At 44.9% G+C, this 144179-nt stretch overlaps 1 pseudogene across 1 annotated transcript; it reads right to left on the bottom strand.

Moving 5' to 3' along the window:
* Positions 1 to 46437: 46437 nt before the first annotated feature.
* On the bottom strand, positions 46438 to 132991 carry LOC146780366 (hydroperoxide isomerase ALOXE3-like; annotated as a pseudogene). Its single transcript, XR_014972354.1, has 14 exons — positions 132770 to 132991; positions 105620 to 105822; positions 100557 to 100641; positions 99157 to 99279; positions 96483 to 96586; positions 88242 to 88414; positions 78061 to 78204; positions 76661 to 76864; positions 75165 to 75251; positions 73090 to 73259; positions 63483 to 63604; positions 62883 to 62983; positions 61919 to 62089; positions 46438 to 47079 (listed from the first exon to the last, which is right to left on the bottom strand). The product of XR_014972354.1 is annotated as a hydroperoxide isomerase ALOXE3-like (transcript).
* Positions 132992 to 144179: the final 11188 nt, after the last annotated feature.

The following is a 144179-nucleotide window of genomic DNA, read 5'->3' as shown; positions in this document are numbered from 1 at the left end:
GTAACTCCAGGAAAAGGCCTCTTGCAGTTTTGTATGTCCACGTAGCAACACAGGAGGTTAGAAAACTGAGCATTGGAATTCACTTCTTAGACTTGGGTCCAAGTGGGAGCAGGTCCATTCCTTCAGCTCTCTCCAGACAGCAGATCCAGCCCTTTTCCGTTTTGCCGCATGTGGTCCAGAAAGTGTTCTGAGGGGCTAGGGTGAATTGCTATCTTTGTTCAATACACAATCCAGTGGGTGGGGGTGACCTGAATGACCATACAATGGCCCTTGCACAGACATCAAGGAAGTGTGTTGCTGAGCACTATTAGCCATAGGAAATTGCAACCAATCAAACCACATTTGGGAGGGCAAACAACAAAGTCCCGCCCTTCGAATCTACTTCCTGTTCCAGGGCAAATAAGACCGCGACAGCACGTCCTAAGAATCCCACACGGCAGGATTACAAGCCGCAGTGCCGGCCTCATGGAACTAAAACACTGCATAGATTCCAGGTAAAACTAAAATCCATTTTTCCTAAAGCTCTCATTTTACTTTCACTTTAATCCTCATAGAGGCACACAAATGCACCTTTGGAAATATTCCAGGAATACGTTATATGACACCTTTTCTGCACGTTTTCTCTTCTCTTAAGCCCTGTAAGTTCACTCTGGCTTGTCACACTTTGCGTCTAATGACAGCAGGAAGCCAGCACTGCAAAACATAGTAGAACATCTAAATCACATTAAGCAAGAAATATAACTTTATAACATTTGTTTTGATAAAGTGTAAGCCTATGTAAATTTTTGCCTGTGCATAATAAGTAAGCCTTTAACTCCTTCCTTATTTTCTGTTTGTCCTCCACAGCAATAAAACAAATTAAGGCCTATTACCACATGTCCATAACAGACTTGAAATACAATCTGTGGCACTAATAGGGTGGGCAAATCCTCTTACTTTACTTAGCACAAACACAGCCCCTCAACATGAGAGGAATGGATCCTTTGGTCCTGAAGAAAGCCATTCAACCCTTTTGGGTGACACAGGCTTAAACATGTTGACCGACCACTCACCAGGTGCTCTGAACCTATAATTATCCAATCAAGCAACGCCCACTTTTTAAACCTTATCCCTCCCCTGTGAAAATAAAAACAAATTACACAGGAGAGAAGATATTTTTAATATTTTATTATTCCAACACTCTTCCCACTCACGACTGTCGCACACCAGACAGTCTCCCTCCTGGTGGAGGATGATGAACACCTGCAGAACGGGACATTCATTCATTCTTTTTAATTATTTAAGTTCTGGCTCAGGAAGATGAATGAATCTCTACTTCTCTCTCCCCCTCCCTGTTTTTTTTAAAGCTGCCTACCTAAGTGAGTTGCACAGTAGGTGGTGCAGTTCACAGGTGACATTTTATATCCTGTGCCATTGGCATATTTTCTTACACCGCATACTATGGCCTTGCTGGAATGTTAAATATGACAATTGAAGATGAGGCAATTTTACCATACTTTAGGGGTCAAAGCACGTACACAGGGGATTGGAAAGGAATTACCCCAGTATGCAGAGTTAAAAGAATAGCAGTCTACAAAAATGGGATTAACCACAAGAAAGGGGGCATTTTCTCATAGTTGCAATTTTGGTATTCCAGTGACATGCCTACACTTTAAACAAAAAAAAGAATAAAGGAATATTTTTATATTTGAATGAAAAAGTCCACTTATGCCCAGCAGCCCCAGGCACTGAAGTGTACTTTTTATGCAAAAATACACATTATGCAGAAGAAAAATGTTGCACTCTCAACAGGTGGAACCAATGGCTAAAGTGGGCTGACTCATTGGCACCATGTTGTACACTGTGGTGCGTGGAAATAAAATATGAATTAGACTAAAACAGACCAGTGGATGAAGAGGGCTAAAGGAAAGTCCCTGTCCATATTTATATGTATGTGTTTTTGTGTTTGTTTCATGGAAAAGGCCTTGACTAAGTCCATACCTAAAAAGCTTGAGGGAGCACACCTGGGTCCACATGCAGTGATTCACTTGCCATTGAATGTGGTAAGGTGTACCTGTAACACAGCTAAACTCTTCCTATACCAATAAGATACATGTGATCTACGCCACTCAAAGAAAGATGGTACAATGGGCTCTTACCAGCGTTTACAGATTTCTCTACGAGCCACCAACATTGCGTAGAATAGAAGGTTACCAGCCGTTGATCGTGTGCAATCTGCTGTTCCAAAAATTACTAGCTTCAGATCTATTAATTGTGGACGACCCAGCCAGGCCGAGAGTTTGCTACTAATTGCGTCCCAAAATGGAGTTAAGTGAGGGCATTCAAAAAACATGTGAGCATCAGTAGCCTCCATAAGTCCACATCTCGGACAAGCCACCAGACCACCAACCGCGAATTTCGAAAGTCTATGTGGAGAGTAGTAAGCCCTATGTAATGTAAACAAGTGATTCCTGCGTAGCCTAGCTGGTTTCACTAATTCCCACAGCAGTTTACAGGAAAACAACCAAAGATCTACAAGATTGGGGGTCGGTACCAGGGAACTCCACAGCTGTTCCGGGAGAAGAAAATCGCCGTCCATTTCATCCATTATTAAGGAGTACCATAGCGAGACCTCTTTTTTTACAGGAGGCTGATCAACTAAGAGGGTTTCCAACTGACTTCCTCCCCCTAGAATGAACTTAATAGAACGTGTAGGTCGCATTCTTACTGCTTGGGCCCAACTTACTATTTGTAGATATTTAAATCTCGAAAGATTGGGCCCAACTTTACGAACTAGGTCCTCCCAGGGGAGCAAAGTCCCTTCCACAAAGAGATCCCCCCAAACAACCAACCCAGATTCCCTGAGTGGTAAAGCCAGTGCGTCATTTAGCCAGGTTGGCGCCTCAGGGAGGTCCCATAGAGGAGCTCTGCTAGAATAATACCCCAAGTTAATACAGGATTTTATTTTTGCCCAAGTTCTTGCCAGACCCTGTAGGATCTTCAACTTGACCTTTTTGAAGAATTTGGGGTCTCCGAATTTAAACAGAAAACCAGACTGCCCAACTCCTTCGCACTTCAACAGAGTGGCAAACAAATTGCCGATCCCGACGCCAGAAGGTATTTTTAAGAGCATACGTGAGTGGGAAAGCTGGAATGCCCAGAGATAAACCTGTAGGTCAGGCCCGGCCAAGCCCCCCTTCTCTCTCCGACGCCTTAACTTTTTCCAGGACATCCTTGGGTTTTTATTACACCAAATAAAAGAGCTTATCTCGCTCTGGAGTTTAGCCAACAAAACGGGTTCAAAGTAAAGAGGAATTGTATTAAACAAGAAAGAAACCCTAGGGAGAATAGACATTTTCACCAGGTTAACTCTACCAATTACAGTAAGGGGAAGGTGTAGCCAAGCTCTCATCAATTTGCGACATTCTTTTGCAATTCTAGCAAAGTTGGTAGGGGCGATCTGAGAGATATCCTTAGTAATGTTTAAGCCCAAATAACTAAGAGTCTTATTTGAGCCATTACCAAAGCTGCTACCGACATCGTTCCACACCAATGTTTCTGTTTTGGCTGTGTTTACCTCATAACCAGAAACATTTCCAAATTCCACAGCCAGCCCAATGACAGCCGGGAAGGCGGAATCGATGTCAGAGGTCATAACCATGAGATCATCCGCATATAACGCAACCTTCTTCTCCCATCCCCTACATGCGAAAGGTATGATGGAGTGTTCTTCGCGTATTTTTTGAGCGAGAGGCTCAATATAGAGATCAAATAGGAGGGGGGAAAGAGGACAACCCGGACGGGTCCCTCTGGAGATAACAAACGCATCAGAAAGACCTCCGTTAACAAGTACCCGAGCTGTTGGGCGATTATATAGCAAACGTACAGCCCTTCGAAAATTTCCTCCCAGACCAAACTTGGTCAAGGCCCCCGACAGGTACAACCAATTGACCCTGTCGAAGGCCTTAGTCGCGCCGAGTGTTAAAATGGCCAGTGGAGCTGCACTCAATGTGGCCATGTCGATAGCCCCTATTAGGTCGTATGTTAGCTCGAAGAGCTGACGGCCTGCAATGAAACCCTTTTGGTTGGGATGTACTAATGTTGGAATGACTCGACCCAGCCTTCTTGCCAGCAGAGAGGCAAAAATGTTATAATCAGCATTTAATATAGATATAGGGCGGTAAGAGCCACAATCGGTAGGGGGTTTGCCAGGTTTTAACCCCTTCGCTGCTAGGCCTTTTCCCCTCCTGTGCTAAGCCCTTTTTGGGCTATTTGAGGTAGTGCGCGCTTAGGCCCCTGTAACTTTTTGACCACATTAGGTATCCACGCCAAATTTGCGTCCTTTTCTTCCAACATCTTGGGGATTCTAAAGGTACCCAGGGTTTGTGGATTCTCCTAGAGGGTTCCCAGAAATTAGTCAAAATACAGCAATTTTTTTTTTTTTTTGTGAAAAATGTGAAAAACGGGCTGCAAATGAAAGCTTCTGGGTTTTTCTCTGCAAATGGTATCAAAAAAGGGTTTGTGGGGCTGAAATCACAATTTCTCCAGCTTTTAGGGAATGACAGACTTTTGTTAGAAAACCAACATTTTTTACACAGTTTTGGCATTTTTCTGGGACATACCCTATTTTTGCTATTTTTTGTGCTTTCAACCTCCTTCCAGTTAACGGTAGAAAAGGGTAACAAAACAATAATGGATCCTGGAAAGCTATACATTTTTGAAAAGTCGACAAAATTCTGAATTCAGCAAGGGGTCATTTGCGTAGATCCATCAAGGTTTCTTTATAGAAATTTACAGGCAAATATAGGAAAAATTAAAAATTTGTTGAAAAAAGCAGCCTCTTGAGTCAACGTTTTTACCTGTAACTTCTTCGAATTATGACATCTCTTTGAAAGCAATGTACCGTTACATCCGGTAGACCTTCCTGGTTGTGGGGACATATAGGACTTGTAGGTTCATCAAGAGCCCAACGAACCCAGAGTAGAAAAATGAGCAGCATTTTGTAATGTTTTTTTTTTTTGGTCCGGGTATATAGCAATTATTGTGGGAAAATGTGTACTTGGAAAAATCGGTATGAAAGTCACCTATGTATTTCTGAAATGGGAACAAATTACAGAGTTCAGAAACAGTGCATATTTGCACATTTTCGAAATTGGGAATACTCATATTTGCATGACAATTATTGGTCATTTTTCAAAATGACTTTTTTTTTACACAATGTCTTTCATTTGGAAGGGAGAAATGCATCAAAAATCAATAGGTAATAACAGTTGCTTTACAAATTTGAACTACCCTAAGTCTCCCGAGAAAAATGGTACCTCACTTGTGTGGGTAGGCATAGTGCCCACGACAGGAAGTGGCTCAAAACCTAAGGTGAACACACCACATTTTCACACTGAAAATTTACACTTTTTTTGCAAAGAGTCTAGCTGTAGTTTTTGAACCCTAGCCCTGCCGGCACCTAGGGAAACCTAGCAAACCTATACATTTTTGAAAACTAGACACCCAGGGGAATCCAGGATGGGGTGACTTGACTGCCTCCCACCATGGTCTGTTACCCAGAATCCCTTGCAAACGTAAAAAATTGACAAAAAAAACACATTTTCCCCACATTTCTGTGATGGAAAGTTCTGGAATCTGCGTGGATCCACAAATTTCCACCCACCCCGCGTTCCCCAAAGTCCTACGAGAAAAATGGTACCTCACTTGTGCGGGTCGGCCTAGTGCCCGCGGCAGGAAACGGCGCAAAACGCAACGTGGTTTTGGAGTGAAAAATGACCCTTTTTTTGGCAAAGTGACTAGCTGTAGATTTTGTACCCTAGCCCTGCCGGTACCTAGGGAAACCTAGCAAACCTATACATTTCTGAAAACTAGACACCCAGGGGAATCCAGGATGGGGTGACTTGACTGCCTCCCACCAAGGTCTGTTACCCAGAATCCCTTGCAAACGTAAAAAATTGACAAAAAAAACACATTTTCCCCACATTTCTGTGATGGAAAGTTCTGGAACCTGCGTGGATCCACAAATTTCCACCCACCCCGCGATCCCCAAAGTCCTACGAGAAAAATGGTACCTCACTTGTGCGGGTCGGCCTAGTGCCCGCGACAGGAAACGGCGCAAAACGCAACGTGGTTTTGGAGTGAAAAATGACCCTTTTTTTGGCAAAGTGACTAGCTGTAGATTTTGTACCCTAGCCCTGCCGGCACCTAGGGAAACCTAGCAAACCTATTCATTTTTGAAAACTAGACACCCAGGGGAATCCAGGATGGGGTGACTTGACTGCCTCCCACCATGGTCTGTTACCCAGAATCCCTTGCAAACGTAAACAATTGACAAAAAAAACACATTTTCCCACATTTCTGTGATGGAAAGTTCTGGAATCTGCGTGGATCCACAAATTTCTTCCCACCCCGCGTTCCCCAAAGTCCTACAAGAAAAATGGTACCTCACTTGTGCGGGTCGGCCTAGTGCCCGCGACAGGAAACGGCGCAAAACGCAACGTGGTTTTGGAGTGAAAAATGACCCTTTTTTTGGCAAAGTGACTAGCTGTAGATTTTGTACCCTAGCCCTGCCAGCAGCTAGGGAAACCTAGCAAACCTATACATTTCTGAAAACTAGACACCCAGGGGAATCCAGGATGGGGTGACTTGACTGCCTCCCACCATGGTCTGTTACCCAGAATCCCTTGCAAACGTAAAAAATTGACAAAAAAAACACATTTTCCCCACATTTCTGTGATGGAAAGTTCTGGAATCTGCGTGGATCCACAAATTTCCACCCACCCCGCGTTCCCCAAAGTCCTACGAGAAAAATGGTACCTCACTTGTGCGGGTCGGCCTAGTGCCCGCGACAGGAAACGGCGCAAAACGCAACGTGGTTTTGGAGTGAAAAATGACCCTTTTTTTGGCAAAGTGACTAGCTGTAGATTTTGTACCCTAGCCCTGCCAGCAGCTAGGGAAACCTAGCAAACCTATACATTTCTGAAAACTAGACACCCAGGGGAATCCAGGATGGGGTGACTTGACTGCCTCCCACCATGGTCTGTTACCCAGAATCCCTTGCAAACGTAAAAAATTGACAAAAAAAACACATTTTCCCCACATTTCTGTGATGGAAAGTTCTGGAATCTGCGTGGATCCACAAATTTCCACCCACCCCGCGTTCCTCAAAGTCCTACGAGAAAAATGGTACCTCACTTGTGCGGGTTGGCCTAGTGCCCGCGACAGGAAATGGCGCAAAACGCAACGTGGTTTTGGAGTGAAAAATGACCCTTTTTTTGGCAAAGTGACTAGCTGTAGATTTTGTACCCTAGCCCTGCCGGCACCTAGGGAAACCTAGCAAACCTATACATTTTTGAAAACTAGACACCCAGGGGAATCCAGGATGGGGTGACTTGACTGCCTCCCACCATGGTCTGTTACCCAGAATCCCTCGCAAACGTAAAAAATTGACAAAAAAAACACATTTTCCCCACATTTCTGTGATGGAAAGTTCTGGAATCTGCGTGGATCCACAAATTTCCACCCACCCCGCGTTCCCCAAAGTCCTACGAGAAAAATGGTACCTCACTTGTGCGGGTCGGCCTAGTGCCCGCGACAGGAAACGGCGCAAAACGCAACGTGGTTTTGGAGTGAAAAATGACCCTTTTTTTGGCAAAGTGACTAGCTGTAGATTTTGTACCCTAGCCCTGCCAGCAGCTAGGGAAACCTAGCAAACCTATACATTTCTGAAAACTAGACACCCAGGGGAATCCAGGATGGGGTGACTTGACTGCCTCCCACCATGGTCTGTTACCCAGAATCCCTTGCAAACGTAAAAAATTGACAAAAAAAACACATTTTCCCCACATTTCTGTGATGGAAAGTTCTGGAATCTGCGTGGATCCACAAATTTCCACCCACCCCGCGTTCCCCAAAGTCCTACGAGAAAAATGGTACCTCACTTGTGCGGGTCGGCCTAGTGCCCGCGACAGGAAACAGCGCAAAACGCAACGTGGTTTTGGAGTGAAAAATGACCCTTTTTTTGGCAAAGTGACTAGCTGTAGATTTTGTACCCTAGCCCTGCCGGCACCTAGGGAAACCTAGCAAACCTATACATTTTTGAAAACTAGACACCCAGGGGAATCCAGGATGGGGTGACTTGACTGCCTCCCACCATGGTCTGTTACCCAGAATCCCTTGCAAACGTAAAAAATTGACAAAAAAAACACATTTTCCCCACATTTCTGTGATGGAAAGTTCTGGAATCTGCGTGGATCCACAAATTTCCACCCACCCCGCGTTCCCCAAAGTCCTACGAGAAAAATGGTACCTCACTTGTGTGGGTCGGCCTAGTGCCCGCGACAGGAAACGGCGCAAAACGCAACGTGGTTTTGGAGTGAAAAATGACCCTTTTTTTGGCAAAGTGACTAGCTGTAGATTTTGTACCCTAGCCCTGCCGGCACCTAGGGAAACCTAGCAAACCTATACATTTTTGAAAACTAGACACCCAGGGGAATCCAGGATGGGGTGACTTGACTGCCTCCCACCATGGTCTGTTACCCAGAATCCCTTGCAAACGTAAAAAATTGACAAAAAAAACACATTTTCCCCACATTTCTGTGATGGAAAGTTCTGGAATCTGCGTGGATCCACAAATTTCCACCCACCCCGCGTTCCCCAAAGTCCTACGAGAAAAATGGTACCTCACTTGTGCGGGTCGGCCTAGTGCCCGCGACAGGAAACGGCGCAAAACGCAACGTGGTTTTGGAGTGAAAAATGACCCTTTTTTTGGCAAAGTGACTAGCTGTAGATTTTGTACCCTAGCCCTGCCGGCACCTAGGGAAACCTAGCAAACCTATACATTTCTGAAAACTAGACACCCCGGGGAATCCAGGATGGGGTGACTTGACTGCCTCCCACCATGGTCTGTTACCCAGAATCCCTTGCAAACGTAAAAAATTGACAAAAAAAACACATTTTCCCCACATTTCTGTGATGGAAAGTTCTGGAATCTGCGTGGATCCACAAATTTCCACCCACCCCGCGTTCCCCAAAGTCCTACGAGAAAAATGGTACCTCACTTGTGCGGGTCGGCCTAGTGCCCGCGACAGGAAACGGCGCAAAACGCAACGTGGTTTTGGTGTGAAAAATGACCCTTTTTTTGGCAAAGTGACTAGCTGTAGATTTTGTACCCTAGCCCTGCCGGCACCTAGGGAAACCTAGCAAACCTATACATTTCTGAAAACTAGACACCCAGGGGAATCCAGGATGGGGTGACTTGACTGCCTCCCACCATGGTCTGTTACCCAGAATCCCTTGCAAACGTAAAAAATTGACAAAAAAAACACATTTTCCCCACATTTCTGTGATGGAAAGTTCTGGAATCTGCGTGGATCCACAAATTTCCACCCACCCCGCGTTCCCCAAAGTCCTACGAGAAAAATGGTACCTCACTTGTGCGGGTCAGCCTAGTGCCCGCGACAGGAAATGGCGCAAAACGCAAAGTGGTTTTGGAGTGATAAATGACCCTTTTTTTGGCAAAGTGACTAGCTGTAGATTTTGTACCCTAGCCCTGCCGGCACCTAGGGAAACCTAGCAAACCTATACATTTCTGAAAACTAGACACCCGGCGGTTTCCAGGGAGGTATGGCTTGCGTGGATCCCCCAACGTTTCCTTACCCAGAATCCCCTGCAAACCTCAATTTTTGCTCAAAAAATCACTTTTTTCACACATTTTGGGGTGGGAAAGTAGTGGCATCACCGGGCTCACACAAATTTACCACCACCCAGCGTTCCCCCAGGTCTCCCGGTAAAAATGGTGCCTCACTTGTGTGGGAGGCCCAAGTACCCGCGGCAGGCAAGGGCCCCAAACGTAGGGAGGCGACCTCAAGATGGCCTATCGCCAAACCACCTGGTTTTGCAAGGGGGGTCACTTTGGTTTTTGGCCCGGTGCGCGGCGGCCATCTAGGGAAACCTACCAAACCCAGGCATTTTTGAAAACTAGACACCCGGCGGCTTCCAGGGAGGTATGGCTTGCGTGGATCCCCCAACGTTTCCTTACCCAGAATCCCCTGCAAACCTCAATTTTTGCTCAAAAAATCACTTTTTTCACACATTTTGGGGTGGGAAAGTAGTGGCATCACCGGGCTCACACAAATTTACCACCACCCAGCGTTCCCCCAGGTCTCCCGGTAAAAATGGTGCCTCACTTGTGTGGGAGGCCCAAGTACCCGCGGCAGGCAAGTGCCCCAAACGTAGTGAGGCGACCTCAAGATGGCCTATCGCCAAACCACCTGGTTTTGCAAGGGGGGTCACTTTGGTTTTTGGCCCGGTGCGCGGCGGCCATCTAGGGAAACCTAACAAACCCAGGCATTTTTGAAAACTAGACACCCGGCGGCTTCCAGGGAGGTATGGCTTGCGTGGATCCCCCAACGTTTCCTTACCCAGAATCCCCTGCAAACCTCAATTTTTGCTCAAAAAATCACTTTTTTCACACATTTTGGGGTGGGAAAGTAGTGGCATCACCGGGCTCACACAAATTTACCACCACCCAGCGTTCCCCCAGGTCTCCCGGTAAAAATGGTGCCTCACTTGTGTGGGAGGCCCAAGTACCCGCGGCAGGCAAGGGCCCCAAACGTAGGGAGGCGACCTCAAGATGGCCTATCGCCAAACCACCTGGTTTTGCAAGGGGGGTCACTTTGGTTTTTGGCCCGGTGCGCGGCGGCCATCTAGGGAAACCTACCAAACCCAGGCATTTTTGAAAACTAGACACCCGGCGGCTTCCAGGGAGGTATGGCTTGCGTGGATCCCCCAACGTTTCCTTACCCAGAATCCCCTGCAAACCTCAATTTTTGCCCAAAAAATCACTTTTTTCACACATTTTGGGGTGGGAAAGTAGTGGCATCACCGGGCTCACACAAATTTACCACCACCCAGCGTTCCCCCAGGTCTCCCGGTAAAAATGGTGCCTCACTTGTGTGGGAGGCCCAAGTACCCGTGGCAGGCAAGGGCCCCAAACGTAGTGAGGTGACCTCAAGATGGCCTATCGCCAAACCACCTGGTTTTGCAAGGGGGGTCACTTTGGTTTTTGGCCCGGTGCGCGGCGGCCATCTAGGGAAACCTAACAAACCCAGGCATTTTTGAAAACTAGACAACCGGCGGCTTCCAGGGAGGTATGGCTTGCGTGGATCCCCCAACGTTTCCTTACCCAGAATCCCCTGCAAACCTCAATTTTTGCTCAAAAAATCACTTTCACACATTTTGGGGTGGGAAAGTAGTGGCATCACCGGGCTCACACAAATTTACCACCACCCAGCGTTCCCCCAGGTCTCCCGGTAAAAATGGTGCCTCACTTGTGTGGGAGGCCCAAGTACCCGCGGCAGGCAAGGGCCCCAAACGTAGTGAGGCGACCTCAAGATGGCCTATCGCCAAACCACCTGGTTTTGCAAGGGGGGTCACTTTGGTTTTTGGCCCGGTGCGCGGCGGCCATCTAGGGAAACCTACCAAACCCAGGCATTTTTGAAAACTAGACACCCGGCGGCTTCCAGGGAGGTATGGCTTGCGTGGATCCCCCAACGTTTCCTTACCCAGAATCCCCTGCAAACCTCAATTTTTGCCCAAAAAATCACTTTTTTTCACACATTTTGGGGTGGGAAAGTAGTGGCATCACCGGGCTCACACAAATTTACCACCACCCAGCGTTCCCCCAGGTCTCCCGGTAAAAATGGTGCCTCACTTGTGTGGGAGGCCCAAGTACCCGCGGCAGGCAAGGGCCCCAAACGTAGTGAGGCGACATCAAGATGGCCTATCGCCAAACCACCTGGTGTTGCAAGGGGGGTCACTTTGGTTTTTGGCCCGGTGCACGGCGGCCATCTAGGGAAACCTACCAAACCCAGGCATTTTTGAAAACTAGACACCCGGCGGCTTCCAGGGAGGTATGGCTTGCGTGGATCCCCCAACGTTTCCTTACCCAGAATCCCCTGCAAACCTCAATTTTTGCTCAAAAAATCACTTTTTTCACACATTTTGGGGTGGAAAAGTAGTGGCATCACCGGGCTCACACAAATTTACCACCACCCAGCGTTCCCCCAGGTCTCCCGGTAAAAATGGTGCCTCACTTGTGTGGGAGGCCCAAGTACCCGCGGCAGGCAAGGGCCCCAAACGTAGTGAGGCGACCTCAAGATGGCCTATCGCCAAACCACCTGGTTTTGCAAGGGGGGTCACTTTGGTTTTTGGCCCGGTGCACGGCGGCCATCTAGGGAAACCTACCAAACCCAGGCATTTTTGAAAACTAGACACCCGGCGGCTTCCAGGGAGGTATGGCTTGCGTGGATCCCCCAACGTTTCCTTACCCAGAATCCCCTGCAAACCTCAATTTTTGCTTAAAAAATCACTTTTTTCACACATTTTGGGGTGGGAAAGTAGTGGCATCACCGGGCTCACACAAATTTACCACCACCCAGCGTTCCCCCAGGTCTCCCGGTAAAAATGGTGCCTCACTTGTGTGGGAGGCCCAAGTACCCGCGGCAGGCAAGGGCCCCAAACGTAGTGAGGCGACATCAAGATGGCCTATCGCCAAACCACCTGGTTTTGCAAGGGGGGTCACTTTGGTTTTTGGCCCGGTGCACGGCGGCCATCTAGGGAAACCTACCAAACCCAGGCATTTTTGAAAACTAGACACCCGGCGGCTTCCAGGGAGGTATGGCTTGCGTGGATCCCCCAACGTTTCCTTACCCAGAATCCCCTGCAAACCTCAATTTTTGCTCAAAAAAATCACTTTTTTCACACATTTTGGGGTGGGAAAGTAGTGGCATCACCGGGCTCACACAAATTTACCACCACCCAGCGTTCCCCCAGGTCTCCCGGTAAAAATGGTGCCTCACTTGTGTGGGAGGCCCAAGTACCCGCGGCAGGCAAGGGCCCCAAACGTAGTGAGGCGACCTCAAGATGGCCTATCGCCAAACCACCTGGTTTTGCAAGGGGGGTCACTTTGGTTTTTGGCCCGGTGCGCGGCGGCCATCTAGGGAAACCTACCAAACCCAGGCATTTTTGAAAACTAGACACCCGGCGGCTTCCAGGGAGGTATGGCTTGCGTGGATCCCCCAACGTTTCCTTACCCAGAATCCCCTGCAAACCTCAATTTTTGCTCAAAAAATCACTTTTTTCACACATTTTGGGGTGGGAAAGTAGTGGCATCACCGGGCTCACACAAATTTACCACCACCCAGCGTTCCCCCAGGTCTCCCGGTAAAAATGGTGCCTCACTTGTGTGGGAGGCCCAAGTACCCGCGGCAGGCAAGGGCCCCAAACGTAGTGAGGCGACCTCAAGATGGCCTATCGCCAAACCACCTGGTTTTGCAAGGGGGGTCACTTTGGTTTTTGGCCCGGTGCGCGGCGGCCATCTAGGGAAACCTACCAAACCCAGGCATTTTTGAAAACTAGACACCCGGCGGCTTCCAGGGAGGTATGGCTTGCGTGGATCCCCCAACGTTTCCTTACCCAGAATCCCCTGCAAACCTCAAATTTTGCCCAAAAAATCACTTTTTTCACACATTTTGGGGTGGGAAAGTAGTGGCATCACCGGGCTCACACAAATTTACCACCACCCAGCGTTCCCCCAGGTCTCCCGGTAAAAATGGTGCCTCACTTGTGTGGGAGGCCCAAGTACCCGCGGCAGGCAAGGGCCCCAAACGTAGTGAGGCGACCTCAAGATGGCCTATCGCCAAACCACCTGGTTTTGCAAGGGGGGTCACTTTGGTTTTTGGCCCGGTGCTCGGCGGCCATCTTGGGAAACCTACCAAACCCAGGCATTTTTGAAAACTAGACACCCGGCGGCTTCCAGGGAGGTATGGCTTGCGTGGATCCCCCAACGTTTCCTTACCCAGAATCCCCTGCAAACCTCAAATTTTGCCCAAAAAATCACTTTTTTCACACATTTTGGGGTGGGAAAGTAGTGGCATCACCGGGCTCACACAAACTTAACACCACCCAGCGTTCCCCCAGGTCTCCCGGTAAAAATGGTGCCTCACTTGTGTGGGAGGCCCAAGTACCCGCGGCAGGCAAGGACAACAAACGTAGTGAGGCGACATCAACATTGCCTATCCCAAATGTCGCCTCACTACGTTTGTTGTCCTTGCCTGCCGCGGGTACTTGGGCCTCCCACACAAGTGAGGCACCATTTTTACCGGGAGACCTGGGGGAACGCTGGGTGGTGGTAAATTTGTGTGAGCCCAGTGATGCCACTACTTTCCCACCCCAAAATGTGTGAAAAAAGTGATTTTTTGAGCAAAAATTGAGGTTTGCAGGGGATTCTGGGTAAGGAAACGTTGGGGGATCCACGCAAGCCATACCTCCCTGGAAGCCGCCGGGTGTCTAGTTTTCAAAAATGCCTGGGTTTGGTAGGTTTCCCTAGATGGCCGCCGCGCACCGGGCCAAAAACCAAAGTGACCCCCCTTGCAAAACCAGGTGGTTTGGCGATAGGCCATCTTGAGGTCGCCTCACTACGTTTGGGGCCCTTGCCTGCCGCGGGTACTTGGGCCTCCCACACAAGTGAGGCACCATTTTTACCGGGAGACCTGGGGGAACGCTGGGTGGTGGTAAATTTGTGTGAGCCCGGTGATGCCACTACTTTCCCACCCCAAAATGTGTGAAAAAAGTGATTTTTTGAGCAAAAATTGAGGTTTGCAGGGGATTCTGGGTAAGGAAACGTTGGGGGATCCACGCAAGCCATACCTCCCTGGAAGCCGCCGGGTGTCTAGTTTTCAAAAATGCCTGGGTTTGGTAGGTTTCCCTAGATGGCCGCCGCGCACCGGGCCAAAAACCAAAGTGACCCCCCTTGCAAAACCAGGTGGTTTGGCGATAGGCCATCTTGAGGTCGCCTCACTACGTTTGGGGCCCTTGCCTGCCGCGGGTACTTGGGCCTCCCACACAAGTGAGGCACCATTTTTACCGGGAGACCTGGGGGAACGCTGGGTGGTGGTAAATTTGTGTGAGCCCGGTGATGCCACTACTTTCCCACCCCAAAATGTGTGAAAAAAGTGATTTTTTGGGCAAAAATTGAGGTTTGCAGGGGATTCTGGGTAAGGAAACGTTGGGGGATCCACGCAAGCCATACCTCCCTGGAAGCCGCCGGGTGTCTAGTTTTCAAAAATGCCTGGGTTTGGTAGGTTTCCCTAGATGGCCGCCGCGCACCGGGCCAAAAACCAAAGTGACCCCCCTTGCAAAACCAGGTGGTTTGGCGATAGGCCATCTTGAGGTCGCCTCACTACGTTTGGGGCCCTTGCCTGCCGCGGGTACTTGGGCCTCCCACACAAGTGAGGCACCATTTTTACTGGGAGACCTGGGGGAACGCTGGGTGGTGGTAAATTTGTGTGAGCCCGGTGATGCCACTACTTTCCCACCCCAAAATGTGTGAAAAAAGTGATTTTTTGAGCAAAAATTGAGGTTTGCAGGGGATTCTGGGTAAGGAAACGTTGGGGGATCCACGCAAGCCATACCTCCCTGGAAGCCGCCGGGTGTCTAGTTTTCAAAAATGCCTGGGTTTGGTAGGTTTCCCTAGATGGCCGCCGCGCACCGGGCCAAAAACCAAAGTGACCCCCCTTGCAAAACCAGGTGGTTTGGCGATAGGCCATCTTGAGGTCGCCTCACTACGTTTGGGGCCCTTGCCTGCCGCGGGTACTTGGGCCTCCCACACAAGTGAGGCACCATTTTTACCGGGAGACCTGGGGGAACGCTGGGTGGTGGTAAATTTGTGTGAGCCCGGTGATGCCACTACTTTCCCACCCCAAAATGTGTGAAAAAAGTGATTTTTTGAGCAAAAATTGAGGTTTGCAGGGGATTCTGGGTAAGGAAACGTTGGGGGATCCACGCAAGCCATACCTCCCTGGAAGCCGCCGGGTGTCTAGTTTTCAAAAATGCCTGGGTTTGGTAGGTTTCCCTAGATGGCCGCCGCGCACCGGGCCAAAAACCAAAGTGACCCCCCTTGCAAAACCAGGTGGTTTGGCGATAGGCCATCTTGAGGTCGCCTCACTACGTTTGGGGCCCTTGCCTGCCGCGGGTACTTGGGCCTCCCACACAAGTGAGGCACCATTTTTACCGGGAGACCTGGGGGAACGCTGGGTGGTGGTAAATTTGTGTGAGCCCGGTGATGCCACTACTTTCCCACCCCAAAATGTGTGAAAAAAGTGCTTTTTTGAGCAAAAATTGAGGTTTGCAGGGGATTCTGGGTAAGGAAACGTTGGGGGATCCACGCAAGCCATACCTCCCTGGAAGCCGCCGGGTGTCTAGTTTTCAAAAATGCCTGGGTTTGGTAGGTTTCCCTAGATGGCCGCCGTGCACCGGGCCAAAAACCAAAGTGACCCCCCTTGCAAAACCAGGTGGTTTGGCGATAGGCCATCTTGAGGTCGCCTCACTACGTTTGGGGCCCTTGCCTGCCGCGGGTACTTGGGCCTCCCACACAAGTGAGGCACCATTTTTACCGGGAGACCTGGGGGAACGCTGGGTGGTGGTAAATTTGTGTGAGCCCGGTGATGCCACTACTTTCCCACCCCAAAATGTGTGAAAAAAGTGATTTTTTGAGCAAAAATTGAGGTTTGCAGGGGATTCTGGGTAAGGAAACGTTGGGGGATCCACGCAAGCCATACCTCCCTGGAAGCCGCCGGGGTCTAGTTTTCAAAAATGCCTGGGTTTGGTAGGTTTCCCTAGATGGCCGCCGCGCACCGGGCCAAAAACCAAAGTGACCCCCCTTGCAAAACCAGGTGGTTTGGCGATAGGCCATCTTGAGGTCGCCTCACTACGTTTGGGGCCCTTGCCTGCCGCGGGTACTTGGGCCTCCCACACAAGTGAGGCACCATTTTTACCGGGAGACCTGGGGGAACGCTGGGTGGTGGTAAATTTGTGTGAGCCCGGTGATGCCACTACTTTCCCACCCCAAAATGTGTGAAAAAAGTGATTTTTTGGGCAAAATTTGAGGTTTGCAGGGGATTCTGGGTAAGGAAACGTTGGGGGATCCACGCAAGCCATACCTCCCTGGAAGCCGCCGGGTGTCTAGTTTTCAAAAATGCCTGGGTTTGGTAGGTTTCCCTAGATGGCCGCCGTGCACCGGGCCAAAAACCAAAGTGACCCCCCTTGCAAAACCAGGTGGTTTGGCGATAGGCCATCTTGATGTCGCCTCACTACGTTTGGGGCCCTTGCCTGCCGCGGGTACTTGGGCCTCCCACACAAGTGAGGCACCATTTTTACCGGGAGACCTGGGGGAACGCTGGGTGGTGGTAAATTTGTGTGAGCCCGGTGATGCCACTACTTTCCCACCCCAAAATGTGTGAAAAAAGTGATTTTTTGGGCAAAATTTGAGGTTTGCAGGGGATTCTGGGTAAGGAAACGTTGGGGGATCCACGCAAGCCATACCTCCCTGGAAGCCGCCGGGTGTCTAGTTTTCAAAAATGCCTGGGTTTGGTAGGTTTCCCTAGATGGCCGCCGCGCACCGGGCCAAAAACCAAAGTGACCCCCCTTGCAAAACCAGGTGGTTTGGCGATAGGCCATCTTGAGGTCGCCTCACTACGTTTGGGGCCCTTGCCTGCCGCGGGTACTTGGGCCTCCCACACAAGTGAGGCACCATTTTTACCGGGAGACCTGGGGGAACGCTGGGTGGTGGTAAATTTGTGTGAGCCCGGTGATGCCACTACTTTCCCACCCCAAAATGTGTGAAAAAAGTGCTTTTTTTAGCAAAAATTGAGGTTTGCAGGGGATTCTGGGTAAGGAAACGTTGGGGGATCCACGCAAGCCATACCTCCCTGGAAGCCGCCGGGTGTCTAGTTTTCAAAAATGCCTGGGTTTGGTAGGTTTCCCTAGATGGCCGCCGTGCACCGGGCCAAAAACCAAAGTGACCCCCCTTGCAAAACCAGGTGGTTTGGCGATAGGCCATCTTGAGGTCGCCTCACTACGTTTGGGGCCCTTGCCTGCCGCGGGTACTTGGGCCTCCCACACAAGTGAGGCACCATTTTTACCGGGAGACCTGGGGGAACGCTGGGTGGTGGTAAATTTGTGTGAGCCCGGTGATGCCACTACTTTCCCACCCCAAAATGTGTGAAAAAAGTGCTTTTTTTGAGCAAAAATTGAGGTTTGCAGGGGATTCTGGGTAAGGAAACGTTGGGGGATCCACGCAAGCCATACCTCCCTGGAAGCCGCCGGGTGTCTAGTTTTCAAAAATGCCTGGGTTTGGTAGGTTTCCCTAGATGGCCGCCGTGCACCGGGCCAAAAACCAAAGTGACCCCCCTTGCAAAACCAGGTGGTTTGGCGATAGGCCATCTTGAGGTCGCCTCACTACGTTTGGGGCCCTTGCCTGCCGCGGGTACTTGGGCCTCCCACACAAGTGAGGCACCATTTTTACCGGGAGACCTGGGGGAACACTGGGTGGTGGTAAATTTGTGTGAGCCCGGTGATGCCACTACTTTCCCACCCCAAAATGTGTGAAAAAAGTGATTTTTTGGGCAAAAATTGAGGTTTGCAGGGGATTCTAGGTAAGGAAACGTTGGGGGATCCACGCAAGCCATACCTCCCTGGAAGCCGCCGGGTGTCTAGTTTTCAGAAATGCGTGGGTTGGAAAGGTTTCCCTAGATGGCCGCCGAGCCCTGGGCAAAAAACCAAAGTAACCCCCCTTGCAAAACCAGATTACCTATTGTTACTACAGCGTGAGAATTTAGGAATAATACTGCAAAGAAAATGTGGCAGACAATTTGAGGTTTACAGGACAATGGGGATAAAAAATATTTTTCAAATCACTAGAGAGACATCACCATGAACTCCCAAAGGTTTTCGACAATATCTACAGTTGGTGGGTTATTCTTACATGGAAAGTGTACCTTGGCAGAGAAACAAAAAACAAAGATTCCTGCACAACCATCTATTCCTCAAACACACACACATACTGGTTGGATTTGGCACGAGGGCAAGTCATGGTTCAGTGTATTAAATTTTATTAACAAGAGATTTCACAAAAATGAAATGCACTGTCAATAATTAAATTCACAAAAAACCAAACCAATGACTTGCAGCTCGTGAGCTGTAAAGCCACGTCAAGGCACCAACCGCTTTACAGGCCATTCACACACCTTTCATACGTGATACAAACAAGACCATTCGCACCACCAGGTACAAAAGCAACACAGTACAAAAATCACCAAAAAGGGACAAGGTACACCCTGCTTCAGAAAGACAAATATTACTGCACAGTCATCTAACCCGCAAGCACACACACATACTGGTTGGATTTGGCACGAGGGTGAGTGATGGTTCAGTAGATAAAATTGTATTACCAAGTGATTTCACAAAACATGAAATGCACTGGTAATAATTGAAAGGGCAAGAAACTGAACCATTGACTCACAGCTCGTGAGCTGTAAAGCCACGACAAGGCACCAACCTCTTTACAGGCCATTCATACACCTTTCATACGCGTGAGACATACAAAACCATTCACACCGCCAGCCGCGGGCCCATCACATAACAAAACTCACACCAGCACACAGCGCCATTCAAGGGCCCATCACTTTCACACGCCCACAATCCAGACACAGCAACTACACAGGCTGAAGGATTGCGTGGAGTGGCACTCAGCTAGCAGTGTGTGTAGTGACCAGCAGAAAGTCACTACTCACACACAGCCAGCCAAGCACCAGTCGACACACACCGCTAGCCAAACGCCAGTCCACGCACACCGCTAGCCAAGCGCCAGTCCAGGCACACCGCCATCCAATCGCCAGTCCAGGCACACCGGCAGCCAATCGCCAATCCACCTACACCGCCAGCCAAGCTCCAGTCCACGGACACCACCAGACAAGCACCATTCCACGCACACCGCCAGCCAAGCTCCAGTCCACACACACCACCAGACAAGCTCCAGTCCACGGACACCACCAGCCAAGCTCCAGTCCACGGACACCACCAGCCAAACACCAGTCCGCACACACCACCAGTCCACACACACTGCCAGCCAAGTACCAGTCCACGCACAGCGCCAGCCAAGCACCATTCCACGCACACCACCAGCCAAGCACCATTCCACGCACACCGCCAGCCAAGCACCATTCCACGCACACCGCCAGCCAAGCACCATTCCACGCACACCACCAGCCACGCACCAGTCCACGCACACCGCCAGCCAAGCACCATTCCACGCACACCACCAGCCACGCACCAGTCCACGCACACCGCCAGTCCATGCACACCGCCAGTCCACGCACACCGTCAGCCAAGCACCATTCCACGCACACCACCAACCAAGTGCCAGTCCACACACACCAACAGTCAAGCGCAAGCCTACACACACCGCCATCACATTTTGGATTTTTTTAGAAAAAAATAAAAACACAAACAAATTGCAAATAGATACAAATCTTCTAACAGAAAATCAGCAACTAAATACATTGCACTAACACCAACATTGAAACAGAATCAAATTATCCAAAGAATACAGACCAGGCAGTTCACTTTACCACTCAAGAATCCTCCCAAAAATTCTTTCGCGTGTGGTACGCTCTAAAACAAGCAGAGAGACACAGTGCAGGATGAGAAGGACAGTCGGGGCAGTACATACGACTCTCCTTCCGCGAACCTCTTCGCCAACAGACTCTACATCTCCTACTGGGAAAATCTTTTGCGGGTGTGGGAGGAATGTGATCTGGAAAGTGGCGTTCTTTCAATCTAGCAACATCCTCCACCAGTCCAACTCTAGGAACACTTGCCTGTTCCACTACAACAAGGCTGCCTATTACAGACTCCTGAAACTTAGCAAAAGTCATCTTTGACTCAGGGCAAGAATCCTGGAACACAACAAAAGCATTAAACATTGCCAAGTGGAAAAGATGGATAGCCAACTTCTTGTACCAAATGTAAGCCTTACGAAGAGCAGTGTAAGGTTCCAACCTCTGATCTACTCTGTCAACACCACCCATGTACCTATTATAGTCTAAAACACATACAGGTTTGCGCGCTTCAGCGACCTGACCCCAAACAGTCACAGGTGCAGTGCTTTCATCATGGATGGAAGTCAGCATGTAGACATCTCTCCTGTCTGTAAACTTCACAGCAAGAAGCTCCTGGCAACGCAACGCACTGCACTGTCCCCGCACAAGCTTTTGACAAACAAGTTCTTTCGGAAAACCTTTACGGTTACAGCGGACTGTGCCACAAGCAAAAGTGTCCACTTTGGCCAATTCCCTGAACAACCGCACACCAGTGTAGAAGTTATCTACATATAAATGGTGGCCTTTGTTAAAAAATCCTCTTCCAAGTTCCCAAACAATTTTCTCAGTCACTCCAAAAGTGGACGGACAACCAGGGAGGTTAAACCTAGATTCCTTACCGGTGTACACCCTGAAATTAGAGACATATCCAGTCCTACTGTCACACAGCATATACAGCTTTATTCCATAGCGTGCCCTCTTACTAGGAATGTATTGCCTAAAAACCAAGCGGCCCTTGAACAACACCAAAGACTCATCCACTGCAATTTCTCTACCAGGGGCATAAATCTCAGAAAATCGATCAACAAAGTGATCAAGGACAGGCCTAATCTTAAAAAGACGGTCACAATCAGGGTGATCTCGTGGCAACGCTAAACCATTATCTACAAAGTGCATCATCCGAAGCAGAAGCAAATACCTGTCACGACTCATGACTGCCGGAAAAATAGACGTTGCCATCAAGGGACTGCTAGACCAATATGAAGCCAATGATGGCTTCCTTAGCAAGCCCATCAAAAAAGTTAAACCCAAGAACTTCTTCATCTCTTCAACATTTGTGGGAGTCCACCGGGTAGCTCTAGAGTGTGGCTTAAGACTGGCACTGTTGTCCCTCAAAAACTGTTCGGCATACAAATTAGTCTGCTCAACAATCTCTGCCAAAAACACATCGTCCATAAACAACTGAAAAAAATTTACAGGCAAAAAGTTCTCGGTATTCACTCTAGACCCTGGAACACCAGTAAACTCAGGAAATTCCGGCTGCACCATGCCAGGGGCAACCCAGAGGTCATCACTTTCAACGGGAAGACTTGCAGCCCCAGCCTGCAGCCCAGATGTCTCTTGCCGCACTACACCAACGGAAAGGCTTGCAGCCCCAGCCTGCAGCCCAGATGCCTCTTGCCGCACTACACCAACGGGAAGCCTTGCAGTCCCAGCCTGCAGCCCAGATGTCTCTTGCCGCACTACACCAACGGGAAGCCTTGCAGCCGCAGGCTGCAGCCCAGATGCCTCTTGCCGCACTATCGGCACATCAGTCTCCTCCTCTAACACAGGCACTTCATCCGCACTAAGAGTATCTTCATCATCCGATGACCCCATACGGAGAGAAAACTCACTGCCAGAATCGTCCCCTGCCCCCTCTCCCTCAGAAGCAGAGTCAGTCTCTGACCCAATATCAGAGGAAGACTCAAACAGCAAACCAACAACCTGCTGAGCAGTCATCCTGCGGCTAGCCATTATACCTACTAAGATGGAAGACTGCACAAACAAGTCAACAACAACCAACAATGTGCAAACCAAGTAAGTAAAGAAATGTGTACCTTATATCAATAAGATCAATGTACTCAAAAACTATACAATCCAAAATCAAAAGAGACAGCTACACTCACCAGAAACAAACTCTGCAGTGACACAGCAAAGACCAACGATATCAAACTAGAAAGAAGAAAAAAAAACAAATTACTCACAAGACAACAAAATACACATCGTGCACCAATGCAAAAAGTTTTTGAAACTCAAAAACCAAACATACTGCTATTATTACACCATTTGCAAAAAAAAACAGGCAGAGAAATCAAACACATTTGCATTGTACAAAAAAACAGTCTCTTACCAAACTACACAAACAGCAAAACCACCAGAACCAAAACGTCACCGTGAACAGAAGAAAAGCCTTCACCTAGAACAAAAAAGTAAACAAAAAAAACATTACAATTGGAAATCACAAAAAATATAACAATAAACATTATAACATGCCATGTCACTACCCAAATGGTCAATCGGTTTGTGTGCCAGGTCAGGCAGAAAACAGCAGGAAAAAAAAGGCTATTCAGTCCCGGGGCAGGTGAGCCAAATACATATAACAAATTGCACCCTGGAAGCGAGGGGTCACTTCTATTTCTAATTGAACTAATTCCCTGGTGTCTAGTGGGCTTTTCTGCCTCCAATGGGAGCAGAAACGGCAAAAAAATAAAACCGATCTGCCCACAGAGGGGCAAGAAAAGTCTTCAAAACATTTAGGGGCCCAAGGAAGCGACCCTTGCCCAAGGGGTCGCTTCCTACAATAATATTTATATCCCTGGTGTCTAGTGGGCTTTTCTGCCCCCCCCAAGGAGCAGAAACGGACAGAAAGACGACCAATCTGCCCCCAGGGGGGGCAGAAAAGTATTCTACATAATTAGGCCGCAAAGGAAGCGACCCTTGCCCAAGGGGTCGCTTCCTACATAAAGAAAAAGACATCCCTGGTGTCTAGTGGGCTTTTCTGCCCCCCCTGGGGGCAGAAACGGGCAGAAAGACGACCGATCTGCCCCCAGGGGGGGCAGAAAAGTCTTCAAATTATTTGACCCCCCAAGGAAGCGACCCTTGCCTAAGGGGTCGCTTCCTACATAGCATAAACGACATCCCTGGTGTCTAGTGGGCTTTTCTGCCCCCCCCTGGGGGCAGAAACGCGCAGAAAGCGGACCGATCTGCCCCCAGGGGGGGCAGAAAAGACTTCCACAAATTTTGCCCCCAAGGAAGCGACCCTTGCCCAAGGGGTCGCTTCCTACATAGTAAAAACGACATCCCTGGTGTCTAGTGGGCTTTTCTGCCCCCCCTGGGGGCAGAAACGCGCAGAAAGCGGACCGATCTGCCCCCAGGGGGGGCGATCTGCCCCCAGGGGGGGCAGAAAAGACTTCCACAAATTTTGCCCCCAAGGAAGCGACCCTTGCCCAAGGGGTCGCTTCCTACATAGTAAAAACGACATCCCTGGTGTCTAGTGGGCTTTTCTGCCCCCCCTGGGGGCAGAAACGCGCAGAAAGCGGACCGATCTGCCCCCAGGGGGGGCAGAAAAGACTTCCACAAATTTTGCCCCCAAGGAAGCGACCCTTGCCCAAGGGGTCGCTTCCTACATAGTAAAAACGACATCCCTGGTGTCTAGTGGGCTTTTCTGCCCCCCCTGGGGGCAGAAACGCGCAGAAAGCGGGCCGATCTGCCCCCAGGGGGGGCAGAAAAGACTTTGCCAAATTTTCATCCCCAAGGAAGCGACCCTTGCCCAAGGGGTCGCTTCCCAAACTCAAAATACAAAATCCCTGGTGTCTAGTGGGGCATCCCTACTCCACGATCGCGACGCTGTGCGCGATCGTGGAGCAGGAATGCCCTGTATTGAGACATCGGGGGAGAGGAAATACTCTTTCCTCTCCCCCGATGCCTCAATACTACAGATTTCACCGCCGCGGCCCCCACCAGACGACAAACACCTACCTCTGCTCCCCTTGGACGCGCTGGAAGAAATGGATTCCAGCGCGTCCAACGCTTCCTGATGACGCCGGCGCGCGCTGTGCGCGCTGACGTCATCAGAAAGCGTGGGGGGGCTCGGGGGGGGTCGGGGGTGGCAGCGGAAGCTCTTCCGCTGCCACCCCCGTAAAGGGGGGCAAGATCGAGGCACAAGGGGGGGAGCACCAGCGCTTCCCCCGGGGGCTGTCCTCATGACGGAACGGTTCCGTCATGAGCACAGCCCAACCGATGCTCATGACGGAACCGTTCCGTCATGAGCATCGAAGGGGTTAATATAAGGGTAATGAAAGCTTCATTCCAAGTTGCTGGTGGTGTAACCCCTCCTACTAAGATTTGATTAAACAATGATGTAAGAGAAGGAGAAATTTCTTCAACTAGGATCTTATATAGCTCTACCGGTAAACCATCCGGACCAGCAGCTTTCCCTGCCTTGGCAGCTCGCACAGCCTCCTCTACCTCTTCCCTGGTTACCTCCCTTTCCAGTATTTCAGATTGCAGATCCGATAATCTCGGAAGAGAGATACCCGCTAACCAACTCTCAATAGCTGATGAGTCTATGTTATTGTCCTCCTGATAGATGTTCTGGAAGAAGTTTTTAAAAGTGGTTCTAATCTCCAAATCCGAGAAGACAGTGCCCTGGGAAGATGTTACAGCAGTTATTATATTACGCGCCCTATCAGATTTGGTCTTCCAGGCCAACAGCTTGCCTGCCCCTTCTCCATATTCAAAATGCGATAATTTACTCGCTTCCCATTTTTGCAAAATACGTTCGTTTAATACAGATGCCAGATCAGCTTTAAGGGAAGCAAGTTTCTCATGGAGAGCAAGACATCTATCTGTAGAGTCTTGACTAGTAAAATTAATTTCCGCTTGCACTTGAAGAAGTGCAGCTTCAATGGATGATATCTTCTGCGTGTATTGCCTCCTTCGATATACTACCTTATTTTTAATTAATCCTCGAAGACAACACTTGAATGCGTCCCAAACGACCGGAGGGTCTGAGGATCCAAAATTGATACGCATAAACTCAAGAGTGTCAGCTCTAATAGACAGGACATCTTGGGGACAAGAGAGTAGAGATCTGTCAAATGACCAGGAAGTAGTAAGAGGTTTAATAACCCCGACTATCTCAAGAAGAACAGCAGAGTGATCTGAAAGGTGTGATGGATAGTAAGAAATATCTTTAACAGAATCAACCAAGGCGTGACTTATCAGGAAGTAATCAATTCTAGATTGATGGTGGTACTTATAATTGTGAAATGAAAAACCTGGTTTTGTACCTGCTCTTGCCCGCCAAATGTCGGTGAACCCATATTGCTTCATGGAACTCAATAAAAAAGCTCTAGCTTTAGACGGGGTCAACTGTCTGCTACGGGGGGTCTTATCTAACATTGGATCCAGCACTATATTAAAATCCCCTGTAAGAATTATGGGATCTGGAAAGTGCAACAGACTTGAAAAGAGAGACTCTAAAGGAGATGAATCGTCCAGGTTAGGGCCATAAAAACCTGCCAATGTTAGTTTTATCCCACCAATAACCACCAAGGTGATCGCCCACCTTCCTCCCTGGTCGACCTGCTGAGTTAAAATTCTTGTATTGATGGATTTTTTGAACAAGATAGAAACACCCCTCGTATTAAGCGACCGGGAGGTGGATACCGAAAGATCGATCCACCTATTCTTTTTCACCAAATCGAGCATCTCCTCCTCAATGAGATGAGTCTCCTGGAGTACAATGATCTGCGCATCAATATCACGAAGATACTGTAAAATTCTGTTAGCCCTTGGTTTGGTGCGCAGACCATTGACATTCCAAGAGAGAATCCTAAGATTACTCATGGGTCAAATTCACATTAGAGAGAGTAAGGTGAAATTTAAGCTCAAGAACCAGGAACCTAAACATGCTCCTAAAGTAATCGTCCGGTCTAACACAAAAAGAAAAAACGTGACTACATATAAATTTACACCACTGAATCTGAGACCAGACTGAAAATGAGGAAATTTTTCCAATAACACCAACCCACCCCCTTAACCTATCCCCTACACCCCTGTGACCTAACCTCACCCCCCCGCCCCCTGAGGAACCCTTGTAAGGACCAACTGGAGACCGGTTTGTGGTACCCCTTGCCCAACCCCACCCCCCGGAGTGAGTGCACAAAACGTGGTTCCATACGTGCGACTTGTGCTATATCTCTAATAGAGAAGAAACTTTTTTTTTTTTCTTTCCCCCCCCCTCCATAAGTTTAAACCCTTTATTTACCCGCTCTTTTTTTTTTTAATTTATCTCTTCTTCTCTCATTCCTTCCCTCTCCCTTTTTCGTAGATCCCTGCTTCAGTTCTCTATATTAGATATCGCCAGGGCTGGTAATCGTGACAGGAGAAACTTTTGGAGGTTGCTGGATGGCCTGGTTTGAATTTGTTGTGCTGGCTGGGGTTTTTTTTTTTTTTTTCTTTTCCCCAGCTCCGATGATTATCCTGCCTTGGTACTATCTTGCTGTTCTTCTCTTTTTCCGATGGTCCAGGCTTGTAGGTCTCTACGTCAACAGCACATATAACCTGAAAGTTGGTTAACTTCTGGCTGTTGACTAGTAAGGGTTGGGCTGCTGGGGTGACCATGGCAGCTGTAGGGCTCCTGTATTTGACTTGTCACCTACTGCCCTTCCAGCATCAGCTGTGACAGCGCATTGGTACACTCGCAACTTTCGCCACCCATACAGTTGGCTCTCAGTAGTCTGGAACCATGGCAGTAAATGAGAAAAAAAAAAAAAAAAAAATAAGATACATGTGAACATAGTTGATAATGTTGCTCGTACATGCAGCAATATGCAGTACAAGGATTAGAGTGGTCAATTGAACTCATTGTCTTAGAGAAATGTAATACAGATTTCAGTTTTGGGTTATTGTCATCTATGGTGCATCTTTTACTAAAAATGGGCACAATACTGTGCCACTTTGTACACATCTGTTCGCCCATGATGTACCCATCTGCAACAATTTTTATAAATAACACTCGCATGTAGACAGGTGTACATGCCGTGATTAACCTTCCCCCAAACTCCTTTGAACTATCATTTTCCACTGTCAGTCTGCAGATGTCAGTACATCCTGATAGATGAATCAGTACTTTCCTTCTTGCTAGGTGTAAATTTGGGTATTCATACAAAATATCAAGTTTGGAATGTCGACTCACACTAATATCGAGTTTGAAATATCACAGAAATATCGACAACAAGAATATTGAGACTTTATAATGTTAATTGCGTTTTGAATTTTTGTGGGTAAATTTCAGGTGCGAGTTTTGGGGCTTTTAGGGATAAAGGGTGGAAAGTAATTTTTTTTTATTTTTTTTAAAAAACACTTTATTAACACATACAAAAACATAAATGCACCTTTCATCATTACATAATATTCCAACGCAGTATTAGCATAGTGTCCTTTCCAGACAAGCCACAAAAATCAGTATCCCTACACACCCCACCTGTGATAGCCACCCCCCGCCTCCCCCCCAAGTAATTTATTTTTTATTAAATAATAATTAGTTAATTAATACAAATCCATTAATTGACAGTTAACTATGGTTTTTGTGTAATTAATTTTACATGCGGGTTGTAGGATTTTTAGGGGTAAATGGTGGGAAGTAATTTATTTTTAATTAATTAATAATTAGTTGTTAGTTAATATTAATTGACATTTAATTATGGTAATTGTGTAAATAATTTTACATGTGGGCTGTGGGATTTTTAGAGGGTAAAAGGGTGGGGAAATGTATTTTTAATCTAAAGCGAAGTTGATAATTGATAATTAATAATTAGGGTAACGGTTTAATTCTTTTGTGTTTGGGTTTTGGGTTTATAGGGGTGGAGAGTAAATTAATTTTACTTACTTTATAATTAGTTGTTAAATACTATTAGTTATTTAATTGAAAATGTGTTTTTAATTGTGTAATCTTTTTACAGTATATTTTAAGGTGTGGGGATTATAGGTGTAAAAGGTGGGAAGTTAATTACATTTTATTTTTTTTAATTTGTTTTTTAAATAATAATATTGTTTAATTGATAATTAAGGTTAATTATGCAAATCAATGCGGGTTGTGATTTGTGTGGTGTTATAGGGTAGGAAGTAAATAGACTACATTTATGTAATGTTTTTATTAATAAATAATTTCTAAATAAAAATATGTTTGAAATGTTGATTTTATTGAATATATTTGTACGCATTTGTGATACGCATTTATTATGGGGTCGATTCCGATCCTGTAAAAAGGCCCTACGAATAGTCGTACGGAGCGTTTTCCCCGTACGACTCGTACCAGGAAAACTCATTTCACAACCTAGGAAGTACGATTCGTACAGAAAGCCATTTTCTGTACGAATCGTACAAAAGACCGTACAGCCAAAAAATACCCACGATTCCGATCCGGAAATGCTTGTACGCGACGTCCGTACGTATTTCACCAGCTAGTACGATTCGTACCGACGTCACTCCGTACGGCTCTTTGCTTTTCCGGCTGTGTTTGGCTCCCGTAAACAGAGTCCGACACGAACGGCAACGCCACGGAACCCCGGTATGCGACGTACAGCCATGAACCCCATCGTACGCGTCATCCCGGTGAGGCCAGTTACCCCTCTCCAGGATTAATTCACAACTGCCAGGCTATGGTTGGTCCTGACATTGCTTGCATTGGTAACCTGGTACACTTCGCCCAGGAGGATCTGTCCAGGGTCCACAAGATCCTCTGCCACCATGGCGACACTAGCACCTGTGTCCCTAAATGCCAAAGCCTGTTTGCCATTTGTTACAGGCTGCTGTTTGTATTTGCCCATATTACTAGGGCTTACTAGGAAGGACATATCAATGTCTCCATCACTAGGTCAGAGTCCACTTCAGAACCCAGGGTCAACCCTACTACACCCTTACTCTGATTACCACCTCCACCAGTAGTTGTACTAGGGGGAACAGTTGCCTTAGGGGCAGGAGTGGTGGTGGTTTGGTCTTTGGACTTGTTACAGTCAGAAGTCCAGTGCCCTTTCTGTTTACAGAATTTGCACCAGGGCTTATTTTGGCCTTTCCCTTTGTTAGACTGTGAATCCCCACCAGATGCAGATTTTTTTTTGGCCCTTGTAAAGACTTCTGGTCTTTTGACCTATCCCCACCTTTCTCTGAGCCTTTAGGATCTTGCTTATTGGTGTTACCCCCTTGGTTCCGGGTTGTCTGCCTCACCCTGATTCTGACCTATTTGTCTGCCTTCTTTCCCAATTCTTGGGGAGAGGTCAGATCAGAGTCCACCAAGTATTGATGCAACAACTGGTTTTGGCAATTAAGGATCTGTTCTCTCATCATAAGATTATACAATCCCTTAAAATCAGTAACTCTACTACCAACCAGCCAACCCTCCAGAGCCTTGGTTGCACAATCTACAAAGTGATTCCAGTCCGGAGTCTGTGCTTTCTGGGTGTCTCTGAACTTCAACCTGTACTCTTCAGTGGTTAAGCCAAACCCATCTATCAGTGCACTCTTCAGGACTTCATAATAATCAGCATCCTCTTCTCTAACAGTGAGGAGCTTGTCTCTACCTTTATCAGAAAAGGAGAGCCACAAGATTGCTGCCCACTGCTTTTGGGGGACCTGTTGTACTCTACAAGCCCTTTCCATAGCAGTTATCCATTTGTGGATATCATCCCCACTCTGGTAGGGAGGAACAACCTTGGACAGGTTCCTATGGTCTGGAATGTAATCTCCGACTCTAGGGACACTGTTGATGCCACCAGGGAATTCTAACCCCTCTTTTCTAGAAGCTCTCTGGAGCTCAAAGGCTTCTTTGTCTAATGCCAACTGATTGGCCTTAAGGGCAAATCTTTCTTCCTCATACTGCAGCAGTTTGTACATTCTGTCAGAAGAGGGTTCCCTTCTAGGAAGGTATAAGTTCCTCTGCTGGACAGATTCACTGCCAGAGTGATAGGAGTGGTCAGAGTCCCTAGAAAGGGACCTAGGCCTCTCCTCCACTCAGTTCTCTTAGGGAGAACTCCTCTGTCCTTTTCAGATCCCTGGGGGTCTGGCCCTTCAACCACAGAGTCCAGGTCATCTTGATTTTCATCATATGACCCAGAGACTATAGCTGACCCACCCCCTGATTCAGGCTCCTAGAACTAACCTAAGGTCATCTGCTGTCAGCAGATCTATCAGGTGTAGTGTGGAGGGACTCTGTCCTATCCTCAGGTGCCTTGCAGCACACATGGCTTTAGAGTCAAAGAAAGTCATGTCCTTATACTGAGGTTGGGTGGACCCACTGGTTCCAGCCCTTAAGGACATTCTAGTGTTGTGCAGTGTTGTACTACCTACACTAGTTTGTGGCCTACTGACCCTAGCTTGAGCTGTAGCAAGGGTGTGCTATCCCTTTACAAACCGCTTTAAGTTCAGCAGAACTTGTTGATACTAAGCTTGACTTTATATGTACCTTGAGTAACTTTTGTGGTTTTCAGTTAGTAATTCAAATAGAGATTTTCAGGTAAAACAATGGCAAGCTGGAATCCCACACGCTGCTCACCAATGTGAGAAGTTGGCCTGGCATATGGTCACTAGTTAAAGTGGCCACCTTGCACCAGTCCAATTCGACTCTTATGGTAGATAGGTTTCAGACAACCTTTTAAAGAAAGCTAGCCTAGTGGTGGCTGTGGCGAGCAGCCTTCAGGCTAAGTCTCTGAGGAAAGTAAAGCAGCTTGTTTTACCTTATAGTCTCTTGAATTACCAAATGAAAAGACACCACACAGGTATATATATAAAATATATATGTATTTTTTTCTAGACACTCTACTAATCTCTGAGATTAGAAGTCAGGAACATATGCACAAATCAATGTTTCACAACAAATTAAGCACTTATCTGGCTGGGGCCCTAGGGGCGTACCAGACCATATACTAAAAAAAAGAGGTATTAGAAGAACGACTTAAGGGAGAAGGCCTAGAGACTTCAGAAGCGCTGGTACCTCACTAATCCACCCACGGCAGGTAAGTAAAGGACCCACGGGAGACGCCTGCAGTGTGAGAACACAGCCGCGGTTCCCGATAGACGTCAATGGAGCAAGTCGCGTTTGAAATTTAAAAATTTTTAAGAAACTTCGGGAGAGTCTACAAGCAAGTCACTTACAGGGTATGTAGTTCTAGAGCCAACATACACAGGAGCACTGGAGTGCACAAGTTACCTCCCCCAGGGAAGCCGAGTGCATAGGTGTCTTTTGGAGTCGGGTCACGGCGTCGTTTTCAATAGGAGCCAAAGAAAACTTGCTCCTTGTGAAGACAGAATAAGTGTCCGGTGGAATCCAAGGCTGGATTCAGAAGAAGGAAGACCTGAAAGCAGAGGAGACCGTGTTCAAAGTCACTTGCCAGTGACCCGGGCCCAGGAAGATGGATGCCCACAGTCGTCGGGTGATTTCAGGTGATCACGGGTGTCTGGACTCTTCAGCCACGAGGTCCAGGAGGCATCGACAACAACCAGGAGCTGGATTCGGCGTGTCCCATGAAGTCCGCAGTTTACTGAGGTGTCAGCAACTGGATTGGAGCCAACAAGCCTTGGCAACAGCAAGTCTCGTGGAAAGTGAAGAAAGTCAGCGGTGCAGACCAGCTAGGTCTGAGGGACTCACCCAGCAAGGGTAAGTCAGGGCAGGCCTGGAGCAACCAGGGGAGCCCTTTGGCTCTGCAGAAAGGTCTTCAGAGGACCCACAAGCCAACAGGCAAGGGATCGCAAAGACGCCTCTGGAGGCTTCACTTCACAGGAGCCCACGGTCACTCAGGACAAGGTAGGCCTCTGATCTTTGGTGGAAATCCTGCTGGAGGGTTGGACCATATGTGGTCCAATGCACAAGTTAGAACGTTGTGAAGGGATTGCACTCGAAAATAGTGCATGGTACCCGGGTATTTCTGTCACTCATGGGGTCCACTCACCTCAGCTCTGAATGGGGGCTCACAATGGCAGTCGAGAGGTCAGGAAATCCACTTCTGCGGCTGCAGGAACTCTGGCGGGAGCAGGAAAGTTTGCGACCATTGGTTCAAAGTTTTGGTGCCTGCCAAGCAGGGGAGTCACTCCTTGACTCCAAGGAAGATTCTTCAGTCATCCAGAGGTAGTGGAACGTCGAAGGTCCAGGATTCTTCTTCAGAGCGTCGTCCAGGGATATCTAGTTTGCAATGGCAAGGGTTCCCTAACTTGTACTAAAGGAAAGGGAGGGACTAGCTCTATGACCACTCCTATGGGAGGGTCAGGGGAGTGGGTGGTTACACCCACTTCCCGTTGTCCAGTTTCATGCCAGAGCAGGGGCAGGTAGCCCCTAAACCAGTTTGAGCTGGCATATGCACACAGAGGAGCCTACTGCTCCCCCAGTGCAGGACTTCAAAGCCCTCTAGGAGTGCACCCACCCAGCCCTAATACACTAAATCCTGTCTGGAAGGTGGCAACACCTCCCTATGACAGGATGCCTATTGTTGAGCCTCCTCCACTGCAAGTTTCGGTCAGCAGCAGGAGGGCAGCCCAGTGTCTGTGCTGGTGGCATTCATTGTGTGATGCCAGGGCTCTTTCAGGATTCTACCGTTTTTCCACAGTAGGTACATGTCTACCCCTCTAGAAGGGTGGGATCATACTCGCACCAGTTACTGGTGTGGGGGTATGATTCCAAAGCGTTTGACACCAAACACGACATGTTTTGATGCAGCCATCCCAGAGTTAGCATTTGCCGCGAGCTTATAATGCACTTAAGAGTATATGGTTTAACAGGATCCACAAACAGCCACAGAGAATAGACTCTGCCAGCTGCAGAGGGGCCCTGCTCAGGCAGAGGCACCCCCTCACATGGAAACCAAGCACCCTGCCCTCAGGATTGTTAGGGCCTGCCTTAGGGGTGACTGATAGGTTTTTATGTGTGTGTAAGGTGAGATATAGGGAACCTATATCTCAGTGAGGAGTGCTAACACTACCTCACCCAGGCTGCAGTAACAGGCCTGTGGTGTCAGATTTAGTCTGCTTCCCAGGGGTTGCATAATACATGCCACAACTCCTGGTAGGCCTGTGACGTACCTATGCCCTTGGTACCCAAGGTACCATATACTAGGGGCTCATAAGGTACCACAGTATCCAATCACTAGTGCATCTAATATGCATTCCAAGTTGTTTAGAGAGAACAGAGAGGCTGGGGCCCTGATGAACAGGGTCCCAGCCAGAAACCAGTGTTATCAGAAAAAAAAGTGGGGGCAACGTAAGTGCAGATCCTAATCTCCTTCAATGATGCTCCCCTGCTTGTCCTAGGAGAAGGCCTACATTCCCAGGAATTAAACGTGGGATGTCTACTGCTATTTCCAGGACCCCAGGAAACCAAACCTGTGTATCTCAAAAGGGAGTTACCAATATTATTTGTTATTTCTCCCTCTGTATTTTCAGCAATTCTAGAGCGAAAGAGGGAAAAGCAGAACAGTTCATGTCCCAGGATTGAAGTAGGGCATATGCTGCCATAGCTTTGGGATCTGATCTCCAGCTGAAATAGTGTTCCACCTGATAAGTTAATCTGCTGGCAAACAGATCTACCTGAATGGGCCCCCAAAGGTTCTGAAATTTTTGGATTCAGTTTCCAGTTGCTGGAGTCCCCTAGGAACCTTGAGTTCCAATCTATTATGTTCTGGTGACCAGGAATAAATTCTGCTTTCAGCAGGATTTTCTGTGTCTAGCAAAAATACCAGATCTCCTTGGCAATGTCCGCTAGTGCTTTTGACCTTGCGCCTCCCCATGGCAATTGAAATAGGACATGGCTGTAAAGTTGTCTAGTCTCAAGAGTACTACTCTGTTCATTATGGATGACTTGAAACTCTGTGCATTCAAGCCAGCCATAATCTCTGGACAATTTGTGTAGTAGACGTTCCTCTTTTGACCATTACCCTCCTGTCTCGGTCAAGCCCATCCTGAGTTGCTTGCGTCCGATTCCACTATGTAATCTGGGGCATTCCCGAAAATTTCCTTCCCATTCCAACTGTCCAGATAGTTCCACCACCATAGGAGGTCCTCTTGTGCTTCTTGAGACAAAGGAACCTTGTCCGAGTGCCATAGTCCCTTCCTTGAACCCAAATATTTTAGTCTCTGTAGGGCCCGATAGTGTAAAGTGCCTAGCGAAACCGCCTGAATAGAAGAGGACAGAAGGCCAATTACTCTTGCTAAGAATCTCTCAGTATCATTTGAAAGGAGTTGCAGCAAGCCTGTGCACACGTGAAAGTAACGTGGAGTAAGTATTCCTTCTTTCAAAGTTCGTTCATGTCACAAAATCTGTATTTGAATAAAAACAGAAACCAGGTAAATAGTCTTTTGTGGTGTATTTTTTTTTACTGTAATTGATCACCAATAATGGCCACACCCGTAGGAATCTAGAACATGAATCCACTGCCAAGATGTACTTTTAATCCCCATCTAAATTTCAGGGGCCGCAGTGGTCCAAATACACGAGGGGTCTTTCTGAGATCAGTAGTGGCATTTGTGGTGGCCTGTGAATGGTGGAACCCTTAATCTGCTGGCAAATATCACGCTTCAGGACAGTTTTGCCCTGCCAGCGCCAACCACTAGCAATGCTGCTTCAATAATGACATTGTTGCAGTGACTCCTGCATTTGCAGAGCCCAGACCATCATGTGCGGCTAGAATTAAAGCTAATCTGAGATCTTGGTTTGGTATTACTCTATCCCCCCACTCCTGGAAATTGAGCGTATGGTGTATTATGCAAATTTAACTCTTATTATGCGAGTGGAAATCCTTGTGGCAGGAAGGCAGAGCTGTTCGTGGCATTGATCGCTACTAGTATATCCACGTCTATTCTAGGGTGTGAACAAGTGATTGCAGCAACAGCAGCATTTCACCCTGTCACCTTGGCAGCTTCATCAGCCAGTGAATTCCCTTCAACGTGTATGCAAACATGCTGATGACTCAAGGTATGAATAGCCTGAGCCCGTGGCAGGCATGCTTTTAGCTTTGCCACTTGTTTCCATAACAATTTATGTTTCATCGTGCCACCCCCGACATTTTTTAACCCATTCTGGCCTCAGTATTGAAGATATTCATTGTAAGATTGCACACCGTAAAATGAATCGCACACAATCAGTGTGGCGAATTCCTGATCCATATGCTGTAGTGCTAGTATCATAGCTTTCAGGTCTGCCAGCTGCGCTGTACAAACTCCTAGAGATTGTGTAGCCATATTTCTGGGATGGAACTTGCCATTCCGCATACAACCTTTCACAATAGCACATGCAGTGCTATATTGTTTACTTCCAATAGCCGGTTAGGCAGAACCATCAGTGTAAATAAAGTGTTCATACGGATCTAGAGGCAAAATTTAATTCGGGAGAGGGTATTCTTGTTCGTACAGCAGAAACGCTTGTGTTCAGTGTAGGATCGAACATTATTTTACACCCGTTGCAGTGTGAGAATTAGCCTATTGTATTCATCGTGGATGCATTACCTTCGTATTTGGGACGCTGGCTTTGGTTACTGCTTCTAAAGTTGGTATAAGTGTTACAACAATGTTTCCCCTGTACTACAGCGCTCACCCTACAGCAGGCACTTCTGCAGTCCGCATTTTTTCTGTAGCTGCAAATTGATTTTCAGCATGTGTACAAATGAGATTTGTAGGAGATGGTCACCGTCTCCCCTTCATTGAACGTGAAGCAAGTATAACCCGATAACCCAGGGACAGCCCGTATTACCAGGTAGCAGACGTTTTCTCGTGTCTGCAAGTGTTTTGAAGCGATCAGGTCAGCTTGAACTGAACGTAGAGTGCCTTTATGTTAGAGTCCACTTGTTTGCTGTGAAATCTGGTCTGATTAGGTCATAGAAAGGTTAGACTTTGTCTAGTCTAAAATGAATGTTCTGCCGAAATTTAGAAATTCTAAAATGGATTGTAAATCCTTCTTTGGAGGTTGGATTAACACACATTTTTCTAAAATATTTGCAGCCAGGTTTATCCCTTCACTCGACAGCTCATATCCCAAAAATAGGACACCAATATGGGCAATTTTCAATTTGTGAAGTTAAATTTGTAGCCCAAATTGACAAAAACAATTATGTTTTTCACCCTGCACAAGTGATCATGTAATTCATCGTCCATCAGATGAATATCTACGTAGGACACTGCCTCTTCATCGCAGGTTTGAAATGGCTCCGACACTCTTACCAAGAACAGCCCATGACCTTTTTATACCCTTGGGGCAAGCGACAATTTACGTGGAGTGCCAAGGGCAGAAAATACTGTTAAATATCTGCTTTCAGGAGCTATACAGTGGCAGAAGTATCCATTCGAGAGATCGAATGTTAAGCATTTCTTGCGCACAATGTGGTCTGGTAATGCGGCACTATGTGCGTTCTGAACTGCAAGTGTATTTGTGCAGGTGTTAAAGTGTCTAATCTAAAAACCAAACGATGTGTGGTCAGGTTTTGTTACAGGAAACAAAAGGGTGGTCCCTTGGCGAGGTGCAAGTTTCAATCACACCTCGGGATTCAAGTTGGTTTAAGATTTCTTTACCACAACAACAAAGAGAGGGTGAGGGAAAAACTCTTGTTCCCCCTGGTAAATTTTGTTAAACGAAAGAGTGAATAGGGAAAAAGGAGAGCAACAGCGTGGGCAAAAACCAGAAGGATTTGTTAAAAGAACCCTCACTCACCAACCTAGTTGGTGACATGCTTCATCATCGGGTTCCCACCAAGGAGGCAGAGTGCCTCTCTGGTGTGCTGAGACGCCTGAATTACAGCGGAGCTGGTTTTTGATGGGAAGGTGGGTGTGAAATTTAAAAAGGTTAATGGTTTTAGCCAACAACTGATTTAATCAAGGCAAACCAAAAACCAATAAAAACAGGTGAAACGGACTAGAACTGGTTGGTTAGGATAACCAAAGCTCGTCCGATTTAAATTAATTAGAAAGAAAAATGGTAGACATGTTTCTGCTTGTCATGCCCAGTTGGCTAAGCATTCTTCAGGACCAGGTGGAAAACCACAGCGGTATGCGCACGCTAAGGTGCACCCTAACGTGTGGAGATCAAGTGGTAAAACTTACTGTTCTACCGAAAAGCCTTCTTACTATTCCGGGGCTAATAAATTCTGTAAGGAAATGAAAACAGACAAAACACACATATAAAGAACATGTACGACTTATTGGTTACTTGCTGTCCTTTACGAAATCGAGTGAACAAATAATTTGGTAATCCCGTGCTGTGGAGCGGGAGTGGGTGTAAATAGCAATTTTAGCCACTGACGCCCAGAAGCGAGCGTTATTCGTCTTAGCAGTGAGCATATGAAAACACCGAAGGTGTTTATAATGAGCTCGGTACACTTGTTGTGCCTGCATCAGATTTATAATGTTCTGTGTATTCAGCAGACATTATGCCCAAGTAGTGGCTACTAGCCGCTGTGGTAAAGAAAGGATTGCTGACTCGTGAACATGTCATGCATGCTGATTGGGGCGCCCAAGGTAGTTTCCAGGTGCCGTTGCTCCAGTGCATGCCTAACAGTAGTGATTTAAAATACAGTAGCATGGAAAAATAATGGTCCGCTTACTCGTGTACAATGTACGACTAACATCATGGGTCCGAGAGGGGGGTAGTGAGTTATAGTATCTGTAAGGGTGACAAGCAAAAGGTTAATATATCTTGCTTGACTGAGAGATAGTGTCTGAAAGGCTGAGGGAACCTAAAGCTATGAGAGGGAACCTAAAGCTATGAGAGGGGACCCCCAACTTACTTCCATGCTCCCGCAATAGACCTGAATCAGTCCTGCTCGGCCCAGATGTTAATGGGTACTGGATAAACACGAAAGTAAATACTCCCTGACTCCGGTCACGTGATGCCCAATGCGTGCGTGCGGTGTCAGAGGTGGGGGCGTGTACTTCATGCAAGCTTTTGAACAGACGAACTTTATTCGGATCGTGGGATCAACAGAAAATACATAGCTTTCAGCAAAGTTCGCTAGCAAATAATGGTGCATATGGTAACTACGAACACATTAACACATTAACACATTAAATTTAATTATTGTGAGTGACTGGCCAATGGGTGTAGTAGTTTTAACCCGACATATTAGGCTGCATAGTCACGGGTTAAGAGGACAAAAAAAACTCAATTAACCCTTGTATTGGGGGCTTGAAATGGCAACTGAATCTATCGAGAAATCATCGCCTTGGTGCAGATCAAAGTGTTATGACGATGTTCATGATTCAGTTAAGCTGAGCTAATCAGAGGCTAAGAATGGCAGTGCTCCAAATTGATAGACTTAGTCAACAACTCATCGCTTCAGCACTGAGCTCCATGGAATGTTATCATTCAATCCCACTTGGTGTGTAGATAAGCAATACATCCAGTGTTCTTTCTCAAAGAGTAACTGTTGGATGCTTGGTCCTGGGTTCAATTTTTCCAATGACTGTCCATCTTAAGTTATTTGTCGTGTGATTCAGAAGTAGAAAATGTTCAGTGAGCTTGGTGCTCACTTTACGACAACGGATAGTACTGTGATGCTCGCAAATGCGCGGTTTGATTTTCCTACTTGTCATGCCAACATATCTTAGTCCGCATGGGCATGTTATTAAGGAGACCAAATCTGTGGAATTGCAGTTAGTATGTATTTTCTGTATCCATTGTTTCCCTTGTTCAAGTGCTAAGTGCTTAGAGGGAGAAGTCAAATGACAGACGCTGCATGAACCACAAGGGTAGTGGCCAACAATTGGGGGAAGACCCCACACGCTGACAATGGACTGATCCAGATTCTTATCCTGTACTTTTGGGCGAGTATGTACCAGGGTATCCTTGATGCTTGTTGCCCTTTTGTATGAGAACAAGGGGTTTTTCCCCATTCGTGTTTGTTGCTCTTCAGAATATTCCAATGCCTTCTGATGGATTTGCTTACTGCATTAGACGCTGCGTTGTAGGTGGATACGCACGTGAGAGGTATGGTGTCCTGGTCATCTCACATTAACTTCCAACAGAGCATCCCTGTTTTCGTTGCGGGCTCTTTTGTTACATCGAGAGGATCTTGTCAGGGTAGCCCCGGTCTTTCAGCTTCATACTTAGTTCCTGTGCTTGTTTCTTGAAAGTAGAAACTTCACTGCAATTGCGTCGGAGACGTAGATACTGACCAAAGGGGAGGTTCTCTCTCAATGGGCAAGGATGGTAACTTGAAAAATGCAGCAGGTTGTGCTTTGCCGTAGGTTTATAATGGGTTCTGGTCTGTAGGGCGTTGCCTACTCTGGTAATGACCACATCCAGAAAGATCATCTCATCCTCATGAGTATGCGTGAACTTAAGGTGAGGATCACAGGTGTTAACCCAATTGTAAAATTCCAAAAGAGATTCTTCAGATCCCTGCCAGATCATCAACACATCATCAATACATCTTTTCCAGAAGAATATATTCGATGAAAAATGGTTATGTGGAGATAAGATGTGTTTGCACTCAAAATCAAACACATACAACCCTGCCACAGACGGCGTGAAAGTGCTGCCCATAGATGTACCTGTTGATTGTAGGAACAGGTCACCCTTGTATTCAAAGAAGTTGCGTTTCAGTGCAAGAGCAGCACAAGTAACCACGAATTTGCGGAGTTTTGTAATTCCAAGTACTTGACTCTAGAGTACTTTTGATGACATTGATAGCATCATCCTGTGGGATGCATGTGTAAAGGCTTTCTATATCCATGGTAACCAGAAAAGAAGCTCCGGTCAGGGATGATGATCTCCTGTAGAAGTGCAAGTAAGCTTTAGGTGTCCTTCAAATAGGTGCTTGTTGACTAGATGAGAGGTTAAGAAAAAGTTGCAGTAGCGTGAAAGAGGTTCCAGCAATGAACCAATACCAGACACTATTGGGCGCCCAGGAGGGGGTATTCGGTTTTTATGCGTTTTCGGTAACGTATAGAAATAGGGGACAATGCCTTTGCTGGTTGTCAGAAACGTAGCCTCCTGTTTAGTAATAAGACCCTGCAGTTCAGCATCATTCACAAGATCATGAATAGTGGTACGGAGTTCAGGGGTAGGATCCACCAACAAGGGCGTGTAACTGGTAGGATCGCCCAGGAGGCGTCTACATTCAGTGTCATAAGCAGCGGTGTCTTGAATTACTACTCCGCCCCCCCCTTGTCAGCTGATTTAATCACAATGTTGGTGTTGGATTGTAATGAATGCAGAGCTTGGAACTCGCTAGCCTTCATGTTCTTAAAAAGGTTAGGTTCATTAAATGCTTCAATATCATTGAAGACCGCCTGTTCAAAGGATGTGATCTCTGGAGGGACTGCATGGGGGGGTGGGGTGAAAGTAGATTTTACCTTGAGCCCTGTATCACTCACATTAGGCTGGGTATTATCTGGAGGCTATTTTTCAAAGAAACTTGAGTTTAAGTTTCCTAAAGAATTCAGAAAGTTCGCATTTGAGTTTGAAGCGATCAAAACGAGCTGTGGGTATAAAACCTAACCCCTTCGAGGACAGGTCTCATCAACCGTAAGGCTCACTGAGGAAAGGTTCGTGATCAGACTCGGTTGCTGGGGCCTGCTCGTTGAGCCTGTTGTCCCCCACTGTTTTGTCCCGTTGCCAATTGACTTGATTGGCGCCTCTCCTTCTGCCGCGACCTCTCCTGCCCCTCAAAAAAAAGGGGGCAGTATTGGTTTTGTTGAAACTGGGGATGAGGTAGAAAACCTGGGTTCCAGCCCATCCTAGGGTGAAAAGGTGGTGGTTGAAAGGGCGTTTGTTGAAATGGATGCCAGGTCTGATTGTTGTATTGTCGTCTATTTCTACCTCTTCCTCAACCCGATGATGAAGCATGTCACCAACTAGGTTGGTGAGTGAGTGTTCTTTTAACAAATCCTTTTGGTTTTTGCCCACGCAATTAAGATTTCTTTAACCAGTTTCTTCGCTTCATTTTTAACAGTGTACTGTCTCTGGGAAGTTGGAGTAATTTTTAATGGCATTTCGTGGTGTTTAGACTCCCACGTCCTACCCTACATGGTTGCAGTATACTGCTGGAACTAGCGCTTGCACCCACTCCCACACGTATTAGTGTTAAGGGAACTGGTAAGAGGTCAGAAAAGGCAGGAAAAATTGCACTTTCACCTTTTGGGCAATCCATTATAAATTCAGACTACCAATCTTTTTCTGCTAACAGGACGTCTTATCCAAATGTCAAATTCTCCAAAAGAGCCCTTTAATTTTTTAGATTTCCCCCCCCTCTATTTCTATTTGGAGATTAATTTTGTGTAGACAGTGTGGTACACTCTTGTATCAGGTGTTTTCACTGTGATACTGCGGTCACCAGAAACTCCTTCAGGTTCTGGCAAGCTATTACTTCGGCCACGCTGACTAGCATCAGAGCCCATTCCCTGTTCAAAAGCAGTGTCCTCAGTAACCTGGGAATTTCTACTTTTTAAGCCAGCTATTTAGGTTGTTATGGTTTTATAATGAAGTGGGATTGGTTTCCCTTTTCCCCCCCCCTTTAGTCAATCTTCAATTTTTTGATCTGAAAATCCTTGCCTCTCCAAGCTTTTTGATCAACCTAGAATGGAACGCGCTTCAGTATCCCGATACCAGTCAGGTTTCCCAATGTTATCACGATTCCTAAGGTTGTACCTCTTTTCAGAAGATTTCCCTTGGAGAGACACACCCCTTGATCGTGAAGTGTTTCACTTGTTATTTTTTGATGATCATACCATTTATTTTTAGAAGTGGGTGCTTGCTTGAAGATCTTACCAGAACTACTCACCACTTGTGGTTTCCCTGGTTTGGCTCCGAAACTCTCAACCTAGTGACGCATAGGTTTACTAATTTTGTAGTGCACACCGATTTGCAGGAGCGGCTTCCCTTAAGCGTTGGCTATAGCCACAGCAGCTGCATCCCCCTTAATGTTGCTCCGCATAATGGCTAAGACTTGCTCAAAGTTACACATCAGTTTCTTCCCCAAGTCCAGGGCAGGTCCTGTCCCATACTCAGCTGTTTCGATCCTTCAGTAATAACGGATATGGTCAGAGTACAGTGTATTCCAATGTATACTGCAGCAACGGTTGTTCCCCATGTGGTACAATCCTCTAGTGATTGGGAAGCAAATTATTACCATTGTGTATTTCCTGCTGACCCATATGGGGGATAGACTGCTTCCAAGTGTGCTATTTTAACAATCCAGAATGGTACTCAATACCTTTGATGGGAACGCACCCATCTGGACTAATTTTTGGTATGTGTTGAGTCTGAACTGTACCATGTGGAACAGCTCTAAGGTTATACTGAGTGTTTTAGCATGACGAAATGGACAAGGTCTGTATAGCCTTACTAAGTCTTTGTAAAGTGTACCCAGTTCCTCTACTGGAAGGGAGTCTCTCAGGATGTGGAGTATAAGTTGCTAAGACTGGCCATGTTGTTGCTCCTATGCTGAGCGGAGCTAGACTTGCGACCCAAGTTGTGAGATTTAGGGCACCTTTAAACAAGTTTGTGTTGCTTGTAAGTGAACAGGACCTCAATGTCCTCGTATGGGATGTATTCTTCCAGTGCATCCACCTCAATGTAATCATGAAATAAATGTGTATGGATCTGCAGGTGGGAATATCACCCAGGAATAGAATACCTCTGATCCGAAAAAATGTTGTGCCTCAATCACGAAAGTAACAGGTACGCCATGGTATACCAATCTCAGAGTTACTGCCTGTCTGCAGTTCTGTGATGTTTAGAGCATTAGCAAGTTCATCTCCTGTTCTTCCACTGCTACTCGCAGTTTTTCATTTTGAAAGGAGAAGAAAGTAAAGGTTTTAGCAGTAGGGTTTAGCACAATATGGGAATTTTTAATCCTTACAAGCTGGTCTAAGCCTTCAGCCAATACACAGGGTGTACCTGCTCAGCTGAGGTAGATTAAACTTCCCACTTCAGACTGCTCTGAAAAATGGGAGTAGGGCTGTCTGAGAAAGTACGACAACTAAGATTTTACTGTGAACATAAGAACCAAACAAACTATGGCGGCACCATGTCGTGTAGTTCCCAGGACCTGTGCATTTGGGAGGACCTAAACGGGGAGGTTGGTTGCAGACAGACTCTGGACACCCCCCACAGGATGAATCACCCCCCCCTCCCCCGTGTGGCCCAGCGGTGTAGGTAGTTTCTGGCAACCACTGAACAGGACAACCCGGATTCTTCCGGTATTGCGGAAACAATAAGGTATGTTTCGCTCAGTCACTCACGCTTACTTTTTCTCAGAATTCACATAGGACGACTGGAACGGTTTCATTAAAGATTTAATGACCAAGCGTCAATCTAGTATGAAACATTTGCTGCAACAATCAAAAGACAGGAGCAGACAAATTGTATCGCTAGCACCAGTATCGTGAATATGAGATACATTTCTATCATAGTGCTAATAAGATGAATAAAATTAGATTATAAAAAATAATCGCATTGACGTACCAATACGATGAGTAGCCTACCTAAATGTGCCTAGATTATGAAGGTTAAGCAAGTGTAATGGAGCCAAGAATCACCTGGGAAGTGCTAACCCCTCACCTGATTGCTCTGAATGAAGAACCCAGTCTCTGCATCGAGGATGACACCCCGCAAGGTATGTCAGGTCTCTGCCTGTCGAAGGATCAGTCTGCGGAGTCTTAGTGCAGCCTTGAAGGAATTCTCTTCTGTAAGTGGGAGTGAGGGTCTTTTACACTAAAGTAGTCACTTCAGGGTTTCTACTAGAATATAGGTTTTGAAAACCTTTGCCAATCCTCTGCGAATTCTTTTCTAAACAAATATCATACACAAATGCCTGTTAGCCATGGATGAAAAAGTGGTGACCCTTATACAGAATAAATCTGCCATGACTGGACATGTTTATGTACATCAGATACAGGGATTAAGATAAGTTACCAAGAGCCTGATGCCAGAGAGACAGAAGTAAACTACTGGGTAAAAGGTCACCTATTTTAGGACCATAATGTGGTGTGGATGGGACAAAATGTATGGAATTGGTATGTACATGATAAGACTATCCTAAAGGACATGACATCGGGATGAGTGGAGCTTTACAACTGAATATAGTTATATTTTTCTGTATTTGGATTATTCTAACTTTTCTATATTGGCCTTGTTTTGTATAGCCAAAATCCTAATCAACGTATTTTACCTACTGTTATGCTCAACATGCATAATAACTTTATTCTGCCTTAAGTCTAGATTGTTCAAAAACCTAAGATCAAATGAATGCAACTTTAGTTACTGAATCCTGGACTTTGTGTGACCAAATGGCTTACACGATTGTAGATTTTTAAATGGTCACCAACTCCCATTACTCCTAGTCGACCAACAGATAGGTTAGAATAAGGCGGACATCCGCTTACAAATCCATATGTCACAACTCACTCCCTTCATTCTAGTGTCCACCACCAGGTGGCTGAACTGTGGGACTCTCCAGTGTTCTAAGCTACCCTTCATGTACAGAATGAATTTCAGCCATTTGGACTCTTCTTGGAAATGGCCATCCATTACCAATCCATGTCAGGCTTTGTGGAAGTCAAACTGCTCATGTCTGAAACTCCATTACCTAGAATTCACTGCTAGTCTACACCCCTGCAAGCCAAGGATGGGTGGTGGAATTAGGCTTGCATGTGGGTGGCTGCTACTAGCCTGCTCACAACTGATTCATGGGATTAGTGTGAGCTTGTTTAGGCCTCAGCTCCCTTCAGGCCAAGGTTGGTCATTGTAGCTGTGTACCAGTTAGACCGACCCTGGTTTCCTGAGCTTTTGATATCCTGGTTTCCAGCATCCGCGATTTTAGTTATTCCTTGTTGCCGTTTTCTTTGTTCCTGAATTAGCACTACCTTGATGCCCAAGCTTTGGCTCCATTCTAGTTCCCGCTCCAGCACTGCCTTCAGTGCTACTTTTTTTATTTATTTTTTTATTTCTGAACCAGCACTATTGTAGTTTACCCTTGTAGCCTCCCCTTCTGTATATTCTTTTCCAGTCCCCGCTTTTCTTCCCATTTCCTTGGTTCCAGTTCCTAGTTTACTGTCTTTCTATTCCTGCATTTTGCTTCTTTTACCTTGTATGTTTGATACTTGCTTTCTGCCAAGCGTGGCCTGTGATTTTATTCCTTTCTTGTGAAGCACTCCTTGCTAGCTCTGGTCTATTGTGCTTGTATTTTGTTCTACCTCCTTGCTGTTACTTCCTTACATGTTTTTTGATCAGCAGGATCCATGGGCCCAGCTGACAACTTAAGGGCTGTTTGTTCACTGTATTGTTTCAGTTACATTTATAACATCACCATAGTTATCAGCTCAACAGACCCTGCCTTTGAATGCACATCTTGTATGTGGTTATTTGCAATCAGGGTCTGTAACAGCAATTGTGGGTGAGGAACTTACTGAGCTTCTGTCTTACCGTGTGGAGCTCCCAAGTGCCTTACTCCAGATTCCCTTTATGGTTTATGTTGTGTATATATATATATATATATATATATATATATATATATATAGAGAGAGAGATCGGTCTTGCACGTCAGTTCTGGGTGTAGTTTTTCTAAATGCTACAGCCCCTAGAGTGCCTATCCTTTCAGAGTTCTAGCCATCTTGTACCTTTGTGCAGGCTTCCCCTTTGGATCCTATTTCTCCTGACTTCTGTGTGATCCTGGGCACAGTTGTGCTCATCTTGCTGCTTACATTTTCTACCAAGACACCGGTAATTGCCCAAGTCCCTGACAGTTCCGGACAGCACGCCTGGAAAGGTGTTACTTACAACCACCAGAATCTAGCCTTTGTCCTTCAGTCCCTCACCGCTTCAATTATTACAGACCTAAAACATCCATCAATGGTCTACACCAGCAAAGGCAAGTACATTATCATCCTGTAATCCAGCATAAATCTACAACCTTTTCTACAAGACTTGCCTGTGCATCATTCTTAATTGTAACATACACATTTCTAAACAGTTCAAAGAAAAGGTCATTTTACGATCAGGTCTAATTTGCAAATGTTTTTAATAAACAAGTTACAAACAGCTAATCAAAGTGCCTTCATTTGCATACACAAAGTATGCATCAATTACATACATAATTTTCTCTCAATCAGTAAGTTTAAGATAATATTGAGGGAAAACAGGAACATCTTGGTTTCTTCTTCTGTTAGGTTCTTCTCAGACAGATGTCTGGAAGATGCCAGATGTCAATTAGATCCAGTTGGTAAATAAAATGCCTTGCTATCTGTAAATGCTTTTCTCTTTGCACTGGACCGATTCCAAAAACAGTTTGTTGCTGTTTTTAGCACCTCCAACACTGGAGCCCTTGAAGTGACCCCCGGCCATCGCCCAGTGATGCCAATCCTTAACTGTCAGAATCTAGACCAGTGTGTGATGTGGGCCAAGAGCTGCAATTCACTCACTAGGGAGGAGCATGGGATGTTCTTGCTGGTTGGTTAGTAGCAGTTATATGGACACACTGTTCTCAATCACTTTGGGGTTCAGGTAGTTGTACTTTAGAGGCAGGGATGCATTTCGGCTTTCAATTTCTGCAGATATCTGGGACAGGCGTTCCTGGAAAGCTTTGATGCATCGTTTGGGTTCCTCCTCTGTAAAGTGTTCATCAGGGAATGTGCCTAAAGGCCTCTGAAAGAAAAAAAAAAGAAAAAAAAAACTTGATGTCATAAATTAGATTAGGGCAGCAACATGCCAAGCATTCACCCATGTTCCTTGTTTTAAATTATAGGGTTAGTGTAGAATAGCCTAAACATGGCATCCGCTTTACTTGCCTCCCTCAGCTCCTTGTGCTGTTCAGTGGTACTCATCTTTGAGCTCACTCCAAGAGACACACTGATTGCTAAATAAAAAAATCTGGGTGTCTCAGCTCAGTGCGATTCTCCCTATACACAAGCTCTTTGCTACATCTCCTGTAGCTGCTCATGTTGCCTTTACACTGATTATGCAAATATTATCCTTTCACACAATCTTCCTAGGAGTGACCGCTTCTCTACGATCAGAAGTTGGACAGCGCTCGAGTCTCTTCCTCAACTCCCCCCAAAGCTGGGAATCTTTACTTTTGCTCCACTACTGCACCAATATCCCTGTATCGAGTGGAATCGACTAAGACATCTGGACTTCCTCATTCGCTGCCAGATACCATTTCTAAAAACAAAAGGGTAAGGATAGCAGGACAGTGTAGCCCCCAAGGCTTCTATTAAAGGATTTCAAAACAGTGTCTGCACCTTGAAGGAACCAGAGACCACCAGCGTCCCATCAAGTCCAGCAGGTGGCAGTGCTGCCGTTCCTTTTGAAGAGATGTCAGTAATAGGCAAGTCCAATAATTTCCTGTTCGGTCCACTTTAGATCCGCAAGGGTTGCTTATGACTTAAATGGAGATTCTCCGAAAAGAGAAAACTGGGATTACAGGTAAGAAATCCTAACCTCTTAAGTAGATCTCCATCGATAGTCCATCATTTGAATGGACCAGCAAGCCCATCCTGACCAAGGCCAGTGAAAACAAGCATTTGCAATCCAATCGGTCTCACCTTTGGGATCGATGTATTTAGCTATGAAAGACATTAGCCTGGGTGCTGAAATATCTGTTCTTTAACTTGGAGGGGAAATTAAGCACCGTATTGCTTAACATGCCAGGTATGGAAACACATGGAGAGAAATACTGTTGATCAACAAGAAACTGTATTGGCCAAAGCTCTGTTTTGAATATAAATTCAGCCCCTTGGGTGGGTCTATCACTGAAAATACAAGATTTGAAACAATATGGTCTACGTGTGCCCTTTGAATACAAGTTTCTATGGCCTGGAATCTAGGAAATGCTAAAGTGATCCTGGTATTTTACAGCCCTCTACTGGTCACTTTCTATCAAGACAGAAAATTTGAGGCAGTTGAATAAGCAGAAAGCAATTCTGGTATTCTACTGACCTCTACTGGTCGTTTTCTTTCAAAACAGTGTTGCAGGGATTCTGCACATACATAGAACTATGTGCAGGAAAACTGGACCAGTGTGTAGAGAGGATGAGCTCTACCGCCTCAGTATCCAAAATCCCAGAACCCACTAGCTATAGCGTCTCATTCGCTTTCCTACATAATCAGGAAGCTACAAATGATTAGACAACCCACAACACTCCCACCTCTCGAAGTGTGGTAGCAGGAAGCACCCTTTTGCTCGCTCACATGTACCTGTTCACAATAAGACTTGACAGTCACTGCAATAGTTCAAAATGTTTATTTTAACTCTAGTGCTCTATAATTCAGTATACGAGCCATGACCAGCAGCAACAGGCACACGCCTAAAACAGTTAACCTTCTTTATAATCTATGGAATTGCAACATTGCTATCGTATACAGGCAGTGGATAAAGAACCATAAGGCCCAACCACCCGCCCCTTGGTTAGAAAAAGTTTTATTATATAAAAGAAGATTTCTGGGCTTTCAGAAGACCCCATACCTTAGTGCCTGGATTGTATTTTTACATCCTAGGAACGGATGTATGACGTTACAACGCACACTTTTACAACGCATGCACTTACAACGCATTTTTTACAACGCATAATCCATTACAACGCATTACATTACAACGCATGACACTACAACGCATTTTTAAAAAATACCTTTACAACGCATTTCCATTACAACGCATACTACCTTTACAACGCATACCATTACAACGCATAATATTAAATTGCATTTAAGGTAAGTATTAGATAGTATAGGGGTTAAAATTACTTTTCTAACTCCAGGGGGTGCAACAGTAGGGTAAGTGTTGGATAGTATAGGGGTTAAAATTACTATTCTAACTCCAGGGGGTGCAACAGTAGGGTAAGTGTTGGATAGTATAGGGGTAAAAATTACTATTCTAACTCCAGGGGGTGCAACAGTAGGGTAAGTGTTGGATAGTGTAGTGTAATATTATGCGTTGTAATGGTAGTATGCGTTGTAATGGAATGCGTTGTAAAGGTAGTTTTTAAAAATGCGTTGTAGTGTCATGCGTTGTAAAGGATTATGCGTTGTAAAGGTAGTGCGTTGTAAAAGTTGCGTTGTAAAGGTTGTTCCCCCCTAGGAACAGCATAGCTCCTCTCCCTGTAAAGGTCTCTCTCAAAGTGCCTGTTAAAACATGCATCCCCAAAATATCAAAGCACAAGTTTCCAGCAATAGCAGCTGTGTTAGCATGTTTTGTCTAGTTGCTAGAGACTGACCAGAACCACAAGAGGAAAGGTTTATCGACCTTGCACACAATGTTCAGACTAAACTCCAGGAACAAGCAAAGAACGAAGACGGTTCTCATGTGAAGGGTACAGAGTCTTGCAAAATAAAGTCATGTAGTAACATTATGCGAAAGTAGCATCATGGCAGCAGAGTGGATGCTAATTTAGCAATGTCGACAATGACCCGAACGGCCATATAACAGCTAAATAGAGGCAGTTGAACAGAAAGAAAAAAGTACCTACGCAAAGGCGGAAGCAGACCAGTCCTAGAGTTTGCCAACCCTACGAGCTGATGGTATTGCTACTAGGAAAGCAGCTTTTCATGATACTCGATGGAAGACTTATGAATGGGTTCAAAAAGATCCAGAGTTGTGAAAGGATTGTTAAGCACCCAGGAAGGAGAGAAAACCACCTTTAACCTTTCAAAATCCATGTGATGAAGGACGGTTTATAGAAGATTTGTTAAATACACTTTCTGCAGGCAGTAAGGGCTTCAAAGTGAACCTTAAGAGAATTGAAACCCTTATTTTGACAAATGAAGGTAAGGAAGAACTACATCTTCCTGGCAACTTGAAGGGCCTACGTTCTTGTAAGAACACCAAATGCTAAATCTATTCCACTTGAAGGCATATGATGAATGGGTTGATGGCTGTTAAGCCTGCCTGAGGATGTCCATGTAGTCTTGTGGTAAGGTTAAGTGACCATACTGCACTAGGTTAGGAGCCAGGCTGCCAAATTCAAGGAGAGATTGAGGTGAACCATGTGGCCTCATACCTTAGTTAGCAGGTCTGGTCTGCATGGCAGTTTGAGATGTGTACGCTCTGACCATTGAAGGGAGTCTGAACCACCACTGATGTGTCCACTATGGCTCTATGAACATGATTCCAGCTTTTGAACAGGACAGTTTGAGGACTGACTTTCAGTGGGATTGGTGTAAAGGTTTAGAGAAATTTGCCGGACCAGTAGATCCATAGTGCATTTCCCAGAGCCCATGGTTGGAAGTATCTGGAGGCAGTATCTGGAGGCAGATTATTGGCTTTTTTTGCTTCATGCGGTGGCGAACAAGTCGATGTGCTTGAAGCTTAAAGATATCTTGCTCAAAATTATTGTTAATTTCACACTGGTGGTTTGCTTGCCGAACTCAGCTGAGGGAGTCTGCCTGAACATTTTGTACACCTGGGAGGAGAGTTGCCGTGTTCTGCAGCTTCCTGGTTATGAGCCATTTCCAAATTACCTGGGCTTTGTGGGAAAAGGGTCTGGACCTTGTTCCCCGGCTTGTGGAGGTAGAACTTGGCGGTTGTATTGTCCATTTGAACAAGCAGGGACTGGCTCTTGAATTATGAACTAAAAGATTTTAGCACCCGGTGGACTGCCTGGAGCTCGAGGAGATAGATAGGTCATCCGACACCATGTGCCACACATTGAGATAATCCACATGGGATCCCCGGCCAAGCACTAATTCGTCTGTCACTATGGTCTGAAAGGGAACCTGGTGGTGAAAAGGCATCTCATGACGCTGTTTGATCGGAGAACCATTTTAGAGATTGCTTTGCATGAGGTTAGAGAACGATCTGGTCTTCCCAGTTGCCTTTTAACTGGTCCCACTGATCCTAGATGCTCCTTAATAAGGAGCATGGGAAAGCGTGCATTTGGAGTGAGGAAGAAACAGGAGGTCATGGAGCCAAGGCGAGAGGACACGGACCTCAAATTATGATCAGAGGCTTTCATGAGAGTGACCCCTTCAGACAATAGACCACAGTTTCCCCTCTAATGTACATACTCTTGCCTGGATGGTGTTAAGGGAAGCCCCGAAGTACTGTAGAGCCTGGAGTGGAGGTTGACTAGCTGTTTACGTGAAGACCCAACCATTGAAGGACATCACAAGTCCAGTTGTAATGTAGTTCGGCTTCCTGCGGAGTAGACTCCTTGATTAGCCAATCATCTAGGTAGCGATAGACCAAGATTAATGGTTTCCTGAGGTAGGAAACTGCTACTGCCATGCACTATGAAAAAGTTCTGGTTGCTCCCTTTAGGCCAAAAAAAAAAAAGGAAGAACTTGGTACTGAATATCCTGAATATCCTGCTCCATGATGAAACTCAAGAATTTGTGAAGTCTCTTGGCGATGAATACATTAAGGTACGTGACTGAGGTCTATGGAGCAGAGCAAATCTCCCTGGTGTAATTGGGGATAGATCTGATGCAATGCCAGCATTCAAAAGGTTTCTCATGAAATCTATTTGCTGGCTATTTTCAAGTCAAACATGAGTCTGAATTAGTCTTATTCTTCTTTACTGGAAAATATCTGGAGTAAACTCCTGTTCCCAGTTGTTTGAGGCGGAGTGGGAGGAAGACTACCTCCACTGCATGCTTCTGCAGCAGGATGTGGACTTCTGATTCAAGTTTTTGCAGATGGTGATTGGATGTTCCGATGATCTGGTCAGTGGAGGACTTGTGAATCTGAGATAATACCCATTTTTACAAATATTCAATACCCAGGCGTTCGTGATTTTTTTTTGCTACTTTACCATGAAATTGAGAGATGCTTCCCCCTACCGGAGGGGTCAATCTGAAGGGGAATAAAGATTCATGGCTTGGAGCCGGATGTCGGTTTACCCCATTGGGCAGGCTAATCGGTATATCTTCCTATAGACTGCCTTCACTGCTGCAAAGGTCTTAGCTGTTGTGGTTGCTGACGACTTGGATACCAGTGAGGTGTTTGGACTGATGGTAAATCCAGTGCTAGTAGGGTTTGAAAGAAAGTCTATGCTCTTTTGGCCTTTCTAGGGTGACCACCTTAAGAGTCTTGGTCTTCGATTTCATTTGAGCCATCTCCGTCTGTGTGGCTGTGGAAGAGAGCAGAAACTGAGAATGGAAGGTTGAGGATCCTCTGTTCATACTCCAGTTTGATAGATGAAGCCAAGAATGCCTTCATAAGGCTATGCAGTGACAATATTCATGTGCCGCCAACAAGGACGAATCACCTCTAGCATGGATTGCTTGATGGAAAACTCATAAGACCCTTTAACTATTTCTAGGAAGTCTTGCCATCAGTCCCTGCAAGATCAGTAAACTTTAAAATAATCCCAGAGTGCTATATCATACCTGCCTAAGAGGGCAGCTGCACTGGCCACTTTCATGGCAGTTGCAGCTGTGCTACTGACTTGCTGCCTATAGAGTCCAGCTGCTTGCTCCATTTATCGGTTGGCACAGAGGAAGCACGAGTAGTTGCATGGTGGTTTTTTGATGCTAATAGGACCACAGAGTCCGGAGGTTGGTCTGAGCGGAGGAAGAGAAGATCCTGCTCAGGTGGTCTATATTATTTCTGTAGCCTCAATGGAGCAGGATTTAATGAAGGCCAGAGTCCAAAAGTTTTTTTATTGCTGGCTCCAAGAGACCTGGCTCTAAACGAAGTAGTGGTCTTGATGCTGAGCGGTGATGAAGCAGCTCATAACTGACGAAGGTGGTGTAGGAACCTACATCATTATGTTGGAGCTTTGCAGCTCTTCTTATTTGGACGATGGGGATGTGATTCACTGGTAAAATATGAGGTGGTGGAGAATAAAGCAGTGTCCATGAATACCTTCCTGTAGAAGAGGAGGACGTATATCTGGAACTATGCCTAGATTGTGGGCATAATCTGGACCTTGATTAAGATCCAGGACTCCCATAGCAAGCCTCTGGAAGATGGATGGGACAATGGATTCCTGGATCGGTCGCATCTATGATGGTGCATTCTTGAGTGCGATCCAGGCTTTGGGAAAGGAGATTCCATTGGTGGAATAATTGGATCCGATGGAAGGTGCACAGAAGGTGGTGATGCTGGCAAAGTAGGAGATGGTGGAGGAGAGACCAGTAATACTCTGAAGAGATTCAGTATGGTCTCCTCTTGCTCCTTTTTAGCTGTGTGTCTTAGAGTTCTATATGTCTCGATGTCAATGCCCAGACATTGACATTGTCAATACCAACCTCCTTAGGGGTTGCAACGTCAACCTGTTGCGACGTTGAGCAATGTGCATGCCTTTATGTCAACGCTAATATTCTCCCTTTCCTCAGGGTGCCTTGAAAGCATCCTGCAGTGCTGACAATTTTCAGAAATTGGTTTTACGGGAAGGCAGAAAATGCAGACGTCGTGAGGGTCTGACTTGGCCTTCCTTCCACAGGCAGGACACTTGCCAAACACAAGTCATTTTATTTAACAAAATGACTCACTTTTCGGTCAGAAAAAAGGCAGAAAATATAAGGGGGAGATGAAACGTTGAATGAAGTTTTAGTTCCAGACAGTCCAGTGCGCCAAGATCCTGTCATCGGGAGCCAGAAAAAAAAAAAATATATATATATATATATATATATATATATATATATATATATATATATATATATATATATATATATATATAATTATATTTTTTTTTTGGTATTTGCCACCTGCTAAGCATGATGGGATACTGGTGATCTCGGGGTCCTTAAAGGCACAGACACTGTTTTGAACTCGCATGTTAGCAGCCTTTAGGGTTAAACTGTCCTGCTATCCATCTTCAAGTGGCAATGCATAAAATATTTACCTGAAATGTTACAGCTTTATGGTTATATAAACACTTTTGCATATGTTTATAGGCTACATAATAGGTTTGTGTTTCTACAGTCCTTCCGGACAAAAGGCGAATGTCTATACTTAAGCACCTTTCCACCGAGTATCTTAGGTATATCCGCAAGTTGGCGGAGTTACTCAAATACTCATGACCATTGACAGATCCCCTAGGAGAATTAGATTGCCTGCTCTATGGCCACCCTCAAAAGTCCTTTTACCTACTAGACTGGGTTCTGAACTGTGCCTCCAAAACCATACTCTCCTGCAAAGACAAGCCCGCTACTTCCTTCTGCACAAAGATGGGTAGCTCTTTGTTAAGGATTTGTATAGGTCCCAACTTTTCTGCAATCATGAAATGGCCACAGTACCTCCCCAGACTAATTTTCAAAGGTAGTGCCTGGCTACGCTCCCTATCAGAATTCACGGGCTACACCCAAATCACACCGTACAGCATCTAGACTCAGATTGCGCCATTTTGGTTGTTACCACTGGAACTCTGCTTTCAAAGAACACCACAACTTTCCAAAAATCACAAAAATGCCACCTTTTGTCTTTTAAAGAAAGAATTAAAGAAGCACACCCTGCCAAAATTGTAAAGGAGTCTGCCTAGTTTCTATACATGGTTATAATTTTGGGGTGTTTCATTCCTTTATCAGAATCAGCTTTTTTGTTCAAAGCGTGAATCGCCTCTGGTTTATTCCTTCATGCCGTTTTCTATAACAATCCACCTTACAGAAGGCAGTGTGACAAAATATCATGCCAGTCATTTGTAAGTAAACATAGCTGCCAAAGTTTCATATGGATGTGTGTGGGACATTTCTAGGCTTTCAGTGTGCCAATGTTGGACTTTTGGATACCTCACGAGTGACAATGTAGTACAAGAATTTCAGCAACAACCTGGAAATTAATCGTTCCATTATTTCTTTGAATCCAGGCACATGGAGTTCTGAATTTATAATGACGGCAGCAAAACTTCAAGTACCAGAAATCAGTGGGAGTAATGAACAGATTTACTCAGCCAAACGTCGCCCCATAACAAGTTCCAGTTTACTCTGTAGTGCTTGTAAACAGGACATGTTCAGCTAACCCAGGACAGGTGTATTTCCTGAGGTCTGGGTTTCAGAGAGGGGTGGGCAAGGTCAGCCCTATTACTTTTGTAAGTGCTTTTTTGGGGGGACATTATTCTATCTGAGTTCAAGCTGTGAAAGCGTGAGGGCAACCAGGGAAGGTGAGCTTTCCGGTACATTTAAAAAAATAAAAAGATTGTGCAACTACCTCATCATAGAGCTCACTGTAATACCCACACAAACAAGTGAAATATTAACTGCAAAGGAACCTGGCTTCATGATCATTTTAATATGCATATTTTAGCAATCTGAAGAGTTTAACTAAGACATGCAAGATCTGGAAAAAATGGTGGCGTTAGTCAGGAATCCTACAGGAGATTGTTGAAGCAGAGTTCTAACTTTGAACTGTATCCTCACACTTGGTGAATGCAAATCTAGCTTTTACACGAGAGTTCACACAGATGGGCAGTTTCTAGCAGCTTGGGTACTCGACATTTCCCCGTTGACAGTGGGGTATAAAAAGAATCTACTTTCCCGGTCATTCTATGGGTTCTAAAAGAGTCTGATGGTTTTAATAACTCAAGATAAAACATGCACACAATCACCCTGGCTACTCTATCTACATACGTGTGCTTGGCTGCCTCTGTTTTGGGAAAGCAGGTCACATTAGTAAGTATTTCACTTTCTTAGGAAAGTGTTTGACTAGAGTAGTTCCCCCCATTACAGCAGCTGATGGCTGACAGGGCACCAGCGCGGCTCAGGCATGGCATCAACATCCCTCGGCACACAGGCTAACACCATCTCAGGCTCAGGGATATGACAACAGTTCTTCGTTGGCACGCCAAGAAGCAGTGGACATGTTGTAAATGCATAATTGCCATACTTTACTTCAGTATCTCAATCAGCCATGCATTCACAGATGGATAACTCACAGGGTTACTGTAGTTGCGGCTGCGATTGGTCAGCAAATGAGTGGTCGAAACCCTATTCTTGGAAGAGCTATGCTATTTTTCTTCCAAAGTAACCACAAGGAGTACACTTCAATCCCATATCGAGGTCTGCTTTTGTGTATAGGATGAAAATGAGGTAACCCTGAAGCAGGAAAGATTTATTGAACGTAATAAAATGCACAACTGAGCAGTACTCAGTGTGAGCGGCTGTCCATTGGCACAAGAGGACTTGGACTAAAAGCAGCAGAGATGTTCAGAAGGTGAAACAGTAAGTAAACAAAAGTACATGCCTGTTGATGGGGAAGACAACCACTCATGAGTAGCAAACGGCACCTGCACACCAGCAGCTCACACCTGCCACTATTTCTGGTAAGGAGAGGACACAAGCCTCCTTCAGAGAGCAAGCAATCCGTGCTGCTGACTGGCCATAAGCGAGTCGGCGACTGCCAGTCTGGGAGTTTAGATTTTATTTGCTTTAAATTCTATTCCAATTACATGGTTAAGAAGGTGGGGGGTTTCCACTCCTTATTCTTTGTGCATTACAGCAGCCAGTAGGTCAACGCATGCAGGAACAGGGTGACTACATCGATCCAAGGACATCTTAAAGATTGGGGAGGTCCTGGGCAAGATGCATTTTAGGGGGGCCCCTGCTCACAAAAGCTTTGAATTTGTGATCCAATTACCGCTCTTTTACACTTTCCCCAGGTCACTGACAGTGCACAGGCACACGTCAAAATTTTAAAGGTTTACATCCAATATTCAGGTATAGTGACGGGTGTTTCAGACTAACAGCAGCAGCTCACTAATATTACTGCGAAGAATCAGTGACCCCCTCCCATTTCTCATCAAGGCCGAACTGGTGTTGCAGGCACTGGGCGTTTCCCCAGTTAAGACGCCAGGGTAGGCCAGTTTTAGGCCCCGGGGGGGGGGGGGGGGGCTGTTTTTAAAACGACTATGGCTGTTTCAGGAAACAAGCCCTGTGAAGAATGCCAGTAACTAGCATTAGTGGGCGAGGGTTCTTTAAATAAAAAAAACCAGAGGATTTCCTGAATCCCAAGATGTTTTGAGCTTCGGCAGCTGGCTCACTTTCATCGATTACTGCATTTGATAAGAGAAGTGAAGCAAGCCTCCTCTCTTCCCATTCTCCCCTTTAGTTCACCTCTATGTTACTGACATTTTGCATACCCCACATAAAAATATATATATATATATATATATATATATATATATATATATATGAAAGTTATTAAAAACAGTTTGCGGATTATTCAAGGTAATCGGGGCAAGACTCCCTGCAGAACAGCGCTCGCTCTACAGGGGCCTCCTGAGAGGCAGGGGCTCGGATGCAGAAATTAAGGCATTGGCCTTGTGGGCTCTGGCTCAATCTTCTGCTTTGGCTTCACTGTTGTCCTACTGCGACAGCATTTTGCCTCCAGTGGGGCAGCGCCAGGCACTGAAGTCTTGGGTGGACAGGCTGCGCACTGCAAGTGGCATGACGTTACCTTCAGATTTAAACAAAATCTGTCATGGGAGAGACTCCAGGCAAGCTAGCCAAGGCCCCCCCCACCCCCGGGGGGGCAAAAAAAAAAAAACTGTAGTCCGAGGGGAGTTCCTCAATAATTAGGAGTGTCTCATCTACAGGTCAGCTCACACATCATTTTGTTTTACTGATTTCGGATATAGATGCCCGGTAAGCATTAGAATGTTGGCATTGACATGCAATTAATCTAAAACCTTTTACTTCGATCTTGTGTGTTTGACTTGGATAACGAATTAGAATGACAAACCTGCCTTTGGATTCAAGACATGCAGACATTTGGTGCTGAAAACATGAGGCTTTGCTATTCATGGACCTTTAACCAGACGCTGCCCCTTTAATAAATCATGTTCTTTAAAATGCTACAACCTACACATATAATTTATAGTTAATGTGACTAGTTTAGATTTGGTCTTAACTATAGAATGTGTTCTATAAACTTTTATTAATTACTAAACATGTGAGCAGCATCAAAGTAGAGTTAGTACTAAATGAACAGGACATTTAGAAGTGCAGAAAAGTGTCAGCTGACTAGAATTAATGGTGGGTAGAAATGCAGCTTGCTTGAAGAATGTCACCTTCCAGGTAACAGTAGAACGTGCCTTTCATGTGTGAAATTGCCTCAGAAAATACCATTATAGAAAATGGGGTAACCCAGTTACATGTCACAGGACCTGGGTGTCGATCAGTAAAAAAAAACAATTGGTCCAACACTCCCGAATACACTTCAATTAGTAAGTATATTATGGAATTAATCCATCAGGCAAAATATTTCAATGTACAAGCACATTCAACAGGAAAAATGAAGGGTCACCAGAAATCAATTACATTTTAAACATCAATTTATTCTTTATATCGTAAACATGGAGAAACATGAGACCTGCATGTTACACGGTTATTACCAAGGCAGGAGAAATAAGTGAGAAATAAGTGCTTAAGTGTGAACTAGCAGAGGAAAAGTAAGAACATCAAGGGATGTTTACACAGAACAAGTTAAAATACTTCAAAAGAAGGGATCCAACCGAAATACGGATAGAGCCGGTACCCCTACAAAGATGGGCCTACCCCTAATTACATTTGCAATATCACTTGTTAATCTATACAGTGAGAATTGATCAGATGGCGGTGGTAGGGGGAGTTGGGTGTAGGCCCTGGGAGGGAGGGAGGGGGGGAAATTGTCAACGTTTCAACCCTATTGCCAAAGGGTAAGTAAACTACTCAAAAATACGTTGGTAATGGAAAGGGGAAAATGAGAGGGGAAAATTGAGTCGATTTGGGTCCAAAAAGCATGAACAAGCGGACATGTAAAAAGTAAATGATGAAGGTCTGCTTGAGGTGAAGTGCATTTCCAGCAGGTATCCAAAACATAGGCATGTTTATGCAAGAGAACTGGAGAGAATAACCTATTATATTAAAAAAAAAAGTTTGCGTGGTATTAGCAGCTCGAGGATTTCCGGATCTTAATCCAAACTTTGTCCCAAAGAGTAATTGACCATTCAACTCCTAGATCTTTCTCCCAAGAGAGTTCCACCTTGGATATCTCGTGAAACACATGAAGCCTGCAAATATTTGTAAGTGACAGAAGGATAGTAAACCAAACAAACTTAAACTGCGTGAAGGACATGAATTGGTGTTGATGTTACAACTGATGGACCCATACTAACCTTTTGTCTCCATGTTTTTCCAATAGAAAGGATTATTGCGAATCAAATTATTATGCCATATCGTGGAATTGGAGGGGAAAATTCCCTTTCTAGAATCACTAATGCATAGGTTGCAAAATCTTACACGCATATTTAAATATTGGAATTGAAAGATCTTGCAGTTTGTGAAAATGAGAGATTCTCCTGAAAGGAGAAGGGAGATAGAAAGGAAAGCTCCAGTTTACCATACGTGTTGTGTAGAAATGTGAAAGCCATCTAGATGATTGTAAAAAAGATTTGATATTTGGGGAAATTAACTCCGCCTTCCAATTGGACGGGTCAATTTGGATATGGACATAAGAGACTTTATTGCTCCAAAGAAAGGAGGATAACAAAGAATTAATCCTTTTGAAAAATCTCGAAGGGATGGATAATGGAATATCGTATAAAGGACTATGGGGACAGCATCATTTTTATGGTGTCGAGACAACCCCACCAGGATAAGTATAAAAGGATGCCATTTAGTGGTTAGAGTCGATATTCTCTGTATATAGTTTTCCATGCATCTGGAAATTGTATTTGAGATGGGAGTGAAATGAAGGCCCAGATACTTATTACATTGGGGACACCATGCGAAGGTGGAGAGAGCAAAATAGTCTTTAAAAAGGTATATTTTGGAAAGGGCAGTATTTCACATGGCTTTAATTTATATCCAGAAACAGCTACGAAGGAGTCTACTTAATTTAAAAACGCAGGAATAGATATTTGGGTTGGAGATCATCATTAGTATATGCTGCCAGTTTAATATGAGTGTTGTTAAAGTTTAAACCCTGACAATCCTTGTGCTAACGGAGTCGCAAAAGAAACTGTTCTAAGGCTGGATTGAAGCGAAATGGAGATAATGGACATCTTTGTCCAACATCACTGTACAGATTAACGAGTGATATTGCGAATGTAATTGGGGGTAGGCCCATCTTTGTAGGGTACCGGCTATCAGTAATAATTTCTGATTCCTGCTTTTGAAGTATTTTAACCTGTGTAAATATTGCTTGATGTCCTCTTACTTTTCCTTTGCCATTTCACACACGAGTACTTATTTCTCACTTTTCTCCTGCCTTGGATATAACCGTGCTACATACTATGTCTCATGTATGTTCCTCCATGTTATAGATACAAAGAATAAATGTGCTTGCAATTTATTTGATTTCTGATGACCATCCATTTTTCCTGGAGTGTGCTGAAAGTTGAAATCTTTTGCCAGATGGATTAATCACAAAATACAGCACAGCACGTAACCTTCATGACAATTGTTGCGGATAGACGTTATCATTTAACCAGAGCCCTATCCATAACCAACTGAAAGCTTCATTTGCCATAGAGAACAGAAAGCAAATGTATTTAGAAAAGCATTACTATATTTGGTTTCTAATGACTTCCTGCTAATAAGCTTTACAGTTTAGATTATGTTCAGGTAAAACAGTTGCTGTATCAGAAGGTTAGGAAATTAAGTCCTCTTAAAATGGGATTAGAACGGTGGGAACAAAGATAGCCTGCTCGGATGATGGATGATGTGTGGACAGCAGGAAGGGGGAAGCTGTTCCTTTTGGAGAATGCAAAATTTCCTTTGAATGGAGATGGAGAACATGCCACAACTTTGAATTATTGCTTTAAAAACATGTCACTAGTTTAGAAGCTTCAGAAGAGCGGCAGATTTGGAGAGACTTTCTACTGAGGTTATCCCAGCTAATCTGCCATTCATCTGAATCTCTCCAGCTGAATCTCGGCAGTGCTAAAGGAATCTCAGTCTGAGAGGAGATGGGAGGCAGATGAGCTGGAACAAGGGCAGATCAGACAGAGCTTGAGAGATTCAGTATACTTTATTTTCTCGTTATCAGAAATTCTGAAACCAATTGATTTTAGCTTCATGTTAATCTCTTGCCTTTATTTTTTAGCTCTTCATGGGTTCTGACATCATTTGCACCCCATTTCTTAGAATAGGGATTCTTGCCTTTATTGAATGTGCTGTATGCACATTAGAATATGATCTGCACTATTTGTCTATCAATTGAATTAAGTAATAAAAAAGAAACCTAAAACTTGAATATAATTTTTTTTTTATAAACAACTCATACCTCATCATGGACTCAAAATAAATATTTTGACAGTTGATTATCTACTTGACCTGTATGTTCGGTTTGAGCTCTAATTCATAACATTGCGAATAAAGTCGATTGACTTGTCAAGAGCCATGAGGTATTCAAGATTACCAAAATCTGTAATTGGGTTGTTTAGTCTTAAATATCCATTTGACCAAATCCTCTTTTATTTCACACAGCAGTAATGCACAGACATTGTTAAATGCATTAGTATAAGGTGCAATGCATGGCACTTGGCAGGGCGGAGTAAATTAGACAAAGGTATGGTTTACCCACAACTAAAGCTTCCCAACATATGCAAGGAGAGAACCGCATGCTTACCATGTCACCAGGCTCGGTACTCAGGAGCCGGACAGTCGCCATTGTGTTGGCAGTAGTGCCCACCTCGGGCAAGATCTCAAGGACACTTTCCAGGGTTGCTGTGCCTTTTGTCTCGGGAGGAGGTTGGCGCATAGTGCTGGGACTGTTCGGCATCCAACCAAGGAAATCAAACTACAGTGGCACAAACCCAAAAGAAAGAAAATATTTGATGCTTGGACTTGTAAAGTAGATTTATACAGTACAGACACAGGGTTGGACGAGAGGTATATAAGAAAATTCACTTGAAAAGCCAACATATGCTACATTAAAAGATAACATTGGTGGAAAGAAACAAGTTCAGGACAGGACAACCTTGCGGTTTAGGTATCATAACACCATTGGAGGGAAGGTTGGAAACGTATGCGTTTGTCACGAGTCAGAATGTCAGCTAGAGTTTATATACATGTAATTATCACAGACCAAGGGGAATTTCCAAAAGGATCTGAACAGCCAGTCTCCCACTTGAGCCATGCTTCAACTGGTAGTGGCCTGGTTACTAGGGTGCAATGGGGAAAAACACCCACGCAATGGCCCACCATGAGCAGTCAGTCCCAATTGTCTCCATTCAGATTTGCGCTCCATCTGTCCAAAGATGCGCTTGGCACATTAGTGATTACTTTGTTCCAGGAAACCCTGATTCCCATTAGGAGCAATACCTTCTGGTAAGCCTCTGGGCCACCTCAGGTCAACTTCTAAGGTCACAAACTCACAATATGCTCTACTGATCTCCTTGTACTGATGCATCTATGTGGTACTTATTTATCACGCACCTAGTCTAGAGACAGCAAAGTACAGATACCCTGGCATTCCTTGTTCGCACAAACACTTTAAAAAAAGGTCTATGGTACACATTAGTTTTCTAGACTTACATTTCCTTGGTTATTTTTCCCACCACCTACAGTACTATAAGCATATTCACAATTACCTGCCCACTGTTGACAGCGGCATGCTGAGCAGAACTTGTGAAAATCACCACAGACAGATACTTAATCAATTCAGGCCGGGTCTGTAGCGAAGATGGCACTCCTGAAAGAATACCAGTTAAATAAAATAAACATTATGAAGACTAATACATTTAACTGAGTCAGATCCTGTGCCTCATGGGCCAGTGGAAGGTAGGCCTGCAGTTATAAGCTTAACAAAATTAAATATACTGCAGACTTCATTTAACAGTTTATACAGATTTACAATATGGTGCCACAATCTAATGGCATTGCCAGCTTTGTTGAAAGTGTTTTCGGAGTTCTAGTACATTGAAAGATGGCATAGAATTATAGATCATAATGAATTCTGAAACCAAAATTAGCATTTTAGTAGGATTTACAATAGCCATATACAGAGAAAAGGCATGCCAAACCATGTTAGAAACTTTGTCTTACATTTGAATGGCACTGAAGCAGAAGTTCATGAAACCTGATCTCACAACCCATCAATTTTTTGTGGTTCGGCTATCAAACCATAGTGAGGAGAACGTGAATGGGGAGGAGGACCAAAAACACTTGGCAACAAGTTCAAACAATCATACCTGAAGATTCTCTCTCCAGGAAGCCTTCTTTGAAGATCTCCCTCACCCAGGCTTGAAGCTCGGGGTCCGTGTGGATGCTCTCATCACCCTTATAGTAGCAGTCCACAATACCAGACACATAGCTAAGAAGAAGAGAAAATGGAGTCAACGGATGAAAGACTACATGGAACACTTCAGATCAACTACAGAGAAAGCAAGAGTTGTTACTCATTGATCCAGCATGTGTTTGTAGGTCAACTGTATAATAGTTCATGATGTGTTTCCTACAGAAATAGACGCCCGCTAGCTTCAGCAGACCACCAGGTCTGCTAGCCTTGATTTAAAGTGCATTTCTCTTTTTTGTAAAGGCAGTCTGTTTCCCTCAATCAGGGTTTTGTAAAAGTTCACTACTCACCCGTGAGGGATTCAAGGTGCTGCGGGGAGGGGGTGGGACAAGAAGCTCCGTTGGGGTCAATGGGAGAGCCATGCCTTGATGTACTTTCTGAATTGGTGGAGGGTCAGGCTTGAGAGCGGAGTTTGTTCCAGGTCTTTGCTGCAAGATAGGAGCAGGATCTTCTACCTCTTATGGTCCTTTAAAAAACGAGGGACAGTGGCTAGGGCGAGGTCATCTGCATGGAGGTTTCTCCTGGGGGCATGGAAGGAGAGTCGGTTGTTGAGCTATTGGGGGTCCGGTGGTGGAGGGTTTTGTAGGAGTGTGTGAGCAACTTGATTATTCTTTTGACGGGGAGCCAGAGGAGTTCCTGGAGGTGTTGGGTGATGAGTCAAGGCATGTGGAGGATAAGTCTTGCTGCGGTGTTCTGCAGGTGTTTTGTTGATTTCAGTGTTGCGGGCATTGCTGTGGTCCAGTCTGCTGGTGATGAGTGCGTGGGTGAATGTTTTCCTGGAGCAAAGGGGGGGGGGAGAAATCCACTTGAACGTCTTGCGAAATATGCAGAGTGTTGAAGCATGCAGAGGATATGGCATTGATCTGGCAATTCATGGGGAGTGAAGTGTAGAGTATGATACCGAGGTTGAGTGCATGGTCAGTTGGGGTGGGTGGGTTTCTGAGGGCAGGGGGCCACTGGGTGGAGGGTGTGGAGCCGAGGAGGACGGCTTCCATTTTTTCAGAGTCTAGCTTTAAGCAGCTGTTGCTCATCCAGGTCATGACAGCCTTCATTCCTTCTTGAAAGTTGCGCATGGTGATGTCCGGTTCCTTGGTGAGGGAGAGGATGAGCTGGGTGTCATCGGCATAGAAGACAATGTTGAGCCCCTGGTTTGATGATGGTTGCGAGGGAGGCCATGTAAATGTTGAAGACTGTGGGGCTGAGGGAGGATCCTTGAGGTACTCTGCATCCTCGGTTGGTTCAGAGGAAGAGTGGGAGACTTAAGATCTTTCCTCTCAGGCAGAACACAGAATTATCCAGTCTAGGGCTTTTCCTTGGATGCCGCCGTGGAGTCTGGTGGCTAGTATGCAGGGAGACTGTTGAAGGCTGCGGATAGATCCAGGAGGATGAGGGCTGCTGTGTGGCCTTGGAGGGATGTCTCGGTGCTGTGGAATCCAGATTAAGAGGTATCCAGCATGCTGTTGGTTTCTACGAAGTGTGCTAGCTGGGTGTGGATTGCCTTTGATGACTTTGCTCCCGCAAAAACTTCAGGCCCATCTCGCGGCTTCCTTTTGCTGCCAGTTAATAGTTCAGCGTAGCTTGGGTGAGATGGCAGTGGTGGCCCTGTGGAAGATTTGCGGCAGGCAGGGGTCCGAAGGGGCTCTGGAGTGGATGCTCAAATAAAACATGGGTGCATATGAAGCAAAGTTTTACTTTTGGAATAGTTTAAACATTGGCATTGGTTCCCATGGACCATTGCTTATTCCTGAACAAGCTCTTACATTCACAAAGAGGGGGTTGGTCCTTGCAGGCCCCCTTCATCTTTGGGAATGGCTTACCACCTCAAGTCAGGAGTCCGAACTACAGTTGCCAAACACGGAAGAATCAGTAATCTCATACAGATTGGGTTTTTAAAAGAAAGGGACACCCACAACACACCCTATCCAAACAGTGAATGAAAAGGGATTGTAACCCATTTTAAGAGTCATTAGAAGTTAATAGACGCCTAAAATGTGAATGAACTCCTATTTGGAGTATTTGCAATTGTAAGTTAGGTTTGAATATTTAGCCATTACTTCCCCTGTGATGTACACTCCTCGCAACTCCAATAGATACATTAGTGTTAAAATGGCTTCTCTACAGGTATACTGTGTCAAGAGCACACACTTAAGTCAACAAAATTAAATGGACTGAGTCCACTTGATCAAGCCTTCTTGCACTTGCTCATTATGGAATGGAAATGAAGTATATCCTCTTGCCTTGGTGCATATTCCAAATTACTCTCCCTTTCAACGTTGATATAGGGGGCTGACGGCAGAGTAACAAATCAATGGAGCCAACACCTTAACCACCATATCAAAAAGGGCCCTACTCAAATTCCAGCTTTACATTCTCCATTCAGCTCTGTATTGCACTTCCAACATTCAGCCATCCTTACACCACAAGCAGACCTGACATTTCATCCACTACTCCAAATTGATGCAGAATCTCTAGATCAGGGGCACTCCTAGTACGGCCCGCAGGCCGCCAGCGGCCCGGCTAGCCTTTCTTGGCGGCCCGCGGACCTTCCAGACATCGTACCAGTGTTTTGTTTTTTTTACAGTGTCCGCAAACACAGACTCTGCTCCGTGGGGGCCGGGGGACAAAAGTTCCGTGCAGCAACAACTTGCTCAGACTCTGGCATGCTGTTTTCTGGGACCTGAGCATTCAGACACAGGCCTTCCCTCGCAGCAATCGAGCACCGGAGTCTTGGTCTGGGGCTGCGACTGTGGGGTTTGGGTGTTGTCTGATAGCAGTGCCCAGGACACAGGCGGACTCCTGCCAGCTTCCTGCCATCGGACTCCAGAGAGAAGGACAGGCCTTCCCTCAAGCGATTCCAAGGTACGTTATTGGGACGGCTATCGCTTTTTCAGAAAATGTTATTTAAAAAGCTGGATTTCACTTAACCTTTCTTTATGGGTGGGTCCGGCAGGGCGAGGCAAGCTGATTTTTTTAAATTGGTCTCTGTAGTCGTTATGCCTTACTTACAAACACGCCTCGTCTTGAAAATAGAAAAGTGTAATGTTCTGTTATTACAGTTAGTGCACTTGCAAGGATGAGATAATACGCATTTATTATGGTGTGTTCCACAGAATATTAGCTTAAGGCTTAAAATACAAAAGTAGAATGTCGTTCTGTGTTATTTTAACGTTAGTGCACTTGCGAGGAAAAGATCATAAACATTTTTCCTGTGAATCACGGCAAAAAAAATAACCCTTATTTATCTTTTCTTAGCAGCGGCACTAATTGTTATTAGAATAACACCGAACAGCACTACAGTTTTCTATTTTAGGCTTTCAGCCATTATCCTTCGAATCAAATCGAAATAAATTTGTATTATCTTTCCCCAACACATGCACTAACTAGTAACACGGAACATTATACTTTTCTATTTCAGGCTTTCAGATAAAATGCAGGGGAGAGGGAGGGAGACGGGGAGAGGGAGGGAGACGGGGAGAGGGAGGGAGACGGGGGGGGGGGGGAAGAGATGTGTATGCCGGGTCTGGTGGCTCAGAGGACGAAGGCGTCCGCTGCAGGGACCTGTGTTCCACCTCATGGTCAGTTTTTTTTTTGTTGCTCTAGCCCCGCCCCCTCCCCCAATGACCCCGCCCCCAAGGTGCAGCCCTCGGCCACAAACCACACTGTAAATTTGGCCCCCCAAGAGAAAGTTTGTGAGTACCCCTGCTCTAGATGCTAGTCTGGGTTGACCCAGCCTTATTTCTAGGGTACAAGTGCTAGCAGTTCAAGAGCACTGGGCACAAAGCCATGAGTTGGTTAGAAAATTAAGAGAATTCTCACCACAAAATGAATGGTGCTTTTCAAAAATAGCATGACACCCAATGAACAGAGTTCCCCTGTACTTTCCAATAGTCTGCCTTGCCTGGCATTGGGTGGAGGGATACAGGGCTTAAATGGGGACTACAAGCAGCCCTGGCAAAAATGCTCAAACACGCCTCTTGCATTCTTACCCCTTACCTGGCTGTGTAGGCTGCAATAAACCCAAGAAAACTTTCTGAAAGCCCACCTGAAGGTGTCACTCTCAAAAACCTGACTCCAATTGATGAAGCCAATGAGGAAATGACCAATGGGTTGAAGGACTAGCCAAGCCATGCAGGAATATGCGACTTCTGACTGGGTTCTGTGGACCATTTGAAGAAATATCTGAATTGAGACTTTGTATCTTTCTCAAGTCCTTGGCTTAGACCCAGCATGTATTTAGCAGGAGGGTACAGGAAACTATTTTTTGCTGCAACAATATGCTAGCAACTTTCCCCTCATTCACCAGTCTGAAATCAAAGGAATGTCACCTCCAGATTTTTATTACAGTAGGAGCTACTTCCAAGGTCCCCAGCCTGAAGCCAGGAGAAAATGTTGCGCTTGTTTTATTCTTTCCCCAATTTGAGACAACCACAGGAGAAGGTAGAATTAGACAGCACCACCATGTGGTGGACTATCACTAGAACCAGTGCTGACAATTAAGTGCTGGTGCCTAGCACCAGAAACCACATGCTCAAATTAAGCACCGACTACATGTATGATGCTTGACTGTATGGAAAAGGAATCCATTTTGAATGCATGCAGAAAGAGAAGTCAGAAAATGGAGACAGCAGGTGAGCCTGCGGAGGATCTTGTTTTGAGTGCACATCTGGCAATCCAATAGCAAACGTTTAAAGGGAGCAAGGCCTCAGTAGCCGGATCACTGGTGTGACGTAAAATTAAGAGGGGCCCTGCAGAATGTGGAAAGGGTCCCCTGACTCTCACAGGTTTGCACTGGCCTTTAGCAGACAGGTGATTGATGGTTTGGAGGCCCCTGAAAAGGGGGGTGTCCCCCTGTGCTACAGGGGCTGCACGGATGTGTTCTATTGTCAGCTGGTAGGTGTAGTGACTGTCCATCAGAGGTGCAACTAGAGCCAAATTTCAGGGGGGGGGGCCTGAATCTTTTAATCCATAGGCAGAGTGGAGCTGCAGGGGCTCTTACAAGGGGTGAAACAGCAGCAAGGCCTCATTAACATGCAAATGGTCTTTTAAAGACCTGTGAAGTGCTCGGGTGCGGCTGTGTGTGCGCCGGGAAGCTCTCTCATCCCGGGCTGCCACATGCGACCGGAGGGGGCTGAAGCCCTGCAAGTCCAATGGGTGTTCCCGCCTGCTGTCCATTCTAGTGTAAAGACAGCCTCTTTCTTCCTAGACGTGCAATTGCAGAAAGAATTGTGTTGTGACTGGCTTGGGTCAGCTTTCTCTTCTCAGTACTTAGTTCTCATCCACTTCTAGGGAATACCCAACTCCACACCCTCTTGTTAATTTTGCTGATAAAGTAGGACAGCTGTGCACGGCTTTCTGGACTGCTATCCACAGGACCATCATGAGCCCACTTTAGAAGCTGCATGGAGGAGTGTATCTCAGTGTACACACTTGCACAACATCTTTAAAAAGCGCTTCATGGCTCCTTTGAATTTGGAGACGTGTGTCCAAACAATAGCATGATCGAGCTGTGTGGGGAAATTGCGATAAGAGCACAAAATTAAAAATGGTGAGGGAAGGATGGAGAGAGGGTTGGGTGAAGGAATACATGAGGTAAAGATGGTCAAATTTATTGACATGAAGCGTTAAAGGCTCAATTTGACTAGTTGAGAATTTAGCTGGAAGAAATCTTGTGCCTTACTCATTTGACTCACTCATTGCTAATTGGGATCTTGCTCAAAGAGTGGGGTATTTGTTTTCTGGCTACTCGTGTCCGGCCACACCATCAAAAGCATACATGAGGAAAAACAAAACAGCAGGTGGGAATCCATGTTTATGTATGCTAGTCCGGTTTAAAATATTGGTCCAAACTAAGGGTCTTTGTCTCAGGTTACCAGTTAGTACAACAAAGGTATGTATTACAGCTCACTCCCGTTAGCAAGTCTAGGAGAGTTTTACAAATCAAGAAACATTTCTGTTCACTTCCGTTTATCAAGCTCACACTAATTTACAGTCTCTTGGCAATAACTACTTCGACAAGTTTATCAAGGCGGAATCTTATGCATAAGCGGTAAAGAGCCAGGTTAACATTTTGCTTAATTTAAAATATTCTGAACAAAGATGTGAAAAGTACATGAATTCCAGAAGTCTGGTCCGCTCGCACCAAGTGATCTGCCTCCCCAAACGTAGTTAAAAACAATGGCACAGAGCCCAAAAACGTTCTGTGCATCAGACAGGTAACCTTAAATTGTGTATGTTTGTCTACTGGTACCAATGCAATTATACGCAAATTACTGCTCGCTCGTCTCTCCCAGACATTGTAGCTCTAAGACTTCCCTTTCCTACTCCCTGCTATTTGACCCCCGCCCTAACTGCTCCCCCCTACCCACCAAGTGGTTCAACCCCAAGACAACATGCACTCTACGAGGTTCTTAGCACTCGTACTAACTCAATACTGCTCAGCACACTGACTCCCGAATATATAATATTGTTTTATTGTATGAATCTTGCTCAAAAACTGGTGAAGCGTTCAGATACCCTCTGGTCTGGCTAGCGCTATATGAAACTCCTCAAATATATAAAATAAGTGTTCCATATGGGGTAACGCCAAATTTGCTGAGGGTTAAAGACTAGCCTTCCTGCATCATTTTGCAGTCTTATGGGACTATCAAGACCTTTTTTGGTGAGACCCAGACACATTGATTTCCCATATAACTAAATCCAGCATAGAGTGGCTGAAGGCGTGGACTACAACATTTTTTTTTTTTAAAGTTGCAGGAAATGACATCATTGGATATCCACCCCAGAGGTTTCAGCTGAAAGATAAGATAGTGTCCTAGCCAAAATCTGCAAACCCAGCTAGAGATTGTCATCAAGTATGAGGCAAAGATCAGGCAATATTCACATGCGTGGGACACTGGCCCATTGCGTGAGGCCAGATTCGATTCCTATAGGTTTGTCTTACTGGTAACCAACAATATTTTTATCTCAATAGAAATTATATATTTTGGATCAGTTCTAGCACAGAGGCAAGCGATAATTCTCTGGCTAAGCCGTGTTACATAAAAAGGAAATATTCTATAGTAGAATAGTTCCACAGATTTAGTCTTCAAAACACTGAACTATAGCATGATCAAGCAAGACAAAAAGCAGTAGAGAAGCAAGATTTACAACCACTCCCATTCCCTTTGCTGTGCTTGGTTAGACTGGTACGACTGCTTTTAGTATTGCTGGAGGTGTACTGTAGTATTGAGGAGGTTGTGCAGCGCTATTCAAGAAAGTAATCTGACAACACTGCCTGAGGAGGAGGAGCCTGAACAGGACTCTGGTGAAGTCTCTTCTGTTTGTCACCTCCTCAGAGGTCACAATAGCAGGTGCAGGCCTGTCTCCCAAAGGTCCAGTATGGTTCTGATGTGTGGCCAGCGGTACCACATTTCTGCCTGGCATTATCCTGTGGGCATGGTGACCCTTGGCCCCTCAACAACCAATAGGGATAAAGTTCCCAGGGGTAACTGCCCACTTTGGGATTATTTGTAGTAGGGCACCCACGCACGGTTGCCAGTGGCGTCCTCTACCTATATCCCAAAAGGCAGAACCTCTCCTCCCTTTTTCAGATTTCTTGTGCCCACCATAGAGGAGTGGCCAGGAAAAAACAAACAACCCCTCTCCTGGAATTTAAAACTGGCCGATCACGAAATCTCAAATCTACTACTTTAGCGTGATCTGAATTCACTCATGAATTCATAGTCAATGGTGGAATGACCTTTCAGAAACTCCCAACAAGTGTATAAACTTCAAGCACAAAAAAAAAAAAAACCAAAAAAAAAACTCAAAGCCTTGAATACAAAAAGTAGTGTCAAGCAAACCCAATAGCATCACACAAAACTGGTCTGCCCTCTACATTTGGGATAGCAAAAGAATGCAATCAAAATTAGGAGACATTCTAATGTTAAACTAAATATTAGCATAACGATCTCATGAACGGTGTACAGATTAGACCCATTAGGAATGAGAATCTACAAAAGATCCCATGGTAGAGAACTGATCTTGTAGTTAATCAAAATACTGGTGGTTAGCCGAGCATTCCTCACTTAAGTAGCTGAATGTGACAGACTGGAGTTCACTATTAAGCTTTCCCCTCCATCCTGCTATTTCGAGTTACATTATCCTAAGAATCCATACAATAACTTACCCATGTGTCACTTTCACACATTTAACCTGCTTTGCTCATTCCCTTGCTCGGGTTTCTGTAGGAAGCTGGCTCTCCGCACAGTACACCTTATTTTGGTGTACTATAGAGTGTCCAGTTATCCCTTACTAGTGAACAGGTGCTTGCATTAACAATCTCAAGGTGCTTTATTTATGGTAGTCTGGTCGAGCAGCCTTAGGCTTAGAGATGAGCGTTCGGCATTTGTAGCACAAACAGAATCAATAAATGATACTCAAAAAGCTGAACACCAATTTCTAGAAACAGATTTTTACTTAGACAAGATCTCAGGGATGAGGCAAGTACTTTGGGAGTTAGATTTTTACAGCATTCGAAAAATAGTCCAATAACTGTTTTGAGGCAGGCGCCTTAAATGCAGAAAGGTTATCCTGTGAGAACTATTCACTGCATAGGTATACTTGCAAATGACTTCCAGGACTGTTCTGGACTTGAGGTAGGGACCAGACTCCAAGAATGCACCAATGGGTCCACCTTACCTGTCCTGGTGTGTGGGTGCAGAGGTAGCCTCGAACGCTACAAGTGAGTCAATGGGAAATGTATCTGTAAGAAAAAGGGTGCAAGTGAGGACTGGGGAACCAGTCCTGCAGAACCTGAAAGGATCTTGGCTCAGCATCTGCGCCAAGCTGTGGGAGGTGGGGGGGGGGGGAGGGAAGGAGGGAAGGAGTAAAACATTTCTACATTCTCCTTTTAGCCATTTTGTTGCTGTGCCTCTGCTCTTAAGAGTCTCAGGGCCACAGAGACACTGCCTGTTACAGAGGACTCTGCCTGGGGGAGCTCTCGTTCACAGGTGTTTTGTCTGGCGGGTGTGAGAGTTTGCGCTTCACCTTTATATGGCAGAAACAAATGGTTCCAAGTTTCATTTTAGTCTGTCATCCATCCCCAATGTATCTGCTCTGCCTACAGGCTTTTGGATGACAAGTGGATTCCTCTGCAGTCATCCCTCTTGCATCTGTGGCTCACAACATTCATTGCAATTGAATCAGAATTTACATTTCATAAACCTATTACTCAGACTTGACACTCTTGAAATCCAGTTTCAAGCATTGGTACTCCCATACCTCAGCTATTTATGTTCTGTATGTAGAATGCCCTGCCTATTATCATTCCTCTTTATCCCTCGTTCTCAGCCGACCGCATTTTATGTTGGGATTTACTCTTCATGTTTGAATTTTGTATGAAATTAATCACTTTTTTCATGTGAAAATTACTAAGCTATTTGCATTTTATGGACAATGCTTTGGATCAAGGTATTCCATCAAAAGAAATAACCCATCCCTGGAAGCAACAGAAAAAACCTCACCTCTCGATGGCTGACCAGATCTTCAACCCATCATCTCTGTAGTAAAAGTTGGGCACGAACTCAACCTCACGGGATTTGAGATTGTCAGCGATGCAAAGGGAAGTGTAGGTCATGGATTGCATGTCTCTTGATATAAGCTCAGCAAGACCTGCTGCTCCAATTGCCGAGCTCTGTGGGCGAAAATTGCAGTTTGTTAGGTCCAGGAGAAAAACCATCAGGAACAGCATAGAAAAAGGACCCAAGTCATCAATTTATATAATTTGGATGGGGCCTTCTACTCTGTATCTAGGGAGTGTGCCAATGTTCTTCTCATGTAGCTTGGGGTATACCATATGCCACAGAGATTCTGCTGGAAAATGTGTCCAATTGCAAATACATTCCACAGGACAGAAAAACAGCTGCCTTTGTTTACGGACTTAATGAGTTTGGGTTACAAATGTTGCTTTGACTGGTTTGGGCATTACTGTGGCTCAGCGGAATGTTCCTTGTGAAGCAGGGGCACTGAGGAAGTGTCCTCCAGGTTTATCTAGTAACTAACGTTTCGAGTGGGTGTCATACACAGCCATGTTGAAGCTTTTCTACAGTACGCCAATTACATTAAATGTTGCGTCTGAAGTTAGGTGCTTGCAATAGATTATTATATGTTGTGTTACAATGTACCATCATTTTAAGTGACCAATATGGTATTGTATGTTCTGCTGAATGTTTCAGTATGAAAAATACACGGTAGCGAGTGCTTGTCAGAACACTACTATAGGCAATTATACGGCATATGAATGTGTTCTATTTATTGAAAATACCTTCACCCTCTTCCTACGTTTGAAAGAACTTGTTTAGTAAAAGATGGGCTAGGTGAACGTCTTTCTCCAGTGATGAGACCAACAATCTGCAAACAAACCAAGGCGCACAGGAATGAGGTTAGGAGAATATGGCACAGAAGCATCATCAGTGACAGAGACCCTGCCTATCCAAGAGGCAATGAGCCGGACTACAAATGGCATGGCGGTGCCAATCTAAGAGTAAGAACAAGAGTGGCTCTAATTTACACAATGAGGGCTTGCATGTGGGCACTACTGGTCAATGCTAGCTGGTTCCTGTCCAGGTTATGAGTTAGCAACCTAAAGGACAGGGGACAAATTCATTTTTCCAGAATATGCAAGGTATCTATAGATCGGAAAAGTTTGCCAGTTTTAGGTGGTGCTTTTCTATAGGCTGAAAAGTACAAATAGCAAAGTATCCAGCCTCCATGTCATGGCTGCAGAGTCTTCTCTCACTTGAGGATTAGCAGCACTACTCCGATTCAGCCTCAGATAAACAGCTAGAAACAATTCAGGTTTTAGTGATTGTTTATGGAAATGTTCTACTTCACTTCAAGTAGACGTGCCCAATACAATGATCAAATCCCAATCCCAGTGTAAGGGCTCCTCTAGCTACTTTAAGCAAAGTGAGTGTAGAAAAGAAGTACTGACAGGGACAATCTCAGAAGCTTATCAAGACCAAACACTTGTCTAAACTCCGGGGCCATGAGACTTAATAGACCAAACCGGAATCCCTCATCCTGCATCATTTATTTAGGATTTATATGTTGCAGGTGGGGGACAGGGAAGATTTCTTTAGGCTGTCACTCAAAGATGTGCCAACCAAGTAACATTTTGGGTAAGGAGAAAATTAGCCTGTATGTAAAGGCTACAGGTGGATGCACTGCAATTCCAATTAGGACAGGTATGAATAGGTCATGAAGGGGTGAAAAGCTACTCTTCGCTGGCAGGTACCATCCATTTTACATAGCTTTAATTCCATCCACCTCTAGTTGGGTCTGGTGGCTGAAGTGGACTAATGCATCTACTCCATGGATCTGGGTTGGACTTCATGGTGATAGATTTGAATACTGGATGTTCCACTCAACACTAGTGGTCTATAAAATGAATAACGTTGAGTAACAAATCATATTTCTGCACCAAGAGGCCAAAAAGTAGAGATGTGCTTTACAATGCTATGCTTATTATATCTATCTTCATCATTCCCTCTTTAGAATGCCAACAGAGGTTGCCTACAAATAGGAATTTTAATCTTACCTGATCGAAGTATGCTCCTGGTCCAATAAGGCGTTCTCTGGCAAGAGAATTAATTTGCAAAGTGTAACGATGGTGGGGGATCAGGAGCTAAAGAGAGACCACAGAATTATTGGAGACACAGGTACAGTGGTTGCTTCAAGCAGATTACATTCTCACTGCCTCTGCTTTATAACATGTAGCTATATACCCTGGTACAAAACAGGAATGCTTAGGATTTTTGAAGTGAGGAAATCTGAATTTTGTGACCAGTTATGTCCCCTATCTTGGACCCCAACGGCTCCATGTATAAGTTACAAGTACATGTATGTTCCCTCCAGTTCCAGTTATGAAGACGCAAATACATGTGCGTCCACCGTCAACATGTCCTCTTTCAGATCCGCCATGAATGGGTTGGATATTCCATTCCTAAGTATGAAAGGCCACCGGCTTTATATGGTTGATTTACTCCATTTTACAGTCCAGGCGAGTAGGCCCTGATTCTGCCATCAAGCCTTTTCCTGCTTTCTACCTCTGACAGCTCCAGTCTGAGCTCGCATCTGTATCCATGAACTTTGTCCTACTCCCTGCGCGGCTAACGGTGCCTGACTCGGCCTGTCTGCCTGCCAAAAACTGTATTTCACCTTCAAAATTATCTGCTCCGCTCCTCATCCAATGCATTCCTGTCTAGTAGTTTAAGTAAACATTCTTCCAGCTACCGAGCAAAGGGCCCGGCTTCTCTGTCTTTATGCAAGTAATTCATAGCCCTGTTACTATGGAAGATTTCTGCCCTTGCATCTCATGTAAACACTTAGACGCTTGTACACGCACTCACAGTCAGTATAGAATAGATTTTGTTCGAAAGACCTTTCCTTTTGGATAACATAGTTCTTTAAACATAGGATGTTAGATATGATTTGGGATTAGGTTGACTTGACCTCCCAGACTTTTGTCTCCACATGTAGAGCTAAATGTCAAGTCCCCTTCACTCCCTAGTTGCACGTCAATCATACGTCATGCGGCTGCGCGCGCATCTCTGCCAAGTATTTCTGCTGACATTGCGAAATTCTTTCATGGATCCACCCATTTATGACATCATACCTAATGACGTTTTTAGTTACGCCTAGTTACGCCTATTTTAGTTACGCATGTATGTCTTTATCTCTGTTATCAACTGTTACGCCTCCTGCATCTGTTTCACTGTAATGCCTTTTCTATAAAAATGATTACCTGTCAATAATGTATCGCCCTTCACTTCCTGAACCTCCGTGGTGATGGAATATGAAGCCCACAATTCAAATTGTTATTGGAATAAAGCCCGTTCCGAACCTCTAATACCACGGATTCTGCCTCTTATTTTACTGAGCTATTCTTATTAATTTTCCGCATCTAATTAAGTACCGGTAATTAAATTATTTACCACAGAAGGACTGGACATTAACAATGCTTGACCCATGAGCATCCATTTATTGAGCTTAGAATTAACAGCCTCTTTCCACTGTCTGATTTGCCTTTCTTACCTTGTACAGAGGATGAGAGACAGGGAGCTGCCTCAATGTAGTAATGCAGAACACCTCTGCAAAGACGTGTGTACGAAGGAAGTGGGAAAGAGCCTGGTGGGTGGAAAAATTGGAGCTCCTCACCCACATCTTGGCAAGCAGCCAGTCCCACTCATTATCACTTGGCAGGAAGATGGGATTCTCTGGACCTGGTGTCTGATTTAGCTGCAGAGGAAGATGCACAAAGCCAGTTACTGGACTCTTGGTACCGACCAAGCAGAAGCTGTTAGAACTGAGCTCAAGAGTGAGATATGACACATTCAACTAGGGGGATGCTAGTTTACTGAAACAGAATGCCAAGAACATTGCAAACTTTAGAATTATACATTCTAATTCACAGAAATCCCACAGGAAGAGTGGGACAGCTGACAAATGGTCTGAACCTATTGAGGCAAAAGTTAAACCAGCTAAGTGAGGTACACATACTTGAAGCATTTTGGTGCTCAGGAAAAAAGCTGCTAATTAGGTGACTATCCACTCACATGGACCAAGTGCACTGTGTGAACCTTGTACACTAAAAAGGACACGCAAGAACCATTTGAAAGAAAGGGAAAAAAAAAATAACAAAAAAAAATAAAAAAAAAACACACAAGGAGTTGGTCTCAATGAAATCATTTCATAATGGGTTTTTTCCGACAAGGTGTAGATAGACCTTTTATTCAGCGTACTCCGAGAATAAACTGTAGGAATCCAGCAGAATAGCATTAGGATTCTTTTAAAAATACTTGTAGGCAGACACCATTGATCCATTTTGTAAACCTGTTTTCAGTTTGTGGACAAAGGTGTATAAAAGTGTATGTGAAGCGCATGATTTTGGCTAGTGGTAAGAAAGACTAACAAAGACCCTGAAAGAAGAGAAGGATAGAGGACACCTACAAATATAAGGACAAGAAATTGGTCTCCTCAGGAAAGCTTACACAAAGAACATGTCCCATATCTACTGTGAAATACTCCGAGGCAGAGCATAGAGGAGAAAGGTATTAGCGATGAAATAGGCAATGTAAATATCTTTTCCTAGGAGCCCAATAGCATTCTGTAATAAGATCTCTCATGCATGCACAGTGATCAACATAAACGCCTGTTAGTGGTTAAAAATGCATGTGCCTAGTAAAGGGTTTGATTGGGACTGAGGTTAGAGTACATTTGTCAAAACCCATATACGTTTTCTGGGAAAAGTCTTTTATAGACCTGTGCACAGTTAAAATCCCAAACAGATAAAGATTAGCTCCATAGTACAAAACACCCTCTGTCGTCATAAAGGTAAATCTTTGTGCCAGTAAGGTGTTCGTTCTTGCTAAAAGGAAAACTAGCAGTCAATAACATTCAAGCAACAGTTGACTTGCTCAAAGCCAACCCCTTACCTGGATTGCTAGGGGTATCATTTCATCCTGGGGTGAGTGATAGAGAAGACACAAGGGAGCAGCCAGGTACTGCTGATGACCATTCATTATATTTCCAGGAATGCCTTCCAATATCTTATAATCCACAATGAAGATCTTTCCTGTCTGCAAACACAGGAAACCGTACAGGTGAGCTTGGCATTGGAAGAGACAATACCAGCTAACACATCAAATAGTACAAGGTGGTGCAGAAGAGATCACATCTGACCACTTGCCCACCATTGACAACATTCTTGTACATATACAACTAAACATGAAATAAGACCACTACCCAAAACAAACGAACACTTAAAAACGTCCAATAGGGTCTGTACTTGAAGTATATTGTTTATAATTGGGCACTGTATACAAAACATCTAGTAAATGTCCCTTCAGGCAACAAATTCCACTAAAATAACAGAAGAGTACAGTAAAGAAATCTGCCAAGAACATGCAGATCTCATCTGCATCTCTAGCATTACAGTTGCCCTATTTAGTGGTACGTGTGCCAAAGTTACCTTAAGTCTCAGACAAGATCTGAAGTTAACTTTGTTGTGCATGCCTTATAGAAGCTTCCATAGGGTGGACAGTGTTCAGAAGAAGATGGTGCACTTCTTGTGCAGTCAGGTAGTGCATCTCCGGACTCTGCATGCGACTGGGCATCCTCGTGGGCTATACTGCACAGGCATCGAAGAAGTTGTGTACACCCAGAATGAGGCTTTGCTAATAACAGAATCGGGAAGGGCAGTGGCTGGAGTACAAAGCCCTGCATCAGAGGAAACCTCAAGTTTGTGGTTCACGCGCCTAGTTGACAACAGGGACGGGGGGGGGGGGTAGGCCAAAGCTAATGCAACCCCCGTTGCAAGGATGGTCCGTCCAGTGATTGCCAGAGGTTTCCAATTCAAGATGAGTCTTTTCCTGTGATGTCAGTGCTTGTTTAAATCCAAAATTAAGGACCCATTGAAATTGAGGCATAACGCATTCATTCCTTTCCTGTGTTGTGTTAAACACCCGCTCGCTACCCTGGTTGTTCCCAATTTTTGCTCTTTAACAATCAGATTTCCTTTTGGATTTTCTTCTGAAACTCGGCTCTGTTCAGATGCGAGCAAGTTTGGTACCTTACTTACCTACTTCTGCACAAGCCATCATCTTTAGACAAGAGCAACAATATGCCATGAAAGTTTTGTCCTTTGTGGCTCCCTCCCCTACTTTCCAAAATGGTACCCATTTAAGAGACTGGACACCTTTTGCATGTACTAACAAGTGCAGGGTGGCACACTGGCTAATGGAAGGAGCAACACTTTCCTCAGGCATTCATGACAAATTTGCTAGAACTTCCCAGAGACCCTCAAGATACATAATGTGGTACAGAACGTCACACAACCAACACTATAAAAGCAACATCTTTTCCCTCATCATAAACAATCCAATGTAAACCACTTGTGCTCTTGCACTGTACTGACCATGTTGCGCAGAAAAATGGGGATGGCAATGTACTACTTTTAAATCTAGTTCAGCACAAAAAGATCAAACCTTCAGATCCTTGGAGTACTTATCCATGGACAACCTATTGCTTGAACAGAGTTTTCACACCAACTCCACATCCGATGCCAACACCATTCTAAACAAGGTAAACATTGTTTCGGAACGCTATGTGAACATCCTAACAATTACAACATGCAAGTGTATGCCAAAGTCTTCAGCACCTGGTATTCTAAAGACGTCTGACAAACTAACCATCTGCAGACAAGAACAAAACTAGAATATTAACAGAGCTTCTGAGCACCTCTCGATACTGCAGTCCCTTCAAGCAACATACAGAACAAGAAAGCCGTTGAAGACAACCACCACATCAACCCACTGCTGGACTCAGCTATTCCTCACAGAAAAGTGCAGTGCCATCAACTTCTGTCAGTGAAAAAAAAAATACAGAAATTCAGTGTTGCAAAGCCTGCTACCTCTTGAACACCCACCTCTTCCAGTAGAATCCCAGAATGGTCACTTTGCAGCCTTAGTTCAGAGATCTAACAGACATGCTTGACTCCCTCAAAGCCACTTCTGACTAGATCCAATCATCCTTCAAAACTCTGGGGATGCTCTTACCCCTACTTACAATTGTCGATGCTTCCGTCACTCAAGGACTCTTCTCAGCAGCTCTCAAGACAGGCTAGGTTGTTCCACTCCTAAATAAACCTAGACTAGACCTTGCCAACTACTGGCCCACCACTCACCTGCCATTAAGCAGCAATTTTACAAAATGCAGTCCGTTTAACTCTACATTGATATCAATTAGAACGATCCCCTGCATGACTACCAATCTTGCTTCAGATCACTGCAGAATGGATACTACCAGGTAAACCTTACACATTGTATACCATGCCTTTTTGATCACAGATGAAGATCAACCCCATCTCCTGTTATTGCTAAACTCCCAGCTGCCTTTGACACAGTTGACCATCTCACTGCCATACACACCCTTGGGTTGCGAATTAGATTCTCTGGCAATATCCTTCACCAGTTCTCTACCTACCTTTCCAGCAGACACCAGTCTGTTCACATGGGTACCTCCAGGTCTCAAAAGATCCCCATGATGTGTGGAGTCCAAGGACTGTCATCTTTAGCATTTACATGGAACCACGTGGTGCTCTACCCAAACAGCATCAAGATACACCAATTTACAGATGAAACAACTTTGCTTAAAAGTATCTTCAGCTTCACACACCCAACACCTCAAAGACTGCCTATATCATTAAGACCCGATGTCCAGCACAAACCTGAAACACAACCCAACCAAGACTGAATTTCTGGTATTTGCCAAGAACAAACAAGATGCAGTACATACCTGGCTCACTGGCATGAACCTTTACAACTTGATCACAAACTCTTGCTGAATGCCATTTCACTGGATTCTTTCTAGACACCAGTCTCACCCCCACAAAAAAATAAAAACAGTCCTGCACCGGTGTTAACAAAACATAAACGACTTCTTCTAAAAAAGAAAGCTAGAGCTGATATTCAAGCCCTTCCACTCAACTAGATGGTGGTAATACCCTAGTGCATGGTCTCCCAGACTCCTACATGCCACAGTAAGTATCTTCCAGGGGACTTTAGAAATAGGACTACATCATGGAGACACTTCATTGGCTCCACTTGCCAGCTTACACAATTTTCAAAACCAGCTAGATTATTAACGAAGCCATCATGCCCAGTGCCCCTATTTACCATGCAGATAAGCTAATCATATCTGGTTGTTAAAGGCTCACCTGCACTTAGGGCACTATAAAACTGAAGACCAAGTATGAAAGAAAAAAAAAAAAGGAGAAATGGATTAACCTTTATCTATGCACCCAGGATTTGGATCATCCCTCACATGTTTCAGGATCGCCCCAATGCTGCTCCAATTAAGGAAGGCGATTTAGACCTCTATAAAGAACACTAGATTTCAATGTCTTAGCTGTACACATCACAACTTCCTATCCCATTACTCATTGACTCAAAGTTTGCCTTTTAATCATATAAGACCTCTCCTGCCTTCGGCTAGGTACGCACTATAGAAATAACAACCATAAGGTCCGAAGTGTATATGGGGAAATAGATCCTGTCCTCATGCTTACACAGGGGCTTAGCAGAGCTAGATGGTGCAGATGACTGGCACAGAAACAAATGCAAAAACAGTTGGCCAGAATGCAGAACAGTGTCATACATTCACCCCAGTACAGAGATCTGGGCCTAAATCCATTGTGTTTTTTGCTCACCATGCCATTCCAGTTTGAACCCAGACATATGCAAATCAGCCTTACCCTGTGCCTCATGGGAACAGTCCAGCTCGAACTGCCAAACCAGGTCCTCCCTGGACTGGAAACAAGCATCCTAGGACCGGTTTCGGGGTTTCACGCCTCTTCAACCAGGATAGCTAGATTCCAGTGGCATGGAGAGCACGGGGTCAGACTGATTTGCATATGGCCATGTCTGAACTGGGGTGGCGGAGTGAGCTAAAGAATGATGGATTAAACCCAGATCAGTTGACTGGGGGTGAGTGCTTGCAATGTTCAACACTCCGTCAATCATCCCCTTTAGTTTTGATTTGGCACAGAAACAAAGCATAATCTGTCACTAGGTGAATACCACAGAGGTTTGACAAAGGCTATGGTTAAAGAGCCTGTCATTTTGCAGTCTGAATGTATGCATGTCACAGGACTAAAAGACCTTTTAAAACTAGGGCTACGTGATCGATCCCAAGCAGCAGACAGGATGCAGAGCAGGTCACATTCAGTGCTTTGATAGGGTAAAAGGGTGGACAATCAGAGACTTGGTATCCATCACTGAAGAACATTAAAGGGCGCCTCTGAAACAAGTAATATATGCTCAAGCTGCCCCCTACTAGGCTGGTCATTATGCAACCTAGCAGTGTCCAATGGTCCTGAAACTCACTCCAGTTTCAGGAACACAAACATAGTATGCATCATTGAATCCAGACTCAGATGTCAACAGGAACCAACCAAGATCAACTGACAGGCATGAGGTAAATTTATGGGTTTATATTTAGTAATCCAAAAACACTAAAAATATTGAATTCACATCATTCATATAGAATGCAACTAGTAGTGTTCTACATTTCAAACAATCTATTCTAAAAGAACGTATAGCATATAGCTACATGTAGGCATCCCAGCCCTGGTAGTGTGGCACAGAGACATTCACTAAACCTTAGGAGGAGTTTACGGGACCCATTCTGGAAAAGCAAGGTTCAATGATTGAGGTGGTCATCTTTGAGATCTAGTAAAATATGGCAACAAAAGGATGTGCTGTCAATAAGACACTGCACGACAACTGAATGTGGGAGCTTACATCTGGAGGGGAAAGTTTGTGGCACACCTGTTTGGCTTGTCTGGAACCCAGATTGTACACTGCTCCCTTTAAAAGGTCTGTTTTGGATAGTGCCAGGCACAATATTCAATCACAAAACTGTAAAGCTGCTGCCAAATTCAGAGCTACTCCCATTCAGCTTCAGAAGGATGAAGCAGAGTAACCTCTCAGAATGGCTCTGGCCTGCATCCTCCCCTGGGCAAAAGCACTACACCAATGAGATCTGCACCCTAAAACACTAGTTAACATGGAGTGCCACAAAATGCTGGGCAGCTCAAGCGAAAAAGGAAGCAACATACTCAAATACCAATACACACCCAGAGACGTCAGGTATAATAAAGACTCCCATAGGCTGCAACCCCCGCCCCCCCCCCCCCAAGAGTCAGAAAAGTCATAACTAACATCTATCTAATGAGAATCTAAAGAAAGCATTGGCAAAAATGAATAGGTCTGCTTTTGACATGCAGAGTGTCCAGAGTGTAACAAGAATTTTCAGTGTCTTAAACTAGGTTTCATTATTTGCGAGTCTGCTGCCGTTCGGTATATATATATATATATATTCACTTAAAAAACCATGGGTTTCACACACGTTATAGTTACGAATTAGCATTTAAAAAACCTTGCAAATTCAATTTAAAAAAACATAGGTTTCAAACATGATAGTTAGCTGGACATTTCACTCGTAAAAAACCAATTAAATTCCCCCGTTATAGTTAGTGCAGGCAACTATAACTCACGCGACCGCAATCCTCTGCTGATGACGTCAGATATTTACATCACTGTATTTAGACACTTATTTACCCATGTCTTCTTCCATTAAGCTTTAGCTATACATAGATTACAAATATTTATTTTTCATAAAGACACATGTCAGTGATGTAATATCTGACATCAGCAGAGGATTGCGGTCGCGTGAGTTATAGTTGCCTGCACTAACTATAACGGGGGAATTTCATTGGTTTTTTAGGAGTGAAATGTCCAGCCAACTAACATGTTTGAAACCTATGGTTTTTTAATTGAATTTGCAAGGTTTTTTTAAATGCTAATTCGTAACTATAACGTGTGTGAAACCTATGGTTTTTTCAGTGAATTTGTACGGTTTTTTAAATGCCAAGTTATGCATTTATTAATTTCTTTTCTTCAGGTTTTTCTCCATGCTTCGCGAACCGAGCACCCACGGTTCGCAGAGCATGCTGTGCACGCACCTCGCAATTTAAAAAAAAAAAAAAAAAAAAAAAAAAAGTTTCTCTCATGGGGGTCCTTCTGTGACCCCCTGACCAAGGCTAGGGGGGTCAGGAACTGTCCACTCTGCCCCCTTTTCACGTTCTCCACCTTTTTTTTTCACCCCCTCAGACTGCGAGAGACAAAATGGCAGCAAACACTTCCTGGTTTCGACTGATTCGAATGTTTACTGACAACAACCAATCAGAATTGCGCTCGCGCACGGCAGGGTGCGCGCGTATAGATATGCTTTTAAATGCTATTTCTCAGGAAATACTGCACAGATTTACACCAGACCTGCAAAAGGCACTTACTTTACCTTATGGCTACCTCTGCCAAATTTCACGTAATTCTGTTCAGCCGTTCGGGCTGTAGCCGCGACTAAAGGTCCTATGGAAAAATGCATGGGGAAAACGCGTTTTGGGACCCCCCCTTTTTCTCGGCCCCCGCTTGACGAATCACCGAGACTTTCAGGGTAGGAGCTGAACGGAGCACCCCATTAGTTTTGAAAAATTCGCGGGGATTCGTCAACTGGCGCCAAAGTTATTCAAAATAGAATTTTGAGATTTCCTATGGGAACTAGGTTGTAACTATAACTATCTACTGGCGACCGCCAGTAGATAAATATATATATACAAGTTTTTTTTTTCACTAACAAAACCATAGGTTTCACACATGTTATAGTTAGCTGAACATTTCACTCGTAAAAAAAACCCAATGAAATTGCCCCGTTATAGTTAGTTCAGCTAACTATAACTCGCGCGCCTGCAATCCACTGCTGATGACGTCACATATTACATCACTCATGACATGGTCAGTGACATCCCTGATGACATCCATTGAGTGTTTCTGAACAATTTTAATATGTTTAATATATAGGGAAAGGCCTGTTGAAGAATGAGTGGGTGTACAAGTGTGTAAATGGATGATTTTCTGTGGTGCGTAACTAACTCTATAAGTGAGTCATTAAATGTATCTTACTGCAGACTAGTGACTAAACTGTGTAAATGTATGTGTCTGTTGGTGTACAAGTGGCTGCATGGTTGTGAATAGCTATACGAGTGTCTATTTGAGTTATTGATTGCTTGTCTCAGTATCTGTATGGGTTCCTGAGTGTTTGTGTGGGTAGGGTGTGTGACTATGCATAGATGTGTGAGTGGGTGATTCTATGGGTGCATGGTTTTAAGAGTGCATCTGTGATGGACTGTATGGTTGAGTGAGTGTATGTGTGTTCGGGATTGAATGTATATCTCAATGGTACATTTGTGACTTAACTACGTATGTGAAAGGCAGTATATGTGCGTGTAAGAGTATAAGTGGGTATATGCGAGTGTGTGATTGTGAGAGTGTATGGATGAGTGTGTGCTTGTATCAATGATTCTATAAGAGCGCAAGAATGATACACACTCAAGTTCACTTACTCATAAAAATAGTATAACGACATAGGTGAGTAAATGGGAGTGTGATTATTTGCATGACTGAGTAGGTGTGAGAGTACCTCTATGGATGATTGGTAGTGTGTGTCTATATAGGTGTATAAATGCATATGATAGTTTTGTATGTTGTGACTAAGTATGAGTGGCTGTACAGGTGAACGAGTGGAGGTGTATGTAGACCTAAGAGTTAATAAGTGGGTATGTAGTTATTGGTATTGCAGTATGTATGGTTTTGAGAATGGAACTCTTAAATTTTTTAGTCGGTGTATCAAAGGTTATATTAGGGTGTGAGAAGATGTGGTAATTTATCACTTGGATGACGTCAGTGATGTCATTTGAGATGTCATCAGTGATGTCACAGACCATGTCATGAGTGATGTAATATGTAACGTCATCAACAGTGGATTGCGGGCGCGCGAGTTATAGTTGGTTCAGCTAACTATAACGGGGGAATTGCATTGGTTTTTTGCGAGTGAAATGTCCAGCTAACTACAACGTGTGAAACCCATGGTTTCAGTGAATTTGCAAGGTTTTTTTAAATGCTAATTTTTGAATGTATTATATTTTTTAAATATTTTTTACAATAAGATATATATATATAGATTAACTTTATCCTATAATATGGAATAGCTCAGTTTTTTTTTTATTTGGATAGAGTTGAACAGCATAGTCAATATCTTCTATAAACTCTTAAAAAAAAATTTTTTAAGGGTTTTTGTACGTGCGCGCATGCGTAGGTGCTCCACGTGCGCATGTGTACATCATGCGTGCTCTGTATGCGTGTGCTCCGCACACGCGTGCGTGCTCAGTGCACGCATGCTCCGTACGTGCATGCGTGCTCCGTACGTGCACCGTGCGCGCACAGCAAGTCATAGAAACACTTTATTGGTTTATAGTAGTTTCAGTTCCAGAAACTTCCAACACCACACCCACTCCCCTCATTATTTCTTCTGATTCCCTGGGAGAAGGAGCTGAGCAGCTTTTACAGTACTCCAGTACTTGAGAATGGCAGAGCAGCAGTCATCTTCTGGGAGTGAGCAGGAGACCCTTGTGAGACAGAAGACTTTTATATGGCAATTTTTTTACATTTCCAGACGGGCAGAAGAAGGTGAATGCTCCAAAAGTCATCTGCACCCTTTGTGATCGTGTCTTATCAAGAGGAGATCCTAAAAAGAAACTCTTTTAGTATCTTCACTATGATCAGGCACGTTAGAGATGTACATCCTGTGGCTTATGCTCGAGCTGCTAGAGAAAACCCTCCAGCAGCTCAGCCGAGCACATCCGCAGCAGCTCAGCCGAGCACATCCGCAGCAGCTCAGCCGAGCACATCCGCAGCAGCTCAGCCGAGCACATCATCTGCGGCGGCAGCTTCACCTGCTTCGGTTCCTCTGGATATACACACTCTGTTTAAGAGGGTGCATATACGGTGCAATGCTCTTCTCTTATAGGGAGACCAGCATTCCCCTAATAGAGAGCAAGATACAGCAGCACACGTGTGGCACCCTATAATTTGCCATGTTTTTTTTTCTCTGTCCCTCAATTAACACAACAGCTCTTTAGAGCCACCTAACATCTAAACACTTAAATTGGATTTTTAATTCTATTTTTTTATGATTCCACCGTGCGTGCACCTCGCGACGGTGCACGCACTCCGCGATATAAAAAATAAATAATTTCACCCTTTATGGTCCTTCAGTGACCCCCTGACAAAACCTAGGGGGTCAGGAACTCTACCCTGCCCCTTTTCACGTTCTCCACCTTTCTTTTTCACTGTCACACACAAAATGGCGGTCGACACTTCCCGATTTCGACCAGTTCGAATGTTGTCTGACATGAATCCACCAATCAGAATTTCGCTCGCGCACGGCACTGTGCACGCAGCTATAGATATTTATGTGCTTTTAACTGCAATTTTCTCAGGAACTACTAAACGGATTTACACCATATATGCAAAAGGCACATGCCTGACCAGAGGACTACCTCTTTGCCAAATTTCAAGTAATTCTGTTCAGCCATTTGGGCTGTACCTTCGACTAAAGGTCCTATGGGAAAATGCGTTTTGGGACCCCCCCGCCTTTTTTTCCTCAGGGCCCGCTTGACGAATCACCCCAAGACTCATGGTAGGAGCTGAGCGCCCCATTAGTTTTGCAAATTTCACGAGGATTCGTCAACCGGCGCAAAAGTTATTCAAAATAGAATTTTCAGATTTCCAATGGGAACACGGTCCTAACTAACCATCTACTGGCGACCGCCAGTAGATTATATATACACACACTGTATATACACAACCGTGCGCACATATATACACACAAACGTGTGTGAGTGTGTGGGGCTTCCAGTGCTGCAGTGAAAAAAGTTAAATTTATTGCTGTGCACAATACATATTTACGAAAATTAATTTTATTCAGCATTCAATGCACTGGAGAGATAACTATAAGATTCAAAAAACAAGGAGAGAAATAGTCCTCTGGCCAAAGGGCAAACCAACTTTATGTGCAGGTTTAAGAGCTGGTAACAATAGCTCTTGCAGACAGTTGCATGGTCAAGCCACAGCTAGAGACAAAAGAGATGGGAGGCTCCAGCGGAATCCATTACACACCAGTTTGCAGGTCTCTGTACATTTTATCTTGGTTTACATACCTCCAACTCTGCAGTAAGGTTGGTCTTTGGCCCCAGGATGCTTGCCACCATGCTGTCCATCACTGGGAAGTTGTCCGGGATTTCGCTGCACTTCTTGATCATCATTGGATCAACGCCATTGAGGAACTGGTACCCAAAGAACGCATCTTCTCTCCAGTGTTGGGACACATACTCTATGCGACAGAAAGAACAGAATGTGAGTAAGATTGCTGTCTAGAATTTTTTTTCCATTTGCGAGTGCGGTTATCCTTCAGAGAATAGTTTCTTCTCACTTCTCTCTAGAGTCTGCTGGCCTACTTTATAGTGTGTCCGCTTAGATCTTATTTGCCAGGGAGTATTTTATGTATTTGATGGAATTGGAATGAATAGTCTATTCCGTGGAAAACAGAAATTAATATGTATCATTTTTGTATTAGGCATGGCATATTTATTACAGCTAAATTAATTTATCCTTAACACTTGGAGCACAGAGCATGAACTGGTGCTAACCTGTTGAAGTGCATTAAAAAAAAAAAGTATGGAACTTCTGCTAGTGCGTAAAAAAATAAATTGTAAGGACAGATGCTGGGTGAAGTTACGCGAGATATTAGAAGAAAAAAAAAAGAAAAGTGAAATGCTTCTGGGAAATTAGTACAAGAGCACTGGCACAGTACTAGGGTCTTTACAGTGCTCGGTGCCAGAGGATAAGTGGGTGGAATATCTGGAGGAAAACTATGGGAAATGGCCAAGGATGGAGGAAATAAATACCATTGTATGGCCAGGTGTAAGGGAAGTAGTAAAAGCACACTTCTCCCCCAGCCATATTAGACGTATAATATCCAGGTTAAACCAAACTCGAGCCGCTGGTCCAGCTAATCTGCCGGCCGGGATTATAAAAATGAACCCAGTGTGGTGGTCGGAGTTCTTTTCGAATATGTTCCATGGGATTCTTAATACAGGGGTCACGCTGGAGAGTTGGAAAGGGGCAATTGTAAGACCTATACATAAAAAAGGCGATGTAACTCCCGAAAAAAACTAGCGTTTAATAAATCTCCTGGACATAGGCGAAAAAGTGTTTGCTAAAGTAATCCTGTGTTTTTCTCAAGGACTGGTCAGAGGAAAACAGATAGTGCCCCCAGAACAGGGAGGGTTTAAAGAGGGTCATTCGACGGTTGATCACCGTTTGGCTCTCTGGTCCATTGCGCAGAAGTCGATTGAGCAGAGGGGCAATTTGTTCTGCTGCTTTGTGGACTTCCGTGCAGCTTTTGATCTGGTGAACAGGAGCAGCTGTGGTCAATCTGGTTAGAGTACAAAACTAAAAACGATTTATGGGCCCTGATCCAAGCCCTGCATACTAAAAATTGGGCCCAGATAATACTGGATGAGAACTGAGGATTGTCCAGGAGGCTCCAGATTGGTAATGGGCTAAGACAGGTGTGCGTGCTTGCCCCCTTATTTTTTTCCCTGTTTATAGACGACCTGCCCTTATAATTAAGAAAGGTTAGAGGGGCCAGCCCGAAGTTAGGAGGAAACCATATCCCCTGCTTATTATACACAGATCTGGTCATTATGGATCAGACAGAGATTGGTCTGCAAAGAAAATTAAACAGGTTTAAAGAATATTGCCACATCAAAACACTAGTTGTGAACATGGAAAAGACCAAAATTCTGTGTTTTGGAAAAAGTCAAACAATTTCTGGTATCCGGGCACTGAGATACTGGAAAAAGTAACTGATTACAGATATCTGGGGATGTGGTTTGAGAGTAGCCTCCATTGGCATACCCATCTGGATGCATTAAAAATTAGGGCTTCTACTTCAGTGAAGGGATTAAAAAGATTTAATAGCGTATACGGTGAAAGATTTCTGTATGGCGCAGAGGTACTCTATAAGTGGCAAAAATAGATGGGATAAAGGAGGGAAAACTCCTCAAATGTTGGTTTGCGCTGCCAAATTAGTCTACGGTACAAGCAGTAAGATTAGAATTGGGAACAACCGCATGGAGCATCATAGCCTGCATGTCTTTATTACGTTTTTGGCAGCGTCTAGGTTTGGGTGAGGACCAAAAAAAATCAGTGGTGCAAAAATGAAATTTCCAATAGTGAACTGACGTGGGCAAGAGACGAGATCCTCAATTAATGAAGCGTATGGTGTTTTAAAATTAAAGTGGGGTCCTCAATCCCTTGAACTGAAGTTAGATAAGAAAGTTTAGGAATCTGGGATTAGAAGAAGTGTCTCAAATCCTTGATCAAGCGTACCTATCACGGAAAAGTTCAGTCTCCCATATGGCCTGAGCATGGAAAAATCTACATTATCCTTATAGCGACAGGCTACCTAGTTGCCAGTTAAGGCGCGAAGTGCTACGATTGAGAATTGGGATAAACCCTTGTTACATGAACAAAGGGGTAAAAAAAAAAAAAAAAAAAAAAATAACGTATGATAAACAGCAATGGAAAATGCACTTGCGGTACTACGTGTGATATATTACACATATGCTGGAGGATGTTAGATATACGAAGAGATTATGCCCGATTTAAAAAAAATATGATATTAAAAATAGGATGCAAGCTGTAAATCTTTTAGTGGGAATGATGAGTTTAGATATAGCCTGTGCCATTGGTAAATATTTAAATAATGTTAGAGTTTCTTAAAGGTAAAGAGTATTGATGATATAGACCTTTTAAGTGATAGGGAGTATGAGGTATATATGGATAGAAGTAAGGTGCAAGACATACTTGAAGGTCGATGAGACCCAAGAAAGGACAGCTTGTTTTAAAAAAGAATTTTAAAAGCTATTATCTCTTGAAGGATATGTTAATCATAAGTTTAAGAAATGTATTGTGTATTTTATGGTTTTAATTGCTTATACTTTTATGGTTGTAAAAAAACAAATAAAGTTGTATTGATCTGACTAGTGCGTAATGGTGTGGAGTAAGTGAGGGGGTGTGGTCAAAGGTGTGGCTTTTGGATCCTTCACCTTCAAGTAACTACATTGAAATTACAGACCTCATATGAAAAATAAATGCAAGTTATATTAAGGAGTGAAAAATGCACTATCATATTGAGACATCTATCAGTGAATGCTCTGCACCAGAGACAGAATTGAATCCTGGTTTGTGCAGTGTAGAACAGTGACTTGTGTAGTTCAGAGCTACGAGGTCCCAGTCTGACAGAAGCACTGAACATGCAAGTAATTTTAAACATGCATTACACACAGCACAAGATAGGCTACTACAAAATATGCAAAAGGGTTCCAGATGAGGGAGGAAAAAAAACAAAACAAAAAAAAAAAACTTACAACATACGTTTAGTAATAGCCAGACTGTGCAGTGCAATTGTGTATAATTTTTTAAGTACCAATACATATCATCTAGTAGCTAACTTACAATACCTATCAAAAAGAATAAATGTGCATCGTCAGAAAGCTTAAGAGACTTAACAATTAAAGCCAATACCGACTTCCAAGCCCCCTTCACATTTGCAGAATGATCTGTTACACACATCTACTTTCCGTTCAGGGAAGCAGGCACCCAGGCAGGATTGTTTGTTTAGCTATCTGCCCCTTCTCCAGTCTCAACGGAAAAGGAGACTCCCTGCCAGACACTTCAACTGAAGCATTTCAACTCTTAATTAACCGTCCTGGGATGGTTGTATTTACACCGAAAGTAAGGGGGGGGGGGGGGGGGGGGACTGCTCAGTTGAAATTAAAGTATGGGCACGCCATCCCCCTCAGATCATCCCCACTTCGACCACTGGTGCCAATGGACGTAGAACATCCCTACCACAATGTATGGCTAACATGCGATTGGAATTGTGATGGGTAAGCATGAGCGCACCAACGCAAGGAAGAAAGGGGAAGGGATGCGGTAAGAGCTATCAGAAGACGAGTGGGCTGTGGCGACAAGCCGGACTATCAGGTGACCACAGCGAACGTGCCTGGTGGGCTCAGATATAAGGCATCAGCACCAGGGAATATGGGAGAGTTTGTGAGTGGCAGCAGAGAGCATAGGCACCCCGCCCCCTCAGCAGGTAGCCCTACATTAACGGGGTAAACCCCCTTGGTCTGCATTGGTCCAGCATCCTTTTAAAGTAAGGAAATTCAGGAGAAGGGCGTGACCCAAGTGAAGACTTAAGACAGAGGTCAGTTGCAGACTAAGAACGTGGGGTGCAGCCACATCTCACAAAGGAGCAGGGCTTCACCCCAAGTCAGGAAATAAGGATTGGAAGGTGGGAGGCAGATGCTAAAAGTATGTACTCTCTACCAGGATATAAATACATTGGGGCCTTTAATAGCAGGTATTCTAGATTTTTACTGAAGATTGCAAACAAATGTTTACTTGATGCTAAGGATTCCTCCCCGATGTGGGATTCAGGCTATTGTGCATTATGGGAAGCACAAAGCTGGAAATGAAAGTGACACTTCACCTACATATGGTTTTATGGAAATTTGTGGAGCTATGGTGGTTTATAAAATTAAAACGTTAATGTTATTTGTAGCTGTACCTCTCTCCAGAATCATGTAATAAAGAAATATAATATTTTAAATTAGGTTCCCTTTCTCGCATTGCTATCTTTTCGTTCACATTTGGAATCCAGTCACAGGGAAGCATACATGGCATGGGTGGGGTGTCAGCACAGTTCAGCCACTAGCTTTGTTACCAATTTCATTCACATTCTGGATCAGCCAATAGCACAGCACACTTAGTGTTTGAGGTATAATTCAGGGTGAGTGACATTGTTGCTTTACTTATAAGCTTGCACTGGGGAGTAGTGAACATAAAGCAAAGGACTTCTCTTCTGCAACCACCAGTTAAGCTCACCACTCAAGGGTGTGGCACAAGTGGTGCGACTAGAGAAGGCAGCACAGCCCTCACAGGAGGAGTTATTGCAGCAGACTCCTCGAACCCCCAGTGTTCAACAAGCCAATATGGACACTATCATTTCGCTTAAACTCGAGAGAAGATCACAAGCCAAGTACAATGCATTGGTGGCGAGAGGAGAGGGGGAGGGGGTAGGAGGGAGTGGGAGGCCCTGCTCCAGGAATTTTTATTTGGGTGGGCCAAGGGTGCGTTTGGGTGGGCCACTGCGGGCTCGATTTGTTGCATATATGTCTAGGCAGGCCTGCTTCAGGGCCCTCCTTTATCTCTTCTTAGTCTTACAAGGTCCAGTAAAACACTCTTTTCAAAATCATTCTTAAATATTATCACTCAAAAAGTGTTTTTTTCCATGTAATGTTCCTTTGATGGGAAGAGAAGGTGGAAGTATCAGGCCAGTGACACTACTTGGGCTCCCTCTGTTCGAGCCTTCATGGAGGATCCCTCTTCATTACTACCTCCACCTGACCCCAGACTCTTCAACGCACTCCCTTGCAGGCGTGATTATCCACTACTCCTCTCCAGTGCACCTTCTCACAGCTGACCTTGGGCCCCAGCCCCATATCAGGCACCATCGGACTCCACTTCATTTTCCCGGTAAAAACATTAGTAAAATAACCTTCAAACTTAAAACATTGAATATAGCAGTAAATATAATTAGAACACACGTTAAAGTATGTTCCACAGTAGCCCTTATGACCAGACTGCTAATTAAATAAAGAACAGAAAGGGCCGGCTTTAGCGCTAATGCGAAAGTCTTTTTTGGCGCCGCACCAATAACCTTTTTCTCCGTAAATACCTTTACGACCACCTTCCAACAGTGCCCCTGATCCCTCCATGGCCCCTCTATTGACCTCCTCCTCGGATTCCCTCACTGCCACCCTCCAACAGTGTCCCTCATCTTTACTTAGCCCCCCTCTCATATGCATTTCATTTGTTGTATAGCACTACTCATATACAGATAACAAATTATACAAGTATGTAAATCAGCCTACAGGGAATGTCACATAAGCCAATGAGGATTACAAGGTGTAGGAGTGACATGTCATCCATACTGGTGGGCAGTATATTTTAAGAGGGTTTGGTCTGGAGAAGCACAAACTCAGGATTTAAAGAGTACTCCAGTGGTCAGGGGTTGGCTTTACTGATAAAAATGTAAATCTGCCCAAAGACACTCATTTTAGCAACATTAGAATAATGAAAGACTGGGGAAGTTCGAACTATATCACGAAACAAAACAAAAAAAAAAAAAAGCAGAGTTCTAACTATAGCATTCAGGTTTGCATGCAGCTCTTTGAAGACAGTTCATTGGTCACTGGCAAAGGTTACCGGGCCAAAGAAACAATTTGTCGCCTTTTGACATGCCCCTGGTGGAGATGAAGGGGTGAAAAAATAAACAAAGCCTTGTTAACATGTAAATGGTCTTTTAAAGACCTGTGAAGTACTCCGGTGCGGCTGTGATCTCAAAAACTGTGTGCGCGCGCGCCCGGGAGGCTCTCTCACACGAGGGGGCGCTTTGAAGCACTATGAGCCCCATGGCTTTGCGAGCCTGCCTTCAAGCCCTCACTGCAAGGGCCAAGGCTCCTGTTTGGGTGGCCAGGCTCCTGTTTGGGTGGCCAGGCTCCTGTTTGGGTGGCCAGGCTCCTGTTTGGGTGGCCAGGCTCCTGTTTGGGTGGCCAGGCTCCTGTTTGGGTAGGCCTGGCCCACCCGCTAGAACCAGGCCGAGGGAGATTAGCTGGCAAAGGGAGTTGCATCTGTGGGAACATTTGGCGAGTAATAAGGTGGAAGTGGGTACAACGTCCTGAGTATCAATGATGTGCTTGAGTGGGCAATGGATGCTGCCAGCTCAGTGCATCTCCAAGAGGAGAGGGTGTGGCCTTATGGCCAGATCTGCCAACTTTGGAAGCAGGTTCAAGTCCCAGTGTCTGCTCAATATCCAGGGATTCTGGGAAAATCGTTAAACCTCCTTGTGCCCGATAAAATAATCTGGTCTTGTTTAATGTAACTGGTGCTTGTTTAAAGCAAAACCAAAGGGGATGATGGACGGAGTGTTGAACAATGTAAAATGTAGACGTATGTTTTTTTTTAATATAGCGCTGACCACCACTACGGGTATCTCATCGCTGTATTCATACCGCTGAAGGAACCCTTCCTGGCTTTCCATGTGAGGTGTCCACTCCTGGGCACCTCCATGGTGAAGGCCAGGCATCCCAGCGCTGTTGGGGCCGTTGGAGATTAAGCAAGTTATTTCCCAGAGTTGCAGCGTGGGACCCATGATTAGAATAGGCACTGAGGCGAGAATATCCGGTCCGCGGAATTTATAGCACGAGACCCTGCCGCGACAGGAATCGAACCCTGGTCCCGGACCAGTGCTCTGCATCGAGGTCTGCCGCTCCAACCATTGAGCCACACTTCTCCACCAATGCAAGCACTCGCCCCCAGTCAACTGATATGGGTTTAATCCATCATTTTTCAGCTTACTTTGCCACCCCAGTTCAGACATGGCTATATGCACATCAGTCTTGACCCTGTGCCTCATGGGAACAGTCCAGCCCTTACTGCGAAGCCAGGTCTTCCCTGGACTGGAAACTAGCATCCTGGGACTGGTTTCTGGCTAATCAGCTGTCAACAGCTAGGCTAGCTTGAATCCAGTGGCAAAGTGAGCAAGGGACCCACGTCTGGGCATACCCTGCCAACTTATGGCGAACAGATCAGTTGACTGGGGGTGAGTGCTAGCAATGTTCAACACTCCGTCCATCATCCCCTTTGGTTTGCTTTGTTCGCCCTAAGTCGGCAGGGTATGCGAAGACGCGGTCTGCGTGTTTAAAGCAGCTCAAAGCTGGGCCATGTAGTGCTATAGAAACCTGCAACAAAATATTAAAAGTTGAAAGACTTCTTGCTGCCCTGGACTTGCACAACCTCTATGGCTATTTGAGGTTAGACGACACTATACGCCAAGGTACTCCAATTTTAATCATGGTCCTTTTCTGTTCCAGTCAGCTGAAGACCGGTGTGCTAAAATCTACATCTGGAATGGGTTACTCTGGTGTATAAATCAGTGCTTAACCAGAGATGTGCCTAGGGATTGCGAGTGCCAAGCTCATTTATTTCTCCGTTTTGTCCGATATAGAAAGCTCAAGTATCCGATGAGCAGGAAAAGGAGGCAAAAAAGGTAGATTTCGAATAGATAACCCCGCAAGCCAGAAAAAAAAAAATGTAATAAATCCCCTCATTTATAAGGAAACACATCTGGGTGTTCAATATTTTGTAATCATTAAATTGTAAAGAGTGCTTGAATACTAGCCAACCCTCTGAAATCAAATTGCTTAAAGTTAGCTACACACACACACACACACGCACACACTGCTTTGTCAAAGGAACTTTCCAACCTGAAGTAGCAGTATTATGAGTCCTTAAAACCCTCTTGAGGTCTTCAAGTGATTTCCAGGATTCCTGGCGACCAAACAATCCTTTCAGTTTGATTTCCAGCGTTCTAGGAGAGAGAGGATGGCTTTACTAAGAACCATCACATCACGATAAGAATAACGCATAATGGAAAGGGTATTTGAACATGGTGTTCTCTGGTTCTTCAAAAGATGGATTCTGACAAACATGAATTCAAACGCTATTTGTTAACATTTGTTGATAGTGAAAGCAGTACACTATTAGCGAAACATTTTAAGGTAAGTAATCTAGAATAAAGAAAGAACGCTATATGAAGTTTGGGAAGAGTATGATGCAAACATTTCCTAATGAAAGAATATTTCTAGGACAAAGTATCATGACAAACTAAAGATGGAGGCAATGGGTTAGAAGAGGACTCGGAAGCAAACTAGGTTTAAACTGAAATAAAAACTGGATTTTTTGAAACCAGTGGGACATCAGTTCAGTCAAATTAAATCCTGAGCTACAAACGGATAGTGCCAGGCTGGAAAGGCAAAGACAGCCTAATAAAGAAGGCCTGTGTAGTTAAGAGTCACAACCGATATGGGACTAGGAGATGGCCTTGGTGGTGTTTCTACGTTGGTTGTTTTGCTAAATTGTTGCCAAGCAAAGTTGGTCAACCTGTAGTATTTCTCTAGTGTCGCCTGGAGTGGACCATTGTTGGTAATGGGTGTTGGCATCAGCTGAGCATGCCCTAGCTTTGTGTCGGAACGTTGCAGTGTATCAATTCTCCCCACTCCCCCTATGATTCGGTGGTTGAGATGTAATTTCAGGTATGACTTTATATGCACCAAACGAATCTTTAAAGCTTCCACTGTTATTGGAGTTCAAGGCCGGACAGGCCGTAGCAGGCATCGGTGTTTCCCCAGGAGGCTGGAAGGGTGCGGGGATTGACAGTTTTGCAGCAATGCTGCAATGTTCAACCCAGTAACAAAATCAGCAGGCCAGTAGAAGCCACACATCACTCACGTTTTGTTTCCAGTTTGCCTGTGTTTTGAAATATGGTATAGTTTAAGCACCCACTGCAGTGTTATTGGTATATTATTGAGCACTTTTCTGCCACAATGAAAGTGATATTTTTGGAGATTAATCTTCTTGCTGGAGTTTTGTCTAGTAGCATTTGCTACTCATCTAAGGTAGAGCGCAGGGTTTATATGCCCACTGCAAAGAATGCGTACCATGCAGATCATATACACTTATTTCATGTGCATAGCTCTGTGGGTTGCTGCTTGTCAGAGAAATGCTTTTGCTACTGTGTAGTTCATAAGTTACAAAAGTAATCTAGCAGCGTGAGCTATGAACTATCAAAAAGTTGCATGTAAACTGCATGGTTCAGGTTAGAAAATTATGTTATGTCCAGTCTTTGATTGTCCTAATGATGCTATAAAGGGTTTGTTTGGGTAGAAACACATTAGTAAATGTAACCCTAACCACGGTTACATTTGGCATCCAGAGTTTGTGCCTCTCCAGCCCAAGCATCTTACAAATATGCCCACACTGCTTCGTGCCTTTTGTCTTGTGGAACATTCTGTACACTGAATTACACATGTACTATCCATTCTGTTTGTTTGATGTAAAGAGCTCAACACCATCATCTGGTGTGAGGGGAACTATAAAACAAATGAAATAAATGTGAGGGGTTGTGTCGAAATGAGGCACTGTTGGAAGATGGATCATGAGGAAGACGTCGACGAGCCCCAACAAAGACTGTTGTATCCTGGAGCACTGGCAGCCCATCATTTACTAGGTTTAAAAAAGCTAATACAATTGAATATATACTGAAATAAGTGTCACGCAATTCACCATTTATTGCTATAAATATTTTCTTTTGGGGCATGGGAATCTCGTCCCCCCCCCCCCAACCCTTCTTGCAGTGGTCAGGCTCACTTGCTGCGCAGCTACAGAGGCTGGTCTGACGAAATTTACCAGGCTGCTTTGGGTTCCCAGTCTGGCCCTGTTGCAGTTAAATAACTTAATTTAACATCACATCTGGGCAATTCAGCTAAATCAAGGCGATAAGACTCACGCAGATAATTAAACAATGTTTGTGCATAACATGCACACACCATAACAACGCTTAGATGGCTACAACTGAAAGGAATCAAAGTTATTTCGAATCTCATTCAGTCGATATAAGGCCAAAAGTCCTTTCCTCTGCAATTCATATGGAGTGGATGCAGGACATGGTTTGTTTTAAGATCCGCTCCACAGGACAGCGGTCCATTCGTACTATGGTTCTTAAAGAAGGACCGCGCAGTGGCATACCAATAGAGGGGGGCCCTCCCTGCAAGGTACGTGGAGGGGTCCCCTCCGGACTATCAGGAGATCACCAGCCGAAGTGCAGTGCTGAGGGGGGTCCCTCTGGAGCTTGTCCCTCCCCCCTCCGTAATGAAGGGGCCTGTGTTACGCCCCTGGGACCGCGCTTTGTGAATACTATGCAGTCTGCGGTACAGGCTAAAGTCAAAGATCTCAACATTCTGAAGAAAAACCCTACGCGAGTCATACGATTTCAATTGCAAGAGACCACTGTCATTTAAGAAGTACAATTGCTATAGAGGAGAAGGGTCTCTTGAAGCACCAACATTATTTGTTCTAATCACCAGGACACTCAATACTTACGAAGCGTCGTTCTTGAGGGCAAAAGTTAGTGATTTGGTGACGGAGTATTTAACGTTCGAGTCTAGTTCCGTGACGTTACCCACATCGATGCATCTTGGAAAAGCTTCGTGGTACACTCTCCACCTGGCAGGATAGAGAAGACAATAGAAAAGTGGCAATGACTACTTCAGTCTGAAAAGGGTTCTAAAATCCTGCCTTTTAAGTAGAGCAAAACGACAGCCATTTGTATTGCATCGTTATTCAATGAACACTCACAGGTAACCAAGAGCTCATGAAAATCTTAAGTCAAAAGGCTTGACGTGTTTGCATAGTTGATCATGGGTGCATTTTTCAACCAATTTAGCCAGTAAAGGCGGATTGGATACAGGTCGGAAGTGGTTTGGGCCATTCTGGTTCGTGCTGTAAAATTATATTTTACTAGGGAAGAAACTTGGCCAATTTTCAGACATTCAGAGAGGGATCCTTGTTGGAAAGAGTTCAATTTTTGTCCATAGGGGAGTGACAAATTGATGGATCTTTCAGGTAGGCCGGAGGAAATGGGATCGTCCAAGTGTGTGGTGGGTTTGATGGAGTGAATGGCTTTAAAACAAAAAGACAGGCTATACAGATATTTTGAAAGATATAGGAAACTGCATAGATTTGTATTTTCTGCATTCAAAGATTTGTGGTTATTCGAGATGAACATAAAACAAACAGGCCACACACTGTGCTCTCAGACCAGCCTTTTGGGCTCTGCCTAAAGGTCACTCTGACCCTTACAGGGGCAATTGCCTCTGCCGGGCCCATCCGTTGTATGTATATATCTATGTAAATTTTCTTATTAGACCACAGCTCACTGGTGAGAGTGCTGAACACAGAGGCAAGTACCAAAGGATACATGTAGGAAAATGTTCCCAAAGAGGAAAGGGGAATTGGGTGGCGAAGGTGTGGTAATGTGGGATGGGATCCGCACCATTTCTATAGTGTTTTATTTATAAGATTGCAGTGCCCCTTAAACAGTTCTACTAGGGATATCCCTGCTGCAACAATAAACATTGATCAGTATGCACAGTAACCAAGTAAAGGGGGGGGGGGGGGGGAGGTGGACTCAAAAGCTAAGGCAAGTGACTCTAGTTCCTGTTTTACAATAATCAGATAACAGAGGAAAGCATTCAATACCACAGATCCACTGTCGACTATAGAAACCACCGCCCCTGTAGGGAAAAACCCTCCCCTTGAAAGCTACTTAGCAACAAGCTAAATTATAAATTACTGGTGTTAGTCTGTGTAAATTGTGATCTTTAAAGTGCCGACAGTATAAGGAGGTCCTGCAAGGACTGGCTATAAACTACAGTGAGATGTTTGCATCTCAGTTGCCAAAGTGTTATTCTATTTCTGTGAACTTGTATAGCATAACTCACTTGTAAGTCTCTCTTCTTTCTTCCAGCTGGTTCTCTCGCCACTTCAGGAGGAGGGGGTTGTGACCTTCTGCAGAGGCCAGGGTAGCTGTGCCAAATAGGTTAAAATAAGAAAAGTGATGTTGAGGGATGCTTATTGAAGAAATTGAAAATATCACACACAAACAATAAAAGGCACTCCATAGAATATGATGCCTAGCCAATGCAAGGAAGATGCATTTCAGGTGACACTAACCTGCCCCAGGTAGAGATTGGGACTGACTGGTAACATTTGAAGTTGTCCAAGGACCAGTTGTGGTACATGTCCCTTCTATAAGGTGTTCAAGCTTAGTTTGGTTACTAGCCTTCTGCTAGGATAACTTGGACTCTGAAAATATGTTCCTGCGACACCCTCTTAAGCTCTATACAACCCTCCAACAGAAGACTTTCCTCTCCAAACAATAACAAATTGGTCACTGGCATTAATCTCCAGATCCCCCATACATTAATAATAAATAGAAAAAAATGTAGTCTTCAAGTAAGCCAACCTGACCATAATATGGAGTGTACAAGAGCCCTGGTCCTAGCTGACAGGACTACTGCAATATCAGCTTTGCTAGATTGATAACCCCATTGCCAAGATAGACCCAGGTGTTAAGATAAGACACAAACTCAACAAATGTGAAGACCTCATCAAGCTCCCCCTGAACGTTCACCGGCTCCCAGAGGAATTCAGGATCAAATCAAAGGTTCTCTTCAGTCATGAATGCAACTGGGGCAAAAGCCCAGAATGCTTGCAGACACTAGCCCTACACTGTTCCTCTGCCACAAATCTCTCATCCACCTTTCCGGATTTATTAAGGACTATTGAAGATCATGAAACATGGTGACGGATCCATGACCGTGCAGTAACCCATACTGTGGAGCACCATCAACCCAGACATGTGAATTGAACCAAACACTTATGATTCAAGACCCCCCCCCCCCCCACCCCGACCCCAACTAGGAGGGGATTTCCACGAGTATTGGATTAGACCCCAACCTCTTTTCCCCCCTTCATAGAACTTTATACTCCCATGTCCTCTGCATTCGAGGTAATTCAATGACCATGTGGTGTTCTGCTCTGCACTTACTGATTTCTCACAGCACCTTTATAGACTTTCTTTAGCAATGTTCTGAGCGGTTTGGTACATTATAGATTTCTGAGTGAAGGTTCTTGAAAAGTCTGCTGGAGTTGCACTGAACATGAACAGATGTGGCAGAAAGTGGAGGGGGGAAAAAAAAACCCACACAATCTTAGCTCGAAATCTGAGCTCCACACAAAACCTAGTGGGCTATAAAAGTTAAAGAAACAAGGTGCTTCTTTGCGGATTACTAGTATAACGTTGGTACAGATGAGCTGGGGTGCAACAGCCTATATTATTGTATTAGTAGAGCACAATACTTCCCCACCCCCAAAGGGTATTGTGGTGCTGAGAAGCAGGAGTGGCATGGGCCAAGCCTGGACCGAGACCAGGTGAATAGTCGGTCTTCAGTTTCTTGTGAAATTCAAGAATTGAGGAGGCAGCTCTGATGTTAAGGGGTAAGTCCTTTCAGGCTTGGATAGCAAGTCAGAAGGTCCAGCCACCAGATAGGATCTATATTTGCAGGGGGATGCACGAGTGTATGAAATTATTTGAGCTGAGGTGTCCGCTCTCTGTGCAATCAAAAAAACATGAAGCATGGACTTGTCACATTAACATCACTATGTGCTATAAAATACATTAAATATGAATGAGTTCTGTACCTACAAAGATAAGACATGATTTACTAGTGATCACTTTGGCAGTTTTATATAGCTCAAACTCGACTCAAGGTATTAGAGCGCTTTACAGGCGCACCAGTTACATTACACAAGGACACATTCATTTTTGGTAGGCATAGGGAAATTAAGAGATTCTCAGAAAAATAGGATGTGGAGTCAGTTTGGGATTAGTATATTTTTCCCCAGTTGGTGCAGTGCAAGGCTGTACCCTCTTTTAAATAATGTGCCCCATATTTACTAGTGTCAAGGTTTGTTTTTTCCTCTGTTCTTTAGGCCAGTTATGAAGTCGCAAATTCGATGGGTTGAAATTTGTTGCGTTTTATGCTTTAAGGAAGGCGGGCATGTGGGCAGCTTATTAGAGATGACCTGAGCTTTGTGCCCCTTTCTTATGCTCAAAGGTAAGAGATAGCAGCCATGTTCTAGTCTATGAATGATAACTTCATTATGGGCCACAAGTATTGGTGTGCAAATGATAAATTATGTTCTCCTGGGGTGCTGTAAACCTCAATCTTGGATCAGATTATGTCCCAAAACAGGAGGGCCTGGCCCAATGGGGGTGGGGCATGAAGTATTAACTATATTGTTATATTAGATTCTAAACAATATTTGAATCTTATATTAAAATGCTTTCATTGCTTTCTGGAGGACTTCCATTGCTTGTGGAAAGTTACCCTACTGAGTGAAAGATACATGTCACAAGTGTCAGTTGCATACATGGTTTCCTTTATTCTGAGAGATTTGATAGGTTTTATTTTAGGGACCACACACTGAATACCTTTCTAGGACATCCGAGTTTAGTTGCAGACCTTCTGTAGGCAATACGAGCCCGAAACAAGCAGAGAAGAAAAAAAATAAATAAATAAAATAAGTGCAGTCTGGTAGAAGTAGTCTTCGAATGGCTTTCTATTGATCGGAGTGTCAGCCATGTCCACATTAAAAAAAAAAATTGTTACAGATTAGAGCTCAGACAGCTCCTGTTCCACACATACAAAAGCATTAAGGGGGGGTCTCTATTCTGATTATTCACTTTATTTGATCTGGAAGTAAAATTTCGAGATTGCATCATATGTCGGTCATCCAATTCGGTATTAAAGGAGTTTAATTAACAAGGCCAAAATGACCAATTGAGATCATGCATTATGAGACTTGGAAACGCGAGCCAAGACTTCCCCATTTGTGGTTTCTTTGAGTGCAATAAACCAATGTGCGCTCTCAAGGTGGCGGTGCTGCGCCGTTGGATAGTGCACAAGATGAGGAAGCCTCAGGCCACCATCGTCAGGGGCAAAGCGTGCCAGGCACTTTGCAATTCAAGCCATTTTACCTGCCCATATGCAGTTTCGATCAGGTGTTGTAGTTTGTTGAGGACGTGGGTGGGGTGGGTGGGGGCTACCAGTGGCAGGGTTTGCATGACAAATCTTGGGGCGGAGGGTCACCTTGACTGCTGCTAGTCTCCCTAGTCAAGATAATGTATAATTTCTCCACTTCTGTAGTTCAGAGCGAGTTTGCCAAGAGAAGGCTGTAATTGCAGTCCTCGGTCATATTGTGGGGGAATATGAAGGCCCACATATACCACCCCCTGTGAAGCCCACTGGAAGGGAAAAAGTAGCGCAATGGCATTCCGTTCCCTCTGGGAGGGCCGCAAGGCCAAGGAGTTGTGACTTTTAGGAGTTAGTCAACCCAAAGACCTTCCCAAAAGCCTCCAGTTCTTGCAGAAGGGCTGGTAGGGAGTGGAGAGGGTCTGCCAGTGCCACCATGACATCATTAGCGTACAAACTCAGTCTGTGCTCCCCGCCACCCTTAATAATCATGGAAATTTGGGGGTTTGCCCTCACCCATCCTGCAAAATGTTCCATGTACAAAGCAAACAGGAGTGGTGACAGGAGACACCCCAGTCTCATCCCTTATGCAACATCGAAGGGCTGGGACATTAGGCCATTATTTGGATCACTTCTTGATGTCCAGAGCAGCTACACCATATCCATTGTGTAAAGCGTTGCCCCAAACCTACAGTCTGGAGTGTAGTATGGAGATAAGGCATGTGAACCCCATCAAATGCTTTTTCTCCATCAATCGAAAAAAGTGCTGGTATCCGAGAACGCTGGACCTTGTCCACAAGGTAACAACTTGTGTAGTCACTACAGTTTCTTGCAAGCTTAAAGCCTGCATGATCTGGGTCTATAAGGCATTGCATCTGGGGTCAATGGGGGTGGGGGAGGCAGGGCAGGCAGGTCGCTAAAATGGTGGTGAAGATCTTAGCGTCCACATTTAGTAGTGATATGGTATTAGAACAGAGCATTTAGTGGCTTTTGGACTTTAAGCAAATTTAGTCACAACTGATGAAAATTGATTTTTTAGGAGCCAAATTATATTGAACCATGTCACTGATAATACCTTTTAAAACGGAGATGGGCAACAATTCAGTGTAAGGGGGGGGGGCTGGACCTCTTACATTCAAATCCCTTGGTCACTAATTATCTGCAATGCCTCAAAGCAGCGTCAGCCTTACTTCAAGCAAATGATTTGCCATAGTTTTGTCATAATTTTGCTCAAGTAATTAAATTAGGACTAAAATATGAAGCATACCCAAATGCAGCTGCCTCCGCTCTGGCATAGCCAGCCAATGGGATTTCTCCAGAGGCGTCATGCCTCAAAAAAATGCATCCTAATGGAAAGAGGGTCATTATTGCCTCAAGGATGGGTTGAAGGGGTCTTTACATGTGGTGCCAAGAAGCCTAAACAAGATGGTACCGATTATTAATCCTCCAGGTGCATCTTCAAAAGCTTTACTCACGCGACGGACCTCCAATTTGGTCTTATATCTCAATTATCAGGATTTACACGAGCAGTAGCTAATTTGGAGTTTAAAAAAAGTTAACCAAAGAACTCCCCTGCTATTCAAATAAACAGTAAAGAAAATTGGTTTGCTTCAGCTGAAATCTTAGAGGACTCAGGCTGCATGCAGAAATACTGCAAGCTAACTTCAGAATAAACTTGGGTGAAGATGCCATTACATAGGTGTGTTGGAAACGTTTCGAAATTAGTGTAAAACGTATGCATTTAACTAAATCTACTTTTAGAACAATGTTTTCCAATGATTAAGGGTATCTTTATAGACATTATACTACGGGAGTGATTCTCCCCCCATATATTTATGTTGTGATGTTTTGGCCACAAGCAGATTAGCATTCAAGATCAACTAGAAATTCCAAAAAGGAAATTTACGAGTGGAGTAAGATCAGGCTTATGAATTGATTGCTATGTTCTAATTCAGGTGGTACTCTACCTGTCCCTTCAGGAAGCTCCACAGTGAGGTATCCTTCGATCCAGCGGTAGCAGGGGAAGTGGTAAATCTTTCCTGTAGGGGATTTCACAGTAACTTTGCTGCAGAACCAGTTGTTCTCAGGGAAGAAGGAAAAGGGCTCTGTGGAGGTGGATTAGTTGGATATCCCCCAAGTCCTGTTTTTCATGAATGTGGTACAGGTCCGTCTGAAAAACATTAGAACAGTATTATTTACTGTACAGTTAGTTCAGCTGTGCCAGACACAAGGCCATTTAGGTATCAGCAAGAATGACATAGCTCAGTTTCCTCAATCGCCTATTCTTAGGTTACAATAGATAATAAATTAGCAAAGCAATTGCTTATTTTTTTTAATCTTCCCAATCAATTGTACAATATTCCTGATTACAAGCTAATCACAAAAACAAAGTGTTTATATTGCTTAACCATGGAAGAAATTCCACTTACATCTCAGAACTTTATTCCCAGTCTCAATTGCTAATTCAAATTGGAATACCATCTGCCCAACTAGTCGTAAGTGATCCAGGATACAAACAAATGATGCAACAGGGTCCAGAAAAAGCCATTCAAGAACTGGATACCAGGGATGTTCCAGAGAGAAAATAAAGTTATGTGAAGTGGTGGGTAGTTAACAATAAATACCAAAATGGATATGGTTCAATTTTTCAGAAAATGTGACTATCCTCCGGACACCACCGGTAGGTCACAAGACAGTGTCAACAGGTCCCTTCTGAATGACCTTGTTTAGAAATTTGCCAGTTTTATTTTGGAACCTTTCAAAATATTGGTACATTCAAAGAAAACCAATCTTACAGGCATGTGTGAAAAGATACCATGCACAAAATGTGTTATGACTAGGGTCTAGTCTTGTATATAATACATTTTCAAAACTACAAAATTCTTCTTTGGACCTACTGGCTCTTAACACTTGTGTGGCTCATTTACTGAAATTCTACCATTTGTTACAAAATGATCTGAATGTACGAGTTTGAAGACAGTTTTAAAGAGTGGTAAACTCAAGAAAGCCCATCACCCTAAAAGGTGTGCATTGCCATGCGTACAATCAAGGACGTTGGCATGATCAAACGGACCTTTAGAGAACAAGCCAGAAACGAACACATCCAAAAAAGACAGAGCATGAAGCTGGACAGTTTTAGACCATCTCCCCATACAACATGGGGTTGGGGGGGGGGGGCTTACCACATTTTAAAAGAAATGTTTCCCCTACAAAAGAAACATTTTAGGAAAGACAGCAGACTTACCCCACTATAAAAAACTAAAAAGAAAGAAAAAAGGACTGGAGGGAGTTTACCCACTATAATGATGTATTAATCTAAAGGGTAATGTTGGTAAAGTGGCAAATAGCTTTGTTGAAAAATCTATATTGTAGGGAACAAAACGCCCCCACATCCTTTGGTCACATCACAAATCTAAATCTCTGCAGCACATTCTGGTGCACACCTACTCAGAGACATGTGAAAGCAGGGGAGGTTAGTTCCATGGACAGAAAAGCTTTTTCCAACTGTGGTAGGCCTGTAAACAGAGCAGCAACCATAAAACGTAACACGCTACCCATGGGCAGGACATGCTGCATTAACAAGTTTATCATGTGTAAAAGTGATGATTGTGTTTTACAATGGTGATGCGGTTACATGCATGGACGCATACAATCTGCCCTGTGAAAAAGGCTGAGCATTACAAAAACACCATTGACGTGAGCTACCTAGTGGCCAGAGAACATAATCAGAAAGCAGATTAAAACCTCTTTTTTTTTTAACAGACCGGACTATACAAAGCGCAAAAGGAGGAGACGGGGAAAAGAGGCTCAGACTTTTGTAATCGGAATATAATATTCTGCTTGGGAGCAAGTCCCCGGGAGGCCTCAATGTGGATGAGGAATTACATGTTAACATTGGCTAGTGTGATAAAATGGCCTTTCATGTTCTAGATCAGATTTAAGTCCTGGTGGGATAGGCTTCTCTCACTAGGCTGACCAACTTTGATTTCTTCTTTAATTTTTGAACTTTTGATCACCTTGAGAATTGTGCTAAAAATGTGGCCTTCTCCCATTGATTAGGACACCTTTAGGATTACTCCTCAGTATTTTCCTAGGTCAAACTAACACTGTTAATTGAATACATTTAACATTAGGAGACTAACACCTTGTACATTTCCAGCATCAGCAGCCTTTCATAGAGTGCTGTAGCGGGGATTATATATTATGTTTTCTGTGGGAGAGTTCACGTTGGACGAGAGAAATATTCAGTCTAGAAAGGAATTTGAAACTTGGTCCCCTCCCCCCCCCCTCCCATTGGTGAGGGGTATGAGAGAGCTGGCGATGCGATGCACCATTTGATTGAACATTTCCCCTCCTTTAATGTAGATAGAAAAGATCAATCTTTACCATAGCAGGAACGTGAATTTTGGCAAATTTTTTAAAACCCTGGAAATGCACTTGCAATTGATGCAACCATGATTACAGCAAGACTATTTTGTAAGCACTTCATTACCAAAGATTTCAATTGGCGAGCCTAGAACTGCATATGCTTGATACCAAAAACAATGGTCCTTGACCAATTAGTTAATACAAGTGAGCCAATTGCTTCACTTAGTCAATTAGGTTTATAATCTTGAGCTCGGAGCCCAAAACACTTTTTAAAGGGAAGGAGCTCACAATACTCAATATACAATTCAATCCAGCAAAGAACAACATCCAACCTTGTTTAGATTATCATACATATTCATTTATTATTGAATAAGGCAATTTAAGGTTGCTCCAAGAGGAACGTGCAACAAAAGAAGGTGGTTAAGAGTGAGTGGGTGAAGCAAGGAATGGAAACAAAGTAATAAAAGACATTCATTTGGTTTACAATAGGGATCGGTTGTAATTCACCGTCCAAAAAACCTGGTCACATTTCTCAATCACAGATACATATTTTTGTATTTCAAAAGACCCAATAATTAGTCTAGCACAAAGGAACTATATGTGTGTCCCAGGTAATAGAAAGTAAGCGTCGACGTTTCGACCCGTCTTGAAGGCCTTGAGGAGATTTAGACCTTGGCCGTGCGGATCTTCATCAGGACCAAAGGGAGGGGGTTGGGGCAACCTGACTAGGTGATGAATTTGATCGTCCACCTAAAATGTTAAAACACGGGGAAGTGAGGATGTCGTCCTAATTAAAACCAACCACTAGAACCACGTACGTCATAGTAAATCGTGTACCTGATTAATTACGGATATCCAGTTCAATGGGGCTCATCAGACATCCAATGGATGGAGGACTGCGTATCAAGGGTAGTAATCGAACTGTGGGGACTCAATCCGTGCTGTGGGGAATTAAAAAGATATCTAAGAATGGGCGGTGTCACTCGCACTATTACTGAAATTAACACCATCGTTGTGGAGTCACACAAAAACTAATGACAAATGACTAACGTTAATTGGTGTGAAGGAGGAGCATTAAGTCGCATTAAATGTATGCGCGCAAGGTAATTAAACAATATGTGGAGATAGGCCAGCCGATACTAATGTTGGCAATGTCTATTACATAAGTGACAGAAAGCATCTTACCGCAACAGACGCTGCTGTCTGGTTCAGTTCAGTCACTTGTGTGATCGTTGTAACGAGGTATAAGGTTCACTCGTAACTAAAATAAATAGAATGAATGGTGTATGTTAGGGGGTGGGGGTGGCTGGGAGTAGATAAAATAATTCAAGGAATGGGATGGAGATTACTCTTACCCAGAGGCACAATGTATGTGCTGACTATTGAGGAACGTCCGTCTCCGCCGAAGCTCCCGCTCAGTGTGAGCTTCGTCCGCGTCTGCATACGGTTTTAAAGTTAGTGAAAGAAACACACTATTACGCTACTCAAGCCATCACCCCCGGAACCTTAGGGACAACTTACCCTTTGGACAGTTTCTCCGTATTCGGAGGAACTGTTCAAAAAAGGAAGACTTTTTTGATGAATCGGCAGGTCTATTGTCTAGACTAATAGACCGTGGCTACCCTGTCAGGCTTCTGAAGAAGGCGCGCAAACGGGCCTGGCATAACCACAGGGAATTCCTACTAACTCCTAAATCCAAAGAGAAGAGCAATGAGGAAAGGTTGGTGTGCGTGACCACGTTTAACACCAAGAGCAATACCATTAAAAAAAGCAATCAACCAGCACTGGCACTTAGTTGCGGAGGAACTAGGCAATATATCCACCCCGTTGCATGCCTTTAGAAAAGGTAAAAACAGAGATTACCTAATCAAATCCCTACTACCCACGAATCAACTATCAGGACAGACCACTCTATGGGGTACCCCTATCATGGGACACCACAAATGTGGTTCATGCAAAGCTTGTGTACTGACTAGAACAACCTACCACTTCACACATAACAACCAAACCTACACACTTAAAGAACACAGTAACTGTAACACATCTGGGGTGATTTACGTGATTGCTTGCCCATGTGAACTTCTGTATGTGGGCCAAACTATTCAAAAAGTGAAGTGCCGGATACTGCAACACTGCAGCCGTATCCGCTGCAATACACCCGGTGCTCCCCTGGTGGAACACTTTGGGAGGTTCGAACACAAAGCTGACAGCCTGAGGTGGTGGGTTTTGGAAAAGGTAAAACCGAACCCCCGCGGGGGCAATTTCTCAGACATATTGAACAAACGTGAGTGCAGATGGATCCATTTCTTAGATACTGTAACTAGCGGGCTTAACGAACTTGAGGAAATTAATAGACAGGTTTCCTCAATGAACTGTTGATCTAGCCAGCCACTCACTTCTGACACCCTGTAACGATCCCGACTGCCACGGCAGCCTGTGGTACAATTGGTCCCGGTTACCAAATCTGGTTTCACATTTAGTTTGTAATTGTATGGCACCAATTGTTAATTTTATGTTGTTGATGTATATGTCAATTTAATTTTTGTCTGTCTTCACGCATTTTTGCGATATGTCTTTCTTCCGCTATATGGATTGTTTATATGTATATGTGGAATTCTTCCAACTGATTATGCAATGATTATTACAAGTCCATGGAATCTTTAATCTATATGTACTTTTCTCCATGTTGCTTGAGTATTAAAAATTCTTTGTACCAATCAAAATAATTATGTACCTAGATTCGACTTTCCGTAAGTATTCGGTTAGTCTTTTTACCTTGTCCATTCCCCGGTAACCGTCATTAATACGCTGACGGTTGCCCCGGTAACCGTATGCAGACGCGGACGAAGCTCACACTGAGCGGGAGCTTCGGCGGAGACGGACGTTCCTCAATAGTCAGCACATACATTGTGCCTCTGGGTAAGAGTAATCTCCATCCCATTCCTTGAATTATTTTATCTACTCCCAGCCACCCCCACCCCCTAACATACACCATTCATTCTATTTATTTTAGTTACGAGTGAACCTTATACCTCGTTACAACGATCACACAAGTGACTGAACCAGACAGCAGCGTCTGTTGCGGTAAGATGCTTTCTGTCACTTATGTAATGGACATTGCCAACATTAGTATCGGCTGGCCTATCTCCACATATTGTTTAATTACCTTGCGCGCATACGTTTAATGCGACTTAATGCTCCTCCTTCACACCAATTAACGTTAGTCATTTGTCATTAGTTTTTGTGTGACTCCACAACGATGGTGTTAATTTCAGTAATAGTGCGAGTGACACCGCCCATTCTTAGATATCTTTTTAATTCCCCACAGCACGGATTGAGTCCCCACAGTTCGATTACTACCCTTGATACGCAGTCCATCCATTGGATGTCTGATGAGCCCCATTGAACTGGATATCCGTAATTAATCAGGTACACGATTTACTATGACGTACGTGGTTCTAGTGGTTGGTTTTAATTAGGACGACATCCTCACTTCCCCGTGTTTTAACATTTTAGGTGGACGATCAAATTCATCACCTAGTCAGGTTGCCCCAACCCCCTCCCTTTGGTCCTGATGAAGATCCGCACGGCCAAGGTCTAAATCTCCTCAAGGCCTTCAAGACGGGTCGAAACGTCGACGCTTACTTTCTATTACCTGGGACACACATATAGTTCCTTTGTGCTAGACCAATTATTGGGTCTTTTGAAATACAAAAATATGTATCTGTGATTGAGAAATGTGACCAGGTTTTTTGGACGGTGAATTACAACCGATCCCTATTGTAAACCAAATGAATGTCTTTTATTACTTTGTTTCCATTCCTTGCTTCACCCACTCACTCTTAACCACCTTCTTTTGTTGCACGTTCCTCTTGGAGCAACCTTAAATTGCCTTATTCAATAATAAATGAATATGTATGATAATCTAAACAAGGTTGGATGTTGTTCTTTGCTGGATTGAAATTGTATATTGAGTATTGTGAGCTCCTTCCCTTTAAAAAGTGTTTTGGGCTCCGAGCTCAAGATTATAAACCTAATTGACTAAGTGAAGCAATTGGCTCACTTGTATTAACTAATTGGTCAAGGACCATTGTTTTTGGTATCAGGTGTATACCCAGGTCCCCATACCATGGGTTACCCCATTTTTGTAATGGCTAGAACTGCATATGGGCATGTATTAGTTCTGCTGTGAGCCATGGGGCACATTTTACTTGCATTTCTTCCATCTGTGTGGTTTTTGCATCTGTAGTGCATTAAATAACCAATTCAGAAAGTCATTACACATGTACATCTATATTGCTCCAAATAGTCACATCTGGTATCATGGGGTTTGCAACTTATACATAATGACTGTCAATCTTAATGTTTACTATATTGTTTAAATACTTTGTAACGTTTTTGTAAATAAAATTAAATAGGAGGGTCATATGAAATGCTAATAGGATGGGTCGCTGATGAAAAATGTCCAAAGTGCTGGATGACTGCACATTCTGAAAGGTTTTCAAAGCCCATTGATGCACTAAGCTTATTTTACAGTGATTGGGCACACTAAGTTTGGCTCAGGCTGTGACAAAGTCCCTATGTGAGTGAAACGCATAGCTGAATAAACACTTGTGGAAATCTGAACCTTGGAGTTTGAGACTTCCAGGGTCTGTATCTTTGACTGTGGTATTTATTTTAGAGATAGAGGCACAGGAGCAAGATGCACACAGGCAAGAGATGCAGGACACTAACTGTTGGAAGCCCTCTATGAAGGAGATTGCTAGCAGAGACAACAAGCATTGGCAATACAATAGATCTCACGTTTACGAGAGTTTAGGCAGTTGTCATTTAAAAAGACAATAGCTCAAACTCTTGTAAATGTGAGACCTATTTCACTTCAAAGAAGTGGCTGCCATGGTGAGGGGCTGCTTGAAAGTGAAAGCAGGCATGGCGAGGAAAGCACGTCATGCCCGCAGTAGGAGAAACACATTAAAGAAAAGTGCTTACAGACTAAATGAGACATGCGGTGTTGCATGGAAAGTAAAGGGGCCAGTCGCCATGGATGTTTACAAATTCAGACAAGGCGGTACCAAGCAGGGACTAACTACAACTCGCAAGCCAGCATTTGCAAAGACAATGACACAAGCCAATGAAAAATGTGGGCGGGGCTTTACATATTCCACCACAACAAGTCTCGCAGAGCAGTGCATTTGTGCTGACTCAGGCTCGACCTAAAAAAAAGGAGAAATTTACCGGATGCAAATTCCCTTTTGCCTCATAGGGACTGCGGAGAGCCTGGTCCCAAGATTTGTTTGGAATTGCTGGTATTGGAATAACTTCAAGGGCATTTCACAAGGACAAAAACACCACATCCTCTCCAGCAGAGGCTACTTGCCAAATTATAGGTTTCTCCTGACATGGGAAAGTTAAGGAGGACCTGGATACTGGGGAAGCTCGATGTGCCTTAAAGAGAACCAGAAATTCACTTGCAACTGGACTTTTGCATCCAACTGGGAGTTAGGAGGCACTTTCTGATAACGTACACATTTTTGTGCTAGGAAGCTTACCTACAAACTCCGACCTTTGAATTACCACTAGTGGAAGTAGCGGTGCCCCTCAGCTCAAGCTGCCACCTTAGTAACCTGTATATCCAGGTTTGAATTCTGGTCTCTGTGCTAGGCCCAACATGGTGTGTGGTTTCTGGCTAGTCCCAATCTCCATGTACTAATTATAGAGCTCTGCACTTTGCCACAGGTCAGCAGTGGTAACGGGCTTGTGCTCCTTTGAACATGCCAACATTGGCATATTTAACTTGCCTATAAATGCCTGATAACAGTGCACCCAGAGCTTGCAAGTTAAATGTCACCCGTGAGCTCCAGCACCCATTGTGCCATTTTAAGCAGTGATAGTGCAAACATGGCAGCAGGCCTGGTTGGTGTAGCGCCACTGTATACGGTCAAACTTCATATCTGACCTGACAAAAGAATCCTTTGACAGGCACAACCCTTACTTTTAATTACCAAGTCACTCCTAAGTAGGCCACACAACCCATTAAGGCAGAGTGCATTGCATTTGAAATTAGAACATTCACAAGTTGCATGTTAAACATGTCTTTCCAGTAAAGAAATCCCCAACAGCTATATTCACTGTACCATGGTTGTTCATTCCCTAGAGAAGCACAAATACTTACAGAAGTTGCTGGTTACCTGCTTAAAGCCTCTAGAAGCCCACTTGCATGGGCCAAATAGCCCCTTTGAGGAGGTGTGAACTTGCTCCCAGAACAGACACAAAAACCTTGGGTGTGCAGACCTGTTCTGTTCGTCTGGCTGACCGACCATCTGGTCTCTGCCTTGGAACTTTATTAGCATGAAAGAGGCCTATCACAGGATAATGTTAAATGGCCCCTGGGCTGAGCCCTTCTTGGTTTGCCCAGTCAAGGGAGCACCAATCCAAGTGAGAGGACCTGCCCACAGTACTGGTTTAAAGCAACTACAGGGAAGTTGCTGCTAGTTTTTGGGACTGCAACTCAGGAGTTGGAAAAGGAGCTCCACGAAGTGGGGGGGGGGGGGGGGGGGGAGGGAGGGAGTGACAGAAGGGGTATGCCATATGTTAAGCAGAGGGGACCAGGTATTATTTGCAGTAGAACACATGTGAGATGCTGCAGAAGTGGGTTGGGTCACACCTGGGAACTTTGACCCCATTGGTTACGGAGTGGTCATGAGTTTTCTCCCTCCCCTCCACAGGGTATAAATGTGGTATTTTTTTTAATAATATTTTTTATAAATGTGGTACCCTGCCCCTCAATACCGTCCAGAAAAGACTATTGACCTGTGAAAGAAAATTTTGGACTTGCTGTCTGAGCAGACCTGCGAATTACACGTGCACACATTCTTCCATAGGCCATTCTCCTGTATTACTAGCAGACCAGCTCCAACTCCACACCCTGGATCCAGCTACAAGCCTCAGACTGAGTCTGGACCATGCTGAGAAGTTAACTTGCTCATGGAGCTCTCCTCAGCTGCAGTTTTGTCCCACTGGAAGTACCAGAGAGAAGAAGAAAAACTACCCCCCCCCACACACACACACACCACACTTCAGCCCAAAGGTAGAAATCTTTACCAGGTGAAGCTTCCCTGCCAAAGGTCACCTCTTCCAGCAGCTATCTGACCATGTTGAGCACTTTTTGGCCACAGCCTGCTGCCTTGCCCCACTTACATTTTAGAGAACAAGCCCAAAAGTAAAACAGTCAACCTTAACTTGACCCCAGGCATGTGCAGTCAAATGAGTGGTTGGCTCCCAATAGTCTTTGGTGATATTTTTATCATTGATTATTCAAAATTCCGGTTGCCCTTATTAGATCTCATTTTGATGTAATTTATTGAAATGGATACAATTTTTCTAAATTGGTTTGGGATTCTTGTATACTGACTTTACTGTTTGAGAACTGTATAAATATAGTACACATTGCCTCTAAATTAAGCCCACCTGCTCTGTGCCACAGCTACTTACGGGTTAAACTCTAGGTAATTTAGTGGTTTTAAGGGTTCACCATGACAAGGATTATGGTTTTTACAAGGTGGTATTCCCCCTTTCAACTAATACCCCAGTATCTTACACTCACATAAGGGATAGTGCTGGCTTGGAGTTAGCGTTGCAGTATGTAAATACAAAAACACATACGAAGCAGTAAACAACTTTTACTGGTTTTTTCCTCTTCATCTTAAGAATGGGGATTAAAGTTCCCATCCTGCCTCAAATAAGTGACTTAAATGTCTAGATTTGCCAATTTTGTATTTCTAGGAATTCTCAAAAGTTTGAAGCTACTGCAGGTCTGAAAACGGTGCCAAGCTTTGTGGTGCCACGCTCCAGTACAGCTACAAGTCTAGCCCTACTATAGAATGTCAATGTCTAAAAGGGTTTATAGACTGAGAGATGAATCAGACTACTGGAAACCACAAAGGGCCTTTCCCTAATCTCGCGCCACCGTCAGCTGACAGCGCCTTCGTCCTTCTCAGCTTTTCTAAAGGATGAACCAACAGCTTGGATCCAATTCCATTGGATCGCCAAATGGCCTCAAAGTGCCTACTTGCTAGTGACCGGCAACCCACTGGTTTATACGGACTACTTTTAGTCATTTTAAATAAAGTTAACTTCTTTTAAAAACGGAACTATCAACTGCTATGTTATAGTGGCATCGTATATGCCCCATATGCATTTTGTTCTGATTACCTTTTTGGACACCTATGCCAAGCTGCCAACAGTAAAGCAAGGATTCCAGAAACAAAAAACTGCTGACCCAATATGAATAGCTTAACAGTCTGGTTCTCCATTTGTTGGGCTTTTAAAATTGCTCACCTTTCTCTAAATGTATTCAACACTTGACCGGTGGGCTCAAGCACTTCCCTCTGCTAACCAACCACTTAAGGTCATCCTTCAAAAAGTAGCATGTCAGAATCTACTTCTATTTCAAGACTCAACTCTCCTGACTAGTGTGAAGTACACCAAAGGACAAACCAACATAGAGGCTGTTTTTATGCATCATGCTTTGATGCACTTTGCATTTTTAAGATGGTTGTTCAGAACCGAATGCTTGGCACACTGTGCGCTCACCAGTGTCCGAGGAACAGAAAAAGGTGGCAGTAATGCAAGGCTGGAGAAAGTTTAGCGATAGTGTCCTTAGTATTTTCTGGAAATGCCAGACAAGTCAGTCTGAGCTGGTACTTGGCAGGTATTTCCATAAACAGCTTAGACTATACAGAAGGCATTTGCAAATTTGAACTAGTTTGTCGATTTGTAATAGACTGTTCCATAGACTTGCATAGGGCAAACCTCAGAACATCCTTCTAGCCTCTGCTACTCTCCACTGTCTGAGCGCTAAGGCTTCATGCCTACGCATCCCTATTCTCTAATTTAGATCAGAGACTTCCCTTTATGGAACACACTTGCTGCGTATTTTGCACTTATTTTTAATTCTTACAAATGTGCTATTTTATCTTATTGTGAAAGGTCTTTATACGACTTAGTTATTCTGGATTTAAGTTGAGTATTTAATAAGTTAATGACCCACTTGGAAAATTGTTCCAGCACCGAAGTGCTCTACCAGACAAGAAGCAAACCACATGTGCGAGAGGTGCTTTTATCTGGTCTTGAAACACAATGTAAGTAGTGTGATGGATAAAAAGTACTACAGACTCCCTTAGTGATAGGACAATGAGAGTGGGCGTCAAAAAAAAAGTAAGAATTTTTTTTAAAAAAAATTACACCAGTCTCAGGCCTGCCATTGCAGCCAGCGTGTGCAGTTTTAAACTCATTGCAACCTGTCAAGATATACCACTTGCCAGGCCCAAAGCTCCTTTTAAAGCTTACAAGTCACCCCTTGGGTGGGCCCTACACAGCCCAGAGGGCAGGGTGCAGTGCAATTAAGAGGTTGGATAAGCGCATTTGAGTTTTACTTGACCGCTTAGTGAAAAGCTCTCAAGTTAGTTTCACTACTTTGAGCCCGACATCTCCCATAGGATAACATTGGGAAGCCTCATTACATTTCAAATTCTAATGTTTGATTGGGAACTTCATAATTACAGATTCTCAATTTTAGCTGCAATTAAGTGTTACCAGTCTTTTAATACCCACAAACATAGGCCTGCACTACGTATAGGACAATTGTTTTTTTCCTAAAAATATTACTTTGAAAACCACTTCAAGAATCTGCAGTATGCGCATTAACCAACTGAGCTTTCCTACCAGGTCAATCCATTTCCCAAAGATTAGTTGAATGTGCTTTTATTTTTCATTGTAGGTTATATTTTCCGGTCTTGTTCATGCACTTGGACAGATGCAGGCGCGCAACACCCATTGGGCTCACCGGGCTTCAGCCCCCCCCCCGTCGTGTGTGACAGCCCGGCCGAGACAACCCAGCGGGCTGGCGTCCGTCTAATTGCAGCCGCACCAGAGTTCTTCACGGGTCTTTAAAAGACCATTTACTCGTTAATGAGGCTTTTGTTGTGTCTTCACCCCTTCTTACAGCCATTCTGCCTATGGCTGGAAGACTTAGCCCCCCCCCCCGAAATCTTTTTCAGCCCCCCCCGAAATTTGGCTTTAGTTGCCTGCCTGGACAGATGTGTGCTACATCAGATTCACAGGTGTATTTGAGGTCAGGCAGAGGTTAACATGGGCTAGGACTGGCTCATATCGTTAGGTACAAAGTGGCTGTTTTGTAGGCTTCCTGTAGACTCCGTGTAGGGAGTGATGAAACCAATAACTGTTGAAAGGGAGCAGTGGAGGTACAACGGAGAGACAGCAGTGCAAAATAATTGAATGTATAAACGATGAAGAACAGGCAAAGTGTGGAATTAAGTTACTTAAGAGAAAAGGAAAGAAGTGGTTCAGGGCCTGGCAAGCAGAGACAGGAGGCAGTGAAAGAAAAGATTGAACAATTAGTGATCTCCTCTTCCCAAAAATCAAAGATACGGTAAAACCGTAACAGTAAGAGCGAGAAAACGGTTCGTCCAGCAAGAACTGGACAGGAGAGATGAGGCAGGGAGAGCAGCGAAAATCAGAATTAATTGAGGAGAGAATGAGGCCAGGCAAGAGAGCAAGACCCAGACAGGACAAAAATCAGGGCAGTAGGAATAATCCTCTGGGAGAATCCAGGAAAATGAGTGGGGCCCAGTGATCGAAAGCGAGAAGTAACCATGGAAACTAACCGCAGGCACCACAAGCGATGGGCGCAGTGCGCTACGCGAAACACCAGCAGTGACACAAAACTACAGTGGTAGTGTGCGCTCTGCCCTGATGCTCCAATTGTGATCTCCGGTCTGTAGCGCCATGAATGGACATGTGATGCTGCATAAACAATAGTATGTACATAGCGTACACAACACAGGCACCTTACTACTTCCACCCTCTTCTGCACACAGTGGCGGCTCCTCTGCCGAGCGTCTGCCCACGGCTTTGAGTGGTGTAAAGGAAAGGAAATAAAACAACTCATTTTATGTTTCCTTCCTTTGCGGGTGGGGCTCATCTGCTCACGGAGTGGAGAGGTTTGCCCACTCCCAAGTGCACAATGACCGTGTGGTCAGCACTCTCGGGCCGCCCAAACCAGTCAAACAAGCCAAGGCCCCCCCCATTTCCTGGTTGAGCGTCGAACCAGGGAGCTCAAAACCAATCACAAAGCTGCATTCCAACATTGATTGGTCAGGGGAGCCAGGCTTCCTGTCCCACGAGGAGAGCAGGAGCAAAGTCGCAGCAGCAGGACCAGAGGCAAGGTAAATGCAATTTAAAACTGTTTCAATGTGCTCCCTCGCGCCCCTGCCACCTCTTGGCCCCCCACTCACCCCCCCCCCGTGCCTGCCCAGGAGTCATGCGGCCATCACTGTCTGCACCTGCAGCCAATTCTCCCAACATATACTTCTACTTACAGCTCATGGTATAAAATCAGGGCAAAAGCTAACTAAAAGGAGCATTTTACTCTGGCCTTGGGACCCCACCATTGTGATAGATATGCAGTCATGACCTGGATGACCCTGCCGGTCTCCACCTGCATTTTGTAATCAGCCATGTCTGAGAGAAGCTCTGTGGTGATGGGAACCACTGGCTCAGTTGCTTCCTTTCAAAGGAAGACAGCAGCGTCTTTACCAACACCCACCACTTTTACACCAGAGGAGGCTTGCCTAGATCCTTGTGCATACATCCAAAAGCTGGGACTACTGCCTTTTCCTGAGAAGACCTTGTTCAGGGCAAATTCATTAAACAAAGCCCAGGCATTTTGTGAATGATGTTTTGTACCCTGCTTTATGCCTTAAATCCAATGGGCATCGACTGGTTGTATGACATTACAGTGCTGACAAATAGCATGTACGCTTTTACCATGCATGGACACTTTAAATTTAAGCATTATTTAAGGAAAGTGTTACAAACTATAAAATATACAATTTTTGGGAAAGAGACCTCCCCCACCCACCTTTTTAAATTACCCTCCCCACCCCAATAATACCCTTACCCACCCTTTAACCATAAAAACACCCTTACCACCTTACACTCCAATGCCGAATTTGTGAAGTGTACTCGCTGCAATAGTTACCATGCATATGGTGTGACACAGTTGCATATAAACACTTGCTGGACTAATATTAAAGTCTGAATTTAGGTTTGTAACACTCGTGAATACTTCACTCTTCTGAGATACATATAAGAATATCAAGCCCCGATAAACCACGGGGCAAGACGCCCGATCAACAAAGCACGGGTTGGCAATGGGCACAAAAAAAAAAAAAAAAAAAAAAAAAAAAAAAAAACGGACATGTGACACTACTGAACTGTGGAATTAGGAAATAATTTGAATTGGACTCTACATAATGGTGTGCTTAAGGACTTTGTTTTATACGCCTTTTGGTATATAAAGGGTGTGGGGTGAACACCTTTCCTTTGAGCAGCACATTGCAATATTGGATAAAAGCTGAAATTGTGTGAGATACATAAGTGAGCACCCGAGTTTAACTATTAACCTTTGTTTGATCCCACCCTATACCCCTATTGATCCCCAATACATTTACCACCCAATACCCTTACCCAACCCTACACCAAAGAAAAAAAACTCCTTAGTACTCTATATCCGCTACCCAGCCCTACACGCTTACCCTACACTTAAATTGTAGTGTGTAAACATATACATACACCCCCACATATAAACTGGAAAAAATAAAAACAAAAAGGTTACAGGGACGTTTTAGTTAGGCTTCACTTGAACAAAACTATAGAAATTCTGCCGTTAATTACCCGAGCTAACTAACTTACCCCTCCGCCATGCACTGCTTATGCCTCAGATATTATATTACTCAGAACCTGGTCAGTGACATCACTCACTACATCCACATAACCAATCTTAAACCTGTAACATTTCCCTAACCTTTGTTTTTCCAAAGAATTTCTAGGGTTTAGTCATTTCCCCCCCCCTCCCCCCCCCAATTATAACATCCATGTAACCTTTGTATTTTTCCAGTTAATTTCTACAGTTTAGATTCCATTTCCCAACTACAACATCGTAAACACCTTTTTTTAAGGGAATTTCTAAGGTTTTTAAATTTGATTTCCTACCTGTGAGGGAGTATAGGAGTGTCTGAGTGGGTGCATGTTTCAATGGGTCTGCTTGTGGGTGTGTGAGTGGCTGTTTGGGTCTGATTGGTTGAATCAGTGCCTGGTCTGAGTGGTTGAGTGAATGCTGCTATCCGTCGGGAGGTGGGTGTGCACTAGTGGCTGTAAGGGTCCGTGTGCATGCGCTCGAGTGGTGGAATCAATTTTTGGCATTTGCATACTTGAAGCATTTAAAAAGGGAGAACCATGTACTCCCGATGAGTGGTTTGTTTATTGGCAAAGCCTTGTAAGAGCAGTCATCCAAGTTCAGATTGCACTCCAATAGATAACCAATGCATTCACGTCTATTAAGGAACCAATGCATTCACGTCTATTAAGGAACCAATGCATTCACGTCTATTAAGGAATTCAAATCACTTTAACGTAGAATATTAGAGGCAACTTCTTTGCTGTGCATCCGCCACGTCCAAGATTATTTTACTCAAGTGGAGCTTCACCTGTAGTGCCTGCTATATTTAATACTTGCAAGTGCTTCCTGTTTAGGTTTAATTGATCTGAGCATCAGGGCCATAATGGAACCTCATTTCTTTCAAGGATTGTCTACAGTTTGGCCTAAAAGATATCTATCCATCTGCGGTACTTCCTACTTGCAAATTAGTAAAGGCTTTCCCACTGTGTAAATGCCTAGTGTATATTGTACACTAGTTGCATAATAAACCACCCATTTACGAATTTCTCCAAGTCTCTCCTTGCCATGGTGCAGCGAGTTAACTTTGTTCCAAAAGATTTTATTGATTGCAAATATGATGTGAATCACAGCACTTCTGTTCCAGGCGTTATGTCACGTTTAGGCAACTGAAGGCGGTGAGCAGCAGGAGCTGCCACAGCAACGAGGTACAGAAGCCAGAGGATCATCATGAAGACTCGTGATGAAGGACCAGCACAAAAAAGCAAAATATTGCCTGGAATTTCTTTCTGGGGAATCCAAAGATTTTTGCAAAAGTCAAAAATGCAGCTTGTGCAATAAGATTCTTTTAGGGAGCCCTGCCAAAAGGTATTCTTGTGATATAGCTGGCTTGTTTTACCACAAGACATGCCTGAAGAGGGCACAAAAGGAGAGCTGAGAGGGACCATCCTCCCTCCGGGGATGCACCACCTGCTCCTGGAGAGTGCCACCAGGAGTGGAGAGAAGACACACCAAGATTTCTCCTGAGTTAAGGTGAATTGGGACCTATTGCCTTGACTGCAACACCACCGTGACAACCGGTGAGCAGCATGTCCATTTCATTTTGGAAGCAGCAAGGCTACATATTCCCCCCCCCCCTCCATTCCCCCTTGCCATTTTGATTGAGAAAGAAAAAAATTACAAAATGTTTAAAAAAAAATTAAGTTAGCACAGCGTGTTGTGGTTTACACAAAAAAAAAAAAAACTGTACGTATAAAGACGAGTGGCTGTACTAGTGTGTGAGTAATTGGCTGCATGGGTGACAGATTGGATGTGTCTATATAAGCGAGTGACTGGCTATGCAAGTGACTGTATGGATGAGTGCCTGAATTAGTGTGCAACTGTATGAGCAAGTGTACAAGTGGTTTTATGAGTGAATGAGTATGTGTATGATAGTGAGTGTGAGTGTGGGCTTCTATGAGTGAGAAGCTGCATGAGAGGATGTAGTGAGTGAATGCATGACTGCCTCAATTAATGAGTGACTGAGGGGCTGCATGCGTAAGTTAGGAGCTGTAGGGGGGTCAGTGAGCGGGTGTGAGACGGAGTTAGTGCAGGGGTGCGCAAGTACCTGCATGGGTGCGTTAATGATGCATGAGGGGCTTTATCAGTGAGGGCAAGTGCATGAGTGGGTCAGTGGCTTGGTGGGCGGAGTGCATGAGGGGTGTATGGATGAACAAGTACATGTGAACAGATGCATCCGAGTTAGTGGGTGTGAGTAACTGTATGGGTATGTGAGTAGCAGTAACAACCAGCGCATGAATGGTGTATGGGTGAGTAGGTGCGAGTAGCTGTGTAGGCAAGTCAATTGCTGTATGGGTGAGTGTGTGACTATCAGTGAGTGACAGGGCGCATGCGTGAATGGGTGAATGGGTGAATCAGTGACTGTATGGGCAAGAGAAAGGGTACAGGAGTGACTGTATCGATGAATAAGAGTTTGGGTGAGGACATGTACTGGTGTGGGAGCAGGTCTGTGAATGGCTGTATTGATGTTTATCTGGGTGTCTCACTAGCTGCATCACTTAGTGTGTACCGTGACTACGCAAGTTTCTTGAACACAGAAAGAATTAGGAGAAGGTTGGCATTTATTGGTTCAAAAAGAAACCAGAAGTATTACATTTTACGGAATTAAATACATTTTTTATTTCTGTAATGAAAGTGTTGATATTATGTATCAAAAATAGTAGCCATTTTGTAGGATTTAATAGTATCACATTAAACCATTTTAATTTCCCTTTCCTACCATTCTCAGCTTTCATACTTAACCAAGGGTTCAAGGTTCAAAGACACCATTTGGAGAACGTCGTATCCATAACAGCACAGATTATAAAATGTACAAATAAGAGTCAAAATAAAATCCATTAGCAACACACAGTATACAATCTCAGATTCATGCAAAAATACATGAATAAATAATGTAAATCTCAAAGATTGGACATCGGACGTGCTCGAACAGCAATTTTCAAAAAGTGCCTGTGCTAATAGCCAGCTCTTCTTCATCCAGGGAAAGCAACCTCAGGTAAGTGTTATCCAGACTAATGAGTGCAAACTTTAGAATAAGGGGTTTAAAGCCACTTCTTATACTTTAAACAGTATTTACAAACAAAAAGAGTAAAATGGATTGGCCACTAGGATCATCATAAGGGCAAGGTAAGTGATCAAGGCCAGAGTGGTGACCAAGAGGATAACAAAACTTCACCATAAAACATGGTCTGTATGAAACATCATCCTCTAACTGTGTGGAAACATAAATCTATGGGGGGGGGGGGGGGGGGGGGGGGGGGACAAAAAACCAGGCATTGCACTCACTACAGTTCAATAATCAGTTTTATCTGGAGCTACTATACTAATCTAAACCAAAAATGTAAGATAAATCTAAATTATTATATCGGATACAAAGTTACAATTACATTTCAGCCGCTCTTTAGTTGGAGGTCCTCTTGAAAACAATCCCCGGTAGGCCAAATAAGTAAATCGATGATCCATGTAGACAAATTCCCAAACCCTTTTCCCCATAAGGAGTACGTTGAAGTTTAAAGAAACAAAAAGGGTTACTTTTTGTTTCAAAGGCAGTTTCTGCTTTCCATTTTTTGCTGCTGTAACTGGATTATGTCCATAAAGTTCCAGACTTTGATTAGAGATGTTAAATGTACTCCTTTCTGGAAGATAAAAGGATTCTTGAATTCGGAAAAACTTTTAAGACATTATCTCTTATAAGCCGAATAAGGTCCAAAAGACAAAATGAACCACGTAGAAGAAACACCTTGCACCACTTTATCCCCAATTCCTCGTGTACTCTGGTTGAAGAAAGAAAAGATACGAGTTTGATTTCAATGCAGGGTTGCGGTCATTACAATCTGTCCATCCAGTTTTGCTCTTTAAATAGAGTGTAGTGTCCAGAGGTTGCAATAACTCCTTCAGGAAAGACTAGGCAAATTAGTAAACGTGGAATTGATACTTGTGCTGCCTAGAAGTGGGAAATTTGATTTCCAGTTTGTAACCATCTGCATCATTATAAGTTTTTCCTAGAAAACATGTAGATTAAACCTCGGATGGGCGGTTTGGGCTGGTCATATTTAAACTTTTTCACCAATACCCAAAAGGCACAGTTTTAGAATCTGTTAATGTGAAGTAGAAAAATTGTTCAGAATAATTTCAGTGCTAGATGTGGAAGAGCAATCTTCACAGTCATGGTTCCATTTGTAACTTAGTCTAAATAAATCATAAATATTTACTTCTTGTTCTAAAACTCTAAAGGTAACCAAATAGAATGGTCTCTTGGTGAGCGTTCAGAGTAAATTTTAGTGATCTGCCACATATCTGAAAGATCTTGGATACCTAAAGCAGAATGCATTACAGTCCGACAGTCCGTAAACCATGGAGCAAATGACAATGCAGAACACAATCTCACCTGATTTCTGTTCAATTTTGTTGATCATATGTGATAATGGAACAGTACATTTGGAACATTCGCATAGCAGTGGACACCTGAACTGTTTTCAAACTAGTAACCTACAATCTCATGGTCGTTTTCCAGTTCACTTCTTAACACATTCTGGATTGTCTTTACTTGGATACATTATCTGCTCCTCATAAAGAGGGTACCGGCCTAACTGAGGAGCGTATAAACTTCTTAACCAATTGTACCCTCTTACACAGCTTTCATCAGCACTGAATGTCCTATCAAGGCCAATCTAAAACAAACCAGCCAATATTCTAATTCACAACAATGCTACATAGGACATTCCTTCTTTAAATAAAGTAGTTCCATTATTAACTAAAACTGCATATCCACACAAACCTTGCGATTTATGGATTGTTACAGTACATGCTGGAGATTGAACTGCTGGCACGGCACATACAAGTGTTTCAGTAGCAAAAAACGCACAACACATTGGCCAATCTGTTTGACAAAGCTAATCAGATTTTACAGGCAAATATTCTCTCTCGTCTATTTGGGAAATCAATGAGATCAATACCTTCTCCTGTTGCACCATTGAGTAACTCTCCCTTAACATTTAAATTGCAATACAAAATTACGACAGTTTATACTCACGCGTAAACGCTTTTCTAATCCTGGGGTTGAATACAGACCTCTCCAAAGAATTAAATTTTGTTTTTAGTTTCTGCAAGTAGTATTATGACTGATGTTCCATTTCATCAACAGCTATAGTTTCCCTTTCTCCAGTTATAGTAATTGTTCATTAAAAAGTGGGAGCATTCAGGCATTAAACAAATTGTGGTTTCAGTTTTTCAACGAAGTTGTGTATTAGTTCTTCTGCTGTAATGTGGGATAGAAATTGTATTTTGATAAGGTGCCTTCCAAAGCACGATTTTCCTCTTTTGTCAGAACTCCTACTCTAATGTCCTTCAGTATATCTCCATTTTCCACATTGTGAAAAAGGGCCTCTTTTGACATGGCTAGCCATGTCAACTTTCTGCCCAGTTTTGATGCGGTTTCGATTGTAGTTTACAGGGTCCCTGCCAATCTAGTCCCCTGCGCCAGTGCTTCACTAAAACCTAACAATTGGTACTTCTACCCCCTGTAAGTACCTAGTAAATGTAATACTAGGTGCCTGGGAGCTGAAGAGGGACCACTGGGACCCCTTCCCTAGGACCATGCCACTGCCCTTGCAGCTCGCATGCCCCTGTGAGGTGAAGAAAAAGTCGACATGGCCCTCTGACTGCCATGCCAGCCAGCACTGTTTGTAGGTATAGGAAAGACACCCATTTAGCAGGACTCACAGCCTTAATGCAGGGTGCACTATATCCCAGATGAGGGCATAACTGTAAGAGTAGATTTGCCCCTACAATACTGAAGTCAATTCTTAAAAGATGTAAGTGCCAGGAAAGCCATGAGGAGTACATGGGCTGGAAGCTCCAGTTCCCCAGCACCATGATGTCTTCACTGAAGCCAGGAGTGTTTGGTAACCAACAGCTCCTTGTAGTAAAATCCACACTGATGACAGTGTGAGATTTAATAAAACCTGTACAAAGAGGGCACCTCAGAGGTGCCCTCTGAAAACCTACCAACCCTAGTGTGATCCGACTGGCTTTAGGCCACCTGCCACACACAGATGGGTTTCTGGACCCCTGGGCAGAGAGTCTCTGCTCTCTGGGACCAGACATCATGCACATAGTGGGCAGAGGCGTCACACCTCTTCCCCCAGGATGGGCCAGTGCTCTAAGGGGATGCTTCACAGGCCTGCCGCCTTTGTAATGCAACCCCCAGCCTTGGCGGTTAACAGCAGATGGCAGCCCCTGGTTCACATCCCTACTTTAGGCAGGAAGACCGGTGGGAAAACTTAGAACAGGAGGTGTGCCCACCTCTGCCAACTCCACCTCTAAGTGGAAGATAGGTGAAGCACATCTTTCAGACCACACCATCTTGAAGATGGGGGGGGGAAAGGGGGGTCTAGGTCTATGCCCCTTCCACAGGAGTGTCGAATAATTATGGGTGTAGTCACACCAGGTCAAGTGCCCATTGGCCCTACCCACTACTCCTCTAAATCACCCCTAAATCTAGTATTTAGGTTGCTCCCCCAGACCTGGAAATTAGATCTGCGATGACCCAAGAAGACTACATCCCTGCAGAGAAGACAGAAGAGGACGACTGCTTTTTATAAGCCTTACCAACTGGTCTTTAGCTTGGATGACACTATGACAGGTTTTGCAGGTGGCTTCTGAAAACCCTGGGGCCCTTCACAAAAAAAAAAAAAAAAACCCCATCTTTCTTGGACAGCAGACCTCTCCGCAAAGAACCGAGCTCCAGGGATCCACATCTCCTGCCCACTCTGCAACTGATGCCTGCAGCCCAAGTCTGAGTGGCTCACCTGCTCAATGAAGTCTCCCCAGCAATCCAGACCTCAATTGAAGCATTGACTGACCCCTACTGGCCTCCATGACAGTGCCTACAGTATGAATCCAGAGGTTCCTCTGGACCAGCTTCGGTAGGAAGACTCAGAAGTCAAAAGGCACGCCTGCACCTGAAGCAGGGATCTTACCTGTCAATGGAAGAACAGACTTAAGAGTTTCTAATCCAGTGATCCATCAGAGGCTGATCTACTTAAACCTTCTACATTAGGTCTGGTTTAGTACATTCACCTTCTCATTAGTATCATATTACATATTTAAATAAAAAACCATCATAATCAGTTCCATTATTATAATAGATAACATTACTATGCTCATGTATGTGTCTGGGTCCTTTTTATTTGTCACTGTATGCATTTGTCTCCCACGGATTATACTACTGTATCCAAAAGAGTTGCTCTGTATTAAACCATGTTTGATGGGACTACTTCTCTGGATGAGAGGCTAGGGTGTGTCAGCACTTGGCTAGATATGTGAATGAGTGTACAAGTGCAGCTGTGCTACGAGATGGTAATGCAAGTGCCAGTATAATCCCCTGTGTTTTAGTAAACTTATGGCGTATGTGAAAGGCTGAATGCTACACCGCTCAGTCAAAGCAATCATTAATGGCAACCTTTTCTACTTTGCCCTCCTAGTGCAGAAGGCAGCAAATAAAAACATTTCATCTTTTAGTTTGGCAATACCACCTCTGAATGGTTAGTATGTGTCAAATCTTTTTTAAAGAAGCCCAATATGGTAGGGTATGTGCATATTCGTGAGAAATTCACACAAAAAAAATATATATAAATAGGTTGGACTTTAAAACTGCTGTACATTAGTAGCAAGCCCCCATTAGGAAATTAGACGGATTCTTGTAATAATGGCTTAAAAGCCTCTTATGTTCAAAAACACAGCCCTTTAACACCCTTCCCTCAATACACTTACAATCTCTATAGGAATCCACTAGAACCGGTAGGTCACAGCATATTCTAGAATGACCATATAGTTACAAAATGAGCTGCAGCAGGTGGTGTTTACTGTAAAGAATTAAAGCATATACAACTATTACATTTTTTCCCCAGAGGCCATCATACATCTAGTTACTGATCCTTTCAAGACAACCTAATTTTATTCACCTGCACGTCCAATCAACTATTGGAGAAAAAAAAGAACAGAAAAAAAAAGTTTCTGCATTCCTCAGAGACCATAACATGGGCTCCATCTACAACAATCTGCCTTTTGACATGCATAGAATCTATTAGTGATGGAATTCACTTCAAACACTAAGGCAGCAGCCTGTTTCTCAGCATAGTCAAACTCTGCATCCTGTCTTGTGTATCCATCAAATCACAACAATGTACACAAAAAGGCTCAGAGCCAGCCGATTGCCTAAAATGTTGTTTATTTGCTTTATAAATATCTTATTTTTTCCAAAAAGTCTGAGTGGTGCAGTAACTGGGCGTGAATCAGAGTAGGCCTGTGAGCGCGATGTTACTGACCAGGTCATGAGTGGTGTAAAATTTTAGTTCATAAGGGAGCATTGCAGGGGCGCAGGTTATATTTCGCTCAGGTAACTGCAACTGCCAAATTTCACTGGTTTCGTACAAGTGAAACACAAGCCCTACTGGAACATCTATGCAAGCTCTGGTTTGTTCAGTGAATTGCCAAGGTTTTTTAAATTACATTTCCCCCCCAACTAGAATGTCCATGTAACTTTGTTTTTCTACTGAATTTCTAAGGTTCATCCAGAAAGGGTTCCAAAGCTATAACCTGAACTGTTGAACAATGGATATGCCAGTACCTGTGTGAGTCTGTTAGTGGGTGTTTGAAAGTGCGTGTGGATTTTAGTGGAAGGGTGAATGTGTCAGGGGGTATCTGAGGAAGTCTAGGAGACCATGACTGGGTCTATGAGTGGTAAGTTTATGAGTGTACAAGTGGACGTCTCAGTGGTGTTGTGCATTTCCATACTCAATATATTTAGAAGAACAAAGCCATGTTTTTTTTTTTTTTCACAAGGGATGTCAGTTTAGAATAAATTTGCCACATTCCATGAAGTTCAGATTGGACTTGAATATTTTCCTGATGTGTTGAGTTCCGTTGATAATTTTAGATCTTTATATGCATTTTTAGAGAGAAAGTTTTTGGCATCCATTTCTTAAATGAGACGCCCATTTTAGGCTGGTGCAGAAGCATGCTGCAATCATGCTGCCAGTGCACTAAAGGCAAGCCCATCTGCGCACAAATGTCTCCAGGAACACGCATCTTGGACTAGAAATACTATAAAACAGGTTACTCTTCAGTGGATTTTAACTTTTATTGAATTTTATTCATAACAGTGAATTAGCAATACATAGCAAAGCGGCGAAGGCATTGAGTTACAATGCAATTTTTTTTTTTACGCAGATTAGTCAAAATCATTGTACATTTTGGCATCCAAAAGGAATAGCAACATCAAACTCACAAGGCTAAACGAAGCAATACCATGAGTCTTAATGCAGTTCAACTACAATGGAGAACAAGGAGGAAAAGGGCAAAGAAAGAAGGAACAATATCCTCTAAACTAAAGATAAGTTGGTCTTTTGTTTTTCACAAAAGGAGCAGCTATCTGCACCTTATTATGAAATAGGAGTAGCATTATAGTTATCCACTGCCATTACCAGGGAGGGAACTTCTACATTTATTGCACTGAAGAAAGCCCAGGACCCGTGTTGGCCAATTGGTGGGCTGAAACATTTATCTGCATGTTATTTTTCATATCCCCAGACGATTCCAAGAATAAAAAAAAAAAAAGGTACATCTGGAACCATCTGAGGATTTTTATCTTTAGGACCCCCCTGGCCACATCTACCAGGAGTTCTCTGAAACACGGTTGAGCCCACCCTTACCTTTAGGAGTCAGGGTGACCCGATGATGAAGCAGGACACCACTAGGGTGTGTGAGGCTAATTAAAACAAAAGGGATTCTTTCCTTTCCCACAACCCAGTGGGTAATAATTAAGAAGCTTAAGTAATCACCTTCCCCATGTCAAACCAGGTTTTATTTACTGTTAACTCAAACTGTGGGGTACTTCTTGCGATTCAGAGTTCACTACATGAAGACGTACTCCCACCAGAGATCTCTCTGCCCTTGTGAGACACAAGAAGTATTCCTCTCCGAGTGTCTTAGGTTTTTTCCTAAGAATTGTACCTTATGTCCTCGATGTGGGGTGTTGCACCACGCACCAGCAATTCCGAGGAGCGATATGTGGTCCTGAATCCGGTTTAGTTACGCTTTGTCTGAACAGATGAGGAGCTGAGAGTCCCAAGTCAAGTTGTGTTGGTTCCAATGAGGAGCTGCAAGGTCATGCATCAGGTTGCGTCAGTTCAGATGGGCAGGCACGTCAAAACTCACAGCAAGCAGAGTCCAGATGCAGGGCTTAAGATGGTTGGAGTCTTTTCTGTCCCTGGTGCACTAATCAGCAAGCCAGCCAACTAGCTCCTGGAATACCTCTGGTGATGGTAGGGCAGTTCTTCCTCGGGCAGCAGAGAGGTCCGTCTCGCAGCAGAGCAGGTGGGCAGTCCTTGTAGCAGGGCAGCAGAGCAATCCTGAGTTAAGTGTGGCTCTGAGAGTCCAGGATTTATGCCAGGTGCCCACTTTGTATGAGGAAACTCCAGATGCTTCTCCTACTTCAGAGGTGTGTGGAATTTCCCATATCCCTGCCCTAGTCAAAAATCGGTCTGGGGGCACAACAGGCTAGTATGAAGTACTATGTGTGAGCTGGGCCAGATCCTTTGAAGTGCAAGTGTGATAGAAGAGAGCTCTGCCCTAACGGAGAAAGAGATGGCCCATCCTGCCAACACCCAAACCGTCTACTTTGATGCTTTCAGGGAGAAATGCAGAAAGGAGAGTACACTTAGCCTTTGACCCAGGAACAGTCACCAAATAGTTTTGACAAGAAAATAGCAGCTTTCTAAATGTGGCATTTTTAGAATTGTTACTTAAAACACGACTTTACAATGCCTCAGACATCAAACGTAACTTTCCTACCTGTTCCCAATCAAAAGTCAACACTTACATGTAATAAGGTAACACTGTTATCCTGTGGGAGAAGTAGGCCTCACAGTGGTGAAAAACATTTTAGAGAAGACATGTAAAACTTAAGTGCATGTATGACATTTTAAATTACAATAGACCCTTCCCTATGGGCTGTTCTGGGCCTTCCATATCTAATAAAAAAAAAAAAAAAAAGTTTTAGGCAGGGGGAGGTGCTGTGGACACGTAAAAAATGTATTTACAGGCCATGTGTATATGGTATACCACTTTTCTAAGTATGTGCAAGTAAATTAAATATGCTAACCACATGTAAGCCAATTTTTACTATATTTGAAAGAGGGAGCACAAGCACTGGTTAGCATTGGCAAAGTGCACAGAGAAAGACCAAAAAGAAATACAAGAGGGGTGAAGGCAAACAGTTGAGGAGAGAAACCCTGCAGAATAGGCCAAGTCCAACAGTTGCAAACTTTATTAAGCGAAGTTTCACAGGCAGGAGAGGACAAGAGGATTGCAGAGCTTGCACCATCAACTTTTCCACATTGACAGACCAGTGCATCTTCTACAGCACCCCAACACTACCCCAGTGCAACCCTCGCGCACACACCGCAGAGGTGAAGCAAGTGTCCGCTGCTTTGCAGTCCTCATGGAAGATAGAACGTTTTGTCAATACCAGAAGAAAAGAGTTCCCAGCACTTTTTTTTGTTTTTAACAGATTGAGCACCGACCTCAGGAACTGCTAAGACACGTAAGAAGGGCCTCTCAAAGACCCTGGTGCTAGTGATCCCGTTACACCATTTATTGACAATCCCCGAGAACGGCAAAACTGTTGAGTGAGAAAAGAAGAGAGGCGAGGCTAATGCGAGAGAGGCAGATGGACATATAGAATTCTAAAACACAAAAGCATCATATCTAAGAGCCAACGCCCCGCAGTTATCGCGCCACTGGTTATGGTGAACAACAACTACATTTCGTCCCGCTCTGCACGGGCGACTGCAATGAAATACAATCGCTTTATATGGCCAACATACCTTCCAGCCTCACACCCAAGCAGCTCGGCCCCTCCGATACTCACCTCTCCTGGAAGAAAGTCCTTGCCGTAGTTGTCCAGCGCGCTCTTGGCCCCCACCTCCTGCAGGCCCACCAGGGTGATGGAGATGCTATCAAAGGTCCCGGATTGGAGGAAAGGGCCCGTCTCCACCTTCACCTTGTAAAGAGCCATGTCTGTGCGCGCGCCTTCAACACCCCGTCCTGCCTCAGAGAATACCCGACTCTGACCTTCCCTCCAGCCCAGCCGTAGTGAGTGAGTCCAGCACCCTGCCTTTTCTTCTCGCGGGAGGCGGGACCTTCATCATCCCCAGGCCTCGTCCATCAGTTAATGAGCGCAACAGGTGCTGCGGCACCTGAGCCGTAGACTTCAATCCCACCAATCGCTGTTAGCAGCCAACCGAAAGGGGGTTCCTTACTTGCGTTGTGGGCGGTGGGTGCCTTGCTATGCCACTAGCCCTTGTTGGTCGCCCCTTTATTTCTAGAGTTTTCCCATTTTTTAAATAAATGACGTTGAGGTAACTTTTGTGCCTGCCACAAAAACGCTTCGCCCTGTAACACAACCGAGGCATTCCACATAGTTCTGGTTAAGGCCCCATTTTGTAACCAACAGCAAATTGCATTCTGGGACATGAAGTTTTCATTTACCACTGTCAGTACGATAAAAAAAATCCTGGCATGAAAAATATTTCTAGGTCTAGGAAAAAGATTCCAAAATGACTCCAGAGAAGAGGTTTTTCTTTACAATTTATGTTTTTCACAAGTGTAATTTGAATTGTATGAATTTAGGCTGTCCAGGATTACAACTCCCACAATGCACCTGGCTGTTTACCGAAAACCTTGGCTGGCGCGCCTCGTCCTTGTTGTCATGTACGCAGCTGTTAACTTTACTAAAACCAGAACTGGACTAAGTCGTGTTTTGGCTTTGAGAGTTGAAATACATTGATCCGTTACCAGGTATCGGCACGATTTATATTGAGGTACGGGGAATGAAGATTGAAGTCCTCACAGATTTTATATTGTGGGTTTACTGAGAATTTGAGCAGAGGCAGCATTGTCGTTTGCAAGTAGGATGGCCCACGGAACGATTGAGAAGAGGCAGAGCTAGAGGGGGCATGCGCGAGGCATTGATCAGAGGTCAGGGTTCATAGTCTCGACCAGAGACTGGTTAATATGTAGGAAGTTGTCAAAACCCATGCCCACAGGCTCAAGGTGCCATGTAGAGACCCACACGGCACTGAAGATTGGTGAGGGGCAAGAAAGCTTAACAAGCATTTACAATGCAACGGTCTCGGCATTGTTAAAGTTAGAGCTATTGGCATTGCTCATGACATTATTTTTGTTTATGTTTTTGTTGGGTGGGTCTCTCTTAGGGAATTTTAGTTACGGTTTCGCTTAGGCTCCGGTGTTCGAGCGCACTGATGAAGTTTTTACGGGCCTTTGTGAGATGAATCAGGCCGAGCAAGGGATTCAGGGCTATCAAAATCCCTACTCTTTGGCACACACCCCTTTCATCTGGACAGGGGCGAGGAGCACAGTCCCAAAAGCCCTTCCATAACCAAAAATATTAATCTTGTTTTATGGTTTAATCCACGCCAGCGCTTTTCATCGAGCTGATTTTATAGGAAGCGTTTCAAGTTTGGCTTTGAATGCCCCGTGCAAATTCGTTCGTGCAATGCATCGGTATTGCCTTTGGGACCTTATATGTCAGTGGACTTATCTATTCCGAATAACAACTGGCTTTTTTTGTAAAAAAAAAAAAAAAAAAAAAACACCTCAGTAGAATATATTTGGTTGTATTTTATTTTTTAGGAGAAACCACGACTAGATGCCGAAGTGCCAGCCACCTTGCCAGGCTGATGTGAGGGCGAGCACAAAAGCAGACAGGGGTTGGCAGGGACATCGCAGATCAAATCTTTTCACAACTTTTGTTTGTGGACGAGAGGCGTAACTGTGAATAGTGCAGCAGTTGCAGTGGCACTGAGCCCCCGACGTTTTAGGGGTCCACTGCCCCTTACTACGCAGCCAGCGGCTGGCTGGCATCTTCCGTACTTGTATTAGGGTTTATTGTCAGCTTGCCAAGCCACTAGTGTTCAAAGGTTCAATGTCGTCTTTTGTTCTCGCTGGTAACCCTCAATTACAGCCTAAAATAACAGCCTCCATTTTGGCGAATCCAGTACAACACAAAGTGCAAAAAAAACAGGCACCGCTTTAAAACCAGAGAGGCACTGCTGTGTAATGTTAAACTGGGAAGTAAAACTGAGGAAAAAAAGATGACTGGAGACTTACACAGTGATACGTCTTAAAGCTGGGTTATGTCCCCTTCCACCTCTACTGCTCCTACGCAGAGTTTGCACAGCGCCAGGTGCGGGTGGCAAACTAACAGCGCCTAGAATGCAGCTCCAACCCGCGGTCCACTGTTAAGGTCCTAGCGAGGATTCCTGGAGAGAAGCAGACTCCTTGAGGACCAATAAGACAAAAAAGCCCCCAAGTGCCCTCTTTCCATCCACACCAGAGTACAGAAAGATAAACACAACCAAAACATAACTAGTGTGCAAGGGGGGCAACAGACACGGGCTGAGGGGACAGAACGCGGAGCCCTTACCTCAATTGACCATCCTGGCTCCTGCCACCTCGGAGAGAAAAGATGCGAGTCCCATTCAGAAGTAGACATTGGACAGACACATCCGCATTTCAGCCCGTGACACTCCAGTTAGCAAAGGGGGGCTCAGTGCGGCCGGGAGCTGAGGCAGGAGTGAGAAGCGCAGAGAAGAGGAGGGCGGGAGGAGCGCGCCTCTGCATGTGTGTCTGCATGCATGTGAGCTGAGGGGGTTGGGGGGGGAGTGCTAGATTGAGGAGGAGAGCGAGGTAGCAGATCTCATGATAGATGTGCTTCCCGAGTCAGTGCTGCTAGGCTGAGACAAAGTGTTTTTGGCCGGGCCGGGCTGGGGGGGGGGGCCACGGGCTGCAGTTACAATGTGGTGCTAGGGGTCTGAAGCGCCGGCCTGGGCAGGCCTGTGTGTGATTTTTTCAGCCTTGTACCTCCTGCAACAGGCCGTTTTAATGATGGTGCTCAGAAAAAGACTTTTAATTTTTTCACTGGTTGCTGCCCGCCCACTTCACTTTTACTCCCTTGTGTGGCCCGGCTGGTCTTCAGTTGGACGCCATTAGTGAGTCGAGACCAATGCTGTAGTCACAGGCTCAGCAGCCAGTGACACGACGCTATGAATACAAAATATTATCCTACAAGAATGATAAATACCTGTGAATGAGTGACAGGCACTCAGAGCAAGCCACAGTATGTATGGGCCAGCGCCATAAACACCACCGCCTTTCTCCGAGGTCAAGCAGAAATGCCTCGGAGAAACGCAGTGGCGTTTTCGGATTCGGGGGCGTGTTCTCTCCTCTTGCCATTGGCTGGAATGTTTACATTCCAGAGGAGAGAAAGAAAGTAAAAAACACGCCCCCGAATCCGAAAAAGAGGGGGCTTAAACGGACAGACGCCCCTCTCCTCCAATGGCTGGCTTCCGTTTAGGAAGCCAGGCAATGGAGAAGACGGGCGGGTTCAAGCCCCATACTGAAGTCACTAAATCTCGCGAGCGAGACTGCGCAAGCGCAGCCTTCGCTAGCCGAGACCTAAAAACTAAGCATGCAAATACAAAGAGTCAGGTTCCGAGTAAGAGATGCAGAGGAAGAGAGAATAGAATTTGTGTGAGAGACGGAAAGGTGTTTAAGAAAGAAGAGAATAAGAAAGGAAGTTGATGAAAAAGAAAGATAAGAACGAAAGTAAGAAAAGTGACAATAAACATAGGTAATAAGAAGGAAGCACATAAAGACAAAGAGAGAACTACACAACAAGGAAACTACAAAATACGAACGGACAAAAGAAAGAAAGGAGAGTGAGAAAATGATAAGAAACCTCTATAAAAACAGAAAGAAAGAGAAAACGAACAGAAGGATAAATCAATGAACGATGGCAATTGAGGCGTTTGTATTCTTTATTTTTGCACAAATGAGAAGCAAGCATCTGCCCTTAGTTTGTGTAATTTCTTTCGATTCATTAGGTCCTACCAATACTTTAGACCACCACGGCGCCATTGGGTTTGAAATGGCTGTATACGTTGTTTGAAAAGTTTCAAGCCCATAGACCTGCCAGCCAGGGCAGTGCCTGTGCTAATCCTGCCAGGCGTGTACCCGAAATGGTAAAGTCCTCTGCTACCAGTCCATACATCACCAGCCGCTGTAACACACACACACACAAGATAATATACATTAAAGCGCACGTGGACCACAACCACACTATGGATGAGCCCCCTCCAACTGCTAGAAATGTGAGGATTCTGGCCTGGCATTGAACTCTGAAGTACAACAACAAACTGAGAATGGGTCTTTTATCACCAATCTAGGAGGTTTATCTAGGTAAACATAAGGTTTTGTAAAAGCACCCTCACTCCCCTACCTGCATCCTGAAGACCTGGGGTCAAACTCGAACTGGCTGCATGTCCATGTCAGTGGCATCACGCACGTGCTCTATAACATGACATGACGTCACATAAGTCAAAGAGTTTGATGTGTCCAGTCTGAGTGGGAATAAATGAGAGTGTTTGGTACCTTAGACCTGCGTGGTGAGACCCTGGCTCTTAACCCATTGATGCTTTTACACCTCATCAACACGTGTGCGCTAATAATGGGATAGGTTTTGCAAACACGCTTTCTGTCCACTTTGAGCGAAGGATTACCACTGATACAACGTCTTGTATGTGCAGTTACCATCACTTAGGGCCTGGTGGCATGTGCCGCCAAAACACAGCAGTGAGATCTATGCACATTCCTGCTCCAATAAGTGAAAGTTCTGAAATGGATGCAAATGCTGTTTGAACCCCTTCTGGATACTTTGCTCTAAATGACGTACATGAATGTGTGGGGGATGCAGTCACTACAATATTTTAAAACCCACTGGTGTTGCCTTCTATTATGTGTTCCGATTAAAACAAACCTGTTGCTATGAAAATATGTAACAAAATGAAACGAAATAACATTTATTTTCAGTTCACCATGCCTCTAAAATATAAATAACATAATGTGTGATTATATAATGCACATTTAAATTGAAAAATAATACCCCGGCAGTGCTTTCTGACGTGACACCTAATGATGACAGCAATGCAAGTTATTCCCCATATAGGAGACAGCTTTCAAAACCTTTCTGACATCTCAACTGTGCATTATAATTTTTTTACCGGTATTCACGGTGTGGCCTAGCTTTCTAAAATTTGCCAGACCTGATTTGTACGTGAGTTCACAAAATATGACGTAAAAGGGCAGCAAATGTCTTTGCTGAGTCCTTTTCACACGGCCCTGATGAAAAGGCCCGTTGAGAAGTGAGTTTGTTTTCAATGTGAGGGCCGCCATGCGTCCTGCATCACTGGAAAACATTTGGACAGAAACCTTTGGCCTGATGAGTAAACAGCCTGCCGTGAAAGAACCTATTTTTGTTTGTTTTTCCTTGTAGTGAACATTTCAGTAGCACGGTAACTTATGTAAGGTAAGTACCATAACTTACGGTAAGCACTAGTCAGTGGATAAGGATCTTTCTGCACTTGTTGTACCCATGCCCTTGTTTACATTCGGGACTTGCCACAAAAGCCACTAATGAACAAACTGTACTTTTGTTACATGCTCTGCTATTCGTGGGAAAGCGCTTAGATGCCTCCTCAGAATAGCGCAATATAAATGGAATTACTCCTAGCTTCCTATAGAACTTCATGCACATCGTGGCAGAGGCGCAACTAGAGCCAAATTTCGGGGGGAGGGGCTAAGAAAACATTTCGGGGGGGGGGGCTGAAAATTTAAGCAATAGGCAGAGTGGAGCTGCAGGGGCTCTTAGAAGGGGTGAGCAATAGGCAGAATGGAGCTGCAAGTGGTCGTAGATGGGGTGAAACGACAGCGAGGCCTCATTAACATGGAAATGGTCTTTTAAAGATCTGTGAGTTGCTCGGGTGCGGCTGTGTGTCTGCCCGGGAAGCTGTATCATCCCGGGCTGGCACACACGACGGGGGGGGGGGGGGGGGGGGGGGGTCTGAAGCCTTCCGAGTCCAATGGGTGTTGCGCGCCTGCATCGTGGTATATTCGTTGAATACGCGTGGAACTTCTAAAGGTGCGAGGAGTGGGGTACTTGGTGGTGTTTCAACTGTTTTTTAACGCGTTTGGGTTCAGCCTCCTGTTGGAAAAACGACTTCACAAGTCATGCGCTGCTGTCAAAGCCACGGTGCTCAGGGGAGCCGGATGACTCGGGCACAAACACGTTTAAAATTGCACTCAGGTGTAATAAATACAATGCTGCCCTGATCTGCGCTATACAATTGAAGAGGCGCTCTTTTCATCGGGCACTTCAGATCTCCCCTTCCACCTTTCTGAGCGGCCCTCTGTGTTACCTTACATTTCTCAGACGTAGAAAGGGGGGCGTGGCTGCCTGGATCCTGCTCCTTATTGTTGCAGTTAGCGCTCTAGCGTCCGACGCTAGAGCGCGCAAGTTAGAGACGTTACGCGTACGCCACGACGGTGGCGTACGTTATGGTATAAATAAAGGGGGCACGCCTTGCCGGGCATTCGCGCCAACACAGCACCAGAGTGTGGTCTCATTTCTTACCGCGCCACCATTGCGCCTGATCAGCTAGGCTCGCGCGCATGCAACACTGGCGACGAGGGCGACCAGAACCGCCGCGTGCACGATCACCCGTGCTGCTTCCTGCCAGCCGCTCGCGGCAGTCCTGCGACCACGCACCTGACGCCTCTCCGGACCTCCTCCGGCCCACTCCGTTGCTGCCGGGAGCCGGAGACATCGCAGGCCTCTGCCACACGGTGAGCACATGTGTGCACCCAACTCACTGCCTACGCTCAGCGGATGAACATCCCCGGTTGCATTGTCCTGCACCTGCCTCACGTCAGCCTCCTCAGCCCAGGCCTTCTGTGCTCTCTCTTGCTGAGATCTCTGCCTCCACCCGCGTGTGCCACCACGTGCCCTTCAGAGCCTTCTCCCGCACTGGTACCACGCAGCTAGCCGTCCCAGCCGCCCAGCGCCACTGCACCCTCACGACGCCATGGGAGACGACGCCTATCCGGCGCCTGCCACCCCTTTTCACCTGCCGCCTTTCAGCGAGACAGCTGACCCCGCCACAGCCGCCCCTCGCTGGCAGACGTGGATTGGGCGGCTCAACAACTACTTTATTGGCTCCAGGGAGACTGATGGTGCGGTGAAGCGGTCTCTACTGCTTCACTACGCGGGAGAGGAGGTCTACCTGCTCTTCAAGCACCTCCCTAATACAGGGAATGCGGACGACTACGACGCGGCCGTGACGGCCCTCAACACGCACTTTGACCCCCAGATGAATCCTGATTTTGAACACTTTAAACTGCGACAAGCGAAGCAGAAGGAGGGGGAGTCAGTGGATGCCTTTCATGCACGACTGAGAGTACTAGCAGACACACATCTTGTTGGAGACAGGGCGAAAGAGGAGATCTGAGCGCAGCTAATCTACGGCATCCGGAGCAAGAAACTGCGGAGCCTCATCCTTCGCCAACCAAACATTCCGATGGCTGACATCCTGGTGCTCGCACGGTCCCATGATCTGTCCGACGCACGTGCAGAAGAGATGGAGCAAGCACTAACACGGAGCACAGGGTCAGGAGTGACAGTTAAGACAGAACGGGTGGACTCAGTGCGGGCGCACTAGAAGGTACACCGACCGGCAGCCAGGAGATCGCCGCAGGCCCAGTGTGGATACTCCGGGTACGACGAGCACCCAGGCAAGACCTGCCCGGCGAAAGGGAAGACGTGCACCAACGGCGGCACCCCGAACCATTTTGCCTCCGTCTGCCGGAAGCGCACCACACGGAAAGACCAAAGGGGGAAGAGGCCCACAAGAATCATGGTGAGACAGTTGTCCCAGCTGTCCCTGTCCTCCCACACCGACGCCGGGCACAGACAAACGCAAGCCCTGCAAGAAGACGACTCCGATTCCGATGATGAAGGGGAGACATATCTCGTCTCGTTCACCAGAGCCCTCAAAAGCACAAGAAGACCACAACCTCGGTGTGACGTCATGGTCGCAGGGTCAAGAGTGAACGCCGTGATTGATACCGGCGCATCGGTCACCGTCATGGGAGTGCACCAGTACAACCGCCTCCGGCCGAAGCCAGAGCTCAAGGCTCGAAGGCCCGAATCTACGCCTAAGGGAGTGATGTGCCCCTACCCCTCCTAGGGAAAATGAAAGTACCAGTGGGAACAGAAGACGCGGAAATAACAATTGACATACACATCATCAATCAAGAAGTGGACACGCTCCTGAGCGGACACGCCGCCGAGGACCTAGGGCTACTAGCATTCCTCCGGAAAGTGCAAGACACCCAAACAGCCAACTTGTTGGACCAATTCCCAGAGCTGTTCACCGGCCTAGGGAACATCAAACGTCCGCCAGTCAAGCTCCACATTGATCACTCCGTCGCACCCACGGCACTGAAGCACAGACAGATTCCGTTCCATTTACACCCACTGGTGGAAGAGGATCTTAAGAAGCTTGAAGAACAAGGTGTCATAGAAACCGTCACCGGACCCACCCCCTGGGTGTCCCCAATGGTGATCGCAGAAAAGCCCCGTCAACCAGGCAAAATCCGGGTGTGCATTGACATGAGGCTGCCCAACAAAGCCATCAAGAGAGAGAGGCACATCACGCCCACCATGGACGATATCATTGCCGACCTCAACGGGGCTCGCTGGTTCTCCAAGCTGGACTTAAACGCTGGCTACCACCAGCTGACACTAGCCAAGGAAAGTAGATATATCACCACCTTCAGTACACACCTCGGGTTGCGAAGATATCGACGACTCAATTTTGGAATATCATCTGCGGCGGAGACCTTCCAGAACACTATCCGGGACATCTTACAAGGCCTGCCCGGAGTCATGAATGTAAGTGATGATATACTCATCCACTCCACAACAGTAGATGAGCACTATCGGCGAGTCCGAGCCACGCTGACACGACTCAAGGAGTATGGGGTCACACTCCACAGGGACAAGTGTCAGCTGTTCCAGCAGCGAATCGAATTCTTCGGCTACACGTTCACCAACCACGGCATCCAGGTAGACCCAAGAAAATCCCAGTCCATCAAGGACGCCCCCGCACCGGCCTCCGCCTCTGAGGTACGCAGCTTCCTGGGAATGGCTACATACTGCGGGCGTTTCATCCCGAACCTGGCAACGATTGCCGAACCACTCAGACACCTCACGAAGAGTGACATCTCGTGGCAGTGGGGACCTCGTGAAGACAACGCCTTTCAAGCCATCAAAGCCGCGCTCCTCGACCAGGCCACCCTGGTCTACTTCGACCCAGCAAGAAAGACCGAGCTGCTAGTCGACGCCAGCCCGGTGGGGCTCGGAGCGGTTCTCACCCAGGAACAAGAGCCGTGGCGATGGGCAACTCTGGCATACGCGAGCAAGGCGCTCACAGCAACCCAACAAAGGTACTCCCAAATTGAGCGGGAGGCACTGGCCATAAAGTGGAGCTGTCGACACTTCCACCTGTACGTCTGTGGACACCCGTTCACGGTCGTGACGGACCACCAGCCACTAGTGCCTCTTTTCAAAGAAACGGCACCACACCCCCCACCGCGAATAGAGCGCTGGGCCATTGGGCTGCAGCAATATCACATGGACATAACCTATCGGCCAGGCGCCAAGAATCCGGCTGACTTCCTGTCTAGACACCCAGACAGATGTGAGCCTACCCCGACGGGGCGAGAAGATGAAGACGACGCCGAAGCACACCTCGACCTCCTAGCTGCCCTGACCTGCCCCCAAGTGCTGACACTCCAGGAGATCCTACGGGCAGCAGAGCGGGACACCGTAATGACCAAGACCCGAAAGGCCCTCCAAAAGGGGTCGTGGACCAACTTCATACAGGCTGCCAACACATGGACGGATGACGAGAGAAAAGACCTACAACTGATCTGGCGGATACGGAACGAGCTCAGTGCAACCAGAGAAGGAATCATCTTGAGAGGGGCCAGGATTGTCATACCAACAGCGCTACGCCGCCAAGCCACCCTCCTCGCCCACAAGGGGCATCAGGGAACGGAGAAGATGAAGGCCCGGATGAGGTAAAAAGTATGGTTCCTGGGAATGGACACTTTAGTGGAAGACGTCGTGAAGAGCTGGCCAGCGTGTCAGATGATTAGCGGACCCGAACCTCCAGCCCCCATCGTAACTGAAGAACAAGGGAAACACCCCTGGGACAAAATCAGACTTCGGGAGTCTCCCGGATGGGAGAGTGACACTAGTAGTCCTTGACAGCTTCTCCAAGTATCCCCTGGTAGAGGCGCTACCATCCACGGCATTCACGTTTGTAGGACCAGCTTTAGAAAAGATGTTCAATATGTTTGGGCGCCCCTCGGAACTGAAGAGTGACAATGGGCCACCTTTCCAAGGTCATGAATTCCGAGAATTCCTTGAACTCCAAGGCATACGACACAGGCGGATCACCCCTCAATGGCCCCAAGCCAACGGCGAGGTCGAACGCTTTATGCGAACACTAAATAAAGTCTTACGGATAGCGGGCGCTGAACATCAAGACCCTGAGTGAGAGATTCAACGGTTCCTAGGGGAATATCGGAGCACACCCCACTGCTCCACTAAACAAGCCCCCTGGGCCCTCATGCTAAAAGGGACTCGCCGTGATGGTCTACCCACAGCCCCAGGGTGGGCCCCTCCACCATTTGAGGAAGAACAAGCGCGGCAACGAAGGACGCGTCGAAACCAGCAAGTGAGCCAGTCAAGGGGCAGTCGGGAGCGGGCCTTTGGACCAGGAGACAATGTCCTCATAAGAAACCGAAGACCCGGAGGAAATTCAAGCCACGGTATGAGCCCGGGAGCTGGACAGTGGAGTGAACACATGGGACAATGGTAACAGCAAGGAGAGGGACTGAATCGGCCACACGCAACATCTCGTGGTTTAAACGGATCCCTGAGGCCACAGAACATCGCCACGGTACCGCAGGAGATGAAGAAGAAGACACCCAGATCCCAGAAATGGAACTCCAGTCACCCCCAGTCAGGCACGAGTCGACAACAGAGCCGGAACACCCTGACCCCGCGGCCAGCGGGGCTGAAGGTGATTGTCCGTCACGCCCCAACACCCGAGCAACTGCCAGGTATGGACTGAGGGGGAATCCCCCGCCGAGCAGCCGCCTCAAGGACTTCGCATGCCAAGTAAGTGAGTGACTGTTGGTATCCAAATCTGGGTTCATCATCCAAGTTGGAGAGGGATGTTGCAGTTAGCGCTCTAGCGTCCGACGCTAGAGCGCGCAAGTTAGAGACGTTACGCGTACGTCATGACGGTGGCGTACGTTATGGTATAAATAAAGGGGGCGCGCCTTGCCGG

The sequence above is a fragment of the Triturus cristatus genome, chromosome 12 (assembly GCF_964204655.1).
Source record: "Triturus cristatus chromosome 12, aTriCri1.1, whole genome shotgun sequence".
NCBI lineage: Eukaryota > Metazoa > Chordata > Amphibia > Caudata > Salamandridae > Triturus > Triturus cristatus.
Note: the sequence above shows the minus strand (reverse complement) of the source record. Positions and strands in the feature narration are given on the sequence as shown.